Genomic DNA, 144,179 nt, shown 5'->3' with positions numbered 1-144,179 from the left:
AAAAAAAAATATCAATAGTTCTTAGACAAACCAGTGATTGTGCGACATGGGATCTGATCTGGAAACAATCAGATGTCTTGTCAAGGATTAAAAATTGAGATTAAACCTTGGTTTGTGCAGACACAGTGTTGTTTGGCTATGCCTTCTGGGAATAAGAGCAATGGATTATGTTGGCTCATGATTATGAGAGTTATAATCCAAAACTGGTTTAAATTTACAGGATATTTTTCTCTTTATGATTCTGTCAAGCGATTCTTCCTTTTCATAGAAAACAGAAGCATTTTTAAAGGCCAAACAGATACGGTCTCTTTAATGGAAACCTTCAGAACAACTGAATAAAAACTTCACTACTCTGAAGAAAAATGACTGAGTTTGAGGTAATGGCCTTGTAAATTCAGATGAGCCATAGCCTATGCATCCCACTGCTCAGTATTGGCCCCTTCCTCAAATATTGGGAATGGCCAAGGCGGACTTTTTTCACTTGAAATAATACTTGGCCCTTTGAGAAACAAGATCTCCTTTTCCAGGTCAACTCAGGTTCAATTCTTGGCATTGCCAATTGAAAGTTTCAGGTTTCAGAAATTAGGAATGTCATCCAGTGATCTGATCAGTGCAACTTTGTAAATGAAAAGACAGAAAATTCATATAAGAATTGGATAAATTGGATAAATCCAGATGGGATTTAAATATCAATTAAAGTTCCTCCAACTTAATCGCCATTAACACTTATAAAATAAAAATAAAAATTACTATTTAAGGAGTTCTTGGAAATTGAAAGTCTACAGACCACTTGGTAAGAGCTACATTAACAAAGACATTGCTATATAATTTATACTCATTCTTCAGTATCACATACACAAAAATAGCAATCTTCTTTTTCATGGCTTAATATCTCATATTATTAAAAGCTGGGGTAGGGGGGCAGGTTTGCATGATAGGGTGATATCTTGGGGTTTGGATTTTCATCAATATTAATTCAGTTGTAGCTATTAGAGTTAGCTTTTGTAAATCTACTGGTTCTAGTGGGACTAGATATTTGTGCTTGTTTCATTTTTAAAGGAACATGTGTGCAAATCATAAACTGTTTTTGGGATACACAGATACAAAAAAAATCCTATTAACTGCTCATAATTAAATTTTTAATGTTCTATGACTGAAAATTGTCATTTTATTTTTATATTAAAGATTCTTGTTAAAAGATTAAAATGTTCACAATGGTTTATTCAGTTGCTGAGAGACAGCCTGTCAAAACCTGTTTCTAGATTTCCTAAAAGTGAAAATCAATTATTTTATCACTGTTCAAATGATTTAAGATTGTTTTTATTTGATATATGTTCAAATAATGCATGAAGCAGGCTTTACCCTTCATGCCCACAAGAGATCTCTGGTAAGTCCAGCCCACCTTGAATTCTGTTGACTCTTATAAACTACCAATTTGCTTTGACCATTAGTAGTTCAGATTCTTGTAGAGAGTGTTAGCATATAATAAACCTATAATCATTTGAACTGTCTGGGCTCCTGATTTCCTGCACTTGACATAAATATAAGACCGAGTAAGGTAGCAGTAACAATTGCCTGAAACTTGAGATGGGTGGCAAATAAATTTAATAAATTAATTAAATAAAACAATCTGACTTCAACAAACATATTTATGATTCATAAAGGGGTTGCCAGTAACAATCAGGCTCCAAAATCCATGCAAACAAATTGCATCAGACTAAGGAATAGTAGGATAGGAGATCCCAAATTTCTAACTGCAAACCAGACGAAAGTTTATAGGTTGAGACCAGCACTCTGTTCTAAACATAGGGAAAAATGATAATCAATGCAGCACCCATAAAACTGGTGTGACATGGCAATAATGGCTCTCATCTATTAGCTGTAGGTCATCGCATTGTCTACCAGTTCCAATTTCTGAATCGTCTTCAAAGGCAGCCCCACCTAAAGTGCATTGCAGTAATCCAGTCTACAGGTGATAAAAGGAGGGGCCACCATCATTGGGGGGTTCCAGTCCAGATATTCCTCTCCCTCTCCCTCTGTTTCAACTCAATATAATGTCAGATGGATCAACATGAAAGTTTATATAATATCACAAAGCTACCACAGATTAAGAGTTTTTGAGGAGGCAGCCAGAAAAACGATAAATACGGGTAATCTTCAATTTACTACTATTTATTTAGTGATTGTTTGAAATTGTAAAAGCCCTGAAAAGAATGACTTACAACCATTCACTGCAACATCCCGATAATCATGTTATCGAAATTCAGGTAATTGGCATCTATTTATGAGAAATGCAGTGCCCATGGGAGGGTCACCATTTGTGACCCTCCCAGCCGGCTTCTGACAAGCAAAGTCAATGGGGAATCTGGAATCGCTTAACAACCAAGCGATTTATATAACAATTGCAGCGATTCATTTAACAACTATAGAAAAAAGGTAATAAAATCAGGTGCAACCAGAGGTGGGATTCAGCCAGTTCTGTCCGGTTCGGGCAAACCGGTAGTGGCGACTATGGGAGGCTCCACCCACTCGCCCAGACGTAATGCGCAAGCATTGTGAGTAATGCGCGCACGCTCACATTTGCGAACCGGTAGGGAAGGTAAGTGAATCCCACTCTGGGTGTGACTCACTTAACAATCACCTTGCTTTGCAATGAAAATTCTGGCTTTAATTGTGGTTGTAAGTTGAGGACTACCTGTATATCCATTGGCAGAATCAATGAACCATGAGTAGGGCTTGCCCTAGAAAGCAATGACATGCCCACCATCTTGCTGATTTTCACCACTGCTCATGGAGACTGCTGAATTACACTTCCAAATAATCACTTTTTTTAAAAAAAGGGCTGCCCCTAATTCATGGCTTCAACCAGGTGGAACAAAACACACACAGAGAAAGAGAGATCTCAAGCAGGTGAAAACAGCTCTAAGATATCACCTTATGTGTTGAGGTATAAGATGCCAATGTCAGGTTCCGGAACGGCGCTTTGAAATAAGACTCCAGGCAACTGGGTTCCTAGTTGTAGAGATCTTTATCAGGCCCACCGGCACGTTTGGACAATCACCAACTTTCCAAGTGAGATATTGTCAGCGCTTTCGCGCAGTGCTCCCCACCACCGTTTTAAAGGTTCCCGCGCTCCACCCGTGACTCCATCCCTTGGTCCTGCTCCATCTCGCGTTTCTTCTACAGTTGACCCACATCTGACCAAGCAAGCCAATCTACACTAAACCTAGCCTGCTTTAACTCCACTTTTTCTCTTGGCTCATCAGACCAGCCAAGGCTTGGCTTGGCTCTGCGCAGGCAAGGCCATGGATGTCAGCTGCTTCCAGGGCCTGCCTCTCAGCTGTGCAGTGGCAGCGCAGGCTTTGGTGGTGATCACAGTGGCGGCAGCAGGCTTCTGACGCCTAGGCTGGGCGACTGGACATACTTCTGAGCATCGCCAGGTCAGCTCCCTGGTCCTGCGTGAATGACAGCCCCAAGCCGTGAGGCGCAGGGCAGTGGGGCTGACAGGCAAGATGTAAGAATATAAATCGCTATTACATTCTAAAATCTACATGGAAGGTATAGTTTGCCTTCGTTCCCTCCCCTCCAAATAAACAGACGTCTGGAATCTGGCAGGTTTCTAGATATCCTTATGAGCTTGAGACCTGATCGCTTCGGCCTGACTGTTGGCTGTCTTCAAACAATACTTTAGCCTTTAATAACTGCCCAAAGATCAACCCATGTGCAATTCCATCCATCAAGAAAGTCTTATATGTGCTCTGAATCTGGGAAGCCCATAATTCTTCGTGTCTGAAGTCTGAATCTTTCTCCTGCAAAGTTTGCTTTGGGCTCAGGCACTGACTTTGTTCCCGTGTAATCCTAACCCTAGCAGAAAATCCTTGAATTATACAGTCCTGAACATCACATGGAACTTGAATCCCTGATTGGTTTCACCAGAAAAATTAAGGAATGCATTGTGTATGTGTGTGTTTGTGTGTGTGTGTGTGTGTAATTTTTTTTATTGAAGATTTTTTTTTTCAAGCAGTAAAAAACAAATCTTTTAAAAAATAGTTATAAGCAGTGGTGGGATTCAAGTAATTTAACAACCGGTTCTCTGCCCTAATGATTTCTTTCAGCAACCAGTTTGCCAAACTGCTCAGAAAGTTAACAACCGGTTCTCCCGAAGTGGTGCAAACTGGCTGAATCCCACCACTGGTTATAAGTCATTTTTTTTCAGCGCTGTTGTAACTTCAAACTGTCACTAAACAAATGGTTGTAAATCAAGGACAACCTGTAATCCTAGTCAGTGAAAGAGAAACCTATCCTTCCAGTGGCAAGGAAGAACCTGGAAAGAACTGGAGGCAGAGGTTAGCTGAGGTATGCTAGGAAAAGCAAGGAGCAAAAACAGTTTCTGTCTTTAATTATTGCAAATGAAAACTGAATTAATCCTGCTCAACAGCTAGTCTCAGGGCAGTTTATAAAGAACCAACACGACTTGCAACTTCTAGGAGGTGACAGGAAATACAAGTAGCAGATTATCATCCAACAGCACTGAAGAGGAAATAAATTGCTTGCGGTTTTCTCTTTTACGGCAAAAAAAAAGAAGCAGCAGCTTGCAATTTGTCCAGCATGTGAAGGTGGGGAAAGAGTGCTAAAATTAGCAAATGGAAAAGGCAGGGTGTTGTTGTTGTTTTTTCCCCTCCTCAATTCTGGTGGTTTCATTGTTGAAAATGACATCATTTCTCTTCACCTAAGAGCTGGTTTGATGACTGGGACAAAAGGCGAGAGATAAAAGAGAGGGAGGCTCTTCGCGTTTGCAAGTTGTGTGTCTGTTTCTCAACATTTTCTAATGTTAGATACACGAAACTTTGTGTTTCAGAAGGAAAAAGGGCACTTCCTTTTCTCTATCTTTTTCTTGTGCTTCTCGTTCTTCCAGATGTAGCCGAGGCAAAAGCGAGGTTTTCCTGTGCGTGACTTAATAAATCTTTTACTTCAAATCAGGGGTGGGTTCTATTTACCTTTACTACCGGTTCACAATGGGGCTGTGCGCTTCTGCGCATGCGCAGAAGCTTCCTGATGACATCGGGGTCAGTGGGCGGAGCCTCCCACCAGTTTTACTACCGGTTCTATAGAACCGGTCCAAACCAGGGGCAACCCACCACTGGTTCAGATGTAATGAATGTTAGCATAGCTGGGTTAAGCTCATACACTGCATTCAAAGCTATATTGTGGGCTCTCTCTGTGTGTGTGTTTCTGTGTATGACCCTCTGCTAATTAATTACCCTGATAAAGCCAGTGGTCAAAACAATAAATCTATTTTTAAAAAACTTAATTACTCGGTATTCTTTCAGCACTTTACTGATGTTCATGTCGAGCTTCAAAAGGCGTTTTTGCTGTTGCAACTATTATCGCTTCTCCGCTTGACAACGAACTATGGGGGGAGAGAAGGGGTTGATAGAATTTAGGTTCCAGATCCAGACATCAAGATGCCAGCCGTGAGAACCAAGGACCCTTCGGCAGGAGTTTACCAGAGCCGAAAGACTTTCCCATAACAATACCAGGAGACTCCATTGGACAATGTGACTTGGTCTAATGAGGGGAGGGAGAACCTGAACGATATGGGTTTGCGCGGGAATTAGTTAGATCTGGTTTTGCCCTCATCTTTGCTGAAATGGTGTACTCAACAAAGTTTTGCATTAAGAGATTGGATCGTCTCGACGGTGCTTGCTTTGGTTGGGTTCGTCAGTCGGAACATTGACAGTTCAGGCGTATATCCTCTGGCAAAAGCTCCTGCTGAATTCAAACCTTTAACACTCATGGAAGAATCCTGTACTGGTGGAGATGCAAAAGATAAGTGAAAAACAATGGACAAAAACAGAGGTTGATAATTTATTTTTATTTTATTTTATTTTTATTTTATTTCCAATTTATATACCGCCCTTCTCCCTGAGGACTCAGGGCGGTGTACAGCCAGAATTAAGAACATGAAATACAAATATTAAAAAACATTAAAAAATATATAAATTTGGCCCAAAAATTAAAAATCACAAACCAATTTAAAACTTTTAAAAATTTCTTCTTAAGCCAGCCCGGCTTGCTGGAAAAAGTGGGTTTTAAGGGCACGGCGGAAGGCACTGAGGTCTTGGATTCTCCTTATCTCTGGGGGCAACTGATTCCAGAGGGTAGGTGCCCCCACAGAGAAGGCTCTCCCCCTGGGGGTCACCAGCCTACATTGTTTGGCTGATGGCACCCTGAGGAGGCCCTCTCTGTGGGAGCGCACAGGTCAATGGAGGTTGTCGGTAGCAGCAGGCGGTCTCGAAGATAGCTAGGCCCTATGCCACGGAGTGCTTTAAAGGTGATAACCAACACCTTGAAGCGCACCCGGAAGACCACCGGGAGCCAGTGCAGCTCGCGCAGGAGCGGTGTTACATGGGAGCGCCATGCTGCTCCCGTCACTACCCGTGCTGCTGCGTTCTGGACCAGTTGGAGCCTCCGTGTGCTCTTCAAGGGGAGCCCCATGTAGAGAGCGTTGCAGTAGTCAAGGCGAGAGGTGATGAGGGTGTGAGTGACTGTGCACAGGGAATCCTGATCAAGAAAGGGCCGCAACTGGCGAATCAGGCGAACCTGACAAAAGGTCCCCCTGGTTACAGCCGTCAGATGTTCCTCCAAGGACAGCTGCATATCCAGGAGGACTCCCAGATTGCGAGCCCTTTCTGTAGGGGCCAAAGACTCGCCCCCAATAGTCAGTGATGGAGTCAACTGACTATATCGGGATGCCGGGAGCCACAGCCACTCAGTCTTGGAAGGGTTGAGTCTGAGCCTGTTCCTCCCCATCCAGATTCGCACAGCCTCCAGGCACTGGGACAGCACTTCAAGGGCATCGTTGGGATGGCCTGGGGTGGAGATGTACAGCTGGGTGTCATCAGCGTACTGGTGGTATCTCACCCCGAAGCCATGGATGATCTCACCCAGCGGCTTCACATAAATGTTGAACAGAAGGGGCGAGAGGACCGATCCCTGCGGCACTCCACAGATGAGAGGCCTCGAGGTCGACCTCTGCCGCCCTGCCAACACAAACTGCGACCGGTCGGAGAGAAAGGAGGAGAACCACCGCAACACGGTGCCTCCCACCCCCAACTCTTCCAGCCGGTGCAGCATGATACCATGGTCGATGGTATCAAAAGCCGCTGAGAGATCTAACAGGACCAGAACAGAGGAGCAACCCCTGTCCCGAGCCCTCCAGAGATCATCAATCAACGCGACCAATGCCGTTTCCGTGCTGTGCCCAGACCTGAAACCCGACTGGAACGGATCTAGATAGGATGTTTCCTCCAGGAATTGTGGAAACTGTCACGCGACCACACTCTCAACAACCTTTGCCATGAAGCGAAGGTTGGAGACAGGATGGTAGTTGGCCAATATTGCCAGATAATATCGCCCTGCAAACTGTGGCTGCTCTTTCAGCTGCTTTCTCTGCATCTGATACACAAAGTAAGCATCTGGCTTTCAACACACACACACACAAAGACACGGTCCTATTTGAAAATGCAAATGCATTTTCAGCAAAACGTTGAGCACTCCACTCATCACAAAGCTATAAAGCAACTAAATACTACTTGGATTTTTTTTTAAAAAATGTTTTATTGGTGAAATGTAGTATGTAGATTGTGCTCCATTGAATATAACTCTAAAACTAGTGGTAAACAGTCACTATCTAAGCAGCAATCAGCCCTAATCTACCCAGAAATTTCAGCAAATTGTAGGAGATAGCCAAATAGTTTACACATTTTGGCATCTGTCCAATATGTAAATTACCCAGACTAATCTCTTTCAGCTCCATCCAAAATCGATAAATCTGCTAAATGCCTTTGCCAGATTCAAGCTAGGGATAATTGCTGTAGTAAATCATTAGAGAGAGACAGTCTACTAAAAGAAATGCTGTCCCTGAACTGAGAAAAAAAATGTTCTGATAATATTTACATACAGCACTTTGTCATTTAGATATATTCTGACATTGCAATTAACGCCCAAAATCATATGCGCTCTTGGACTTCCCCAAATGTTTTATTGGACAGCATCATATATGGTTGATATGCACTGTATGTTATTACTAAACAGAGGAAGAAATGTACACATTGATCAGCAATAGGCCATACTGATTAATCCTAATTAGAACTGTCAAAGCATGTTTCACCAATCAGGGAGAGGACAGTTTTAGACACGTGACATAAAATTTAATGGATTCAGACATTCCAAGCGTCCACTGGAACATCTCCTACCCCGAATCATGGATTATTGTAATGAGATTGAGATGTTGCAATTAAGCTAGTTGATCTCCCTCTGCATCTGTATGATCACAACATCATATATATTTAGCTAAATAAAATAGTGAATTGATGTCCCTATTGTGGTGTTCTATTCTCCAACATTCCAAGAAGGTATTCTACGTCATACATCTTGCAAAACTATTTTGAAGTCTCTTTGGCGGTCAAATAAATTTGCAGGAATGTGTTCCAACACAGGGAACTCTCATCTTACTCTATTGACTGGAAAGAATTATAAAAATAATCTCACAGATCAAAAGGGCACCATGTTGGGAAAGGTCAGCTTAAACCATAAAGTTTAAACTTTGCGTATGGCTGCCAGCATCTAAATGATGTTTTAATGTAGGGATAACCACAATGAAAGAGAACGCAAATCACAACCAGCATTTAATAAGATTTGCTTTTCTTAGTCCAAAAATCTAAATCATTCCTTTGTTTTATTCTCTTCAACCTAACATATAATTGAATCCCATCCTCATTCAGATAAATATACTACACACATTCCTGAAATGCGTGGACTTCAAGTTGCCCAGAGGCAAATAGAGTATATGCTATTCCCTTTTTAAAAATTTTTTTCATTATTTTAACCACTTGTGTATCCTTCTTTAATCATTTATTTAAAAGCAAGCCTTGTTTAATTTAATGGGGTTTACATTATAGTAAACTAGTTAAGATGTACTTCTTAGATGTCTGTTTGTGTTTTAGTAGATTTCTTTTGTAGTTGATGTGATTTAAGAAAGTCACATTATAATGTAGATTAATAAAGATGAGTACTTTTTATAAAAAGAAGTAGAAAACATGACTGAATTAGTTCTGTGTAACATCATTCTTGTTTTTGGGAAGTAAGTTTTCATGGCATGATATTTCACAGAAAGGATTGTTTAATGTCAGTTTCACATGTTGTGCAAATGCCTAGCAAATAAGTAAACAATGAATAGTAAACTGCTTGTGTTATGGATTGTAGCTGATTAATTCAGACTAGTGTTCATTCACAATGCTCTTTAAACTAAAAGTCTAGTTCAGGATAAGATTTAGCAGGCACAAGTGGAGTTTTGGAAGTTCAGCAAGAAACAAAAATTCATATTGTTGTTGTTACATTTTTATCCCACTTTATATGCAAAGGACAGAAAGAAAACTGAAAAACTCTGGCCAGAAATTTTGGTTTTTATAGTGTTTTTATAGCTTGACAAAAAATGTATTGTTAACATAACCTTTTTAGCAACTGACAACATGGCAATTTTATAATTTGGATTAGATTAGATTAGATTAGATTAGATTAGATTAGATTAGATTAGATTAGATTAGATTAGATTAGATTAGATTAGAACGTTTTTTTGTTCATAACGTTTACATCCATGGTGAAATTCAGCAGGCTCTATCCAGATCGTGTGATCCGGTAGCGCTGGCGGCGGGAGGCTCCGCCCACCCATCTGGACGTCATCATATCTCATTTTTTACCCTCTGCACATGCGCAGAAGGCTCTGCACATGTGTGGAGGTGTGTGCGCTCATATTTGCGAACCAGTAGCGAAGGTAAGTGAATGCCATCCCTGGTCTACATTATCCACTCCAGCACAAAAACTTGGTAAGCAAAAATAAATGGGGAAGCCAGCAGGGAAGGTCACAAGTTGCAGTCATATGATGTCTCAACAACTATAGGGATTTGCTTAACAACCTTAGCAAAAAAAGGGTGTAAAATTGGGTGGACTTACGTGATGCCTCACTTAATGACTGCACCACTTCACAACAATTTTTACAGTCCCTACTGTGGTCATAAATCGAGGGTTAGATTTACAAGCTGACTATCTTTTTCTATGGAGAAGAACTGTATCTTTAGCTTAATTCTGATAAATGGAACTATTCTAGAAAAATTGACTAGGTTGTGCTTTTGCAAATTCAGAAAGGAAACGAAGTGTAAAGTTGATAAATAACATAAAGGGCAGTTTGATGGATTTAAATTGTCAGCAAAAAAAAAATAAAAAATGAGTACGTAGGTCAGGAACCAGCACTGAAGTCAGAACTTTTTGTTTATATATTGCAATTATTTGCGTGCTGCATCTTATTGTCCCTCTACATAGCTCATAATAAATACAGTAACATCTGTAAAATATCTAATACTTTAATAACATTAAATTTTCAGCAATTAAAAATTGTGCACTTTATTCATCAGCTTCTTTAGAAGTACTACCCCATCCAAAGCTATAAATGGAGCATCTGTGGTATCAGCAGGTTCTCAACTAGTAGTAACTCTGACTTGCTGGGATTCAGCTATTGTCTACTGCCGTTATCCTTCACAGCCTCCATACACCAGGTGAGGCCTCCCAAACATCTCCTATTCTACCTGAATGTAGATGTTAAAGGGAGGCAGGCTATAGGACAACCCATGCTGAAGTGCGCAAGGGCTCAACCATGCATTCAAGGAATATATCAGTGTAAAACAATGCTCCAAATGCCCCACTTTTGTAGGTATTCCAGAAAGATACCATGATAAATGGTACTGACCATTACTGAAAGATCTTCCAAGTACCAAATGGACATATCAGCATCCTCCAAGTCCCATTGCAAGTCATCAACAAGAGCGACCAATATAGTTTTCCTCCTATGCCCAGATCTGAAACTCCACTGGAAAGGATTCAGATAACTCATATTATCCAGAGAACTCTGTTACAGTAACTGAAACGCATCCATCTTCTCCACAGCTGTGCCAAGGAATAATGTCAATACTTGTCTAGAAGGGCTGGGCTCAGAGATGGTTTTGAGTAGGGGTCACATCACTGCCTACTTTCATCTTTTCATCTAAAGGCGCATCTGCTGCCTTCTGGATCCCTGCCATCACCTGCTCTGTAATAACCAAGTGGAACATGGATCTAATTTACAGATAGCTGAATTCAGCTCACAAAGGAATCCCTTGACTTGCTCAAAAGTACCAGATGATCTTGAATGAAGATTGTATTTTCATGAGATTCTGCCCACCTGTCATCCAGCTCAGATCACTTAAATATAAGTGATTTTGTCTTCAAAGTGCGTCGCTCACAAAGACAAGCGGTGTCCCAGAACGTATAAAAGTCACTCTAGATGAGTTTCTAGTCTGCACTCTCAGACACAGGAAGTGCAGTGAGGTATTTGTGGAAATGCTGGCTTTGCTCTCAGACCTAATTTGAACAAAAAAGAAAAAAAATAAGCAATCATCTAATTTCCCTCAAAAGTGGAAACATCATTCAAAAGTGATGTTTTACTGGAAACACATTGAAGGCAACATCATGAGGATGCAGCAGAAAAAAAGAAGTTGCTATAACATGTTCATGTATGGTTATGTGGATCTTAAACTTTTAAAAAGCATCTATGACTGCTCAAGAGTACTGTAATAATATCTTAGGTCCTACAAGTGATTAATGGACTAAGAATGACTTTATTCAATGTTATTTTTAAAAAGCTTTCTTGGATCTCGGATTCTCAGGCAGTTAGAATCAAGTGCTTATCATATACATGACTAGCCCCTTCCATAGTAGGACCTTTCCCCTCATTATGTAATCATTGGTCCCATGTACGAAATGTTCTGATTGTACTTTGTATTGAAAATTTCCTGTTAATTCTCCCTAGGGTTACTATCCTTACATTGGTGGTTATGAAGATTTTCTTTGATTTGCTGTCACTGAGCTGAGGCTAAGAAGCTAGCTTGGAATCTCTTAGCACATTGGAATATAGGCATGCCTCCTTCACAGGCACACAAAGACAAGAAAAACAAGCATTAAAAAAATGTAACTTGATTATTATTAAACTTTCAGAAAGCACAACTTCAGTATACTCAAACAGCTGGCAGGACATTTTGAGGCCAATTCTGCAGAAGCCAAGCAATTGTGGGTAAAGATGGCTTCCAACTATTACCTAAGAGCTTCTTAGTTACAGATGTCTGTTCCTTATGCCATCCTCCCCCAACCTGATGTGCTGGCCGATAACTTCATTCTACTTGGCAAAGACAAGAAGAATTGTGGTTCACCCATCACTTCAAGAGAGCACCAATTCAAAGAAGGCTGTTCCGAGCTCAATGGCAACATTTGGAACTGATGTATTTTTAGCAGAAGTAAATAAACTACAGCAGAAGACATCAAAGGAGATATTCTGCAGTTACAACACATATATTGTTATTTATAATGCTAATTTATGCTCACAATAGTCACAAATAGAAAAGAATAGAACATATGAAGAACTATATTTCTGTTTTACCTTTCCTGGAAATTGTGTTAAGAATAAACATTATTCCCAGTGAAACTCCAGAAACTTCCTCCAAAAACATATATCATTGCGAATACAGATAGTGGATGGGAGAGATGTGATGAAAAAAATCTAGGAGGAATAATTGTCTGTAATAACAGAGTGCAAATATAATGCAAATTAACCTTAGGCCACTTTAAATTTCATGGTTGCTGGCAAAATATTATAAAGCAGCCAATAACTTATAGAATTAAGTTGGCTATGTAGAGTTGCTCCGCAAATCATTTATCTGTGTAGTGGAGACCCACTGTAAAAATATTGTTAAGCTGAATTCCAAACATGAAAGAATAATTCCCTTTTAAGGTACAAAATATGAATATTTTGGCATAGAGAGTTCCCGAAATCTGTAGAAGCTGTTGTTTTAATTTTAAGTGGTTCCCTACCTCTCTTCTAAAACACTAGTCAATGAACTACATTATGGAACAATTAGCATTCAAAATTGCTCAAGAAAACATATACCCCCTTTTTTTTAACCCTGAAAAATGTCTTTTTTAAAAAAAAAATATTTTTAAATTTTTTTTTTTATTAATATAGAAACACAGAAAAAGAAACATACACAAAAAAACCATACATCCATACGGGTACAAATAAAACAATACACAACATATAAAACATTTAAACGTGGTGTCTTGTTTCTTAAGACAGTACATTGGTAATATATATTTCTCAATATCTACTCTCACGTCTCGCCTTATATAACGATATTATTTTTGTTAAGGTTTCGTTGTACTCTATTGTATCTCATTTGGTACAGGATTTGATTCGAGTCTTTTAGGATCGTCTTTTTGTTTGGTTTTCCTTTTCTCCAGCCATTGATACCACATTTGCCAAACCAGATAGTCAGATTCTTCCTTTTCTTGGATTTCTTTAGTGAGTTTGTCCATCTCGGCACATTCCATTACTTTTGATATTAGTCTATCTTGTGTTGGGATTTCTTCCAATTTCCAATTTTGTGCAAAGATGATTCTTGCTGCGGTCAGAATGTGTGTAATTAAATATATTATTTCTTTTTCATAATTATTTGTAAATATAACTAATAAATATGTTTCCAGCTTTAATGGTATTTTTTGTGCTGTTATTTCTTCCAGTTGGATTTTGATTTTATTCCAAAAATGTCTTAACAATGGCATGACAATGTCTACCTAGCAACATGTGGTGTGGTTTTTTTTGCCTGCCTGTTTTCATGCTTTTATCTTGAACACAACATACCGCCACTAGGAGTGAGAAAGGCTTAAGCCATCCTTAGCTGCTCACAAATTACACACAAGTAGTGTTTCCCCCCTTTTTCCCACACTACCCAAGGACAACCTCAAAGCCTCAAATCTGTTAGACTTAGTCCTCCATCCCCTTGAAGGGAAGTTGGATGATCAGCAGCCAGTGGGGATGGGAATGAGGGTAAGAGAAGGGTTAGTAAAACAATTGTAATTTTCAGACAAGCTAAGGACTGTGAACAGCCCTTTGAATCAGCAGCGGGAAGGCGCAGGTTGAATGAAAGAATGGATGAACTCTGGGTGACCTACCAGAACCAATTTTTTTCTGCCCCATTCTGAATTTCCAATTATCCTAAATAGGTCCTAATTCCTCTTCCAGTTGTATTTCATCTTTTTCATAACCCAGAGTTCTTCATTTCCATCCACAGTAGTTACTGCTGTTATTGAACAGAGGAATTCGGGGAAGAATGAATTTTCCCCAAGAAAGGCAATCCTGAGAGAAAAATAGAGTGCCGGTTTTGGCAGAAAACCTTGATTAGTAGTGAGGTTGTGCAACATTTCACTTCATTTAAATAGTCTATTTTGAGAATGGGGACAATGTAATGACTTCACCCTTGGCCTCTTCTGATTGGTAAAGTTCAGCTTTTGTTAAAACAGCTTATTCTTTTTTCTTTTCTCCTTAACTTCTTTTTTTAACATCAGCTCTTCTCTATGCACTCATCCCATTGTGAATAAAAGCCAAATGAACTCATGTGGCCTTTCAAAATCCAGACAGAATATTTTAAGAAACTGACTGATTCTTTCTTGTGCCTGGGGAAGGTAACTGATACATCATTCAAATGTCCTACGTGTGATGTATTTGATGTAATATTTTGTCTGGCCTAAAGTTGATCCAATTTATCATTCTGGGTATAATTTATTTGAAGAGATGGAATAACATCTCAGAGAACGGGTGAAACAAAAATACCTATCTGCCACAGTTTCCTGATATTAAAAATAACTTTCTTACCCTGTGCTGTGAGCATTCCTCCTCTATTAGGTTGTAAATTTGCAGAAACATACTTAGGTCATTGCGTTTCAAAAGCCATCCATTGACTTAATTGGAAATGCTGATGGTTCTGCATTTAGGATCCTTCGCTTGTTAACTAAGTATGCCCAAACCCAACAGACTAAATTATTATGTTTAAGGAATAACTTCCTGAATAGAAATGTAGAGACCATTTAAATTTAAAGGTTTACATGTCACTGCACAGAATGAGGCCAGAAATAATACAGGTCGTCCTCATGTTATGACCACTGATTCAATGACTGTTCAAAGTTATGATGGTTCTTGAACGAGGTAGTCTCGTTGATGGGTGTTGTGCCTGTCTCCTCTCTGTTCTATATGTCCTTGGATCAGGAAGAGGTGTGGACTCAACGTCCTCCTCATTGCTAAGGAGCATCAGCTGCTTCCGCTCCTGGTCCTCGCCTGGAACTTCCCAACCAACTTGCTGCAGCGGTGGCTGGCGTCCCTCAGTCTCAGCCTGTCGCTCATCCCATCGACCCAGCTAAGCTGCTTCTTCAGGCTAGCATTGTCTGAGCTCTGATCCTGATGAATATTGGGCTCCACGCTTTCCTCTACAGACTCTAACTCACTTTCCTCCTCTGAATTCACATCTTGAGAGGGGTGGGGGTGTGGGAGATCCATGACAATGACTCAACACAGCACCCACCCGCTGCCTGCATTCATGCCATGCCACAGCATACCCCTGCCTGGCTCCATCCTGTAGCACTCATCTGCTTGGTAGTCTGTTTGTGAGTCACATAAAGAAAAGCTTATCGTGATTGGTACTTACAACTTCCTGCCGGCTTGCTTGTTGAAAGCCAGGAAAATACAAGCTGGGGTTCTCTTTTAACAGCTCTCAACACACCGTTAAACAACATTGCTAAACAATATGGTCATGTGACAGCATGCTTTACAACTCAGAGGTGGGTTTCAGCAGGTTCTGACCAGTTCTGGAGAACTGGTAGTGGAAATTTTGAGTAGTTCAGAGAACCGGTAGTAAAAATTCTGACTGGCTGCGCCCCATCTATTCTCTGTCTCCCAAGTCCCAGCTGATTGGGAGGAAATGGGGATTTTGCAGTAACCTTCCCCTGGAGTGGGGTGGGAATGGAGATTTTACAGTATCCATGTACAAGCCATGCCCACCAAGCTATGCCACGCCCACCAAACCACACCCATAGAACTGGTAGTAAAAAATTTTTGAAACCCACCACTGTTACAACTGCTTTGCTTAGTGATGCAAATTGTGGTCCTCAGGTTACCGCTGTTGTGGCAACCTGAGAACTACCTGTACTTTCTTACCAAGAAGCAGTTTACTCTGCAAAATGCAGGCCTCACTTCTCTGATTTTAACCTCATCTAAATCTCTTTGCGCAGAGGTGGGCTGCTGCCGGTTCAGACCAGTTTGGGCGAACCAGTATTGCGACTGGTCCCAGGACTATCCTGTCCTATATTGCTGTGTTTTTGAAGCTGTGCACATGGATGGAAGGCCGCGCACACTCACATTTTCAGTGCTGGGTGAACCGGTTGTTAAATCAGCATCAGCCCACCACTGCCTTTGGGACTAGCTTGCTGGGTAAAGATTTAGGCTAGAGCTTCAGTCTTCCCCAGTCTGGGTCCCTCCAGGTGGTTTAAACAGCACATCTGCTCAACCATCTTGTGACAAGTCCTGTAACTTCAGGCTATGGATTAAGACTTCCCTGAGATGCAGGTGAGGACTTGTATGATTCACAAGCCATATGCAGCTAACTGGGCAGAGCTTCAAAGCAGTCCCATGAACCATGCATACAAGTAGCTGATTGAACACCGAAAGATGCTTTGCTCACACTAATGGGCTTTGTGAAGTCTTTTGAATAGTTTGCACAGCTCAAATGATTTGCTTGGTGGACGCTCAGAACACATTGCTGTATTTGCTCTTTAGGGTTTTTGCTATGATGTTTTTTTATCTGGTTTTTATTCCTTGTTAGTTGCCCAAAGTCATTTGTTTGAGATGGGAGGCCATATAAATTGAATGAATGAATGAATGAATGAATGAATGAATGAATGAAGCATATTTCCAGCCTTTCTTCTGTTCACATGAAGTGATGTGCTTTTTGAGGCTGGTATTGTGTTTTTTCTTCTGGTTAAAACTGCAGGTGAGTTTGCAATTGAGGATAATTGCAATTGAGATGTCTTTTTGTATTGTTTGTAATATAATATGAGGTTATAGCTGTTTGTAATAGTATCTTTCTTGTTAAATTGGTTTGCTTGGTTTGCCTCTCAAAGTTATTTGCTTAAGATGGGCAGTCACCCGAATTTCCTAAATAAATAAAATGAATGCTGAGTGAAAAGCAGAGGAAACTGCTTTTCCCTGCTTTTGTAATTCTACTTCTATCACTTTGTTATATTGGTACAAATATACCACCCAGCTGACATTCAATAAAAGATTTAAAATTTTCCATTTAATTTTTTTAAAACAACCTCCCCCACCCTGGCAATCTCCAGATACATCTAACCATTTCTTATAATAGCTTATGTGTCATTCCTAAATAGCAAGTTGACTTTTAACAATGAGAGAACTAGCCCAATACTGCTAGAAGGCACCAGTTCCTTGAAGGCTTGTCCAGTCATTCTGCTACCGGAAATTGCTATTTTTTTTCCTTCAGTCTCTCACATTCCTTTCCCTTCTGTTCTAAAATATATTTAAAGAGCCTGCACCAGAGGGGAGGACATTTTGACCTGTCAAATCCTCTGAACAGTAGGAGAAAATGACCTGACACAAGCCTTTCCTGTGCTCTGCAATCCTTACAAGGCAAACAGCAGCTGAATATAAATTTTCAACATTTCACTTCAGTGGAAGTTCACAAAGTTTAATCTGTTCAGAAATGGCAAGAGGTAGAAAGGGCTTGCTTGACTTCCTGTACTATGTAAACAAACCCATTCACAACCATGTAAACAGCAGTAAAAAGTATTGCATTCCATCTTCTCTCTTGCATACTTCATTATGATGAAGAAATGGAGAGCAGAGATAGTGGGTTGCTCTATATATACCTCTAAGAATTCCTTTTTAAGAAAATCTCAATCTATATTTGACTCCGATGCTGATCTTTTTTCCTAACAGCCCTAGGATTTAATATGTTATTATTTGTGGACTTTGATGAAGAGTAATTTAATTAGCCTCCTCCAACCTTTGGATGTGCTGGATCAACAGCTCATGAAATTTTATTTGTTTGTTTATTTATCAAATTGATATAGTTGCTTATTTTGCACAAAGTGACTTTAAGAAGCATACAGCAATTAGTTGTGTAAGAACAATTATTAAAATGTCAAGCAGTTGTTATTAAAAGAAAGAAACCACAAGGGTAAGACAGAATGAATATTAACTGCATCTTAGAATTTCCCCAGTCCCCCAGGCCTGATGGCATAGCCAGGTCTTGAAGAAGTTCCTAAAAATTAACAGGAGTGAAGCTTGGGGAGGAAACCAACTTCTGACAACACTCATTCTTACTGCTGCAATTCATAGCTACCATGGCTCCTGGCCTTTTCTTTAGTGGGGGAATAGATTAGCAACATGTCTTCCTATTCAGCAAACTGGGAGAAAGAAAAATCCCCTCACCCAACAAGAAAAGAAGACTGGAAAGAATATAAGTGTGGATATGGAAAAATATGCAACTACAGGATGAGCATATACCAGTGGTGGGTTCTAACCAGTGTTACCAGTGTTTGCTTTGTGCATGCGCTTTGCACGCAATCGGCACACATGTGCTTGCTTTGCTCGCACATACAGCAAACTTGCGCTTTGCGCAAGCGCATTGAATTTCAATACAGCTGAGGCATGGCGTTCTGCTCTGCCATGCATTACAGCTGGGCTAAAAACAAAGGAATAAAGATAGGTATAGCGCGGGGCAGGCGGGAGGGTCCAGCTGACGGTCGGAGCGAACCAGTTCGCTCTCACATCAAGATTTCCGCTAGCGGCTCCCCCGAATCAGGGCGAACCGGTAGAAATCCACCACTGGGAAGAAATTCAAAGTGGTTTGAATTTGGATTGATATATCTGGAATCATAGATGTTCTGGACCATCTACCTGAACATATGCTCTTGTAAGTTATCTATATGTGCAGGAAAAGCAAGAAAAGTGTAAAGTTAATTTTACAGTTTACAGATATTTTAGGGCCATGTTGGGATACAGTAGCACAGCACAACACGTCAATTTTGGTTAACAGTCCACCAAGATGTCTGGTTTATAGCATCTCAACCAATCAGCATAAAAACCATTCAAGCTTAAACTTGAAATTTCACATTTAAAACTCCTGTTCTAGATGAATAATATCTTTATAATAAAATATTTTTAGTTAACAAGGAAAGTATATCACAAAAGAACCAGCACATCTTGAAAAGGTATAGGCAGTCCTCCTCATTCAGCAACCAATTGAAGTTGGGATGACACTGAATGAAGGGGACTTCTGATGGGTTTTCATAGCTGTGGCCACTGTAGCCCCCTTGCAGTCACCTGATCGTGATTTGGGTCACAATGATGTCATTGCATTCTCCCACAGTCACGTGACTGCCATTTGCCAGCTTCCCAGAACCAAAGTCAGTGGGAAAGCTGGCAGGAGACCACAAATGGTGATCATCATGTGACCACGGCATTTGCCTAATGATGGCAACTGGGACTACCACAACTGCTGTCAGCACCGTCACGTATCATCATGGTTTACACAACCATTTCATTTAGCATTGAAGTTGCCAATCCCAATTAATATTATTAAGTGAGGACTATCTGTGTACGAGATCAGAAACAGAATCATCAAAAATCCAGTCAAGTGCCCAGTGTTTCTGTTATGAAGATAGTAGAAAAGGGGCTTCCTACCAGCCTCCATTTGATTCCTCCTTTTTAACTTACCTCCACTTAGTTTCTAGAACAAATAAATATCCAGGTTCTGCTTTTGTAAATCCCAAATCTCTTTTTAAAAAAGAACTGTCTATCTTTTGGCAAAAGGAGCTGTTTTCCTGAGTGTCCTGTAATCAAACACACATTTGCTCCTAATCTTTCCCCAAGAGAGGGCAACCCTTGTAACAAAAGTGCAGTAAATTCTCCACCTGCTGCATCTGACACTGACAAAAACTTAAGCCCAAGGAGGGGCCTTGGTCAGGCTGCCCTCGAAAACTGCAGTAGGGATTAGCTCAAATCTAGCAAGAATAGAATAGAATAACAGAGTTGGAAGGTACCTTGTAGGTCATCTAGTCCAACCCCTGCCCAAGTAGGAGACCCTACACCATTTCTGACAGATGGCAGTCCAGTCTCTTCTTGAAAGCTTCCAGTGATGAAGCTTCCACAACTTCCGAAGGCAACTTCTGTTCCATTGGTTGATTGTTCTCACTGTCAGAAAATTTCTCCTTATTTCTAGATTGAATCTCTCCTTGACCAGTTTCCATCCATTACTCCTTGTCTGGCCTTCATAAGAGTCAGAGCTCTTCATTAATTACATGTATCCACTACTTTTAAGTACAGGTAGTCCTCGATCACAATTACGACCAAAATTTCTGTTACTAGGTGAGACATTTGTTAAGTGAATTTTGTCCCATTTTACAAGTTTTCTTGGAGACCGTGGAGATCTTCTAGTCCAACCCCCTCCTTAGGCAGGAAACCCTATAGCATTTCAGACAAATGGTTATCCAATCTCTTCTTAAAAACTTCCAGTGTTGGAGCATTTACAACTTCTGGAGGTAAATTGTTCCGCTGATTAATTGTTCTATTAGGAAATTTCTCCTTAGCTCTAGGCTGCTTCTCTCTTCAATTAGTTTCCACCCATTGCTTCTTGTCCTGCCCTCAGGTGCTTTGGAGAATAGCTTGACTCCCTCTTCTTTGTGGCAGCCACTGAGATGTAGGAACACTGCTATCATGTCACTCTTAGTCCTTCTTTTCACCAGACTAGACATACCCAGTTCCAGCGAGCGTTCTTTACATGTTTTAGCCTCCAGTCCCCTAATCATCTTCGTTACTCTTCTCTGCACTCTTTCTAGAGTCTCAACATCTTTTTTACATCATGGTGATCAAAGCTGGATGCATCAATGGCACATCAATGGCAAATCAGTGAGCCTCTGAGTGGTAGTTGATCAGTCCTCAGTAAGCTGAAGGTGTTCTAAAAGAAATTGGGTTGTACTACATGTTTAGAAGTGACTTCAAAAACAGGAATGTGGGATTTGGCATGAAATAAAAGTAAGAGACACCCAGACCAAACAATAGCTTGGTGGAAATTCATGGCTGCGATGCTGGAAGAAAGTACATGGACAGATTTCTCCATTCCCAAAAAACAGCACTATGTGAATGCGAATCACATTCCTGAGAGAGGAAAAAAGAGGGGGGAAAAAACAACCTTGGATTTTGCCCAAAACAGACAAATGTTAATTTACATTCTATAAGAAGACTTTTACATCTCCGTATCACGGAGATCTCGAGTGTTTTTAGTGTAAAGGTTTGTGTATGCGTGTGTGTATATCTCTGTGTGTCTTAAATGGAATTCAAATGTATAAATATTTTAAGTTTGGAATGGAGTTAGGAAATTTTGCTCAAGCAGCTACATTTTTCCCCTCGGTCTTTGGACAGCAGACACAGAAGAAAGAAGGCAGTTGGCTCTTACTCCCCAAATACCACTTCATTTATCTCTCAAGGGAAGTGTCTTCTGCATCCAAACAGATGGGCAGAGCCTTTGCCAAGCAAACAGTTTTCCTCATTTGCTGGGAACACAAAAATCAGACAGTTGTCTGCATTTCATTCTTTGCCGTTCTCAGCTAAAGAATCTCCACATTTCCCAGCACATTTATTTATATCAGGTTATGATGGAAAGAAACAGTCAAATCAGGGAGAAGATTGGGAAGATTGTGATTTCATTGACAAAGGCCTCTATCTTAAAACAAATATTTGATTCGTTCCGTAATGTTCCGTAATGTTCACTTATCTTTCCTACCGGTTCGCAAATGTGAGCGCACGGGCCTCCTCTGCCCATGCGCATGGCCTTCTGCACATGCGCAGCGCAGTGCTTGCGCATTACGTCCGGGCGGGTGGGCAGAGCCTCCCACATTGGTCCTACTGGTTTGCCCGATGCAGAGAGAACTGGCTGAATCCCACCACTGGTTGCAATGTAGTTTGTGTTATTCTGCTGTGAACGACCCAGTATAATTTATTGTCCAAGAACAAAATGGCCATTCTTCTCCAGTCCCTCTACAGGCTGTTGAATGTAATTTCAATACAGGAAATATAGGTAGTCCTCATCTTACGACCGTAATTGAGCCCCAAATTTCTGTTGCTCAGTGAAGACAGTTGTTAAGTGAGTTTTGCCCCATTTTACAACCTTTCTTGCCACCGTTGTTAAGTGAATCACTGCAGTCAAAAGGTTGTTAAGTGAATCTGGCTTCCCCATTGGCTTTGCTTGCCAGAAGGTTGCAAAAGGAGATCACATGACCCCAGGATATTGCAAGCGTCATAAATATGAGCCAGTTGCCAAGCATCTGAATTTTGATCATGTGACCATGGGGAATACTGCAATGGTCGTAAGTGTGAAAAACAGCTGTTAGTCTCTTTTTTTCAGTGCCATTGTAACTTTGGTCATTAAAGAAACTGTTGTAAATCGAGGACTACCTGTAGGTCTTCCATGACATGTGAAGCTGTAGAATAATAAAGTCAGAGTATTATGAAGAGTATCTCGGCTATCCTTCCCCCGCTAGACTTACCAGTTAAGGTTACTCTCTTATTCTTCCTCATGGTAGGTAGATTTCGGACATCATAAGGGCTTAATGGATATTTAGGATCCTTTTAAAGCATATTTTTATGGTTATATTATTGCTTATTCTTTGTTGGGGAAAAAAGAGTAAGAGGTCAGAGCAAGAAAATTTGGTAAATTAAAGAACTTTTGAGAATATATACAAGATGATTTACCACAGAACTATAGAGGGCTTTTATGTCTGCTAAACAAGAATTTAATTGTCTTTACACATTTGATAGAGAATGCTCATTGAATCACATCAAGCAAAGATATTTGGAACAAGGGAAATTGGCAGACCTTGGATAATATTAGATTAGAAATTACTATTTTAGATACATATTCAGAAAAACTGGAATCAGCTAAATAGTGGCCTCGTTGAAAGTGAAAGTGGCATTTGATATCATTTAAATCTTTGGAGCAAGTTTTGGCCAAATATGGATCTTTGTTTTTAATGAATTAGTTTAAAATACAGCATTCTAATCCTTTAGCCAAGTTTATTACAAAAGGAATCATTTTCCTTTTGGTATGCAAAGAACAGAAAAGAAGTCACTGTGGGTGAGTTGGGAAGCTACATACATACATACATACATACATGCATGCATGCATACATACATACATAAAGTTTGGAAACAGCAAAAGAAACAATAGGGAAGAGAGCTGGATTCTATGGCTGTGTTTCTAAAGGCCTCTGGCTAGAATGGAATGAAAAGAGAGTAGGAATTATGCTTCTATGACCTCAAAGCTAATGAGCCCACCAATGGGAAATCATATTGAGTTGATCCACCAGAAGAATTATAAATGTGACAGCTGCAAGAGATCCTCTTGCCAGAAAGTGTTAGGTTTTTAGAGTGCATGCATCAAAAACCTTCTCTTTGTATCAGCAATCTAAGTTGACCTTAGTTCCTCTGTGGCCAATTTGTACTATTTTATTTGTCTCAATAAGGAACTTTTGTTTTTGTTTCTTTAGATATCACTTAATGTTTTAGAAAAGTTCCCTCAAAGTCAAGGTCATATTTGGACCCATTGAGAAACATACTGTGAAAAATCAATGAAGATACAGAATTTAGATTACTATGGAGAAGAAGCTATAGTAGAAAAGAACCGTTCCAAAAAATGTATTTTCTGGTACCAAAGGAAATGTATTTTTGCACTCTGTTTTTCAAAAGTCCAAAACATGTCAATGAAGTATTTGCTGTTTTCAGCCTTCCATCCTTTCGAAGTAGCTAAAATGAGGACCCGGATTGTGGGGGCAATAAGCTGACTTTGTATAAAAAAGAACACCGCTTAGGGGGGGCCGAAAGCCCTACTAAGCAGATATATACAAAAGTATGAAGGCTATTGCTTAACACATTGTAAACCGCCCTGAGTCTCCGGAGAAAGGGCAGCATATAAATCGAACCAATAAATAGATAAATAAATAATTTCCCTGCATGTTCAGGGTTGTCAAGCATACAAAACAAGCACACAAATATTTTATATCAAGTCCTGTTAAGGCCAGGGGTGAAGGTCCAAAGAATTGTTTGTAAATAGCTCATTTAGTACGTATTTCTGATTTGTACCCAATGTCAGTTACATCTAATATCTGTGCTACAAAACAGGAATTATACTATGCATGCACTCCAAATTTTGCACCAAGCAATGTTTAATTTTTAAAATCTTTACATAGGTTAACAACAGTTGAGCACATTTTTACAGTTGAATTAAATATGAATTAAATTATGCCCCTTTCCCATCAGTGAAAGTATCTATTAATGGAACAGGAAGGGGCAATTCATCTTCCTTTTTATATGTCTGAGTGTTCCACTGGATTGCTCACCCTTAAGCAAAATCAAGAATGGTCGAGTCTTTCAGGCATTAAAGTTCCATTGAACAAACAGGAGTCCAATCACACAACATGAGATTTCATTCAGCTTCTCTTATGTAAATTACAATTACTCAAATGACTATAATAACCTAAATGGCATTGAAGTGAAAAACACCTTTAAAAAGATGGCATTTTCTGAAGACTTTCCTCTATGCCCAGAAGCTCCCATAGAATTGCAATTTGTACACAATTTTGTATTTACCGGTAATCCCTCTTGCTATATTCAACAACAACAACTTTTTAGGATGCTGTTGAGAATGCTGTTGTTTTCAATTGTAGACTGGGGAATCTCTCTCTCTCTCTCTCTCTCTCTCTCTGATTAAACATTTTAAAGTTGTTTTTCACTGCAATGCCAGGGAGAGGGAGAGGGGGAGGGAGGGAGGGAGGAGAAGGAGAGCTGTGTTAGTCTACCATAGCAAATAAATTGGAAATGTGGTAGCACTTTTTCTGACTAACAAATTTTATTAAATGTCATCGGTCTTCATGAGTTGCAGCTCATTTCAATCAGATGCTTGGAAACACAAAATATTTCTCAATTTACCATATCACAGATAAAACCCTATGAGGGAAGACCTGGAAATAAGACATTTTGGATGGGAAACAAATTTTTAGGAGCACAGAAATAAGAAATGTTAAGTGGGAAATTCCTATCAAGGCTGTTATTTTCAAGTCACAAATGAAAGCGTTCAATGGACTAAAAAACTGTAAGTGAATTGTGGAAAAGTACTGGATGATAATTAAATTTCACTTTTAGAGAGCTGAAGCCTTAAATTACATTTTGTTCAAATTTGAGTAATCTAAGCAAGGGAATATTCTTCTCACAAACTAAATGAAGAACACATTTAAATATCAGCTTTACCAGATTAGAGGTATTGGAATCTCTTAAATAAAATAAAGTGAAAAATCTGTGAAATTCAGACTGCTGTCCTAAGCAGACCTATTCATGGGTTGGTCTGTTCTGATTATTTAAAGCAGCTTTATATTGGTTATCATCATCAGCCCATCTACCTTAATACTGTTTATTCTGTTATTTCATAAACAGAACCAGGGATTTATTTTAACTGACCTGGCCATTCTTGATTATGTTGAATCATAAAATGGGTGAGCAGACATTTACTCATATGATGTGGGCTTGTCCTACTATTGCTTGTAGCTATTGCTGAGTTTATGCTATACTGATGAGTAGCACTTATTATAAGGAATATATTTTTGTAGCTATGATAATTAGAACACATACAAAAGGGAAAAAAAATCCATAGGCAAGTACTGCTCGTTTGCATTTATTTATTCATGTAATTGTGCATATATTTAACGGAGAACAGGCTGAAATATTGATTATGTTTCAGAGTCTGCCTGCTGTGCCCAGGGATATGTGATACAGAATAGAGGTCTGCAGAGACAAATACTCAAAATTTCGTTCAAATAAAGTGGGTGTGTCCTGAGCACAAGCCTGTGGACTAGAAAAAGGTGAAGATACAACGTCAGACTGTAGAATTTACATCTATATTATGCCCCCACTGATCCCCCACCCATCTGACATCCCTTGGCACAGAAAAGAGGGCATCTAGTAAAGGCCAGCTAACAATCTGAGATGCTAGGAATCGTGCCACAATCTTCTTGAACAAGTATGCAGCAGTATGAACAGCTTGTCTGGAGGATAACATGTAATTATTTTGGAGCAGTAATTATTTCTACAAATAGCAGAATAAATGTGATTGAAATGCAACAGCGAAATTCCACTAAATTAAAAGCATTTCATATAAAACTGTGCATTACAAAGATAATGGAATGGGGAGGGGGGCATTCATTCTTTACATTCGCCCAAGAAAAACATAGTGAAAGAGTTGTTTTCAAAAGGCATTTTTAAAAGGAAATTTCAGGCAATATGAACACTGAGAAGTCAGGAAAAGATCATTACACCACCACAAATGCTCATCTGGGTACCGTCTTGGTTGAACCTGTGGTCTGTTGTAACAGTGGCTCAAGATGATTCACATCCTTGGAATCCAGGGTATTTATTTCTGCAGTCACACGGTAAGCCAGCTTCCCCAAATCATTATTCAGTATTGCGTGGGGCTCAAACCTTGCCAAACCAAGGTAACATCACTTTATAAGTTGACGATCTTACATTTAATGCATTCTGATATCGGGCTATACAAACTGGTCAAAAGAAAGCCCATAGGAATGCTATTAAAATTACCCTATCCATCAAAGGGCTTCCACTAGCAATTACCTTGGTACATTCTTGTTTAAACTTTGCTGCTGTGTGAATACTTGAAAACAGCTACTGACCAAAACCACTAGCAACTGGCATTCTTGGCCCAAGTGCAATTCTTCTGGATTTAGCTATGGGGTTTTGTCTATGACGGGCATATGTGAGCCCCTCCAAAGGTTGTAATTATATATCATCAGTATTACATAACATTTGCCCAGATGAGATCATTTTACCAATTAAGACATCTTTGGGGAATGTTTCAGCTAAACTTTAGAACTTAGCCAAGCTTCAAACACAGAGAAACTATGTTTTTTTCCAAGTATTTTGTCGAGGGGAAAAGAAATCAAGTGTCTAGTTCGAAAGAATTATCAGTAAGGCTATAACATTTGTAAATAATAAACTTATTGCTTCTTTTCTTCTGGAAAAAAAATCCATTTGTCCTTTCTGATCAATAAAATATTTACATTGGTTTGTGCCAAACATTCTTTTTAAAAAATAATGCAAGATTATATTAAGGCAGTAAAATATGGGCTGCAAAAAGATTGGCAAACCCTAGGTGGCAGTAAAGATTAAAGGTGTCCTGTATGCCTGCTGCTGCCCTCTACTGGCTATCTGGATGTTGTTGCTCAGCCCTAATAATAGTTTTAAACAGAGGTGGGTTTCAGCAGGTTCTGACCAGTTCTAGAGAACCGGTAGCGGAAATTTTGAGTAGTTCGGAGAACCAGTAATAAAAATTCTGGCTGGCCCCGCCCCCATCTATTCTCTGCCTCCCAAGTCCCAGCTGATTGGGAGGAAATGGGGATTTTGCAGTAACCTTCCCCTAGAGTGGAGTGGGAATGGAGGTTTCACAGTATCCTTCCCCTGCCACGCCCACCAAGCCATGCCATACCCACCTAGCCACGCCCACAGAACCTGTAGTAAAAAATTTTGAAACCCACCACTGGTTTTAAAGGCAGCTTCAAATGCCATTTCCAGACTGTGTTTATTTTAGCAATCCAAAATTAATGATCCTAGTTACATTAGATTCAGGCAATACCATAATGTTAATCATAAATGGAAGCAAAAGCTTTAAACTTTTCATAGCTTCTCCAGAGAGTACAAGAATAGCAGACCCATGAATCAGGGTTGGAACAAGCAGGATAAGAAGTATCAATATATTCTTATCACAGTAAATCATGGTTTTAGTGTGACATCCATATATATGGCTTTGGTATACTGATGTAGAATTGCCAGTGTGTTGAAGAAATTAATTAAGTACATAATGGTTTCTGTGACCACAAAGAGTCAGATTATTAAGATTGACACGGCTGTGCCGTGCGAATCAGCTGAGCCAGAAAGAAGAAAATATAGGACAGGATAAAGCAGGGGCGGGTGGGTGGGGCCAGCTGATCCTCTGAACTACCGGTTCACCTGAACCGGTCCGAACCGGCAGCAGCCCACCACTGTACTGTATAAAGGTAAAGGTAAAGGTTCCCCCGCACATGCATGCTAGTCGTTTCCGGCTCTAGGGGCGGTGCTCATCTCTGTTTCTAAGCCAAAGAGCCAGCACTGTAGGAAGAAGTCTCCATGGTCATGTGAAGCATGACTAAATGCCAAAGGCACATGGAGCACTGTTACCTTCCCACCAAAGGTGGTCCCTATTTTTCTACTTGCATTTTTTATGTGCTTTCAAACTGCTAGGTTGGCAGAAGCTGGGACAAGTAACGGGAGCTCACTCCGTTACACGGCGCTAGGGATTCGAACTGCTGAACTGCCGACCTTCTGATCGACAAGCTCAGCATTTTAGCCACACTGAGCGTCCCTTCACTGTACTGTATACATTAGGTCAAAATTCAATTATATAAAATTACAATTTCAACTATTTAATAAATCACCTGATATTGTTATTTCACTATTGCTTTATTTTAATTTTAATCTGTTTAATTTTTTTCAACAGATTAATTCGGAGACATTACAAGCTTTTGAATTAAATGAAAGCACAACCAGTTCAATTATATTTATGGTAGTTATTATGGTAGTATGGTAGCATTTAAAAAAAAAAACACCAAAAGAAATTCCATGAAACCAAAAGCGAGTTTGGTCTAATGCAGGGGTGTCAAATTCGATTTCATTGAGGGGCGCATCAGGGTTTTGTTTGAACTGGGGGGGGCAGGGGATATGGCCAGGGTGGGCATGGGCAGCTCGATGTCACTTGTGTCAGGAGTGCCTGTGGTGGCCCGAGCACTCTGCCAGTGAAACCGTGCGACCCTCCCAAATTCCGTGTTCACTGGCAGAGGCACTGCAGGCTGGTCCTTTGCTGTTTCCAGGGCAGCCCTGCAGGCCAGATCTAAGCACCCTGTGGGCTGGATCTAGCTTGAGGGCCTTGAGTTTGATACCAGTGGTCTAGTGGTTAAGGCACTAGGCTAGAAACCAGGAGACTGTGAGTTCTAGTCCTACCTTAGGTGTGGAAAAAAACAGCTGGGACACTTTGAGGCAGCCACTTTCTCTCAGCACAACCTACCTCACAGGATTGTTGTGGTGGAGAAAATAGGAGGAAGAAGGAGTATTATGTATGTTTGCTGCTGTGAATTGCATATGAAAAAAAAAGTGAGATAAAAATCTAAAAAAAAAATAACAGCTTGATCACAGCTAACTCCAAAAATTGAAGTTAGTGAGGTTGACCTTTGCTGAATCCCAAGATCAGCAGAAGGCCCACTCTATGTCTCTGTATTTACTATTGAAGACTTAATTGATGAGGAAATTCAGGCTTCACTGCCTCTCCCCTACATGTTAGAGAAACAATTTTAGCTCTGTGACTCAACCCTTGAAACTGCACTGATTTCTGTGATATTTTTAATAGGTGAATTTTATATAAGAAAGGCAGGGAGAGACACACTGCCAGAGTGAGTCCCCCCCCCACCCCCCATTTATGAAGAAATAGCAGGGACCGAAAAAGGTTTGTATGTGGGAGTAATAACTTGTATCTGGAATTACGCATGCATTTGAACCTGATTACAAGTAGTTCTGATGCTGCTAATTTTTTTTCTTTGCTTTCACTTGTGTGATGATCAGTATGTGCTTTGTGTTCTCTGTGGAAAAATAATGTCTTGGTGGCATTCACTGGTTAGCATGTGAAGGAAGGAAGGAAGGAAGGAAGGAAGGAAGGAAGGAAGGAAGGAAGGAGACAAGGACAAGGAAAAGGATTTGGTTGCCAACTTTTGGTGTAGGCAGGCAGTCTGGGGAAACCATATATAGCCTATGAGTCAGGGGTGAAATGCTCCTGGTTCGGACCGGATCGCCTGATCCAGTAGCGATGGCGGCGGGTGGTTCGGAGAACCGGTAGCAAAAATCCCTGCCCCTCCCACCATGCCCAGCTGAGCCGCACGATCATCAGAGGCTTTTTTTTTTCTTTTAAAAGCATTTTTTTCTACAACCTCTTCTGATGAAAAAATGCTTTTAAAAGTAAAAAAAAAAGCCTCCGATGATCGCGCGGCTCAGCTGGGATCATCAGAGGCTTTTCAAAGCGTTTTTTTCTGCAACCTCTTGGCCAAAGAGGTGGTAAAAAAAATGCTTTGAAAAGTCTCTGACGATCTCAGCTGAGTTCCCTGATCGGCAGAGGGGCATTTTTTAAAAAGCCTCTCTGACAATCCCAGCTGAGTTCCTGATCGGCAGAGAGGCTTTTCAAAGCATTAGAAAAAATGCTTTGAAAAGTTTTTTTTAAAAAAAGTTGGCCACGCCCACCCAGTCACATTACCCCCCCCACCAAGCCACGCCCACAGAACCAGTAGTAACAGATTTTACATTTCACCCTTGCTATGAATAGTCGGCAGTTCAGTGGTTCGAATCCCTAGTGCCACATAATGGGGTGAGCTCCCGTTACTTGTCCCAGCTACTTATCTGCCAATCTAGCAGTTCGAAAGCACATAAAAAATGCAAGTAGAAAAATAGGGACCACCTTTGGTTGGAAAATAACAGCATTCCATGCGCCTTTGGCGTTTAGTCATCCTGGCCACATGACCACGGAGACGTCTTCGGACAGCGCTGGCTCTTCAGTTTTGAAATGGAGATGAGCACCGCCCCCTAGAGTCAGGAATGACTAGCACATATGTGCGAGGGGAACCTTTACTTTTACCTTACCCATCCCTGGTTTAAGTGTCCTTAGTCATTTCTCTTGTACATGAATGAAATGAGTTCTCTAGTCTAGTGCAGCTTATTGTCATAATAACATGTATATTTATATGGGAATATATTGATTTTATGAATCAAAACTAAAAGAGAATGACAAAGAAAACCAAGGAATTTGCGTCCCTAAAACTTGAAACATGAAAATTAAAATCAGAATGACATAATTTCAATTGTGGAATCTCATTCTACATTCTGTTTGCTGTGCTTGGATAGACCTAGAGAAAATGCCTAGAAACTGTTTTGTGAAAATCTCAGGCTCAGAATGAAGTTTTATTACACTTCTACAGTTTGAACAAACTGTCCGTTTTCTTTAATATAACAAGCACTGATAGTTGATTGAATGTCAAATTACCAGGAGAATGGTACAGAATAAGATATGAACATGGTGTCTACCTCTTATGAAAGCAAAATAATGTAGTCCATTATAAAAAAAATACAGTAATGAGCATGATAGGTACTGAGATCTTTTCTTCTCATTACAAAGAAAAATAAATCTCTGCTATACTTTCAGAACTTGCAGTCCACTTTGAAAAGTCAAAAGCTAGGATGAATTACTGTCCAAATACACTATGCCTTAAGCCATGCTATTTACATGTCTAAAACCTACTCTACCTCTGATGGTATGGGGATTTTAGAAATGTTTTATTGAGGTATAAATCAGTACTAAAAGGCAGCCTGAATATAGCCAGGAATTTTATTGAAAGATTCAAATCCCCTAGGCTTGTCTGGAAAATAAGAAACATGTTCAGAAATGAAGTGTCCTGCAGGGATTAAGGTTCACAAGCGAAGGCCGACCAGTTTTGTCTAGACGGAACCTTAACCTTCTTTTTCAAAATGAGGAAAATGGGACAGACACTGACTAAATTATTTCTGCATAGGAGTCTTCTGTCTTTGATTAAATGTATGTGTGGGGGATAGGAGTTAGCTAAGTCACATAAAGTAACTGTACCTGGGGCGGGGAACAGGAAGCAAAGAAAAGCTGTACAGTAAATGACCTTTGAATTGTGTGCATATTTTTATTGTGTTGATGTTTTAGGTCAGCAATCTAGAAATGAATCCATTTAAAACATGATCAAAAGAGGTGTTTCTCTCCAGTTTCACGCACCTGCAAATTGCTACCAAGTATTGTCACTGAATCCTAAATTTGGGCTCACCTTTCTTTCTTTCTTTCTTTCTTTCTTTCTTTCTTTCTTTCTTTCTTTCTTTCTTTCTTTCTTTCTTTCTTTCTTTCTGGTCCTTCAGATAATCAGACTAACGAAGAACGAACGTTCTCACTCAGTGGTAAAAATTACATATTGTTAACCCTTTCATTATGTATTTCTATGTTACAGCACGGATAGAAACTGTTTTTCAGCCTGAGATCAGGATTGGATCATGAAATATCTCCAAGAGTGACAAAATATGAATCAGTGGCCATAGAACCTAAGACCTGGGGTGCCACTTCTTAGACATTCATACCAGAGGTGGGTTTCAGCAGGTTCTGACCAGTTCTAGAGAACCGGTAGCGGAAATTTTGAGTAGTTCGGAGAACCAGTAATAAAAATTCTGACTGGCCCCGCCCCCATCTATTCTCTGCCTCCCAAGTCCCAGCTGATTGGGAGGAAATGGGGATTTTGCAGTAACCTTCCTCTGGCGTGGGGTGAGAATGGAGATTTTACAGTATCCTTCCCCTGCCATGCCCACCAATCCATGCCACGCCCACCAAGCCACACCCACAGAACTGGTAGTAAAAAATGTTGAAACCCACCACACATACCTTTTTGTTCACTGTGTGCACACTAGGATTATATGACATGTTGATCCATGGTCAGGAGAAAGTTTGAAGGAGAGATTTTTTTAGACCAGATAGAAAAAGATTGTCAAAGGACCTTATGCATGCATTACTATATAACATACTGCATAGTTTCTTGAATAATGAGCATTTATGTGGGATACGACATTATTCAAAGTAACAATGCCTTTTGGGTTTTGTAGTTTGCACCAGAGGTGGGTTTCAGCAGGTTCTGACCAGTTCTGGAGAACCGGTAGCGGAAATTTTGAATAGTTCGGAGAACCGTAGTAAAAATTCTGACTGGCCCTGCCCCCATCTATTCTCTGCCTCCCAAGTCCCAGCTGATCAGGAGGAAATGGGGATTTTGCAGTAACCTTCCCCTGGAGTGTGGTGAGAATGGAGTTTTTTCAGTATCCTTCCCCTGCCACGCCCACAGAACCGGTAGTAATTTTTTTTTTAATTGAAAAAGTTTTTCAAATACAGATTTTTCCCTCTTTTTCCCCCCTCCTCCCTAACCCCCCCTCCCCCTCCCCTCCCCCTGTGGCTTCTCCAAAATAAAACCCAGATTAATAACAGATTATATAATACTTTACCATCCTTTTACTCCACCCCCCATATGCTGACCATTTCTTTCTAACAATATTATTATATCCCCCCTATACTATACATTTCAGAGCAACATTCAGCTGTAAAATTATATAATAAATCCTAATTTGGCAATTTCAACTCATAATCTACCCATTTCCTCCTCCCCCATACATATATCTCTTAATTCAAATCTTTTACGTATATTAATATCTGAACATAACATCCCTTTTCCTAAACTAAACAATCAGTAAACTAACCTATCTCCACCCACTTTCCTACAGGTCTACCATACATAATATTTTTAATTTCTTTGTTCTTCTGCCCACACCACTAAAAAATATTTCCATATGTAAATAAAATCCTCAAATGACTTTAAGCTTGTAATCCATATGATATCTTCTGTAATGTCTTTCAACTAGATTATTAATTCCATCACCCATGTTAGGGTAACATCAAGTTCTGCTTCCAACAGTATGTTCAGTATCTTCAATTACCATCTGCCCCCATCAATAATAAGTGTTTTCGTATATAAAAAACCACCCGAGTGACTTTATATTTATATTCCATATAGTAACTTCTGTAATGTCTTTCATCTAGATTATTAATTCCAACCACCGTGTTAGGGTAACAACCAGATCTTCTGCATGCCCCAATCCCATAGTTCTCTTGCCTTGTAGCTCAACATATACGTAATCCATTTGTCAAAAAGTCCAAAATAGAAAGTTCCAATCCACTCAATTAAAGGCCATCTTCTACATCCCAAAAGCACAGCACTGCAGAGATCTGTCATTCTTCTCAAAATAGTATAAACCAATACTTTGCCTCAGCTATATTTTCATGTATCAGCCGTCTATAAATCCCGCTTATTATATTTAATCGTCTCTTAAGTAACTGGCATTAGACTGTTGTTTAGTCTAAAAATTTTTAGTTTTATAGAACCTGCTTCTTCTTTTCTTAACTTTTTGTGGTTTAGATCTCCATCCTGCTGCCTTTCTAGGACTTGTATATCAGCTGATTGATTTCCATGCTGGTTTGTAACTTGATAAGACATCACATTAAGATCCGAAGCCGCCTCTCTTGTATTTATAGGTAATCCAACTATAACCTCTGAAGGAGAATCCAAAAGCGGCACGTCCAAAAAGGCCTCTGTAACTTGTTGTTTTTCCATTACCTCCATCTCCATCTGCTTAGCCTGGGTTTCAATTTCTTGTTGATTTTGCTTTTCTTTATTCCCCTCATGTGTTCCTGACACTGATGGCATACATGGAGATGTTGAATCCATTTTAAGAACCTTGTAGTAAAATTCTTCTGCTTTTTCAACAGTATTTAGTTGATATCTTTCTCCTTGATATCTCAATATTATACCAACTGGAGCATCCCACCTAAATGGGATGTTTTGTTTTTTTAGCTCAGTCACCAAAAATCCAAAATCCTTTCTATCTTTTAACATCTTGGACGGCAGCTCTTTATATATCCAAATCTTCCTTCCATGCATTTCAAGAGTGGAGTTAAAAGACTTTTGCACAATATCGTTTCTTATTCCTTTATCAGTAAAGTAAATCACCACATCTCTAGGCAACTGCCTTTGCTTTGCCACCCAAGAATTTGCTCTGTAGGCCTTATCAATCTTACAGGATACCTCTTCAGGACTAACCTTTAAAATCACAGCCAGAACTTCAGCAGACATCTTTCTCAAACCTTCTCTTTTATTTTCCTGTATTCCCCTAATTCTGACCGCAAATTCCATGAATCTGAATTGCATCATTGTGACTTCATTTTCAATCCTTTGTTTTATATTATCTGCATTGTAAGTCTTGTAGTCAGCTTCCTTTATTTTAGACTCTACTTCTGAGCTATTTTCTTGAATCATTGTTAAATCATTTTCAATTCTTTGTATTTTATTGTCCAAATTATGAATCTTATAATCAACTTCCTTCATTTTAGACTCTATTTCTAAACTGATATCTTTATCCATCTTTATAATTATTTCTAAGAAACTTTTCATATGTTGCTTCAGGTTATCATACTTTTGTTGAACCAACTCTTTAATTTCCTGTCTAAATTTTTCAAGGTTCTGGTTCACAATCTCATCATGTCTTGCCATCTCCTCCAATACAAATTCCTTTAGGTCTTTAAAGCCATTATTCTGCATCTGCAAGCTCAAAACTTGTTCATGTGGTTTGTAAATGGGGGAGCCCCCCCCCCACAGCTTGGTTGTCTGGCTTTGTCAGTTTTAACGCCATCCTGCCCCACAAGCAGATTTTTTTCCCCTTTAAAGAAAAAGACTTCTCTCCAAACAATATCAATATCAAGTCTCTAAGAAGAAAGAAGCATGAAATAAGAATTTTTCTCTTCACTTCTAGCCAGTGCTATTGTTTCAGTTACTTTGTAACATATTAAACTATTCAAACGGAAGGACTTTCGCTTTCGGCTTTCTTCTCAAGCCTCAGCCAGTCGCCATTTTAAACTTTCTTTTTTCACTCTTCTTTACTTTTAAAATCAGTCTTAGGGTTGTTAGAAATACTTGCAATTTAGGATCCCAGATCCAGATTTCATCCTACTTGTTCAGACGATCTGTTAGTTTTTGTTAGTTGGTTTGGTCCCATCACCTGGCTCTGCAAAGCGCAGAGTTCTCCCGAAGCCCAGAGCAGCGGCGAGCGAAAATAGGGAGCCTCATCCTGCTTCCTCCCCAGGAGTAAAAAAAAACTCTGGGGACTTCGCAGAGGGCTCTACCTGCCCTCGCTGGCTCTGTCTCACATTACCTTAAGGAAATGGAGTTTGATCTGTCCCCGTCCACACACACACACAAACACAGCCAGCCGAGGGTTAAGGAAACACTTTGGCACACACCCAGGTCTTATCTCCAACTTGGCAGCGATTTACACACCGTCTGCCAAGTGCGTTTATTTCCACAAAACAGAAAGATAAGATACTTAGCGTACAAAAAGTCCAATCAGAATAATATTTCTCTCAGCAGTTCCGGACGAGGCTTTAGTGACTATCCAAGGTTTACTTTTGTTCGTCACAAGGATCACTGGCCACCACCCTCTATTATATAGTCTCTGGGGTGTGGTCCAGTGACTCAGTTCTAATCCCTAGCACGCCTCCTGAGCTGCTGTAATCGTTTATCATGCCTTCGGAGGCGTGCGTCCAGGAATGATGTTTCTCCTCTGCTCTTATCCAAGCCACCTGTCTCCCTGCTAATCTCCTCTCCCTCGGCCGGCACCTGAGACAGTGCCAGAGGGGAGGGGCCTGGAGAGGGAGGCCTGGATGACTCCTCTTCCTCATGCTTGGAACTTTCTTCCTCCGATGGGACAGGCTCAGAGGGCGGTGCCACAACAGAGTTTTTCGAGCCGCCTTTCAGCTGTAAAGGCGGCTCTTTACGGGCGACGGGGCTGGCGGTCTCAAAAGACCGTCTGGTGGCGACGGAAGCCAAACCGGAAGCCCCCAGTAGTAAAAAAATTTTGAAACCCACCACTGGTTTGCACTATATATCTCTTTGTAGAGATTAGCACCAAACTGGATTAGCACCAAACTGGTTCCCGATTTGAAGCCAAGTAAAAATCTTGCTATCACTGCAGCAGAATGAAACTGACAGCGAATAAAAGAAGAGAACATGTTTGCACAGGGATCTGATGCTATATAGTAGTTCACAGTCCACATTTCTTATTTTGCCATTATTCTCTGCACCTTTACAAATCAAAAGAGGGCATGGTGCCAGATAAAGGCTGCATCTTGAGTCTGCATGCCCATTTGCTCAAACACCTGGACCTCAGCCATCGTTCATTCAAATACCTCATGAAAAAGCATCAGCAGTTTTTTTCTTCTTTGGCACAATTGTTTGGAAGGAATGGTTTGCAAACTGATAACAGCTATTGTGTTTTATTGCCTATTGGTTTGTTTCCTGGCATTTAGGCAGAACAAATAGCTTGGTGGAGTCGCTAACAGTGATCGCTAAGGGACCATACAACAAGGAGTGGGCTTGCAAAGTACAGTCATTAGGAGATTTTATCAAGACTCATACAATCCACTTTTGCTTCTACAATGTCATATAAACAAAAAAGCTCAACTGGATGAAGCAATGTAAAAACGAGTTGCTGAGTGTGTCATACACACACACACACACACACACACACACACACACACATAAGAGTGTCAGGGCATGTGTGTCATTTGCCTGTTTTGCAATAATTTCCCAATGATTGCAATTATTACTTTAAAATATCCTGGAGTTCATATGAACCTGGAAACTACATCTTCTCATCCTTCACTTTAATCAGAGAAATTCCACAGCTTAATAGAGCATGTAATACTTTGTATGTGGGACACTTTTTTTTTTTTTTAATTTGATTTATATGCCGCCCTACTCCGGAGACTCAGGGCGGCTTACAGTGCGTTAAGCAATAGCCTTCATACTTTTGTATATTTATACAAAGTCAGCTTATTGCCCCCACAAACTGGGTCCTCATTTAACCTACCTTAGAAAGGATGGAAGGCTGAGTCAACCTTGAGCCTTGGAGAGATTCGAACCAGCAGTAAATTGCAGGCAGCTGTGTTAATAACAGGGTGCTTTAAACCACTGTAGTACCAAGGCTCTTCGATCCATTGCATTTCCAATTAAAAATATAAATACTAATTATAAATGTAAAAAGATAAAAGTTTTCCCTGTCCAGTTGTGTCTGACTCTGGGAGGCTGTGCTCATCTCCATTTCTTAGCTGAGGGAATCAGCGTTGTCCATGGTCATGTGGCTGGCATGACTATATGCTGAAGCACAGGGAACGATGTTACCTTCCCACCGATGGTACCTATTTATCTACTTGCATTTGCATGCTTTCAAACTGCTAGGTGGGAGGAGATGGGGCAAGCAACAGGATCTCACCCAATCATGTGGTGCTTGGATCTCGAACTGCCAACCTTCCGGTCGACAAGCCCAGTGTCTTAGCTGCTAGGCCACCATGACCCTGTAGATACCAGTTATAGAGAAAAGGAGAGTAAACCATAGGGAAATTTTGGAAATAACCCAGTGGGAATCTTCCTGTTCATAGACAAGTCCACATTCTGATCGGAATAGAACAAGCTCATTAAGTGTATCTAGAGAAATGGATGTCACGGGGAGGAGGCAATGAGGGCAAGTTCATTGCATAAATATTAATGTGCTTGTGCCAGACGTGATGCAAATATATAAAAGTGGTATTTGTAGGATGATATAACTATGCACATGTCATCATATTGACATCATCATCAAGAGCCGTGGGGGCGCAATGGTTAGAATGCAGTATTGGAGTCTAATTCTGCCGACTGCCAGCAGTTCGATTCTCACCAGCTCAAGGTTGACTCAGCCTTCCATCCTTCTGAGGTCGATAAAATGAGGACCCAGATTATTGGGGGCAATATGCTGACTCTCTGTAAACCGTTTAGAGAGGACTGTAAAGCACTATAAGTCTAAGTGCTATTGCTGTCATGGTTTGCAGTGGGCACTGCTGTCTCAAGTCATATGCAAGGGATATCTTAGCCATAACATGTATAGATTACAAAAATCCAGATATCCACTAGAGGGCACCAAAGAATTAAATATTTTTATCAACGCAGAGACAAAGAGAAGGACCAGTAAGGAGCATCAAATAGTTAATAGATTGAAAACATTTAAAAAGTTGATACTTATGAAGCTGCATTTCCAACATAGACAAACTAACTTGCAATTTTTTCTGGTTCAACACCCATGATTTTGGATTCTTGGCTATGTTTTGAGACCTACAGGAATTATGGTCCATAACATCCGGCAATAGCCACTGGACCTAGTAGTACAATGCTGGATAGAAAAATGATATTAGTAGATAATAAACCAACTTTCTGTGTGCCTATCCTTGTTTCGCTTTGCCTTCATTATGTGTGAAAAATAGAACCTGAAATGATTCAGGGTTACATTTATATATTCTTCATAGACTTCAGGCTTAAATGAAAACTAATGCTCAGGCAGAACCTTGGTGTGCCCTACTGTCCTAGTTTAAGCCCTTCCTTTCTTATGGATTAACAAACCAAAGACAGGTAACTTCACCTGCGTGGCTCTGAACTTTTCTGAAGCAGAGCTGATAATGAATGCTTTACAGCTTGAATTTAGCAATTCTACTTGTCAGAATGAAATGCTGGTCATAACTGCAAGGACAAGTCACAAGTCACTTTTTCCAACACCATTGTAACTTGAACAGTAGCTAAGCAAATGATTGAAAGTCGTACCCTTAAGCAACTCCTGGCCTGCTAAGACAAATAGTCAAATAAAGAGACTGAGATTTGCTTCTGGTTCAGATGGATCTCTGAATTAGTGACAAATAGAATTGCTAAATTCAAGCTGTAAAGCATTCATTATCAGCTCTGTTTCAGAAAAGTTCAGAGCCACAGCTCCTCTCTTTCACATTCCCGTCTGTCTATTGGCTCTCACATCTGCCTCTCCACCCCAAATATCCAATACCATTGGCAATTTTCTCCATTGGTTGATTGGGAGTGGGGAGAGGGAAGAGAAAACTCTGCAGCAGAGGTGGGCTACTATGGCAACTCTATGACCTGTGGACTTCAACTCTCAGAATTCCTGAGTCAGCATTATATGGCTATTAAATGTATGGCTTTTTTGTTTATTTGAAAGGAGGGTATCACAGATGGGAAGACCATGGGTTCTTAAAAACACTAACTATTGGCTTACCTGCCATTTGTATATTTTTGGCAGATGACAAAGAGAGAGAAAGTGCTGGAACCCCTACTGGTTCAGGATGAAATGAACTGGTGTGTCCCAAGTTACAGCCTGAGCAAAGAAAATTTCAGTATTTTTAAGTTTTAAAATAAATGGAATGGACTCATTTTCTTGGTCTTCTTGTTGATAGCACTTCAAAGAAATATGAGATTTGGCTTTCTGAAGCATTTTGTTTTATACATGCTTGTGGATTTTCCATTCTCTGATATTTCTCAACTGAGATCAGGCCCTAATAAGGCTGAGAATTGGCAGCATTTTGATAGAGAAAACAAACTGAAGTGAAGTTCAAAGATTCTTTTTTCCTTTAAAGAAGGAATCTGCATTTTGAGTGTAGTATTAAGGTTAAATAATTACTTCTGCTTAATAAGGGCAATTTTTTTGTTATTGATATACAATAGTTGAAACAAGGAGCTTTTTTGGTATTAAAAGAGAGAAAGATGAGTGAAATCTCTCTTTGGCTTTAAAGTCTGTTTACTTTCCAAGTCTTTAGTTCCACATTTGTGAGGTATATTAGCTGGCTAATTTCTTGTTTTGTCTGAAACAATCTGTATGTGTGTTTGTTTACATATAACTTGGAACTAGAGACTTCTGGTTATTGACTGGAAGTGTTGTAATTTGAGAACAGTTCTTCAGAACTAGTTATGGTCCCTTACAGTTCTGCAGAACCAGGATCGAGCTACAATAATGTTTGGTCAGTTTAGCAACAGAATGCTACTTATCTGTGCTGCAAATAAAAGAGAATTAAAGAAAAAAAATTTGGCGGGGGAGCTTGGAACATCTGTACCTTGCTGGATAGTGACAGGAAGTCAAGGCCTCAAAGATGAACAGCATTCACAGCAGCCAAACCACCCATTATAAAAATGGACATTGCTGCCCTCAGTGAGACCATGTTGACAGATCAGGGTTCATTACAGGAAGCAGTGAGTGGATATACATTTTCTTTTGGAGAAGGAAACCCCAGACTGACAGCAGGACGCATGGACTAGATTTTGCAATCAAAACTGCTCTGCTGAAGAATATCTCTACTCTACCCACTGGAATACATGAACACATCGTGAAGTTCCGCTTTCCTTACAGCAAGTCCTGGTATATCACCACTGTCAGTGCCTATGCACTAACTTTCACTAGTCCAGAGGAAGACAAAGGAGGTTTCTACCAGGACCTGGACTAGATTATTTGAACAACCTGTGCCAGTGACAAATTCGGTGTTCTAGGTGACTTCAACAGTAGGTAAGGACAGACAGTGACAACTTGAACAGAGTCATTGGAAGACATGGAATAGAAAAACTAAATAACCATGGCCTGCAGCTTCTGAGCAAATATGCCCAGCATAATGTGTGCATCACTAACAGGATGTTCAGACTTGCGAACAAGTACAAAACTACCTGGATTATCCCAGATCCAAACATTGGTTCCTACTTGACTAAGTCATAGTACAGCAGCATGATATTAAAGACATTACCAGCACCAGCAACTAGACAACACAGTAACAACAGTAGAGACCTTCAAATTTCTAGGTTCTATCCTATCTCAAGACCTAAAATGGACACCTAACATCAAAAATGTCATCAAAAAAGCACAACAAAGAAGGTTCTTTCTGCGCCAACTCAGGAAGCTCAAACTGCCCAAGGAGCTGCCGAGGCAGTTCTACAGAGGAATTATTGAGTCTGTCATCTGCACCTCTATAACTGCCTGGTTTGGTTCTGCAGCCCAACAAGGCAGACACAGACTTCAGAGGATAATTAGAACTGCAGAAAAAACAATTCCTACCAACCTGCCTTCCACTGAGGACCTGTATACTGCACCAGACAAAAAGAGGGCTGTGAAAATATTTAAAGACCCCTCACATCCTGGACATAAATTGTTTCAACTCCTACCCTCAAAACGACGCTATAGAGCATTGTACACCAGAACAACTAGACACAGAACATTTTTTTCTCGAACGCCATCACCCTGCTAAACAAATAATTCCCTCAACACTGTTGAACTATTCAGGCTGCATTACTATTAATCTTCTCATTGTTCCTATCACTCATCTCCTCCCACTTATGACTGTTTGACTGTAACTTTATTGCTTGTATCCTTATGATTTATATTGATTGTTTCCTAGTATGATTTGATTGCTTATTTGTACCCTATGACTATCATTAAGTGTTGTATCTTATGATTCTTGATGAACGTATCTTTTCTTTTTATATACACTGAGAGCATATGCACCAAAGACAAATTCCTTGTGTGGCCAATCACATTTGGCCAATAAAGAATTGCATTCTATTCTATTCTATTCTATTCTATTCTATTCTATTCTATTCTATTCTATTCTATTCTATTCTATTCTATTCTACAAAACTACCTGGATTATCCATATCCAAACATTGGTACCTACTTCATGTCATAGTACAGCAGCATGATATTAAAGACATTACCAGCACCAGCACCAGCACCAGCACCATGCAAGGTGATGAGTGCTGGACAGATCACAGGCTGGATCTGGTGGGTCCTCAACCTAATACAGCCCCTTTACATCATAACCATCCAAGGACTGTCAGAAAGTGGTTCAATATCGGCAGAATACTTGGAAAGCGTCGTCTCAAGCAATGGGTCTTTCTTTGGATAAATAAATTGATTCCAGGATCAGCAAGGCCAGTCAAGCACTGAGGTTCCAGTTCCCATTCATGTTGGAGGCACCATTTTCTGGGTTGAAAGGATTAGCTGGTAACATCACCTTTGGCCAGGGAACACCAGTGGAGGCTCCTTTCATGTCCTCGTCAAGGAGCTGAAGAGAATGACAGGAGCTCACCCCACTCTGTGGTAGCACTTGGGTCTCAAACATCGGTTTGCTAACCTCCGACCCAGCATCTTAGCCACATGAGCCTATGTTCCTAATGCACTGGGCTGACTGCAAACTAGATTGTTCAATCAACATAACATCCACAACTCCACAAAACTAAAAGTGTACAAAATTGTGTTTATTCCTTTTTTCCTATATGGATGGGAGTCCTAGTCTCTGTACCAAAGACCTAACAAACAACTGGAAAAATTTCACATGCTCTTCGTTCAATCCTTGGTATCTATTGGCAAGATCGTATCTCTAACCTGGAGGTTTTGGATTCTGCAGAATCCATCAGCATTGAGTTCCTGATTATCAGAGCACAGATGAGATGGTTGGGACATGTCATCAGAATGGATGACTTCTATATGCTTTGCCAGTTGCTCTACTAGTGTAGTGGAGTCTGGGAAGAGGCCTCGAGGTTGACCACACAAGCTCTACAAACCCTATGCCACTGTGACATCCAGCCAAGGGACCTAGAAGCTGCAGAACCTGCTGGTGAGCCCTGTGCTACGAAGCCTCCACCAGCTTTGAAGACTAGCACCACCAAAATCTGATAGAAAACCATGAGCAGCATCACAAAATGACACTCATAGTTACTACAGTGGACTTTCAATACCCTTGTTGTGCTAGTCTCTGCCCTTCCAGACTGAGATTGCAGAGCCATCTCTCTATGTCCATAGATGAACTGCACCACAGCATGTCTTCTTTGAACCTGAAGGATTACCTCATATATAAAACCCATGTTTGTTCAAGGCAATTTAAGCTGATATCCTGTTTCTTGCAATAGGCAGCCAGACGACTAAAGCTAAACGATTTTTCATAACATGTTAATCTCTCATGAATCATAAAAGATCCAAGATGACCATTTCAAGCTATTTGTATACAGTGGCCCACCAAATGCAGTTGAGGTCTTCTAGTTTGGACAAATTGCTGAAGTCAAGCACTCTTTCTAAATACATTAAATTGAAATAACTAGAAACATTGTTATATACAGGCTTAAAACATGTTAGCTAAACATTGATTATATATAAATGATATCATTGTACGTAGAACCTCTTAAGAGGTTTCTGTTCCAGCTTTCTGCTTCATTACAAGTGGCTAAGATTAAGCAACCATTCATGGGTGGGAAGGAAAAGCCCCAGGCTACAGATTATTATGTTTTCTAATTAGGGCCAGGTTAAAGTAGTTCTAAATCCCTAAAGCAGACAAAATATGTTCTCATCCTTCGTGTTGGATAATAATTATGGCTTCTCAGAAAAGTAGTTAATGACAGCTTGCTGTTTTATGACCTAAGGCAGAATCGACTTGCAGTTGTTTTACTGTAAGCTCCTTCAATTATTCAAAGAGACCACCAAAATGCTGTTGTCTCATGCCACAGCAATCTTTCTCATTATCCATCAAATATGTGTAAGGAGATATTCTCCATTTAGTGAGCCACACAGTTCACCCAGTCCACTGGAGTGTGGTGCATCTCCTTTCCCCGCCAATGACTCTACCACAAAAGGAAAAGGCTCAGTGACAAAAAAAATAAAAATCAGTTTAGTTCCGTCCCAAGACGAACGTGTAAAACAAAGCAGGCGCAGGCCTCTATTTATTTAAGAAATAAATATAGCTACTATAATTTTAGTCATGAGATTTCTTTAAAAAAAAAATAAGTCCAAAATTAATGGTTGAAAAGTACATTTATTGGCATCAGTCTAAATGCCAGAGAAGGAGATGCAGGAAAACTATTGAGCTTTTGCAGAGCAAAAAGCAGAAAAGGCGAAAAGTTTAGAAATAAGTCAGATGTTGTAACCAAGAGCCTGCATTTTACAATAAATTTATTATCCTTTTCTGCACCCTCTTTTGTGAGGAAGAACTTTGCTACAACATTATGGAAAAACGTGCTTATAACCAAAAAGGGGAAGACATGGCTGTCAGTTGAAGCTCATTTACAGAATCTGAATACCATAGTTTGCATTTAAAAATATTCTCTTTTGGTCTAATTTAAATCTCCCCTAATCAACTTTTCTGGATGATGTGATGATCATGTGAATGTTGCATATAATTTTATTCTGCTTTGTTATGGTTTTTCCCTTGAAATAATCAGTACCCAAAAATTAAGTAAACACTAAATGGATCCCATTCTCTCAATTTTCTACGAGAGAAAACTGTTGAGGTAATATGTGGCTCTTTCTATTTCATATTAAAAATGCAGACTGGCAGAAGACCAAAGGGGCCTTCCTAGAAAAGAGATCAGTGACTCTATATATGTCATTCCAATCAACCTATCCTTCTTTGGGCAATTACCTCAACCAGGAGAAAGTGACCTGATGTTCTCCAGAAATTGGAGACTTCAGTTCTAATTAGCCTGAAACGGTTTGGCCAATGAGGAGGGATCATGCTAGTTATGCCCCAGACATCCGGAAGGTCATAAAGTACTGTAACAGATCATGGAAAAATGTTTGTAAGCAGTAAACGTGTGATTGCGGGATCATGTGACTTCACTCCCTGAAGGATTTATTTTCAGTTCTTTACTATTTCAGACAGCAATAATGAGAGAGGGGGGGTGGGAGGGAGAGAGAGAGGGAGAGAGAGAGGGAGGGAGGGAGGGAGAAAGATTTGGAGATTGAATAATTAGATTGCTTGGCTGTAAATCAGAAAAAGCTTCTGTGATTTATTGTCAAGTGATAGATAAAGCAATAGCAATCCCACTTAGACTTATATACTGCCCCACAGTATTCTCTGGGCAGTTTACAATGTCAGCATATTGCCCCCAAACAAACTGGGTCCTCATTTTACCTCTGAAGGAGGGAAGACTCAGTCAACCTCGAGCCCTATAGAATGTCAAACTTAACAATCCGTTCTTTATTCATGTGAGTTTACCTTGTGTCAATCCATTCCTACTTCAATTGATATTTTCCATTCGGAATATGTTACAAACTGAGAAAAATAATGTTCTATTGCAGTGACCCCCCCAACCTTTTGGGTGCCAGGGACCAGTTCCATGGAGGGCGGTTTTTCTGCAGACCATGTTGTTGTGTGTCCGGTTTTTGTCAGAGGTGGTATTCAGCACGTTCTGACCAGTTCTGGAGAACCGGTAGCAGAAATTTTGAGTAGTCCAGAGAACCGGTAAATACCACCTCTGACTGGCCCCGCCCCCATCTATTCTCTGCCTCCCGAGTCCCAGCTGATCGGGAGGAAATGGGGATTTTGCAGTATCCTTCCCCTGGAGTGGGATGGGAATGGAGATTTTACAGTATCCTTCCCCTGCCATGCCCACCAAGCCATGCCCATCAAGCCACACCACACCCACAGAACCGGTAGTAAAAAATTTTGAATCCCACCACTCCTGTCTTTGATCTAGTGTGTGCGCAGATGGGACTTGCTTGTTTGCGCGGCTTGGTTCCTGGCGGGCCGCAGACTAGTACCGGGCTGTGGACTGGACCGGGGGTGGGGGTGGGGTTGAGGATCCCTGTTCTATTGTACATCACATACAAGCAGTTCCCTGAAATAGGCAATGCTTCCCCTCCCCTTTTCTAACCTTAAGGAAATCGCAGCCTTTACCATTTTTTATATTCTTTTGAGATTGGTCAGGAGGGCTGCGACCTTCTTTGAGCTTCAGAAAGGGCAGAGTTTTACAGCATTGCATCCTGTTGTGGTCAGCCTGTTTGCTGAACTTTTTTTTTTTACCCAGTTGTAAGTTCCTGTCTCTCTTTTTGCTTTCTCTTTCTCTTTGTACGGAGCATAAAAGGGTACGGTATAAAACCCATCAACAATAAGGAAGATAGCTATTTGTTTTCCATCCTTATCTTTGTTTGCTGTTTCATAAAAAAATGAATTTGTATTTCAGAAAGCCCCAGGTCAACTGATATTTCTAAGGCTGAAATGCACTTAATCATCCTTGCCTTTATTTTTTGCTGCCTTCCATAAGAGTGAAGATCAGGAAAGATTGCTCTGAAGATAGAGACAATAGGATGTTACTGGTAAAAACAATGAGTTACTGTATAGTATATAAATATATAGTATTTTTTTTTAATTTGATTTATATGCCGCCCTTCTCCGGAGACTCAGGGCGGCTTACAATGCGTTAAGCATTAGACTTCATACTTTTGTATATTTATACAAAGTCAGCTTATTGCCCCCACAAACTGGGCCCTCATTTAACCTACCTTAGAAAGGATGGAAGGCTGAGTCAACCTTGAGCCTGGTGAGATTCGAACTTACAGTAATTGCAGACACCTGGTGTTAATCACAATGCTTTTAGTCTGCTGAGCTACCAGGCCCGTAATTTCTTGAACGTACTGACTATATAACAGAAAGGTTGCTGACAATGTTATATCCTGGCATCATTCTGAATGTACAAGTGATGGCACACCTGTTGGAAATTATATTTGCAAATTTTAGTTTAAGTAAATAGTCATCGCATACGTTGAAAAAAAAAAATCCAGAATTGTTTTTTAAAACTCTCTTCTGTCAGACATATTCACGTCAGTGGTGGGTTGCTACCGGTTCACCCCGGATTGGGCAAACCGGTAGCGGCAGTGGCGGGAGGCTCCACCCGGACATCTCTGCGCATGCACAGAAGCTTCTGCGCATGTGCAAAAGTGTTGCACGCACCCACGAGTGAACCGGTAGCGACGGGATTTGACACCCACTACTGATTCACATCCTTATTCAGGCTTCAATAAATCAGGCTGCTTTTTCATACCACGATTTTGCAAACATTTCAAAGCTTCCTGAGGGAGAATGCTAGAATATGGGCCCTGCCTGTTCTTCCCGGATCCAGTTAAAGAAAACCCACAGCTCAGGATTCTGGTTTATTAAATTTCCCAGAATGGCAGCCAAGGCTCCCTTCGATAGTGGGCTGTGTGGCATATAAATTTAATGAATAAATACTTGAATAAAATAATAGTAGTCTCCATTTGCTTGGAGAATTTTTGAACTTCTTTTGTGTGGTATGGGTTTAATATATTTATACATCTGATGGCTGCTTTTTTAAAGGCCACTGGCACATCTTAGCAAGGCTTTGCTTCGGTATTTGCCTACAAAAATGTAGCCTTTGCTTGAAAAAAATGTTTGGCATAAACAAAACATTTTTTAGTCTCCACTTACGAGCTAGATCAATTTGTTCAATACCAGAAAAAGTTAGTAAGTTATGTGGAATGCTCTTACCATGTGTTGCATTGATTCCTAGACTCCTTGTTAATTATCTATGCTATTCTTTAATAATAAAGAATTCTTTAAAGGATTTTGGGTTGTTTACAATATTTTCTAACAACAACAAAAAGTGCCGTAAATTCATTTCTACAATATCATGATGGAAAAATGTGCTAAAGTATTTCCATAACTCAAATGTAGTCCTTTGGCATTAGCTCTGAGGCAGTAAATTTAGAAAATTAGGACCAGATGAATTTAAAATAGAAACTTACATAACTTTTACATTGTATGGATGCGTGTGTTTTCCTAAATGTGTGTGCTCGGTGCAGCTTTCACACATCATTTTGGCAATTATATGCATGCAATTTGACCTTTATGGAGAATATTCTTAGACAATATAGGCCCACCATTGAATATATATTTAAAAAGAGAGATGGATTTAATTCAATTATATCAAATTTTTTGGCCGAATAGGTTGTAGAAAAAATGCTTTTAAAAATAATTTTAAAAAGCCTCTGATGATTGCGTGGCTCAGCTGGCCATGGGGGGGGGATTTTTGCTACCAGTTCTCTGAACCACCCGCCTCCATCGCTACCGGATCAGGCAATCCGGTCTGAACTGGGAGCATTTCACTCCTGCCCCTACCACTGCTTTCTCTGTGGCAGTCAATTACAAAGAACATGGGGCTGGGGAAGTCATGGGAGACCTAGCACAGGCTCAGGCCACCCTGCCCTAGGCATCCCAAGGCGTCCCCAACCTCAAGTCACACCGTGCTCTGCTTCCTGCCCCTTGGGGTCCCTGCCAGCCTCAGACCTGCTTTCTCACCCCACCAGGTCTCTGCAAGGTTTCCCATGTTTACTAGCTGGCAGTAAAACAATTATTAATTTTTTCATTAACAGCAAGAAACCAATGGTTTTGCTCTTTTCAATCAGCTGATCTGGTGATCGTCAGACTTGTGGGTATAGAATGGTTGGTTTCTCACTGCTAATGATCCAGCAACTGGTATGGCCATCAGGCCATTACCTGAAAAGGTAACCCACTTACCACCCAGAAAAATGCTCTTCCCCTCTCTATCTGAAGATTCACAAAATCAGTGGCCTTCGGGCTTTTGCACAGTTGTGTTCTGTAGGGATTTTTATAAGTCATGAATGTTGCCCCATGAAATATGACTACTTGTTTAGTTGTGATAATCTGAAGAGTGTTTTGAGAAAAACTTGTTCACCTGGTATTCAGTCTAATACAGGGGTGTCAAACTCAAGGTCCAGGGCCAGATCTGGCCCGCAAGGTGTTTAGGTCTGGCCCGTGGAGCTATCCACGGGCAGCCCTCTCGAGCTCCGTTTTCACTGGCAGAGGGTTGCAGGAGGCTGTCACAGGTGAAAATGGAGCTTGGGAACCTGTTTTCACTGGCGGAGCACTCAGGCCACCCAGGCACCCCCGACACAAGTGATGTTGAGCTGGCCATGCTCACCCTGGCCACACCCACCCTGGCCCCCTGAGGTCAGACAACCCTGATGCGGCCCTCAATGAAATCAAGTTTGACACCGCAGGTCTAATATCTTATAAATGATTATAAAATGCCAGATTAGGGCATTTTAATTCTTTCATTGCCATACTGAAATTATTTTATTCAGCTCTGATGGTCATTCAGGGTTGTTGTTTTTTTGTTGTTCTTTTAGCAAGTAGGTTTTAGTACTTTTATATGGCTGATTTATGCTGGTGCCCAAATCCATGCTAACTTTGCAGGTTGGATTTGGATTTTACTTTATTGTGCTTTATTATGTTAATTTAGTTTGGAATCTTTTCATGCCACTATGAGGAATCCTTTCTCTAAAGCAACAAATAAATATAATGGGTAAACATATCCAATATTCTTATTTTAATATATTCCTGGGTGGGTGAGCTGTTCGCATTTTATGTTTAAAAACCAGAACTGTGGGTGTTTTGCAAAATGGAAAAGAAAAAAAAAAAGGGGGGGGGGAGTCAAATAAAGCCTCAGTAATGCAATATTGAATCTTTTTCCTGCTTTGTTCACCAAGAATCCTGTGTCACAGTAACACCATTGTTCTGATCTTTTGAAAGTCACATTTCCTAATTACTGGGATGGGATATGGAGGAAATCAGAAAGTCTGTATTTGTGTGTGTGTGCTTGTGTGTGTAGGAGAAAAGAGAATAATACATATTTGAAAATGACAACGATATTTCAGTTAAAGAGGCCTGAAGTAAATTCAATGTGTTTGTGGGAGTTATGGGCACTGGATTTTGTTTGGTAAGAAGTTTCCAGTTTTTCTTAGAGCCAGGGGTGGGGGGGAAGCTCTCTCTTTCTTTGCTCTTGGCTCAAGTGGGAGTTGCCACTCTCATTTTTTTCATAAAACTTCTGAAGTGTGTCTATGTATTAGAGTGGCTACTTTTAGGTGGGTGGGGAACAGAGAAGAGAATGGGCATTCAGAGCAGCAGAAGATTGCCTGCTCGGCTTTGTTTCAGAACTGAAAGAAACTTTGAAAGTGTCATTAGAAGCAATTGACTGCCGCAGAGCGACAGCTGTGCATTCCATTCTTCCTTCTCTTCTCTACATAGTTCAGATTCTTCTCCTGCTTCAACACACCAGCTTGTGACTGCCTGGGCAAAAGAGTGACCAGAACTGCAGCCATGAATCCATCCTTAATTCCAACAGGTTAAATATGCAGCCATTTGCAAGAACAGATACAATATATGATAGAGGCAGCATATTGCTTTTAGCCTATATGAAATTTTACGTTCATCAGGGCTTCTTAAACACCCAAGACTGAATTCCACATCTAACCATTTACATTTAGAACAAACGGGTTCTGCTTTTGTCTGCTTTGGGATTTCTGTACATACCACATTTTGCTTAGGGCAGTCTACAGATGGAGTTCCATAGGTTGTCCCGTCAGCATCTGGTATATGGATGATCCGTATACCAGACACAATCTGGATTAGGTATTAGGTATTCCCTGTTTCCATCTATAATTTCCCAGTGCACAAAAAATAGTTACGAACATATAATTATATAGTTGAGCTTTGCTCTGAACTTATACATTCCTCTGGGACATATCCCTCCACTAAAGATATACAGAGCAAGACCACAAGAGTAATTAGGTTTTACAGCACGCAACTGATTTTGCACTATTAATGGAATTTCCTGTTTAATAAAAAGGATTACGAATAGTCTTAGAGGCATTCGTGGAGTTTAACTGGCCACAAGGACATTTCCCTTTGTTGTGGATGCATTGCGTTCTGGGAACATAGTCTATTTTGTGCAAGTGAAAGGGATGGAAGCCACATTAGAAGCTTCAAGATTTTCCAAACAATACACACAGGTCTAGAATGGACTTGCTACAGGAGTTAAAGAAGAGGAAAACAAGGGAATGAGGCCCACATTTGTTGGGATGGTGATTCAGAGTTTCAAGGGACAATGGGATAAATTGAGACAGTATTTTGTAGCACTGCAGAAAGTTGCAAATGAATAACCTCTCCCAGCCAAACTTAAGACTTGACAGCAACTTTTTCTTTCTTTCTTTCTTCAGAATCAAATCTTCTTTCCCAGCCTCTATCTTGAACAACATAGTTCTTCCAGAAGTTTTCAGTTTCTATCATCTCCAGACAGCATGGCCAATGACATGGAGCTGATTTAATTTGTTGGAGCCACAACACACATAAGAGATCACACGTCAGATCTGGTTTTTGTGACATGACATGATCTGAAAGTGGGAGGCACTGAGCTTTGCCCCTTGTCATAGGCAAATGATTCTCTGATCGCTAGGGAGTTTCACTGGGTGATACCCGTCTGCAATGGGAAGGGACCTGTCTCATGTACAGAACTTTGGGTTTTTAATCTACTAAAAGGCAACAGGAGATAAATCATCCAAGTGGCCAGGTATCTAACCTTTATATAGAGGTGAATAATATATATAGTTACTAGCTGCATGCCCGTGCTCCGCTATGAAACTATGTGATTGGGCTTGCTAAATCGACACTTACAGCTTGAAAATTAATGAGTAATTAATGAGACCTCTTCTCTCCCCTTCTCTCCCTCAGGCATGCCCCACAGAAGCCTTTCCTATCTCCTTCTCTCTCTCAGGCTTGCCCCAAAGAAGCCTCTCCCCTTCTCTCCCTCAGGCTTGCCCCACAGAAGCCTTTCCTATCACTTTCTCTCCCTCAGGCTTGCCCCACAAAGGCTTCATCTTATCCCCTTTGTTCCCTCAGTCTGGTCCCATTGATCCTCTCCTATCCCATTCTCTATCTCAGGCTTGCCCCACAGAGGCCTTTCCTATCATATCCCCTTCCATCCCTCAGGCTGGCCCCATTGATCCACTCCAAACTCCCAGCCCGCAGGCTGGATGAGTCACATGCTGGCCATGCCCAAGTAGCAGTTGGAACAGAGCTTTTTTCAGGTGGGGACAGGGAGTAGAACGTCTAAGTCCTTAGCATCAGAGCGTGTTAATAATAATATAAGAAATACTAATGATCTGATGGTCATTTCGAAAAATCCTTTCTAAGCGAGCACCTAGAAGCCAAGAGGAACATACGTGCCAAATTTCAAGTTTGTAGACTTTACGGTTCTGGAGATTTCATGATGCTGTGTGAGTATTTTTCGCTTTTATATATAGAGAGATATAAATATATCAACATCACTTATTCTTTTGACTCCACTCCCCAGCTTACAAGGGCAAGGCATGATTGGAATATTATTACATCTTTCCTCTCTGTCTGGCATTGAGGCGCGCTCTAGTAAAGGCCCAAGTATATTTAGGATAAGTAAGTGACTTTTGGTAACCCACTGAAAAATGACTCTGACTTTTTCGAAAAGGTTAGTACATCCTTGAAGTTTGATTAAGTTCACCTTGTGGCTCTTCATTTGCTTAACTGACTCCTTTGCTCAATTTAAGCTAGCGGTCAGCTGATTGCATCAGAGACAAATGAGCCTTGGTATGAGCCTTGGTTTGAGCCTTGGTAGTACAGTGGTCTAAAGCACCCTGTTATTAAGACCAGCTGCCTGCAATTACTGCAGGTTCGAATCTCGCCAGGCTCAAGGTTGACTCAGCCTTCCATCCTTTCTAAGGTAGGTAAATTGAGGACCCAGTTGTGGGGGCAATAAGCTGACTTTGTATAAATATACAAAAGGATGAAGGCTATTGCTTAGCGCATTGTAAGCCGCCCTGAGTCTCCGGAGAAGGGCGGCATATAAATCAAATTTTAAAAAAAAATGCTTGCAATTTGGCTACAATGCAACCCTGCCACTTGGATTTGTGTCAGGTGAGTGCTGTTAACAGCAGCAATCCCATAGTCATCACCTCAACTTTTTATTTTTCCATAATAATATAAACTAGCCATTTCTATAACAATAAATTGATTTAATCAGCATAAAACCCAAAGTCAAAGTTTCTTCCCCCCCCTCCACCTCAAGCACAAAGTCCAGAAGTGGTCTCCATGTAGCAGCAAAAGTACTTATATTTTTTTCTTTGATCAAAACGTCAATTTAACCATCTCTGCCAACTCCATCAACTTCTGTAGCTATTCATCCATGGTGGGAATCAAAATGTCCTTCCATTTTTGGGCATACAATAGTACAGTAGGCTTCTTTAACAATGCAAATTAAAGTTGAACATGGCAGATAAGGACATTTAGGGAAAAAAAAATTGACTGAAGCTGAGTATGTGTTGGGAAGTGCCCAGCCAGGTAGGGAGGAGGGTTCAAAAGGAGAATTATTTATTTATTTATTTATTTATTGTTTAAATTTGTATACCGCCCTTCTCCCGAAGGACTCAGGGCAGTGAACAGCCAAAATTAAAATACACACAATATAAAATTTAAAATAATTTAAAACAGAATTAAATCGAATTGGCTTCCCAAAAATTAAAACCCATTACCCTTAAAATAACCCATTAAAATTTTAAGCCAGCCCAGCTTGCTGAAATAGGAAGGTCTTCAAAGCTCGACCGAAGGTCCGGAGGTCCGGAAGCAGTCGTATTCCTGGGGGTAGCTCGTTCCAGAGGGCAGGTGCTCCCACAGAGAAGGCTCTCCCCCTGGGGGTCGTCAGTCGACATTGCTTGACCGATGGCACCCTGAGGAGGCCCTCTCTGTGGAAGCAAATTGGCCGGTTGGAGGTTATCGGTGGCAGAAGGTGGTCTCGTAAATAACCGGGCCCTAAGCCATGGAGCGCTTTAAAGGTGAGAACCAATACCTTGAAGCGCACCTGGAAGACCACCGGAAGCCAGTGCAGCTCGCGCAGGCTAGGTGTCACATGGGAGCACCCTAATTAGCCTTAAATCATTGGGCAATCACAAGAGATCCAGGACTAACCCCCTTCTGAAGCCCCATGGTAACCTATGTATCTGTTCCCAAAGGAAGGCGAGCAGTCTGAGGAGAATCCTTTATTATAGGCTTTATTATAAGCTTGAACTTTACACATGTGCAACCAGTTCCATCAGTGGTGGGATTCAGCATGGTTTGGTGGGCGTGGCTTGGTGGGCGTGGCAGGGGAAGGATACTGTAAAATCTCCATTCCCACCCCATTCCAGGGGAAGGTTACTGCAAAATCCCTATTTCTTCCCGATCAGCTGGGACTCGGGAGCCAGAGAATAAGATGGAAGCAGGGCCAGTCAGAGGTGGTATTTACTGGTTCTCCAAACAACTCAAAATTTCCACTACTGGTCCTCTAGAACTGGTCAGAACCTGATGAATACCATCTCTGGGTTCCATGTGCCTGACAGTGTGACAGGTAAAAGAATTAAGCCCATGATAGCTACGGGAAAACACTCTGTGGTGGCCCCATCTCCCTTGATGTCCTAACTGTGTCCTCATCTTGCTTAATGGTTAATTCAGAGTTGAACAATGAAAATACAGGTAGTCTTCAACTTACAACCACAATTGAGCCAAAATTTCCACTGCTAAGCATAATAGGTATGTGAGTTTTGCCCCATTTTATGACCATTCTTGCCACAGTTGTTAAGTGAATCATTGCAATTATTAAATTAGTAACGTGGCTGTTGAGTGAATATGGCTTCCCCATTAACTTTGCTTGTCAGAAGGTTGCAAAAGGTGATCACATGACCCCGGGACACTGCAATCATAATGCCAGTTGCCAAGCATCCAAATTTTGATCATGTGACTTGAGGATGCTATAACAGTCTTTAAGTGTGATAAATGGTCATAAGTCACTTTTTTCTGTGTCATTCTAACTTTGAATGGTCACTGAACAAATGGTCATAAGTGAAGGACTACCTATAATGACCAGCACCTAGATATACTGTGTTTCCCCGAAAATAAGACCCTGTCTTATATTTTTTGAACCCTGAAATAAGCGCTTGGCCTTATTTTTGGAGAGGTCTTATTATTTTGGGGCAAGCGGAGCAAGATGGGGCTCCTCTTGCCGTCTTACCTGATTTCCAGCTCTGTATTTAAATATTTTCAGGGAGGGCTTATTTTCGGGTGGAGGCTTATTTTAGCACAGGCACTCAAAAGCCCAATTGGGCTTATTATCAGGGGATGTCTTATTTTCGGGGAAACAGGGTAGTTTAGTTGTTTGTTTGTTACATTTATACAAGTGACTTTGGGCAGTGTACAATACAGTCTACCATTAAAAACATACCACAAAACAACTTAAAACCAATTAAAACAATAAACAAAGATAAAAAACACAAGTGAGAGAATATTACACATACCACGTAGTATATTATGGCCCCATTCTGATAGACATGAATAAATATAATTAGTTTTAGTTTCTTCCTACATAATCTCAATTGCACAATGATCGAACTGGTGACAACTAAACTGGGTCTTTTTCATTCCTCCAAGTGTTGTTGGAAAAGCAAATTTAGCCTTTAGAGAAATTCTGATTTACTCATTAGACCCAGAGTATCAATGATGAAGTATTTTCTTAATTGGGCAAGCAACAATGAAACAGGCTTTATTATTATTATTATTTTTAAATCAAAGTATGAAGAAGAAAATGGGAACAGGTATTACTCATAGGATCCAAGGGGAATTCAGATAATCTCTCTTCAACAGTACTCTCTGCAGTGATAGCTGAACAGGAGTTTATTTAGACCTTAATAATTACTTTACCTAGACTAACTGTATTTGTCTTATCTGGAATTCTAGGTTTCAGATTGTTGTGGCCTCTTGTTTTTTTAGTGTTCCCCTTTGCCTATAAACTCCTTTTTATATCTAGAGCAGGAGTGTCCAACCTTGACAACTTTAAGATTTGTGGACTTCAACTCCCAGAATTCCCCAGCCTGGAATGCTGGGGTCACTCAGTTGGGTCACTCAAATTAAATCAAAAGTGTTCTGGTCCTTCTCCTCCACAGCCTTAATTACAAAAACCTTGGCGTAGGTGTAACCCACAAATGATTCCTGAGAGCTGTGTTAAAGTCAGGAGTTTGGATGATAACGCTAGAAGTTTATGATATAATTGGACGCCTTAAAATCTAGAGCCTCTATGATTGTCATAAAAGAAACTTTTTTTCCTTCTATTCAAATGTCTCTGATTCTTGGAGATTACCTAGACAAATCCCTGCAGTTTTCTTGACAAGGGCTGAGAGAAAGTGACTGGCCCAAACTCACACAGCTGACTTTATGCCTAAGGCAGGCCTAGAATTCAGAGTCTCCTGTTTCTGGCCTGATACTTTAATTACTAAACTAAACTGGCTGTATATCCCTTCTTATGATTAAATAGATGCAGCCACTTTAAAAGGCAGACAAATCTCCATTTTCAGCAGAGGGGGAGAACACATTTGTACTAGTAATGTGGATGATACTTATTTAGGTATTTATTTATTTTATTTATTTGTTTGTTTGTTTAGTTATTATTTATTTAGTTATATATATTTAAAAATAGATAGTACTAGTACTTGCCTATATCAAAAATTTGATCAAAGTGCTGTTTTACATAGCAGTAAGAATGTAGTAAAGGAAGTAAAGGAAAGTAACTTTCTCTCTTAGCTTTAACGTTGGTTAGGGTTTTTTGTACTTCATGTACTTCATGTTCAAAGGAGCCCAAACAATCTGATCAATTCAAGTAAACCAAGTTTAATTTGCTGTACAAACACAGCCAGTGTTTTCAGCCACAGTGTCTTGCCAGCTCTACCGCCAGCAGATGGAGAAGGGGAAAAAATCCCTTGTTAAACTTGTTTTTTCCCCTCCAAAGTCATCCGATCCATCCAGTATCTGATTGAATCGGAACTCTATTTTCCTATTGCGCAAATATGTCCTTTCCCTCAACTACCTGCTTCATCCATTAAAAGAGAGAGGCTTGCAAAGCCCAAGATTTGATCTGGTGTAAACAGGCTATAGCAGTGATGGCTAACCTTTTTGCCATCGTGTGCCAGGAAGGGGGCGGGGGAGGTTCACATGCGTGTGTGCCCACACCCATAATTCTATGCGCCCCACCCCATGCATGCACGCGTGACCCCCCTCCCCCCTGCTCCTGGCACGCGATGGCCCAGTAGGCCCATTTTTCTTTCTCACCTGGATCCAGATCCTCTCTATGCATCTGGGGAGGGCAAAAACAGCCTCCCCCACCCCCTCGGAGGCCCTCCGGAGGCCCGAAACAGCCCATTTTCCAACTTTCGGTTGGACAGGAAATGACGTTTTTTTGCTGTCTCCAGCCTCCAGAGACTCCTAGAGTCTCCCTCCTGTTTCCCTACTTCTGGTGGGCCCAGAAGGCCTGAAAACAGCTGGCCGGTGTGCAATGTGCACACCGGAGCTGAGCTGGCATGCCAGGCAACATGGTTCTGTGTGCCACCTATGGCACGTGTGCCATAGGTTCACCATCACCAGGCTATAGTGATCTTTGTGACTGCTCTGGAAAAAGATGGGCCTGGGCTATGTGGGCAAGACAGAATGGCACATGTTCATGCAGCCCCCAGGTACTGTAGATGTTGGATGACTGGTATTGCTGAATGGTGTAGAAAAAAAGTAACAACTGTGTCAGCCCTGGAGGCCATCTTTAACTTTGGATCTTCAGGGCTGCCACATTCGGTGGATGTGCATGCTGTGGGATACGGGAGGGGGGTTGGATGGAGACAGGGTGAGATGTATAGCTGTAACAACATTATTTTCTCTGGGAGTCAAGGATGTTCATCCTGCACCTGGAGAGGAGTGATTGGGAGACAACTCCAGTTGGGACAGCAACCTGATTAGTCCATATGATGGACATGAGGGTGCAGGGGAAGGGACTTTGACTTCACTTTGGGTGGGGAAAACCCAGGGCATTTCAGATTCGGGTTTTCCCAGATGTGCCAATATGACATCTCTAATAAAATGGAACTTTGAGGAAAATGACTGCCTTGATTCTTACTTCTGTTGGGGGTGTTACTTGGAACCCTGACAAACTCGTTTGCATAACCAAGACTGAACTGACTAGACAGCACTCCTCTCTTTTACTTTAATAAAGTTTCCTTCCTTCCTTCCTTCCAATATGGGTTGGATCTGCACAAGACTCTAGGCTAGAATATGGTTGGTTAAATTTTACATCAGTTCTTTGATGAAAATCTAGACTCAGTGGAATGCTATGTAAGTTTATTTAGAAGAAAGGGTCACTATTTGATAGAGTCAGTTTCCAGGAAGGCCTGCAGAGCAAAGAAATACATAAATAAAGGCCTGGAAAATCTCAGATTCCACTGACACGAGATTAATTGGCATTTCACTTACTTGACCTCCAGTGATTCTAACCGTATGTTTAAGCTGCCCTCCAAAGCCAGTCTTAGCCTACAAAGTTCAAGCATAGCCCACGTTAAAATAGCTGTTTCGGCATCCAGTTTTATTGGATTTAAGTGTCAGACACTAAATTTTCTAAAAGGGAACAGTAATATAATATCAGGTTGTAAAACCATTAACATCCAGGGTTGTTAGGAAAACGTAAGTATGTTGCACTGACCACAAATGTCCTTTAAAGAGTTTGTTTTACTTTTGCAGTTCCACCATCTTCGGTATCACTTTCCTAGTGGATTCAGTTTCAGACATTTTGGGGAATACAATCACATTGTGAGTGGTGTAAAAATAATTGCAGTTCAGCTGGAGCCTTCTATACCCGGAGAGAATAAATAAAATTTTGAAGAAACTCTCAACAATAGTAGGATATTTTTTAAAAGATTCAGGTTGAATATTCTTGACCTTAAATATTGTGGGCTTCCAAGTTTAAGATGTTGGGTTTGTTTTTCATATAATTTAATTGTTTGCTTCTAAATGCATAACGAGAACTGTGGCCTACTTTAGAAAAAGAAGAAAGAAAAGTGAACAGAAATCTAATTCTACTGCTTAAATAATGCTCTAATTAATGATAAAAATAATCCTGACTTCCAGAGCAAGTTGGTAGAACTCTGCCAGTTTTGTTCTACTTGCTGTAAAGATAAAGGTTTCCCTGTCCAGCCATATCCGATTCTAGGGCAGTGTTCATCTCCATTTCTTGGCCGAGGGATCACCATTGTCCAAAGACAATTTCCATAATCATGTGGTCAGCACAACTATATGTCAATGAGCACAGAACGCTGTTACCTTCCCAACGAAGTGATGCCTATTAATCCACTTGCATTTTCATAATTTCGAATTGCTAGTTGGGCAGGAGTTGCGGCAAGTAATGGGAGCTCACCCTGTTGTGCAGCGCTCGGGTCTTGAACCCAGGCTGTCAGCAGCTGGCAAGCTCAGTGTCTTTAACTGCTGAACCATCGTAGGCCCCAACCTATCTTGCTCTACCTGGCTGTAATCCTAGACACATTTATGTGCAAGTAAAAACCGCTGGTGTTTTAATTTTCTTCTCATTAGATACGTGTAGAATTTTACTTTGGTGCTGGAATTAAATTTATTTATTTATTTAAACTGATTTATATAGCTGTCCATGTCACCAATGCCACTCTGGGCAGCTAACAAGAATTAAAATACAAATTATCTATCTATCTATCTATCTATCTATCTATCTATCTATCTATCTATCTATCTATCTATCTATCTATCTATCTATCTCTATTCCCAGCCAAGTACAGGAAGTCCTTGTCTTATGACCATTGGGACTAGAATTTCCATTGCTAAGGGAGGCAGCTGTAAAGTGAGTTGACCCGATCTTATGAATTTTTTTTTGTCATGGTTCTTAAGCAAATCACTGCAGCTGTTAAGTGAACCCTACAGTCTTTAAGCAAACATGACTTGTTGAAAGCTGGCTGAGAAGGTCATAACGGGTGATCCCATAACCCCAGGCCTCTGTAAAACTGCCGTAAATACGGTTGCCAAGGCCCATGAATTTTGATTGTGTGACTCTAGGCACCCTGCAACCGTTGTAAGTGCAAGGAACGGTCATAATTCATTTTTTTTCCATGTTGCTGCAACTTTCAATAGTCAAATGGCTGTAAATCGAGGACCGCCTGAAACACAAAGTGACTCCTGAAATGTTTTCATGTGAAATGTTTTCTTGCAACCATTATCTGCTACCTTTTGTAGTCAACTTCCTCGACATGATGAAGCCATGCACAGCATGCAGTATCTGCGGGGGCAAAAGTGCAAGATGTGGAAGGAAGAATTGTCAAGCAGTGCTCATCAGCCCATCTCATTTGCCTCCATTCATAAAAATCAGCTTAAATCTTACTAGAAGATTTCTCTAGGGAAAGAATTCCTTAAATTGGTGCTAGGAAGGCTAATGGTGAATCTAACAGAGCTAAAAGGTACTTCAGTGGGGTTTAACTGTTATAGCAATTATTATTATTTCATTGCCTTATAGGCAGCCGGGACTCCTGGCAGCCATCTGGACAACTCCGTGCACAAGATTTTCAGAAGTGGACTGCCATTGCCTTCTTCCTAGGACTGAGAGAGAGAGAGAGTGATTGGTTCAAGTCACCCAACTGATTTTGTGCCTAAGGCAGGATTCCCTGCTGTGATGGCACAGTGGTTAGAATGCAGAATGGCAGGCTAATTCTGCTGACTGCCAGCAGTTCAATCCCAACTGCCACAAGGTTGACTCAGCCTTCCACCCTTCTGAGATTAGTAAAATGAGGACCCAGATTGTTGGGGGCAATATGCTGACTCTGTAAACTGCTTAGACAGGACTGTAAAGCACTGTGAACTGGTATATAAGTCTAAGTACTATTGCTATTACCAGTTACTAGGCTGGAGCCTTATGTTGTGATCCGCCAGCAGCCTGCGGAGCTGGCAGCGGAGTTGGACAGTGAGAAGGCTGGGGAGGAACATGGGCCAGTCCTGGAGTCTGGGGAAGGCTCGGACGAGGGCTCTGCATTGGAAGCAGAGATGGGGCCAGGGCCATCTGGGAGTTATGCGCGGACTCCGGAGCCTCCAGATCGGATATCAGAGAGGCAGAAGAACAGGAGGAGCCTGTTCCTAATGCGCGCATTCTCAGAGCTGCCAGAAGGCAAGAACAGTTAAAACTAAAGGGACGACTTGGGAGTAAGTCCTGGAGATGATTGGCCCCTTCCATAAGGCTTAAAAGGCACGTGGGCCCTTTGCAGGAAAGCAACATTGTTAATTCTGTTCCCAGTCAGCATCTCTGTTTGATTCTGGATTCCGTGTGGCTTTGCCAAGTAAGTCTTTGGCAGAGTGTCAAGGGAGATAAAGGTTGGTGATTATCCCGAAGGACTTCTCCCAAAGGACTTTTGCAACTAATTGGGACTCAGCGGTGAATGAATGTAATTCACAGCTGTTGCAATAAAAGAGGTTTTTGGGACTACTCGTGTGTTTTAATGACTCAGGAAGCCTAGGTCACAACACCTTACACAACACCTTCCCTGCTATACTTAACTGGCTCTCATTATAGTAATTTCAAATTACCAGTTGCCAAAGAGGGTAACTTTCATAGGCAGTTTAGAGAACAAAGAAAGTTTCTCAGATTAGAAAACATCAGAGGTTGGAATCAGGAAGCCAAGGAAGAACTTAAATATCCCAGTTAAATAAAAACTCCACAAGAAATTCCTTAAATCAGATAAAGATAATTAAGACCAGTGCTATCCACTGACTAACTATATGGCAGTATTCATAGAGCCATTCTGTTCGTCTATTTTCAGTTAAAGAAAGCAACCGTTGTCCATTACAAATTTCTTGTAGGTGAATAGCTCCAGGTATTAGCAATAAAGGAAATTTCCACGTCAAATAACTTCCATTCTTCAGTCACAGAAAGAAGTAAAACTGAGCTGCAGTCTTCTTCACTTCCACTGATCTGGAAATGCCAAACTATTTAAGAAATCAAGAGCTCCCACTGGCTGACCAGTAAGACAGTACAAAGAGCATCATTTAGTCAGTGCCCTACCCCAAGCTTGATCTTGGAGTAAAAAAATCCTCATTCCCTTGCTCCCCACAGGAAGGAAATAAATGGCTAGCACCAGTGGTGGGTTTCAAAATTTTTTACTACCAGTTACTACTCGGTGTGGCTTGGTGGGCATGGCATAGCTTAGTGGGTGTGGCTTGGTGGGCGTGGCAGGGGAAGAATACTGTAAAATCCCCATTTCTTCCTGATCAGCTGGGACTCGGGAGGCAGAGAATAGATGGGGGTGGGGCCAGCCAGAGGTGGTATTTACTGGTTCTCCGAACTACTCAAAATTTCCGCTACCGATTCTCCAGAACTGGTCAGAACCTGCGGAAACCCACCTCTGGCTAGCACCCTATTTAAGCATTTTATACAAAAGCATTCATTGTTTGATTGTTTGCAAAAAACAATATTCACCACACCTTTTGACAACAACAGTTTGTTGTATAACTACATATATGGAGTGTGACATTTAATGCAGTGTTTTCAGTTTGCTCCTGATGTGTTTACATTGGTTTTTTTAAGCACCTCTTGGGGACCCTCTTATGAATCTAGAAATAGCCCGATGATACCTAATAAAAGAACGAAAATCCAGATTCCCTGTTCAAGGTTGCTGGAAATCCAGCTGTATCTCCTCTGAAATGGAAACTTCGTACAGTAATCTGGTAAGAAAATGCAGTTTTCTGCTCATTTTTAGACCTTTGGAAGCAATCTGAGTCCATCTGTGTTTTAGGAATACTGGTGCAGATCCAAGTTGGTCAGAATAAAAGAAACAAATCCCAAGTCCTACTAGCAGAATGCTTTGAGTCTCAGACAAGATTTTTTTTTTTTTTGTTCAAATCATTTTGTCTGGCTGGAGTTTCTCCCAGTCAAGATAGTGAACGTCTGGCCAGGAATCATCTAAACCTCATTAGAAAGAATGGCAATAGTATTTCACCATTTCATTTCTCTCTGGCTTGCTCCCTAGTGAACACAAGATTACTTTTTCACTATGGCCTTTATTTCACAAATGCAACCAACAGGCAACTTGGGTCATTTTAAACAATTATGTTCTTGGCACTTGATTAAGGCATAAAAAACCCTCCCCCCACTTTTCCCCCCCCTTCTCCTTTGGAAGATAAACCTTTGTGTTTTTTTGATCCCAGAAATAATATTTGAAGCATTATAGGAGACCATTTCTTGAGGACGGGGATAGGGGAAAGACCAGTTAAGATGCAGTGAATGTGAAAACTGTCAAAAGATGAGTAGTAATCAAGAAAGGCAATTATACCTTCTTTTGTTTAAAGAGGAGTCTATTTTTCTTTTTCTTGGAAAATACATTCATTCCATCTTGGGCTGACTGCCTCACAGCTAAATTCCATGAAGACAACCCAACAAAGCCGGGGGGGGGGGGTTGCGCATCCCTAAAATCTATACTTATACTGAAACTGTTTTTGCTTTGCACAGGTCACCTTCAGGAAGTGAGGGAAGCTGAATGTCAACTCACAAAGCATTCCTGACCTGTTCTCTAGTTGCCATAGGCAGGGGTATGGTGAATCGAGCCTCGCAGTTGCATCGAAGAACTTGCATTTCAGTCAAAACAAAGCACATTCCAACCAGCAACATCAAGGTCGTCTCCAGGATGACCCACAGTAACCGGAGGGAGTGGCTTCTACAACCCGCAAAATTGCTTCGTTGGGGAATGTGACTGATGACACACCTTGGGGGGAGGGGGAAACATGGTCAGAGCCAAGGCGCGAATTAAGTGAGGTCAGAGTTGGCTTCACTTGGTTCATGCCAACATGAAGCTCCTAATAAATAACTGGATTTCTTTTGAAGCTTGGCTTGAGGTTCATGATTTAATTAGGGCATCGGTCGGAACCCTGACACCAAGGTTGTGAAACACTGCTCTAGAACCACAAACGGGCCCTTCTGTGTACAGGTAGTGTTTGGTTTACAACAGTTTGTTTAGTGACGGTTCAAAATTACAATGACACTGAAAAAAAGTCACTTATGACCATTTTTCACACTTACGACCATTGCAGCATCCCATGGTCACGTGATCAAAATTCAGACACTTGGCACCTAGTTCATATTTACGACAATTGCAATGTCCCAGGGACATGTGATCGCCTTTTGCAACCTTCTGACAAGCAAAGTCAACAGGGAAGCCAGATTCACATCACAGCCATGTTACTAACTTAACAATTGCAGTAATTCACTTAACAACTGAGGCAAGAAAGATTGTAAAATAGGGCAAAACCCACTTGACAAATGTTCCACTTAGCAACAGAAATGTTGGGCTCAATTGTGGTCGTAAGTCGAGAATGACCTGTTCTTTACTTTCTGGTTCTTTTGTTCAGAGTCTCAGTGGACAAAGCAACTGTTCAACCACTATGAGACAATTGTTCCTTGTGTAATGCAATTAGATATTCAAAGCCCACTTCCTTACTTGCTAAATTCCTATGAAGAACTAAAATGCTGTTCTACAGATACTGAGATATTACTATCCTACACAGGCTACACAGGCTACAGAAGCAAACAAAAACACTGTACTATTCCCAAATTCAAAAGGGACTGATTGGCTCCCTGAATTCCTAAGGGTTATGGTGAGAAATAAAGGAAGTTTCAGTGAAAGCATATTCTGACTGCTCTGCATCTGCTGTGCCAATACTCCTTCCAACATTATCAAAAGCTTGTTCCTGTCATCACTCCCATTTTCTTTCCCCATGCCGTCAAAAAACAGCATGAAACTGAGCCGCCATTATCTTCATTGACCATCAATGTAGAAAAACAAGAAAAGGAAGGTGTGGTGACATGTGAATTCCCATCAGGGCTAAATGTCTATGGAGATTCTCAATCATCCAGGTCATGAGGATTTTGGACTACCCCACCAATCTGTTAGAATTGAAGAAGCTTCTTGGATAAGGAGAGAAATGTTTTCAAAAGAAAAAAAAAACAAGTAAGGAAAAAGCACCTTTGTGTCCCATCAGCTCTATTCTGGGCAGCGTTGTTCAAAAATGGCTTAACTTAATGGCTGCAACCATGTAATTATATGTGTGAGACCCAAAGATGCTTTTTTCAAGAGGCAACTGGACTTTCTTGTTTTTCTTTGAAGATGTTTCACTTCTCATCCAAGAAGCTTCGTTAGCTCTGTGTGAGATTTCATATATGAGCCATATTAGGTTGCCAGCTCAGGGTTTTTTAAATTATTATTTCTCCAGTCCCCATGAACAGCTCTGCTTCTTGCCATTACCTACTGTTGGGCTCTGAACTGTCTGTAACCATGAAAAGTGAAGTTAACATATGGCAGCTGTGAAAAAAGTTCATGTTAGGGACGATTAGGAAAAGATTGAAAATAAAATTGCCATCACTAGAGTGACCCTTTACAAGTCCATGGTATGCTGGCACCTGGCATACTATGGACAATTCTAGAGGGCCTCATTTGAAAAAAAAAATAGAATTGGGAAAAGTACAGATCAACCAAGATGATTGGGAGGTTTGAATACTTTTCCAACAAGAAGAGAGGATAGCAATTTGAGTCTCCAAAAACAAAAACAAAAACAGAGGCCGAGAGGGAATATAACTGAATTGCATAAATTCAAGATACGCATGATATCAGACCTCCGGACTTTTCGTCGGGCCCTGAAGACGCACTTGTTCCATCTAGCTGGGCTGGCTTGATCCCATCCTCTCAGTTTTTTAATCGAATTTCGGTTTTAATTGGGTTGTTTTAAATTCAGGCCAAAATTTATTTAATTGTTTTTTAAAATGTTTTTAAAATTTTATATGCTCTGTTTTATCCTGGCTTTACACCGCCCTGAGTCCCGCAGGAGAAGGGCGGTATAGAAATATAATAAAAATAAAAATAAAATAAATAAATAATGTGATGCATACCATGAGAAACTGAACAAGGGGAAACAGTTTTTCAATTCTCAAAATTGTAGCACAGACTTCTTGTTGGGAAACAAATCTTGGATGAAAAAGGGCCTTCATCTGATTCAGCAGAGTTGTTCTTATATTCTTAATAGAAGAGCCTGCTCAAAACCGGGCTGTCAAAGCGATAAGGCTAGATTTGCTATCATCTCACAGTGGAAGAATAAATGACCAAGTAAATGATTCGGTTCCTGCGTTTGGTGCACATTATGAGAACGTATAGAGCTCGAGCCACACAAAAGTCCCTGTGAAAAGTGATCCATAATCCACTAACTCAAGCCTTTCACAACTTTCCATCTTTAGCTTGGAGTTGCAATCCTAACGTACCTGCAATTGTGAAAGTCTGATTAAAGTAAATTCCCCTTGTGGGCGGAGGTACCCCGGGGGTTGTGAGAGAACGGAGAACAAAACCATAGGTGTGATTTGGTGGTTCCTACAAGACCAGACTTTTGTCTATAGAAAAGCTAATGTGGTCTGTCCCAGCCACTTTTTAACTAATCTCTTATGTCTTAGCTGTTCCACAACACACTAACCTGGGGTTAATTTTGTCCAGGTATCAAGTGTCAGGCCATTGCTTCAGCCACCTGTGATTTCTGATCAGTTATTTCAGTGTGGGCAATTCTGGGAGTTTTGAAGTCCACACATTTTAAAGTCGCCACACATCTTTAAATTTTAAAGAGGCTGAGAAACAACGAAGGTCTGTTTGGACCTCGGGTTCCGTTTGACAAACGAGGGCCCAAGAGTCGAAGTCAGCGGTTTCCTGTCAAAGAGTTTCGCTTTGAAAAGGAGAATTTCCTTTTGACGCTTTGGGCCGCGCTCTTAAATCAGGTTTCGGAGGCTTCTTGTGAGGGCTTGTATTTTTCCTCCTTCGGTCGTTTGCTGTAGCAGCCCGAAGGACAAAGCCTGTGCAGAAGAGCGGGAGAGAGCACTGAATGAGCCAACCACCACCAAGCCAACCAAGAAAGATCTCTTTTCTTCTCAAACGGCCCTTCGTCGTTCGCTGGGACTGTGTCACCTAAGGAAATTGCGGCTTATAACGCTGCAACACTGAGAGAAACTCTGGTGGAGGAAGTTGTTTAAGTCAGGGCTGCCTAACCTTGGCAACTTGAAGCCTGGAGGACTTCAACTCCCAGAATTCCCCAGCCAGCTTTGCTGGCTGGGGAATTCTGGGAGTTGAAGTCCTCCAGGCTTCAAGTTGCCAAGGTTAGACAGCCCTGGTTTAAGTAACAGATCTCAGGTCCAGGATATTGAAAACGTTATATATATATATATTATATCCCCCCCACCCCCAGGCGATCAACTTCGGAGCAAAACTTCGGACGACTGTCGCACTCAAACCCTAAAAGCGGCGTCCCTGATTGGAGAGAGAGAGAGAGAGAGAGAGAGAGAGAGCAGGAGGGCGGGGCGACGTCCGCTTCGTGGCCACCTCCCACCCACCCCCCACCCGTCAGTCCTCCTCCGCTCGGCTGCCTTTCTCGCCAATCACGGCCCGGTATGCAAACGAGCCGAGCGTTTTGCCCGCTGCGGAGCAAAACAATGAGCTCAGAACTGGGCTGGGAAAGCGGAGCGGCGGCCTTTTGCGTGCGAGGCGCCCCTTTGGCAAAGCGGAGAGCGGCGCATCCTTTCGGCGGCTCTTATTTACATTGCGCTTGAAGGCGGCGGGGAAATGGAGCGCTCGGCTCGCGCCAGATGCTGGCTGTAAATCGGACCGGATTTCGCCGAGCAGAGACCGACACGCACACACGCACACACCCCGCGCGCCCGCCCGCGACCATGAAGTACAAGGTAAGGAAGAGATCGCCGGGGTGGGTGGGTGGGACAGGGGGTGCGGGGGGCTGAGTGGACGCTCGGGCGGGTGAGCAACTTTTCCAGCTGCTCGTTGCAAAAAGAAGGAGTCGCTTTCGGATGCATCTCGGAAGGAAAGGACGGAGCGAACGGCCCCCGGATGGTGCCCAAGCAGCTTCGGTGTGCAAACCGGGTCTGTCAAAGGAAGGGTCCCGGGAGAATTTAAACTGGAGGTGTGTGTGGGTGTAGTTAGTGTGAAAGCGGGAGCTTGCTACCTTCCTGCCGTGACACCTTTCAGATCGACTTTATTCCCGCCTTTTTAAGCGGAGAATCCAAGACCTGGCGTCCTTGCAGATGCTCTCAGCTCTCCGCGGGATTTCAGTCCGATTCGGAATAGAGCTTCGGAATAGGGACCTTGGAAGGTCTTCTAGTCCAGCCCTCTGCTCAAGCAGGAGACCCTGTACCATTTCACACAAGTGGCTGCCCAGTCTTAAAAATCTCCAGCGATGAAGCTCCCACAGCTTCTGAAGCAGGGGTGAAATCCAGCAGGTTCTGACAGGTTCTGGAGAACCGGTAGCGGAAATTTTGAACAGTTCGGAGAACCGGCAAATACCACCTCTGGCTGGCCCCAGAGTGGGGTGGGAATGGAGATTTTGCAATATCCTTCCCCCTGGAGTGGGGTGGGAATGGAGATTTTGCAGTATCCTTCCCCCCTGGAGTGGGGAGGGAATGGGGATTTTGCAGTATCCTTCCCCTGCCATGCCCACCAAGCCACACCATGCCCAAGTCATGCCGACAGAACAGGTAGTAAAAAAAATTGCATTTCACCACTGTTCTGAAGGCAAAAGCTGTTCTACTGGTTAATTTTTCTCACTGTTAGGAAGTTTCTCCTTGGTTCCAGGTTGCTTCTCTCCTTGATTAATTTCCATCCATTGTTTCTTGTCCTGCCCTCCGGAAAATAAGTTGACCCCTATCATCTTTGTAGCAGTCCCTCAAATACTGGAATACTGCTACCATGTCACCCCTAGTCCTTTTCTCTATACTAAATGGTAGTTGCCCGCATCCGGAGGGTGCCAGGCTGCTCTAAAGGCTGCTCTAAACTTTGAGGAGGGATGCTTCCAATGTGGGAACTTTTTTGCTGCCGAGATACCAACATATGCCGGGCATTGGCATCATTTTTGCTTCCCTGGAGCAAAGTTCTTTTTAAGAATAAAATCTCACATGGTTCTGAGTCAAGCACATTGTATCAAATAAGACCCACGCAATGCCCTTTATCTAAGCCTAAATCCTGTTGAACTAAGGAATTTGATACACGTCATGCTGCCAAGTTTATTACTTACAAATAAGTCTGTTAGCTCAGTTTTGTCATATGCATAGCAAATGTTTAACTTTTCTGACTAAGACGCAAGGTGAAAATATGACAAATCCCTCATAAAACCATGTAAATCAGTCTTGAATGGGCAGCTAAAAGAGAAGCAGTTCTGATTGCATTCAGTTACTTATAAACATCTTCTGCTTACTTGTGGATCTACAGGAAGTCCTTAACTCACAACAGTTCATTTAGTGACCATTCAAAGTTACCACAGCATTGAAAAAAGTGACTCATGTCCATTTTTCACAGTGATGATTTGAAGCATCCCCATGAACATGTGATCAAACTTTAGATGCTTGGCAACGGGTTCATACTTACGACCCTTGCTGTATCCCAAGGTCACATGATTGCCTTTTGCAACCTTCTGACAATCAAAGTCAATGGGGAAACGAGATTAATTTAACAACCAATTAGTTAATTTAACTAACTTATCAACTGCAGTGGTTCACTTAACAACTGTGGCAAGGAAGGTCATAAAATGGGGCAAAACTCACTTAACAAAAAAAATGTGGGGCTCATTTGTGGTCATAAGTCAAGGGCTACCTGTATTAATGTTGCCTAAGCAAAAATGACAACCTCAGATATGCAGATGATACCACTGTAATGGCAGAAAGTGAAGAGGAACTAAAGAACCTCTTGATGCAGGTGAAGGAGGAGAGTGCAAAAGTTGGCTTGAAACTCAACATTATGAAAACTAAGATCATGGCATCTGGCCCTCTCAATTCCTGGCAAAAAGATGGGGAAGAAATGGAGGTAGTTTATTTTCTTGGGCTCCAAGATCATCGCAGATGGGGACTACAGCCAAGAAATTAAAAGACGTGTGCTCCTGTTAAGGAAAGCTATGGCAAATCTAGACAGCATACTAAAAAGCAGAGACCTCACCCTGCCAACAAAAGTGTGTATAGTCAAGGCTATGGTTTTCCCAGTTGCAATGTATGGCAGTGAAAGTTGGACCATAAGAAAGGCTGAGTGCCAAAGAATTGAGGCGTTTGAACTATGGTACTGGAGAAGACTCCTGTGAGTCCCTTGGACTATAAGGTGATCAAACCGGTCAGTCGTAGAAGAGATCAACCCTGACTACTCTTTAGAAGGCCAGATCCTGAAGATGAAACTCAAATACTTTGACCACCTAATGAGAAGGAAGGACTCACTGGAGAAGAGCCTAATGCTGGGAATGATTGAGGGCAAAAGAAGAATGGGATGACAGAGAATGAGGTGGCTGGATAGAGTCACTGAAGCAGTAGGCGTGAGCTTAAATGGACTCCAGGGGATGGTAGAGGACAGAAAGGCCTGGAGGAATGTTGTCCATGGGGTTGTGATGGGTTGGACACAACTTCGCAACTAACAACAACAGCAAAGCAAAAATGATAAAAAGATTGCATTGGGAGCCGTTCAAGCTCTGACTCTAAGCAAGACAAGTATTTTTTTGGCTTTTCTGAAATCATAAATCAGGATTTTGTTTCCTGGTACTTAGAAAATAGTTTTTATGACATAACAATCAGTTGTTGATTTGAGAGGAGGTAGAATTTCACATTGTCTTGTGCAAGTATATGTAGACGATGTGAAAAGATGTTTTTCCCCAGTGAAATACCATGTTTTGATAAGCAGTACTGTATAATTGCAGAATAATTGCTTGTTTACTTTAAGTAGATATGCTTTAATGGACAGTGGGGCAAAGTGCTAGCTTCCTTGATCTGATGATTCTAGATATGATGGACTATACTTTTTGGCATTTCAGGCCTTGGTAGTAGATGTTGGGAATTGTAATCCAGGACATCTGGACTCAGGCAAGAGAGCAAGGGATGATCGTTATGATTTCCCTACACTAAATTCCTTGCGTAAATGGGATTTGTCCTCCTTTTAATAAAGAGTCTACAATTTCATTCACTGGAATTTCAAATTTACTAGAAATCTCTTCATTCCAATCAGAATAATTTATTGTCTTTCCAAACTACTTATTTTATTATTTTAAATTTGTGCATGCTTGCTCAGAAATCCTACCTCAATATATACATTTACAAATAGGGAAACTGTGGTTTGATTGCTGCTAGAGTAGAACTCTGTAAAATTTACCTGAGTAGAATCTAGGACAGCCTTTCTCAAACTTGGCAACTTTAAGCCAGCTAACAATGGGAATGGGAGTGACTTCTAACTTCCTGCCAGCTTCCCCATTGACTTTTCTTCTAGAAAGCTGGCAGGGAGTGTTGGAAATGACAATGATGTAACTTCAGCTGACCATGGCAGCACAGAAGTGGCCAAAACTTTGCCAAATTTTAATCCCACAGGAGTCATGGGTCTCAGATTTTGGATGCATTTTGTAAATTAACCCATTTGTGACAGGTTGATTCAAAAATTGTTGCCCTTTGTTGCACTGTGATGCAATATTCAAATGGACACAAAGGTTTTAGTAGCATATAGAGTCATGCGTAAAGATAAATATAGTACCTAAAAGTAATCTATTTGTGGTTTATCAGAATTTACCAGGCACCTGCAAACTGCACGTTAAGTGCAGACACTTAAAAATTATAATAACTGCACAGCTATTGCAGTTATTGCACGATTACCAGAAAATTGACAGAAAGATCCTTGAAGGCCAATAGGAAACATCCATGAAACTAGTGCAATTTTCCTAGTCTGGTATCATTCAGAGGTACTGGATTATTACTGCTATCATGCCATTGGTGCATGTTGAAGCTGTGGGCCAACACATTTGCAACACCATGGGTTGCAAAAACCTGGTTAGGAGTAATGTAATTAGCTCTTTTTCTGTAATTTTACTAAAAGTGCCTCTTCCCATTTCTTGAGAGGAACTTCAAGCAGCCGAACTCATAAGACCCCCCCTGCCTACCTGCAATTTGACTTCAATTAACCATAGCACCAGGGCCAACAATTGGTGTCTTTAGGGTTGGTGTGTCTACTAGGGCCTTAATACCACTGTAAGGCCCGTTGTAGGTCTGTGGTTTGATAGTGTATAAAGTGCTGTGTCTGTTTCTCACAATCCTTGTAATCTCCAATCATACTCTGAGACCTAGATGAAGAGTTGAAAAGTAGTTAAATTGAGCCACCCAGTTCTGTTTAGAGCAGTGGGAAACCCTGTCATAGCCCAAGGTGTTCTCCAAACAGGAGCTGATTCAATCACAAGCATCCGGAAGAAGCAGAAGGAAGGCAGAGGAATTGTTACTGTGACTTGGAGAGGACAGACTGCTCATTTACTCAGACATGCTGTTGACCCATGTCCCAAATGAGAGAGGAATTATTTTTGTTGCTGACCCCTAATTTTTTTCTTATTTTTTTATTTTTTTGCTTTTCAAATTGGATGGTTAGAGGCTACAGGAACTGGGTAGTGATGTTGTAATGTTACACAAATGAGCAAGGCCGATTCTCTGTCCTTTTGCTTTTCTCTTCGAGGGTTATTTGAGAGGCACTCGACTTTTTTTTCATAGTGAAACTAAGTGGACATTGCATGGCTTAATCATCAGCAATTTGTGACTAATATGACCACCAGTGACCACCCAGCCTCATCCTAAAAAGGGTCATCATGTGAGGCCTATGAACTGCATCTTTCCTATCTATATAACAAGGTGAGAAAGACTAGGAATTCCCAAAAGTTGGCTTTCCAGAAGATCATGGAAGAAAACTACAGCATGCCCTTTTCTCTAATTATTCAGCAGGCCAAAAGATGTAAAATGGTGGGAAGGCAGACGTGGGGGAGAGGAGGAACAGGTTTTACCTTCACGCTGTTCTTTGCAGTGTTAAAAACCTCAAATGGAAATGGGTGCCATTCATCCAAAATCCCTGTTTGCTAGCTGAATTCTGGAGCCTCCCAACCCTAGCATAGTCTGGCTTAAAATTGTGCTTCGGGGTCCTTTTCAAATGGAAATTCTGTTAAGCTCCTACCATATTTTAGCTCTGAAAGGAATATCGCAAAGCATAAGTATATGTCTTAGTTTGTTGGCATAGGTTACAGTAAGTCTCTTCATATGTAAGAAATGGGACAAAGGGAAAATTGCCCTTTCTTCATGTTATACTTTGCTGAATGTACTCTTTAGAAAGAGTGGCCTGAGAAGGACTGGTCCATCAATCCTACTGAAAGGCCAGCTTCAACAAGCTTCTCGAATTACTGGACTATATCCAGTATATAGTATGAAAACAATCTATCTAGTGCAACATGGCCTAATTTTGGCTTGCTTCCATTCTCCTAAGCAACTGCAGGTATCTAATTCTTCTAAATTCTGATTACAGGCAATGTTTTGCTCTGATACAGTGGAAATCATTTTTGTAAACAACTGTCATTACTATAATTAATGACAACTATATTTTCATATATCTTAATAAATGGGTAACATGTATGATGTTGACTAGTTTATATGCTTGGATTAGTCGGACAATTTTGTGCTGAATTCAACAACTTCAAGATAAGCAATATAGTATTCTAAAAATTGCAGTTCTTAGAATTATGACATAAAGCCAATCTGACTTGATTTAGAAAAGTTAAGCAGCATCAGACTGTCTAAAACTTGGATGGAAGGTCACCAGGAAATTTGAGGATCATAAACTAGATGTAATGAGTTGTGACAATAACTTGGGATATTGGAAGAAGAGCCAACAGTTTGGACCAGGGGTCTCCAACCTTGGCAACTTTAAGACTTGTGGACTTCAACTCCCAGAATTCCTCAGCCAGCTTGCTGAGGAATTCTGGGAGTTGAAGTCCACAAGTCTTAAAGTTGCCAAGGTTGGAGACCTCTGGTTTAGACAACAGTCCAGTATATCTCAGCCTTGAGCTTGAAGATATGTGGACTTCCAACTCCCAAAATTCTGAGAGTTGATTGACGTCTACACATCTTCAGGTTCCCAACGTGAAGAAACACTGCAACAGTCTGGTAAGAGAAATCTGAATCCAAAGCAGGTTTGGGGTGGAGAAAGTATCTCAGAAGGGATCCTGCTTAGTTCTCTGGAAAGTAAAAGGAAAGAAGGGGAAAGTGCTTTGAGACTTGCAAGTTCTGCTACTGTAACCTTATAATAAAGATTAATATTCTTAGTTTTGCTTTCCTGGTCTGGACTAGGTTGTTGCTAAGAAAGGTACATAGATGTGTCTGTCATGTCATTAGGAAACAACACTGGTTTTTCTATTTTTAGGCTTGCAAACCCTAACTGAAGTGATATAAGATTCCAATCAAGTTTACTTGGGAGCCCTATACTTTACTGGTTTCTATGTAATTTGCTTTTGGGATAGCATCCCAAAGTAGTCTAACTGAATCAAATCATTTCATCCTAACCAATCGTGCTGGACAACCAAGTTTGCTCAATAAATTCTTTTTGCTCAGACAAGAGATTGAAGTTAAATTGGCATATCTACTTAAGAGTGACTAACTGCTGAGTAGACACATAAATGTTTGCACTTTGTGGCTATATTTTTCACATATGTAAAGTCTGTACTGAGGCTGTAATGGTGCTTGAGTTTTTCCAAAACAAGTGACTGTTAATTTTTTTAATTGTTCGGTATTTTAATTGTTTAGAAATTTCAGAGTCCTTTCACATCAGTTCAGGACACCTGTCATTGGAAAGAAATAGGAGATCTGATTTGAGGTGCATGGCCCTATTAAAACCCAGAACGATTTCATTATTCATGCATTGTGAGCCATGGTTTGTTAAATCATGCAGCATTGAATAAACCGCAATTGGCTGGATAAACACAACATGCTAAAATAGCAAAGTACATTATGTCTTAGTGCGATGTGCAAACCCAGCAGTCACTTAATTAAATGTGGCATATTTTGATTCGATTACAAATTCTGATTATAAACAATGCACTGTGGCTTAGTATTTCTAAGTATTTCTCTTGTCACAAAACTCAAATTAATAAACCTATTTAATACCAGCTTTCTTTGAACTCACCCATTTTAGTCAGAAAAAAATATATTTCATGTTCTATAATATGCCTTCTCTATACTGAGCAAAAATCAACAGTTCTAGTTAAGGAGATTGTTATATAATTCTAGACAGAACAGTCTATCCAGTGTTTTTCAAACTTGGCAACTTTAAGATGTGTGGACTTTAACTCCCAGCATGCTGGCTGGGGAACTTTTGAGAGTTGAAGTCCACAGATCTTAATGTTTGAAAAACACTGGGCCAGACAAAAGAAAGACAAATAAAAAATGGAAGATTTTTAGCTGCCATAAAACTTTTTTCTGTCAGACTAGTATGTTTACTTTTCATAAGAAATCTTTTTTAAAAAATTGTTTAGCCACAGTTAGTGTTCTTAATCTGAAGTCCATAAGTGATTTGTTCTGGAATACATCTGTTGACTCCAGAGATATTAAAAAATGAGTCCTTGCAATTATTATAATTTCTTAAAGCTAAAGAACTGCTTATAGACTTTCTGTAAAACAAGCCAATCAACCCTCCAAAATGTATTATGTATTTGTATTTGTATTTACCTGCGTCACCGCAGTGATTTTCTGAAGCTGAGTAACTTGGCTAGGATCATCCTTGCACCTCAAAATTTTCTTTTCAATCAATATTCATTAATTATATATTAATGGGAAATGCCATACATGTATCTCAGATAACTGCACTAACAGTTTTGAAATACAGTATACAGATGATAACAGTACTTGGATTTCCAACAAGTGCTGGTTGGGTATTTAACAAGGAGTCCTTGGGTAGACTAGTCCAATCTCAGAAGGCTATAATACTTTTGCCTTCATACAATGTTCTTCTCTTACAAAATGTAAATCCATATTACAGAAGTGGGAAACCTATGAAAAAAAGCCACTTATGGCCCTCCACATTCCTTTTTTTTTGCAGCCTTCAGAAATCATGATATGAAATTATAGTGTAATTATACTTGGGGTAGAAAATGAACGGAATTAGATTAAAACTATTTTCCCTCCCCGTTATCTAAAACCACCAAAACCTTTGTTCTTCCCTGCAATGATATCACATGATATCATGTGATATCATTGCAGGGAATCGTATATAAATCTAATAAAACAAACAAACAAACAATGACCTGCTGTGGTCCCCTTTGGGGCTGAAATAAATATTTTAAAAATTGCAGCTATGTCCAACCTAGCAGTTCGAAAGCATGTAAATGCAAATAGATGAATAGGTACCACTTATAAGCATGTGGGAAGGTAACAGCATTCAGTGTTTCATCGTATGCTCTGTGCTGTGGTGTGATATGCTGGCCACATGACCGTGGAAATGTCTCCAGACAGTGCTGGTTCTTAAGCTTAAGAACTGGAGGTGAACTCCGTAAGTTGTTCATAACTTACGGAGTAAAACCCGCAGGGATACCTTTACCCTAGGGATGGGTTCGACTTACCTTTAGTACCGGTTCGCAATGGGAGTGCACACGCTTCTGCGCATGCGCAGATCTCCAAATATGACATCAGGGCGGGTGGGTGGAGCCTCCAGCCGATTTTACTACCAGTTCTCAAGAACAGGACAGAACCGGGAATAATCCACCACTGCTTTACCCTTACCTTTACCAATTGCAAAAAAAGTTGAACTAGGGACCGCTTTATCAGAAACTCAAGAAAGGATTTAGATCAGCATTTTCTCAAGCCTTTTGTTACTTCTCTGTCTACTGACATCTGACTGGCATAGATTCTGGTACTTAAATCCTTCTTACTCTGTAATTTGTCCTTAGGAGAGTGATTTGTGGGTCCGTTTCCAAGGCAGAAAATTGTAACTTGGGAAGTTGCAGTAAGCACCATATTCTGGGAGATGCTGGGAGCTGCAACTAGATGAGGAGTTACCAGAAGTTTCTGGCCAAAGGAGAAGAAATTAGGGTTGAGAAGTTAGTGCTGTAACTACTCATACATGAATACATACAAATAGCAAGATGTTTTCAGGGCCAGTTTTGGGTGGGTTCCTCCACATCCCTGACCAAATTTGCTTCTCAGTTTCAACCAAGAGACCATAAGAAAATTTCCCAGAGAAGGACAGTACAATAAAGCAGTCCCTTTTTGGCCTCAAGGAAATTGGTAAGGCTCTGCTGGTTTTTTCCCCGTAAACTAATTTATGGAAACTAACTTAAAATTCCATATAATCTTGCTTTTAGATATTCTGTAGTAAATAGAAATATAAGAGGTATGAAATTATACTGGAACATTTTTCTATTACTGTAACTAATAGATGCAAATTCTGGTTATTGAACTGTACTAGTTTTTGTGTTGTCTGAAAGAATAATGGAGTTGTCTTATAATTCTTGCAGTAGTCAAAACAGTAACTATATACAAAACTATGGATTCTAAAGTAGTAAGTATTCCCAAGCCCAGGAGGATAATCACATAGACATGTGAATGATATCAGAGTGTACTATTTTATAACTACAGTAGCTGCATGACTGCTGCAAGTTAGTAATTTGAAGATATCTTCACACATAAACCAAGGTGTGGTAAATTTGTTATAATGGCTGGGTTCACATAATACGCTAATCCACAAACCATGGTTTATATCCTATAGTGATTCAATTCACGTAGTACATTAATCCAATAAAACTAACTTAATATGGCATGTGAACCCACTAAGTCAAGGAAGGACAAATGATAAGTTAGTCGACCTATTAGTTCAGCTAAAATTCTTTATAGGACATATTGCCTACTATTTTTCCTTTCAAAATCTCATATGCAATGTTTATAAACTATGAAACGGGGGGAAAAAATTAAGATTCCCCACCCATTGTGTGATAGTAATAATACTACTATGTCACGAAATAAGTGATTTAAGCAGTCTTAGACAAAAGACAAATCTATTAAATGTAATAATCTGGAAATTCAACCAGTTATTTCTATAACGAAACAGGAAAAAATAGCAATTGTTTGTATGATAGAAGGCCTTCCTTTGTTCCTGAAGGATTAATTAAAATAATTAATAATTAAAATATTTCAGATAAATAGTTTTATTAAAATTTATAAATTTGAGACTATGATTATGGGCCCTGTTTTCTTCCTTACATCTTCTGGTCAGGATTATTGTTACAGTCTTCCTCAGTCTTGGTGCCTTGCAGGTATTGAGAATGTGAGAAGTTTGTCCTGTATTATCTATGCTGAATTGCAAAAGGCAAGTTGTTTAACTGTTTAATTAAGTTGTTTAAACTTAGATTAAAGTTGTTGCTTAATCTAAATTATTTAAACTTAGATTAAACAATTTTTGTTTACATCAGTCCAGATAGTGAGTGCTTACTAATGATTAAGATGTTGGACTAGAAGCCAGAAGAACCAGGTTCTGGTTCACCTTCACTGGCAGAAGGTCACTGGGTGACTTTGGGCTTGTAGATTTTGTTGTTAATCTTACAGTCTCATTGTTGAAATTCTGATGTCAGTGTGTCATAAATTGCAGGGAAAAAGAATAGGGGTAAGAAACTTTTTTTAAAAACCCATATTGTTCAGAGGCCTCTAATTAGATAGGGTGAGTGAGAATTCATGCCCCTTCAAATATTATGAGACTACAACTCAGATCATTCTTGACCTTTGTCTGGGCTGTGTTTCAAAAGACTGGAACTTGGAATGACTGTATCCTTTGTTCACATCAGTGGTGGGTTGCCCCCGGTTCGCACCAGTTCTATAGAAATGGTAGTAAAACCGGCGGGAGGCTCCACCCACCGACCCCAACGTCATCAAAACGCTTCTGCGCATGCACAAAAGCTTCTGCGCATGCGCAGAAGAGTGCGCTCGCGCCCCCGCTAGAAACCGGTAGTAAAGGTAAGTAGAACCCACCCTTGGTTCACATCAGTGGTGAATGCTGGTTCACACCGGTTCATGCAAACCGGTAGTAAAAAAAAGCTACCGGTTGGTCTGAACTGGTATTTCCAACGATCAGTTGTGCCGCGCGATTTATTCGCTAATTTAGCTGTTCCCCCCTCGCTTTCCTACTTACCTTGTTAGAAGACGGAATCTGCCCATCTAGCCCAGTTTCAGCTGCTTGTTTTGTTTTTTGTTTTGTTCTGTTGCATCTGAAGGCAGGACAAGAAACAGCAGATGGAAACTAACCAAGGAGAGAAGCAATCTAGAACTAAGGAGAAAATTCCTAACCGTGAGAACAATTAACCAGTGGAACAAATTGCTTTCGGAAATTGTGGGTGCCCCAACACTGGAGGCTTTTAAGAAGAGACTGAAAAGTTATCTATCAGAAATAGTATAGGTCTCCTGCAAGAGCACGGGGTTGGACTAGATGTCCTCTAAGGTCCCTTCCAACTCTGGTACTGTTACTGTTTGTTGCTCTGTAGAGCTTTCCTTGGTTCTGCAGTCTGAAATGCTTTTCAGTGGAGATGCCTGAGACTGATTTTGCAGTACGTGACCTGTGTGCCTTCATCCCTAAATAATGGCCTTATGGCTAACAGGCATTTAATTTCTTTTCTCAATTGCTTTTCCTTGAAAAATTTCCTTGAAATATATTTTCATGGGCCCGTTTGAACTTCTGGAGCCCAAGCAAGCATGCATTAATTTAGGCTCCATTTTTGGGCAGCCTGGAATGGAGAAAAGAAAATGTGCATACAACCACAGTTGATTATGCGTACTAGCACAATCATATTCAAACAAACTTTGCATGCCAATTGCCTTTAAAATACCAGAAACCTCCTGTAGAGAAACTTTATTGGGTGATTAAGAATCAGAAACAGAACTCCCAAGTGACCAGTTCGCAATCTACATGGTTTCTCTTACCACTGTAGAAACAGAGTTTTGATTATCTATTTTTAGATAATTTGTAGGAAAGAAAGGAACTTAAACAAATTGGTTTGTAATGCCTGCCATTTGGATTGCATACTGCCTTAAATACAAAGTCTGCATTGCCAAGGCAAACAAAAACAGTGTCACTGGGAAGAATGACTGTATTTCTAATAATCTGCTTTAAAAAAAAAACTTTCTGTAACCAAGGGAATAAAAGCTCCGAACCATGTAACTCTGTAAAGGGCATAGGAATGGCATGTACTGTCTCAAATGTTTATGCTTGACATTCCTGATTACTACCCTCTGACTGTCAAGACATAAGGGATGGTGAATGAGATCAGCAAAAGATGAGGCATCAGCCACACCGTCATAACTGTGTGCCTTGATATGGCAAGGAAGGAAATCACTTGCTATTTTAAAAGGATTACTCTAGATGTGAAATATGTTTTAAACATGACATAAATAACAAAAATATGATATTAGCCTTCTTCCAAACTTGTGGCCCTCTGGTTGTATTTATCTCCTGCCAGCCTGATTAAGAGCCATATAGATTAGGATGATGGATGTTGTGGAACACATTTGAAGGGAAGCCAAGTAGATCAAAATTGACTCTAAAGAAAGAAGGGAAGACAGGGAGCAGAAGGGGGAAGGGAGGGAGGGGAGAAAGTGTGAAGCATGTCTTGATTTTCCTTTTGGAACCTGTAATTCCGCTTACTTAGTACATTTAGTCCTCGACTTACAATAGTTTGTTTAGTGACTTTTCAAAGCTACAACAGCATTGAAGAAAGTGACTTATGACCGTTTTTCACACTTAACCGTTGCAGCATCCCCATGGTTCCACGATAAAAATTCAGACACTTGGCAATTGGTTCATATTTATGACAGTTGCAGTGTCTGGGCATCATGTGGTCCCCTTTTGCAACCTTCTGACAAGCAAAGTCAATGGGGAAGTCAGATTCACTTATTGTCCGTGTTACTAACTTAACAACAACTGCAGGTCATAAAATGGGGCAAAACTCACTTAACCAATGTCTCACTTAGCAACAAAAATTTTGGGCTCAATTGGGGTAGTAAGTCAAGGATTACCTGTACACAATATTTCTCTTGTTACAACTGTGCATCCCCATAAAATGAATGCAAGAGTTTATTTAAATATGTAATTTAATTGTAAGTGTGTAAGTGTATTCTCTTTACTAATGAGTTTTTGCTTGTGACCTTCAGACTTTTTAAAGTAGTGAAACGAAGGTGGTTTCTACACATATTTATCAGTAGGACTTAGTTTTCATTCTTTGTGTCTGGATTGTTTGATCCAAAGTAAATTATCTAACCTGAAGCAAATGCTAGTAGTTATGCACAACTTTGGATATACTTTCTGAAAATATATAGCAGCTTTCAGCTGAACTAACATGGAAACAACTAAGGTTACTTCGTCTAATTTATCTGCTTAATTTCTCTCTTACAAAGAGTTCAAATTGAAGCTGTACTTAAGTTTTGGAACTAACAGTATCATCAGACAAGCTAAGGAGCAGGAACCAAACCAATACTGTGTGTCAGAGGGATCTCAAATAAGTTTCATACAAAAGTAAGAATTAGAACAGTGTTTTGCTATATTCAGGACTTAAATTGTAGGCCCACCTTATCAAATGTAGTACTCTCCTAATGTTTTGGATTACAACCTCTGCAATTCCCAGTGAGATAATAATGGAGAAAATTGACTTCAGAGATAGAAGGCAATAGGTCGCCTGTAGCCATTCACCATTTATATTTCCTGGGGGTGTCTTTCTTCTTTGACCTACAAAAATTCAATTCCTATGAAATTTATGGAGTTTATACTTTCTGCATATTTGTTTTAGCATTAAAAGGGAGCTTGCAATAGATGCCTGCCTACCGGGGGATGACATATTGCCTGTCTTTAATTTACTACAACTTAATTCAAGTGTGATAAATCCATAATGAGCTCGTGATGGATGGGTGTGGGTTGCTGCATTCTCAGAATGGTGCTGTGAATGAGCATGAAAGGTGACTCAGAATTTTATGAAAATAGTGGGTGATGAGGTGCAAGTACTTATTCATCTCTGCACCCCGTCATAATTTATGAGATTCAGTATGGTTCTTTTAAGCTGCCTGGGCAAAAAAATAGAGAGAAAGAGGAAATAACACGTATCATTATTCTTTAGGTCCAAATTAAAATGTTACAAAACAATAGGAGCAGTTATCCATATACAATCACTCCTCCGACCCTCCCATGCATACTCAGATCTATACTTGTCCCAACAAATTTTCAAGTGCATAAATGGAATGTCAGTTTTTTTTTTAAAATTACTTTGATTTATTTCCTGATGCAGGTTGTATTCTGCCAAGCAGAACTGAGAACAAGGTATTTCTACTGCAGATCCAGCAAAGAGACTAGGTCCAAGATCCAGTGTTTGAGCATTTGAATCCCATATACTGCTTTTTTGGAGAATTTCTTCCCCCTTTTTTGTTCAGATTTGAACAACAATGAAAATGTTCATCTGTGAAAAAACTTAATTCAGAACCTGAGATGTATGGCCAGATATAACTAGAAGTGTCCATGGAATTAGAAAGTTTTGTCAAAATGAAACCCCACCCCCCACCCCCACCCCAAAAAAGCATCATAACATCATAATGCAAGTTGTTGCCCTGTGGATACAGACATGCAGCATTATGACACAGGGACAAACAGAGTGAAACTTGCATGGTTTCCTCGTTTGCCATCCCTAAGGAAGCTGGTAGATTTAACTTAAAAATGAAAGGAATAAGTTTGCTAAAACTGGGCAGCTTTGTTTGTGTAGGTTCAAGAGACTGGCTAGTTTTTTGGTCTCATAAAAGGGGCCCATTCCTGCTATTTGAAGTTTGTGTGTTCCCCTGTTCATTCATTCATGGGTTCATTCATTCATGTGTTCATTCATTCATTCATGCAACCCGGATGGATTAGTATGCTCCCAATGAAGTTGAGGAAATAAGAATGGATTTAGCCTGCATGAATCTAGGCAGCATAATAAGAGACCTCTCTTGAGAGGTGCCCCATTGACTGGAAACTTGGACTTTTCGCAGGGAAACCCGGTGATTCATTCAGACACTGTAGTCTTTGAGAACTGCTTAATAATTGTGAGAATAAAGTTTTGCTAAATGCAATCTAGTCTCAACAAAAAAGTAAAAAGGTCACGAAGAAACAAGAGATATTATGCTTAATCCATTAGTTCAAAATAATTGGATATGCAGAAAAATTCTGACATTGTTATTCATAATAGCAGAAATTTCATCTGTACTTTTGTTATTTGCTGTGCTTTATAGAACTAAATGACTGTAGTTGATTGCCCAGAAAATGTCACATCATTCTGCTTTTGACTAGACTTTGCTGAAGTAGTTTTTCAATACCTTCCAGAGGGAATTTCATATATGACTGTCTTTCTCCTCCATTGAACTACATCTTTTCAGAAGATTTTCAGATGAGGGGATAGAAAGGGAACTCATTAAATTTGCAGATGTCACCAAGCTGGCAGGAATAGCCAACACTCCAGAAGATAAGCTCAAGATAGAGAAGAATTTTGACATACTTGAACACTGGGCCCTATCTAACAAAATGAAATTCAGTGATGAGAAAAATAAGGTTCTATGTTTAGGCAAGAAAAATCAAATGCACAGGTATAGAGTACAGAGTACCTAGCTCAATAGCAGTAACTGTGAGAGGGAACTTAGCGTCGTAGTGGACAATTACTTAAATACGAGTCAGCAATGTGCTGCAGCTGCCAAAAAAGCCAATATAACTCAGGGATAGAATCAGGTTTACAAGAAGTGTTAGTACTACTTTATCCTTGGTAAGGCCACACTTGGAATATTGCATCTGTTTTTGGTGGCCACAATATAAAAAAGATGTTGAGTCTCTAGAAAGAGTGCAGAGAAGAGCAACCAGAGATGATTAGGGGACTGGAGACTAAAACATATGAAGAATGGTTGCAGGAATTGGGTATGTCTAGTTTAATGAAAATAAGGATTAGTTGTGAGTTGATAGCAGGCTTTCAATATCTGCCACCACCTAGTTTTCAAAGCACCTGAAAGCAGAGCAAGATGCAGTGGTTGGAAACTAATCAAGAAGAAAACCAACCTAGAAATAAGGAGAAATTTCCTGACAGAACAATTAATCAGTGGAACAGCTTGCCTTCAGAAGTTTTGAGTGCGCCACCAGTGGAGGTTTTAAAGAAGAGATTGGACAACCATTTTGTCTGAAATTATATAGAATCTCCTGTTTTGAGCAGGACTAGTTAGACTAGAAGATCTCCAAAGTCCCTTCCAACTCTGTTTTTCTATTATTCTGTTAAGTGTCGTGGAGATGAGAACTGGAATCTGTCTGATGTCTTTGATGCTAATAAGAACTTTTTATGGCATTACTATAACTGGATAAAATGTTCACATATTAAAATTCAGGATCAATTTATCCTTCAGATTCTATCCCAGTGAAGCTCCATTCAAGCTTTGTCATGACAGTTGCACTGTTCAATACAAGATGACATCTGGTATCCTTTTTAAGCTAATGGCTGGTTACACAATATATTCTATCACCACACAAGCAACCTCAGCTTTTGCAAATATGAATTCCTAAACCACAAACAATTTCCTCATCCACAGACCTATTCTTTATTTAAACCATTTACACCCCCCCCCTCTTTATTCTGAAAAAAACCATCAAGATTGGTTACAATCCAAATGAAAATATTTGTCAAATAAAATCTTCACAAATTAAATCACTTAAAATGTATGAGACAATAACTGGAAAACAATGGATGACAAAATATCGTAATACTACTTGCCAAAAATCATAAACTGCATAAAGTTATAATTGTATCTGTCAACTCTGCATCTCTTAGACTTGCCTCTAAATATTTGCACCATATGTCTATGAATTCTGGTGGAGCAATATTTAAATCGTAACTTGGTTTGGCTGATTCCCAGAATCTGTTTGTCTCTCTTTTAGTGTACTATTTTGTCTATGTATTTTTGTCTATGAACAAAAGCACTACAGTACATAATATATTGTGCCCTTAAAAGAAAGCCCCTTTCACTTTCAGAGGTAACAAAATTCAGGAAATTGGAACTAAGCACATATTTGGGACAAATTCTGTGAGTCTATGCAACTTGTAAAGCTTTGACTAGACTAGGCTGGAAAAGAACAAGGGGAGGGTTCCCTTTTTATATAAAATTATGTCATTCCAGAGTTGCTCTCAATTCTCTGGAAAAACCCTATGGAGTCTGGGAAATATGATCAGAGTCTGGCTCTTCTCCCTGTTTCCTGTAAAGTGTCTTTCTGATCGTTCAGGGCATATCTTGAAAAAGCTTTATGCCCCTTACACCATTGCAAGAAGAACAATTCAAGCCAGATAGCTATAAAGATATCATAATATCTTCCTCTGCATTCCTTGTGATGTGCTTTATACATAAGCAATACCCTGATGGATCAGACCCATCTGGCCCAGCTAGTCCAACGAGTCAGTTCCTACTGTGTACAACTCACTGTATCTTTTCTTTAAAACCTCCAGTGTTGGAGAACCTACAACTTCTGGAGCCAAACCATTCCACTCCTTAATTGTAATATCAGGAATTTTTTTCTTAGTTCTAGGTTGCTTCTCTCTTTCATTAGTTTCCATCCATTGCTTCTTCTCTTGCCTTCAGGTGGTTTGGAGAATAGGTTGATCCCCTCTTCTTTGCGGTAGCCCCTTAGATATTAGAACACTGATATTATGTCATCCGTAGTCCTTCTTGTAATTAAACTAGACATACCCAATTCCGGCAACTGTTCTTTATATGCTGGCCTATAATTAGTATTTTATTATAATTAATTTTTAAAAAACAGTGTTCCGTGCGCCTTTGGTGTTTAGTCATGCTGGCCACATGACCATGGAGATGTCTTCAGACAGCGCTGTCTCTTTGGCTTTGAAACGGAGATGAGCATTGCCCCCTAGAGTCGGGAACGACTAACACATATGTGTGAGGGGAACCTTTACCTTCACCTATAATTGTACAGATTCTCCAGGCCAGGTCAAGGGAAATTGTCTAAAGCATCATTTAAAGAGTTTGGAGGAGCAGCCTTTAACCTTTGCGGCTTGGCGACCCAGCTGGAGGTGCAGGGGAACTGGGCCACGCGAGAGGCAGGCCGGCACACACGCTTGCTGCCTTTGCGCGAGTGGTGGGCCTGCACACATGCGCACAGCTCAACTAGTGTGACTGGTGGGCCAGTGCATGTGAGAGTGCCTTCCAGCCTGCCACTTATATAAGTTAAGTTCTGCACACACGCTCCAGCCAGTCACTCACGTGGCCCAATTCTGAATAGGCCATGACCTCCTAGTGGGCCGCGGCGTCCTGGGGGTTGGGGACCCCTGGTGTATGGAACATTTCCCAAGCATCAATCATGACCATTAAACATGGGGACAATCTCATCCTGACCCCATTGGATCAACCAGGAGGGAGAGGGGTCAAGTAAATAAGTGGTAGACCTCATCTCTTCAAACTACCCATCTGCATCTTCAAGATCTTCAAGTCTGAAAATAATTCAAAATAAAAGGATAAACGGTTGCCTGGGATACCTCACTGTGACCTCTCCCAACACCGGGATCCAAGTTGAAGCAGTTCTAACTCTGCTGTGCCTGAGATCTCCCCAGCTCTTTCAAGAAAAAGGCTGTTTAGGGGAAATGGTGTTGTTGGTGGTGATCAGAGCCCTAACCCTGTCCCCGGCATGGTCTCATCTACCCAAATTACAAGGACATTCTCTCAGAATGAGCAGACCAACAGATGGAATATATGCTCAACAAACTGGAATTCCTACTGACTGCTTCCCTTCTTGCAATCGAAGTCTGCAGAGGACCTCTGGCCTGGGAGAGGCGGTCTATCCAGGATTAAATCTTGGATAGTGGATAGCATGGATGGATAATGAGCTGACAATGAAAAAAAAAAGCCTTTTAAAAGAATCACTTCAATTTCTCTGAAAGAAAAGAAAAGGCATTTTGCTTGCCTTTTAGAGCAGGGCTCTCCAACCTTGGCAGCTTTAAGACTTGTGACTTCAACTCCCAGAATTCCTCAGCCAGTAAAGCTGGCTGAGGAATTCTGGGAGTTGAAGTCCACAAGTCTTAAAGTTGCCAAGGTTGAAGACCCCCTGTTTTAGAGTAATCATGACTTGTTTCTTCCCTTCACTTGGCTTGTAATGCTTCCAGTCTATGAAGTTACCTCATTTCCAGTTCATTCATTCTGTAAGAAACTAGATGAGACCAGATGACATTCTTTAGAAATCCTTACTAAAAACTTCTCATTTTCCTACTCTCCAGCACTTAACAGCTTATTATAAATTAAACTAATTTATCTTTCAGTAAGATAGCCTGCTGAACATTTTCTTCTGCTGCTTGGGAATCACTTCTGATCCCTGTATAGCTTTTTAATAGAGAAATGGGAATAAGACTCCATTAAGGAAGAAGGAATTGCCCCCAATAGGCTTGGATTTGAAGATAAATTAAGAAACTTCTCAGAAAAACATTGATGTATCTGTCCCAATATTATTTTTCTGTTCTTTCTTTCCTTCAAAAGGAATAATAGAAAAGGAAATACAACCAAGTATGGATAGGAGAAGAGTATAATATGTTATATTATAATCATAATTGCCAGTAAGCAAGTAACGTGCTTTGAGAAATCGTATTAGTTAATCATTTTTATTAAAAGGCAGATAGAAAATATTTTCCTTTTTCTTTTCTTTCACATTTAGCTGTGGTACAGCAAAATCCAACACAACTTATTTAAAGAAACTTCTTTCATGGTACTAGAGATGCAGAATGAATAAGATCAACTATTGTTCTCAAATCCATCTCCCAATTGACTTCAGAGGAAGAGAATTAATTAGAAAAGGAGACACTAGTCAGCATGCCTTCAGAGCTTCTATCCTAAAGTCTGAATCATTCTTGCACGACGTTAAAACCTTGAACAGCAGAACCAACCAAACATCTGGAATCTAACTGTTGTTTAGTGCATGCATGCCACACCTTAAAATGAGCCTGGCATTGCAGGGTTTATCTTGGATGTGAATTTAGGACATGATGCCAGGGGAAAGAATGCAAGTGGTTTAACTTTTTTTTTTTAAACAGCAAGGCTATAATTACCTTTTAAAAAACATGTACATGGTGATTATAAATGCATTTTGAATTCTTGCTTTTACTTCTGTTGTCTAAAGCTGATGATGGCTTCATCGGAACCTTTGCTGGACCTCATATGTGATGTGGTATAGGAAAACAGGGAGTTACGATATAATAACTCCATGGAATGATAAATGGAAATACTACCCAGGCCAAAATGTTTCCTTCTGCTGTGGCCTTCAGGCAAATTAACAGTGCTTAGTTGCTTCAGGGCTGATATTTGGGGAGAAGCACCAAAACGAAATGGTGGAGATTTGGCATTTAGCATCCTCTTATGTTTCTTTAAATCTTCGCTTTTTATTTGAAAATTTGAAAATGAATCTCCCAGTTTATGAGTTGGATAGGCAGAATTTCTTGATGATAATAAGTGTCCTGCTAGAATTATTTTTAGCCAAAGCTTTCCACAAAGAAAGCCTTCATTCTTTTTTCACAAAATATATATGTCAGCACTTCAACCTGCATTTACTCTAGTGCTGACATAAGAAGGAGAAGTGAAGGCGTCTGGAAAGGGACATTTGACTTTTCACCTACTTATTTTCCCTGGAGATAATATCCCCCAGGAGATGGGATGGGAGGGGGAAAATTCCTTTGAGCTGGAGTAGATTAGGGGTAGAATGACTTGGAAGATGGCCAATGAGTGCAGGGGAGTGGGGAACGGAAAGGGGGGGTTTTGGGGCTGGACGTCAGTGTTGGCTTCGTTTGGAGTTGGGTTAGAATGCCGTGCTTAATAAATAGGAGTTTTTCTTCAAAGACTTTGTTTGAAATGCAATTTATTTGAGACGACCTCGAAACTTAACAATATACACATTTCTTCTCGAAGAACCCTTTGTCTTTGGCTGGGGGACTGCATGTCAGAAGTGGGAGCTTTACCTTTCTTTCAACATACCTGCATTTCTCCTTAGCTGTTCTTTTGATATATTTATAAAGCCTTTTCAATCTTATTGTCTTACTTTATTTATTATGAAAGTTTTTAGGAGGCTCTCAAAGTAGATGTGAAGTCACAGAACAAGATAATCTAAAGAGTGATGGCCAAGGAAAATGGAATAATGAAGGAAGAGGAAGAGAACCACAGCCTTTATGATATTTGAAGGGATCTTTAAAGACCAGTAGACTGAAATAGAATAAAGAGAATAAACTCTAGGACTCTGGGAACTACCATTCCTATTATATTAAATGATGAGACCCATCATTTTTCTCTACCAAGACCAACTAGTATGGTGAAGATGAGTTAAATAGGTCTGCGTAGGGCTTTGAGTTGGCTTCAGAGAAGGTGCCTTGAAATATAAAGAAGCATGTTTTTTGTTTGTAGGACTGAATGGCTTCTGTACAGAAACTTCTGCTGTGAAAACGGCCTTCCCCACACCCCTGGAGGTCCTCCGGAGGCCGAAAATGGCCCGTTTGACAACTTCCGGTGGCCCAGAAGACCTGAAAATCAGTTGGCCGGCGTGCGCATGCACGCCAGAGCTGAGCTCCCATGCCCACTGATATGGCTACAGAGGACCTCCGGGGGGTGGGGAAGACCGTTTTCACCCTCCCCAGACTCCTAGAAAAACGGGCCTACCGGGCCATCACATGCCAGGAGCGGGGGGGAGGGGTCGTGTGTGCATGCGCGGGGGCGGGGTGCATAGAATTATGGGTGTGGGCACGCGCACGTGCGACCCCCCTGCCCCTCCCTCCTGGCCCCCGATGGCAAAAAGTTAGCCATCACTGCTTGAGAGAAACACCCAGATCAGTAGGAAATACCCATTCCTTTACCAGAATCACTGGAGTAGCCTTGCAGTTCCATTTCTGTTCTTTGTAGTATAAAATTCAAGTATATATGGATAACGTGTCATAGATCCATGCTGTACAGCCATCTGACTGACTCGCAGAGCTGTGTAGAGGTTTGGATATTTTTATGAAAAATATTTTCCTAGAATTTGCTAGTAGTTATACATTTGCAAACAGAACAACCTTTTTTTAAAAAAAAGAATCAGCTATACTTATTTCTGTGGCTAAGACAACTTAGATAACATCTTTACTTGTTCATCTGTGGTGAAGATCGCCCTATTTGCATCTACTGAATAGTTAGACAAAATAAAATTTCCATTTCTTGAGGGGGGGAGGTGAAGCAGAATTTTCCAGAATTGTAATTTTAAACTCTGTAGTGGGAATTAGACTGTTTTAGTTCCTAGAAAACGTTCTACTTTCTGCTTTGTGCAGATTTGTCACACCCAATGCTTCAGTGGGTTTTCCCTTGGGAGTGCAATACAATAGACACTTTATCCCAGGGGTGAGGGATAAGAGAAGCTGGAGGCGCGGTTGAGGCATAAAATTGTATGCTGGCATTTAGAGCTTTTCATTATCAGGCACACAACACAGCGTGCATTTTCCTTGGTTTACTCCCTGACCTTGTTTTAATCCCATGGTATCTTTTGTTATTAATCTTAGAGATTCCCTTTGGATGCCTTCTGGGGGGTGGGGTGAAATTTCACAAATGATCAGCCATAAGTTTTAATAGGTTTCCTAGCTATAGGAATGTAATTTCTTACAACCAGGAGGAAGGTAAGCAGAAGGGTCTTTTAATGACTCACAGCTTTCTTCTCTGTCTGTTTGAAAGGAAGAGTTTATATAACATTGTGGCACTTATTTCTTGAGAGGGAAAGTTTTATATACAGTACCATCTCCAGCAACTGGGGAAAAAAGGCAAGGAACCTGAATATAAAATGTTTTTTTCAGAGTGAATCCTGACAAAGAATTGTCACCAATCTTTCACCATTCCTGGGAGTTTGTAAACTTGTTTGTTGCTTTATTTAATTTATAGGTTGCCTGACTTCCAAATGGGCGGCTTACAAGTAAAATTCAGCTGATGAAAAGAAAATACAAAATCCAAATAAAGCAAGGCAAAGCAAACTGACAGGTCCAAAATTAAACCCAAGGCCTGGGAGAACAACCTGGCCTTCGGGCAACTTCCTGAACAACATAAGGGCGGCAGCCAAACAAATCTCCCTTCTGGAGTAAAAAAAAGCAAGGCAAACAGTGAGAGGGAAATAAAACAGCCTATGAAAGATCGGCTGCAAATTCTTCCTGTTTTTTTTTTTTTTTAAAAAAACAATCTTGGCAAATGGCAATCGTTTGCTGTAGCTTTTGCTTGAGACACTTACATCATATTGTTTCCTTTCCTCCAACCTTCCCACCGTCCACCCACCCTACCCCCGCTTACCAAGATAAAAGATACAACAACTCATAGTGGAAATGGGTGCCTCCTTTACTCAGAAAAGGTGATAGCTACCAAGGAAACTGTAACAATAAACTCATGGTGTGCGTAGGTGTCGGTCTGTACTAAAAAAAAAAAAATCAGCCTGGTATATTGCTTAGGGTACACAAAGATACGTGCCTGGGAGCATTTCCTTCTTCCTTCTTTCAAATGGGGCAGGGGAAGGAAAAAAAAGGGCTGGCAAAGAAAAAGGGCTGGCAAAGAATTCTTCAGCAGTTTTCTTATTAATTATTGTGGCCCAGGGAAGCTCTCGACATACAATCCTGTCTTTTGCACTAAATGCAAATAGATATTAAAGAAGCCACTGTACTTACGGTGCATTGATTATTATTTTACTGTTTACACTGAGGTTGCGTATCCTTACTAGGTTCTTATGATCGACTTACGTCACTCATTCTCCCTGTTTACTTTATCAGACAGGATGGATACTCCCTCTCGTCCCACCCTAGTGCTAACTGGCCTCTTTCCTTTGACTCTACGAAATGTGTTGGCTCATGGCCTTTCAGATTTTTTTTTTCTTCCCTTGCTTTGAATTAAAAAAAATATATCAAAAGAATTAGCTCTTTTTCCACCTTCTCTAGCATGCCCCAAAAATGTTACCCTTTTATGGGTGATGTTTTTTTTTTCTTAATCTGAGTGAGATTAGCAAAAGATTTTGCTTAGAAACTGTAGCAGTTTGGATCTTTAAAGCCATCGGTGCAATAAATTTAGAAGGAGAGACATCCGCTACAGGGGACCACCTAGCAGCCTGGTGTGTCTCCAGTTTTGGGCCAAAGGCAAAGGACCGTGAGAGTTATCATCCCAAATATCTGGAGGACTCCAGATTAACGATCCCTGCAAATACCTGTATTACTGTACCTCAATAACTGTCTGGTTTGGCACAGCAACCAAACAGGACAGGTACAGATTTCCATGGATAGTTAGGCCTGCAGAAAAAAAACTATCGCAACCAGCCTGCTTAAAGATAGTCCCCCACCCCCATCCGCCCCCGTGCCATCATTCTGCACGGAGGGAAATTCCCACAGCACTGTCTCATTTCTCATCTTTACTCAGCTTCTCAACTATCTTCTCCTATTGGTTTCTTAAGATTTATCAGTTGTGTTTGTAACTTACGATTAATGATTGTAACTATGATTTATGACCTATGATTACTTGCTGTTTATATGTACACTTGTGAGCTTATGCGCCGGAGACAAATTCCTTGTATGTCTGATCACACTTGGCCGATAAAGAATTCTATTCTAAATTGTTGAAATATTAGTAGACCACATTGGTGATCAATGCCAGCCACAAGCAGTGAAAAGAGGATGAAGATAAACGAACATAACATACAAGACGCTTTTATTTCAACAAGCCGGGCTGGCCTAATTTTTAAATTTTAATTGTTAATTCTTTTTTAAACATTTAAATTGGGTTGTTTATTTTAATTATATGGGCCAAACTATTTAATATTTTTAAACTGTTTTTTAAATTTTATATTTGTTGGTTTTATGCTGGCTGTACACCGCCCTGAGTCCCTTTGGGAGAAGGGCGGTATATAAATTAAATTAATAAATAAAATAAATAAATAAATAAATACATTACTCCCAAGTCTTTGTGCACAGATATGGCCTTACGCATTGAGGTAAGACTCCTGGAAACTACTGCCTTAAAATTTACCAGCTGGCTTCATGCCTAAGGCAGGACTTGAACCCACGGTCTCCCTGTTCCTAGCTCAGGGTTTCCTATGCCTTAACCCAGAGGTCTTCAAACTTGGCAGCTTTAAGACCTGTGGACTTCAACTCCCAGAATTCTCCAGCCAGCATAGCTTAGTCTTAAAGCTGCCAAGTTTGGGGACCCCTGCCTTAACCACTGTACCAACTGGTTCTCACTCTTCGGAGCAAATAGACACCCTCACAGCAGAAACAGGTATGGCCCAAACCTGTTTCTTTTTGTTGTTTAAAATAAAGGAATTGAGATCACTCTGAAGAAGAGGAATACATGTTTAGCTGGCATCAGACTCCAAATAAACCAAGAATACATTCCATTTTACTTAGAAAAATATCACTGAACTCCCGGGGCTTATTTCTTGACATTGAATGACACTATAAATATACTTCCTTTAACATCTGCGTTGATTATCTTGGGAATATGTAAATGTATTTAAATCTAGCTCATAATTTGTCAAAAGGCAGGTGATTAGTTAGCTAAAACCCCTTTAATTAGCTGACAGAGCTATTAAATGCAGTCTGCCATTTATGTAGAATGTTCAAATTAATTCTTGTTCATCAAACTAGCCTAAATTTTTATAATGATCTTGTTCTTAATTTAAGACAACAAAAAAAGGCAATAGGAATGCAAAGCTAAAAAAGCGAAATGCATAAAGTTGATCCATCATCATTCCTGATTAATTTTACAGCATGATAAATTTACCCAAGCAAATGCATACTATCTTGAACAATTCATTTGCTTAAAAAAATTCTTTTCTTCATAACTCTGTGTTATTTCAACCAAAATAGATGGACTACTATGGCCAATGCAGAGTTCAGCTTTTTCTATCTGGCTCCTTCCAGATGTGTTGTAAATTCATTCCACAGAATTTCTAGCCTACAGGGCAAAAGGCTGGGTGCTCTAGAATTGCAATCCCAACACATCTGGAGAACACCAAAGAGAAGAAAGCAAATGTAGTGACTGGAGTTGCCTCAGGGCCACTTTCATGAAAAATACTTTCAGGAAGGTGTGAGCAATGAACATGAATCACTTCTGTGTGTAAAATCTTTTAATCAAGTTGCTTATTATTCAGAAAAGAACTCTTGTTCTTTCCCCCCCTACCCCCACTATGTGGGAAAGAAAGTAAGCTTATTGTGAAATTGGTTTGCATGAGAAATTGGGTTTTCCAAACCGAGTGTTGTAGTTTATTTATATCCTGCCAACATCTCCACTACATTTTCTTCCTCCTATTTTCTCCACAACAAGAACAATAACTGTGTGAGGTGGGTTGGGCTGAGAGGCAGTGACTGACCCAAAGCTATCCACCTGACGTTCATGGCTAAAGCGGGACTTGAACTTATGGTCTCCCACTTTCTAGCCTTAACCACTAGACCACACTTCCTCTCATAGTTTTGAGATAGTTGTGATTTTGAAGTAAACCCCTTTGGGAAGTGGCTAGATTTACCGATTGCTATAAGCCATAAATTGATGTGTATGGCTTTACCTTGCTGTCTTGCATGAACCTGACTATTGTGGTTAATAAATCATAGTTTACAGCTTATTGTGTTGTACAAATCTATCCAGTGATTTATTGTCTGCCCTTTGAGGTAGACCAAGCTAGGAAAAACTATTAGGAATACTGATCCTATTCATAATGGCGGCTCTTCCTCCTGTCCCTCAAGGCTGTTCTTACATCTTATTACATTTATAGATTAAACTGCTGTGGTTTAGTGAATGTAGGCAATTATTTATTTGCAGTTGCAGCAACAAATTGAACAAAACTTATAAATAGGTGAAATGAGATGCCTTGTCTGTCTTGTGTATGTTAGCAGACCAGGTATACATTCCTCATGATTTTTCAGAGTTTGCAACTCTTTGAAGTACTGAAGCCACAAAATGAATAGTTGTACTTTGCAATATCTAGCAAAGCCAAGAAATGAAACATTTTACGACAAGCCTCTCTGAAGATTTCTAATAATAAAGACTCACTATATAGTTTGTCTGCTTTTCTCTGAAAGCCTGCTTGGCTGACAAGCTCAGTACAGATGGTGCCAGACATCCCCATATGCCAAAAAGAGAGAGGATGAGGGCAAGGCATATTTTGTCTATGAATGGAGATAACAGGCTTTTAAAAAAATAGGTGTGGGCTAATATTACCACCTATTAGGATGAGGAGAGCTAAGGTGCTTTGCAGTGGATTCCTGCCAAAACCTAGGTTGGATCCCCACCTTTCTTTAGCTTGATTATTTTCTTATCAATTGAGGCTGATTTAGGAGAGAACTGGATTCAAGAACAAGAAGCTAAACTTAAAGGCACTTGGGAGCCCTAAATGTATTGATTCCCCCCCCCTCTATTTCGGGGGTGGGTTTCACTTACCTTTGCTACTGGTTCACTCGCGCGCGTACCCCATCTGCACATGCGCAGATCATATTTGATGACGTCCGGGTGGGTGGGTGGAGCCTCCCGCCGCTACTGCTACTGGCTCGCCCAAACCGAGGCGAACCGGTAGCAACCCACCACTTTTCTATTTGGTATCTTAAAAATTAGGGGGGAGCTACCTTTGATGGAATATGAATACTAAAACATTGAAAAGTAGTCTTTTAGATATTAAGATTTCTCTGCTGAATTGACAGGAAAAACATGCTACATTCGCTTACAAGAAATTAGCTCCTGTAGGATTAGACAGCAATCTAAACAATTCATTTATATTAACATTTCTGGTCTGGTGGCTCAGAATGATGGGAGGAGAATTTGAAGCCTCATGAAGAATTCATAGAAGTTGGGTAGCTAATACATTTATAATAATACCGTAACAACACAACAATAGCCATTTTACCTATTATTTCAAAACAATGAGGTTTTTAGTTGTTCTCCTACCTTCCCAGGAGGTTTCTGATTTAGATTTTTTTCGCATCTAGAATCCAGAATCATTTTTGTTGTGATTGCTATTTAAGAATTGTGTTTGCACAGTTATTAAGCTGGTTGCTTTTTCAAGATGGGTTTGGAGTGGAAGTAGAGGACATTGGTGAGAGAGAAAATGATTGGAAAAGAATGAAAATCCTGCCATATGAATGTTGAAAAGACAAATGTAGTGGCTTAAAAAAATCTACACCAAGAAAAGTGGTGTCAAGAGCTTTCAAACTGTGGGGTCCTTGGTACTCTCTGAGCTTGGTTGTTTTCTTGTAAACATTTCATTACCAAACTAGGTATCATCATGAGTGCTAGCTCAGAGAGCACCAAGGACCCCACAGTTCAACCCTGAGCTGCAAATATTCTCTTCTATCAATTTTCAAAGTGCACGCCTCTTGGAGTTTGTAAATTCCTGTAATTCAGCAAGGATAGTGAATGCTTCAATCTAAAATTGTAAATTCTGGATCAGAAATTAAACATTTGAAGTACATTTCATGAGAGCAATCTTAAGATTTAATTTACAGAGTCTCTCCCACACAAACTATCAAAATAAAGTCAACTATGTTTTTAAGTAAAGGCAGTTGTATTCAGGTTGCTTTATTTATTTAACATATTTACCATAAATTTGAGTATGCAAGTAATTAGCAGTATTATACTTAAATTCTCCTTCCCTTCCGTTTTCTCTGCAGAATCTTATGGCAAGAGCCCTTTATGATAATGTCCCAGAATGTGCAGAAGAATTGGCCTTCCGGAAAGGTGATATTTTGACTGTGATAGAACAAAACACTGAAGGATTGGAAGGATGGTGGCTCTGCTCTTTACATGGACGACAAGGCATTGTTCCTGGAAACCGTGTGAAACTTCTGGTAGGCCCTGTACAAGAGAGTCCATCTCACCAGGACTTGTCAAATTCAGGACCAGCAACTCAGTCCCCTAACCAGCAAAAAGTCTACCAAGTGCCAAATGCTCATACCTCTCCTCGGGATCCCATCTATCAAGTTCCGCCTTCTTATCTGAATCAGGGAATCTACCAGGTACCTACCGCCCATGATGTTTACCAAGTGCCTCCATCCGGGCAGAGAAGTTTTGCTGGAGTTGATGCAGGCAATAAGGTGGGTACAACTTGATATTTCAAGCATCTGCTTCCAAAGCATTTGCATGAAACACATTATTGTGGGGTTGAAAAAGTGTCTGAATTTGGTGGACTTTTCTATTCTACACGAATGGTATTTAATATGCATTTAATGTGTCAGAAGGGAAGTATGTTAATAACCAAGAGAGATGAACAGCCATTATGGTCAAAGCACTACAAGGATAATAGAATTAGACAATTCCCTTGAATTCTATCTTCTAAATGTATGTATTCAAATAAAAATTCAAATCAGAAGCAGGAACGGTAGTTTGGGCCAAAATCTGGACAGTTTGGGACTAATCCCATACTAGCACAAATGATACCTGACCACACACCCAAGGGACTTGTGTTCCCTCTCATGCTTTGGGAGATGGGCGGCATAGAAATGCGACTAAATAAATAAATAAATAAATAAATGGAATTGAGTCAACCTTGATAGATTCCAAAGAACTATAAACAAATAAACCTTAACTATATTTAATTAATTCAATCCAAATTGTAAATTAACTAGCCTGCATGCTGTTATGAAGACCTGAAACATTTTGGGGCTCATATAGAAAGGATTAAGATTTAGAATTTTGTTAACATAAATCTACACAGATGGTACTGAGCGTGGTTCACATTATCTGCAGCCTCCTAGAGCATATCACCTAGACACTTCGTGGGTCACACTTTCTTTATTTGTACCAAAGTTATGAAAATGCCAGCTTTAGATAAAAGTGCCTGTTTGTTTAAGGAATGTATGTTGCAGGCTACGTGGAAAAAATGATGCAAGAGTGACATTATTACTATGCCAGAAATAACAGGAAGTCTGGATAATCATAATTAAAAGGGTAACTCAGTGTAAAATCTAGAGCAAAGAAAGTGTCACCTGGCACTCCTCTACAGCATTAACATGTCCTTGGCAGGAGTCAAGGTAATTGCCTCTTAAAAGCTGGAGGAAAAAAATATTTATTTTTTAAATAAAACCTTTGCATTTCCTCTGATAATGAGGCCGGAAAGCAAGATTATCAGAATACTCCTCGGAATACTTAGGTCTTGTTATTTAGCCATTATGAATGTGTTGCAATGACATACAACAGCTAGGAAGTACATGTCTGGCAGTGCCAAAGTTTAATCTTAACACTGAAGTTGATAGGAGCAGAAGTTCTGACTGCCTTTTCAACTATGAATCCTTTCAGTTTACCTTGAATTACGCTCCCATTTAATTTAGAAAAACTTAAAACCATTAATAGCTTTTAAGAATTTCATTTTCTATTCAGCCTTTTTTGGGGGAGTGGTGGTGGAGAAACCTTATCTGATATTTTGATTGTGGATTCCTCCCTCCTTCCCCCATTGCAATAGACATATTTTCTATAGACAGCAAATGAATTTCTAGTACATTTGTTTACTGGGCAAACCGTCCACAAATACCTGATTTAATAATGGGGAAAATATTTGTGTCCATTTGGGGGAGAGGACAGAAATTCGAGGATGTCCCAGTAAGGAGATGAAATGGGTGTATAAAAACCCCACTGAGGCATAACCCATCTGTTCTAACCCTTGACTTAACAAAAAGTCTTTAACAAATTACGTCATTGAAAATGTTGTTACCAAATTTGGGCAGCTTGTAGTGTGGGTGGTTTGGAGATTGCAAAGTAGGATTTGGGGATAGCAGATGACAGATGGCCACCTGGGTTCTATGAATTTTGAAACTGTAGTGTAAATTATGTTTAAACTGATTTCATCTGCTTAACTAAATTCCAATATAAAATACCTTGATACGAAATCATTTCCTTGCCACTGCTACCACCTCCTCCTCCTCCTCCTCCTCCTCCTCCTCCTCCTCCTCCTCCTCCTCCTCCTCCTAAGTGCTACTCTGGAAAGGCTGACATCACTGTATAGGAAACTCTTTTGGACTTAAACCTTGGCAAAACTTATATTTGAAGAGTGACTATCTAGTGGACAGTTGGAGTCCAAAGCAAAGTTAATATGAATACAGGTAGTCCTTGACTTATATCCATAACTGAGCCCAAAATTTCTGTTGCTGAGACAGTTGTTAATTGAGTTGAGCCCTATTTTATGACCTTACTTGCCACAGTTATTAAATAAATTACTGCAGTTGTTAAATTAGTACCATAGTTGTTAAGTGAAACTAGCTTCCCCATTGACTTTGCTTGTCAGAAGGTGTCCAAAGATGACTCTGGGAAACAGCAACTGTCATAAATATGAGCCAGTTGCCAAGTGTCCGAATTTTGATCACTTGCCCATGGGGATATTGCAATGGCTGTAAGTATGAAAAATGGTAATAAGTCACAACAAGTGCTGTTGTAACTTGGAATTGTCACTAAACGAATGGTTGTAAATTGAATCCTACCTGTACTCAAGGTTAAAATCAAAGCCAAATTAACCCTAAGAAATGTGAGATAGAGTCCCAACATATATCTCCTACTTGCAAAAAAAATATATGTATTGATGAACTCCTGGTTTCATGCAGTCCAGAGTCACTTTGTGGGGGATATTAAATATAAATTTAATAAAAAACAAATAATAAAATAAATACTTGACACCTAAAATATGAATATCATTCCTTCAACTGACAACACCTGTCCCTAGCAGATTAAATGAGCTGCTGTGTTTAATACAGGCAATACTTACAAGTATTCTGTGTGTCTTGGCAAAGCTGTGGAGTTAAAAATATTCCATCTCACATAATCTCAGAGAGCCTTATTAATAGCAGAGGGTCAAAATATCTGGAAGCCTTCAGCCAGCCTGCAAATGACTTGCTCCTGTCTTCTAGCAAGATTTTCTCGTGTAAACCACAGTTTGTCATCATCCTTGTCCAATGAGAAGGCAAGATGATAAGCTAATGAATAAATACAACAGATCTCTCCATTTACAACTTTCTTTTTAAAATTGTTTATTTTCACAGCGGTAATTTGTATAGAGGAGAAAGGGGGACATATTTATTCAGCATCAATGTAAAAAATAGAGAGGCTTCCAGTACTGTCCTGGATATACTGTAGCATGTCAGCTATGGTGGCTCAGTGGCTAAGACGCTGAGCTTGTTGATTGAAAGGTCAGCAATTCAGCGGTTAGAATTCCTAGTGCCACATAATAGGGTAAGCTCCCGTTACTTGTCCCAGCTTCTGTCAACCTAGCAGTTCAAAAGCACGTAAAAAATGCTAGGAAAATAGGGACCACCTTTGGTGGGAAGGTAACAGCGTTCTATGCGCCTTTGGCGTTTAGTCATGCCAGCCACATGAGCACGGAGACTTCTTCAGACAGTGCTGGCTCTTCCACTTTGAAACGGAGATGAGCACCACCCCCTAGATTCGGGAACAACTAGCACATATGTGCAAGGGGAACCTTTACCTTTAAGTATGCATACACATCAAGGACAAAAAGATGACTCCATGCATACATATTTATATTTAATCTAGTATATCACCACCCTGAGGGGACCATAACATGAGAAAATAGACTTGCAGAGCTGGAATAAACATTTACAAATGGTTCTCAACATGAAAAATATGTCAAGAAAGAGCAAACTAGCATATCAAGAAATGAGTTGGACAAAAACTTGGTGCCACTTAGTCCATGTGCCTCTGTTAAAATAGCAGATATCTGCAGGGACCAGTTGTTCAAAGAGATCTTTGAAAAACTGCCTATGAAAGGGAGTGGGCACCGAGCTCCTTACAAGCAGCTAATTCCCTCTGTGGAACACAGTGTTTGCTACTTAACAGTTTCCATTAGATAAGCACTGAGCATTATAAAACCATGCTCACACAGCAGTTATTGCTGGCGGGCATGGCAAGGCAGGTCAGAGAGACGTCTCCAGGCAGGTGATTAGAGTGATGCCATAACTGAGGAATGTGAAGGCCATTGCTGGATCAACTTCTCCTTCGGTGCTGAAATAAGCTCTGAAAACAAATGCTTTCAAATTGGCTGAAATCAGTGATGGATGGCTTGAATAAGTCTTTGAATCCCTTGTTGAAAATGAGATTCTCAACCAGGATTGTATGTCACAAAAAATAAATCAAAAAGGCTGAGTTGCCGCTACATTTACAACACGTTTGCTACTTCTATCTAAAAGGCCATAATTCTGGCTGTCTAAAAGGCCATAATTCTTGAACAATCTTGAGACCCTTGGTGGCTTTCCAGGTTTTCCCACCAGCAGTGATAAATGTTTAGGTTTAACTGCTATTGTTCATTCTTTAGCTTTGTGGTGATCTTAAAGTAACTTAAATGGTTTTTCAATCTGAGAAATTCCTTTTTCTTGCCCGTAGTTTTCAGGACACTTTATGCAAATGGAAAATTGTGGCAATGTTGGGATGGGAACTGTCTGGCTTTACTGTTGTCAGGAACAGCTGTGAGAATGGTATGGAAGTGCCCTCGGCTGTGGACAGGAGGGTTGGAATTGCCCATCTGACATCCTGCACATTTGATTTATCCATCATGGGTAATGCTATCTTGCTATAATGACCTGGGCTTAGAAGATAAATAAACTTTGGGGAAATCTTATACTATTGAACAAGATTTTGATCTTTCGAATGTGTGTATTTGGGCACTTTCTGATTTAAATAATGATAGAACAGTTTCAAAGCATCTGCCTTGATCACATGAGTAAAATATGAAGAGAGTTCAAACCACAATAGACTTTCCTGGATTGGTAAACTTAATTTCTATCATTATTCTTATTGAATAATTAACGATTATGGGTTGTAAATCCTTGCCAATCTAGTATAATAAGCCTAACGATTTACCTGACTTTTGCCCAAAGTTATGTAGACATTCTTTATAAACAGTATAATTTTAGGCTCTTTGGGCCTTCTCAACTATTTTTTGAATACCTATGGAATCTTTTTAAATATTCTGAACTTATTGCATTATATTATAATGACCCTAATTTTGTTAAATTCTCTCTCGTTATGGACCTGCCAGATCCATAATATTGCTTCTGTAGGGCAAAATCTGGGTAGTTTATCAATTTTTCTCTGCACATTTGTATTTTTAGAATGCTATTTAAAGTTTTTTTTCCTGTATTTGTATATATCCTTCTTCAGTGCTATTGTTTTTATATTGATTGAATGGTTCTGAAACTGCAAGGTCAATAAAATGTAGAATAAATCAGAAGTGGTTTGAAGTTAACCTGCAGAAGATTTGTGCAGCAGTCTGCTTTTTTACACTGCCCTGCTCTTGATATATTATTATTCCTTCTTAGAATGACAGTTGAAGCCATCTTGATCAGAGTTGGAATAAACAAGCCATGATTTTCATAATATAGTACAGTATGGTGCAGTCCATTAATTTTTTCCTCAAAGAATGTAGCAATTATTATGAACTAGTGGGAGGATTAGAGTCAGCTCTCTAATGGGGTGGGAGGGGGATGCCCTTGAAGTGAGAGTACTGTGAGTGAGGTGAGATTTCCCAGGTAGATTATTTAAACATTTCTGTGAGTGTGAATGATTAGGAGAATCAGCAGGAATGTTCAGATAAACTGTGTTTCCCAGGGTGCCTATAAACCTATTTGGAAAGCATTGCGCTGGTCAGGGGGGGGCAGGGCTAGCAATGTGATGTCTGTTGTCACTAATAGCTCATGATCCTTCTTGAGTCGGGGAAGTGGAATTGCTAAACACCTTAGTCTCAAACTGCCAAATTAATAAATGCCAAATTGTATGCAAAATTTGGTGGTAGAACCCTGTGCAGGGTTCATGAAGACTGAGGCAGTAAATAAATAGATTTGTTGAATGAATGAATACATCTGGATTCTGAAGGTATTTAATGAGAGTGAGAAAATTTGATCAACCTTGAAGTTAGCAAGATGTGCTCTTTCCTAAGGAGACTACTTTGATGGCACAGTGGTTAGAATGTAGTATTGCAGGCTAATTCACTGCTCACTGCCAGGAGTTTGATTCTGACCGGCTCAGGGTTAACTCAGCCTTCCATCCTTCCGAAGTCGTTAAAATGAGGACCCAGATTGTTGGGGGCAATATAGTGACTCTATGCAAATCGCATAGAGAGGGCTGTAAAGGACTATGAAGTGGTATATAAGGTAAGTGCTATTGCTCTCAATTCAGCTTTAGTAGACAACTTTTATTTTATGTATCCAATCCATGCTTATACTTATTACCAAATACGTTCTTGACAAATAAATAAATAGATATTTTTTTAAAAAAAAACTTCCAGTGGGTTTTCAATCTTCTTTAGGTGAAATTTCAGCTCCTAAATGAAGATTAGCTAGATCCTTTCCATTCAGGGTTCAGAACTGAAAATGGTAAAGAAACAACATTGGCCATTCTGTTAGATTACCTTTACTGAAACTTGGATAGAAACAGTGCGCTTGTAAAGCCCTATTCAGTGAATTCCCAGGTGATCTTATGAACCATTTCCTTCTGCTTGTCCTGTACGATCACTGAAGGTTCTACTCCATAAGAAGTGATGGATACATGGATTTGAAGGCAAAATTTCTCTTTGGTGGCCTCAGCTTTTTGGAACACCAATACATGTCCAGCTCCTTCTATGTAGGTCTTCTGCAAAGTAGTTGAAATGATTTTGTTCAGAAAAACGTTTGAATTTTAGGAGTGTTGTTTGGGATTTTGATAATGCACCTTTCTGTATTTGCTCTGTTTTATGGGTTTAGCTGCATACTTTTATATTTTATGTTTATAAATTGCCCAGATCCTTATAAATAGTTCTTAGGGCAATGATGGCTAACCTTTTTGCCATCATGTGCCAGGAAGGGGGGGCGGGGGAGATTCGCATGCGCACGTGCCCACACCCATAATTCTATGCGCCCCACCCTACATCTGCGCATGCGACCCCTCCCCTCCGCTCCTGGCATGCGATGGCCCAGTAGGCCTTCCCCACCCCCTCAGAGGCCCTAGAGAGGCTCTGGAGGCTGGGACAGCAAAAAAGTCACTTCCTGTCTAACCGAAAGTTGGAAAACAGGCCGTTTCGGGCCTCTGGGGATGGGGAAGGCTGTTTTCGCCCTCCCCAGATGCATAAAGAGGATCTGGAGCCAAGTGAGAGAAAAAAACGGGCCTTCCCCACCCCCCCAGGCCCTCCGGAGGCAGGAAACAACCTGTTTCCCTACTTCTGGTGGGCCCAGAAGGCCCAAAAATCAGCTGGCACACCGGAGCTGAGCTGGTGTGCCAGGCAACATGGCTCCACGTGCCACCTGTGGCACGCATGCCATAGGTTCGCCATCACGGTCTTAGGGTCTTCTGAAAAACCTTGAAAACACTAGAAAGCTCTGGGACCTCTGATAATACGAAGCCTGCATAGTGGTTGTATTGTTAGATCTTTCCTCTCATGGTCTTGTTAATTTATTTTTATTGCCTTTCATATATTAAAATCTTCTGATTCCTGTTTTTTTTTTTTACATAGAGTCACTTTGTGTGAGATGGGCAGCCATATAAATTTGGCAAACGAAGAAACGAATGTGGGGTCCTTGCTGCTCTGAGTTTGGTTGTTTTCTTACGGACGTTTCATTACCAAACTAGATAACATGGTCAGTGCTAGTACTTGACTAGCACTAATGATGTTACCTAGTTCGGGTAATGAAATATCTGCCCCCCAAAAAGGTCAGGGAACAACAAAAAACCCTCATTTCAACCCTGAGCTACAAATATTCTCCTTTGAAGAAACAAATAAATATTTAACAAACAAATGTGATTTGAGGCTGATGAACAAAATATGAAATTCTACCTTAATTTGTTCACAAAATCTGAACCTATCCATCATAGATGAACCCAAATAATTAGAAAACGTGACAAGTTGAACCCATATACAGATATAGCTATTTTATTTTATTTGGTTTGGGTTTAATTAATGGATAACCACTATACGATATATAGAGCTTTGTTCATACATCCTTAAAAGGTTTAGTGTGATCAAGAATAAGTTTGATGATGGGGAAATCATTTTACTTTTTATCCTACACTTTCTCTCCCCCCACACTTTTCCTTTCCCATTTCCCCACTATTTTCATTTTCATTTGTATTTTTATATCTTGATAATTTTTATAAAAAATATTAAGAATATGTCTGCTGATGATGAACTAGATGGAAATACTTAATTAGATGTAGTCGTAGTAGGTGCTACCTCACATCCCTGACATTTTATCTCAAATGAAAGGATATTTTAGTCAGTAGAAAAGCTCAACGCATTCTTGAATGTGCGTCCATGGCACCATTTATTACAATGTTGTTTATTCCAGGTCTGAATCTTGGCACTGACAACAAATGCTGTAGCTGAGCACTAGCTCATAATTAAATCCCCGTCAAAAGCAGCACAAAGGGATTGTGTATCGTAGCAAAGCCAGAGCCTGCTATTCGTTATTAAAAATGTATTTCCAAAATTGGTATGCTACCAAGTGTTTAAAGTATCATATCATAGACTAAATAGAAAGATAACTCGCATCAAAAGCATCTATACAATCATATAAACATCTCAGAGCAAACTCTTCAAAACTGTGCTTTCCATGAGACTGTGTTAAAACCCTTACCAAAAAGAAAGGAACTTCTCTTTTTTCTCCATCCCATTTAAGATTGGCAAAGGCTCACTCAGTAATGAGTCTCATCATCATACTATTCCATGTTCCCATGTCTTTCCTTCCAATTAAGCTGCAATCACGACCTCAATTAAGAAAGAGAGAGAGGAGGGGAAAAGATTGGGGAAAAAAATTATTTTTTTCCTCTGGCCCATTATTGTTTATTGCTGTTGTTCACATGCTCTTTGAAAGCCAGAGGCTGTGGTTATGGTGAAAGCAGCTAAATTTTGTTTGTTCTTTCTGCACAAGATATTTTAACATCAAAGGGAGAAAAACATCTGCACTATTTGAAGTTAGATTGTGAACCATTTTTTCCATTTGGAGAATACTCCCCCCCCCACACACACACAATGTGCCCTCGTTTCAACCTTAGTCGCATAATGCCCCAATTTATTGCTACATCATTCTCAAAGTGAAGCTTACTTTAGAAAAAGAGGTCTAAACATCAACATACAGTTTCATTTCTCATTTTAAATATGCCAAAATAGTTGTGGTTCTGGTGAGCAGGATGCTCTAATTCTCACTTAAATTTGTCAGGTTTTTTTTTTTCTCAAATAGAAGTTATCGCTTTTATTCAGTTCTGGAAAATATTCTGCAAAAATGAGGTTATCGTATAAAACAATGGTTTCAGAAGTTCACACTTTCATGGTGACAAAAGCATTGTCTTCAGACTGTTGGGCCATATTTACAGCAAAAGTGTAAGCTATAGCAATAGCAATAGCACTTAGACTTATATATTGCTTCACAGTGCTTTACAGCCCTCTCTAAGCAGTTTACAGAGTCAGCATATTGCCCCCAACAATCTGGTTCCTCATTTTACCGATCTCGGAAGGATGGAAGGCTGAGTCAACCTTGAGCCTGGTGAAATTCGATCTGCCAAACTATGCTAAATGATTGATTTTAATTATCAACTAATCAAAACAGCACAAAGGACACACGTTTTCAATTTCTCCAAAACATTCCATCAAGCAATTTTGGGATGCAGAAAACACAAAGACCCAAAGTAGGCCAGAAATCACAGTCACAAGGTCTTCTTTCCAAAGTCAGCTCCTAAATGCAGATTGTACGTTGAATGCAGTAGTCATTAGTTGAAGTGCTTAGTAATAGGTGCTTTCAGATTACACATACAATTAATGCCCTTAATTGCTAGATATAATCTGATACTGATAGTACTTCCCGTTGACTAATGTGTTCATTCCTTGGTCTTCACCCTGAAATAGATTTTAGTCTGTGCTTTGGTTAATGGTTCATGGGACAAAAATTTGTCAAACTTGCCTGATTTCAAAAAATGAGAAGCAAAGTTAGATTTGGGTGGATTTGGATGGCATATGCTAGGACAGTGATGGCTAACCTTTTTATCATCGCGTGCCAGGAGAGGGAGGGGCGGGGGAGGGTCGCACGCGCACGTGCCCACGCGCATGCGTGCGCAACCCTTCCCCCATCCCCCCCCACTTCTGGCACATGATGGCCTGGTAGGCCCGTTTTTCTTTCTTACCTGGCTCCAGATCCTCTCAGTGTATCTGGGAAGGGCGAAAACAGCCTTTCCCACTCCCTTGGAGGCCCTACGGAGGCTGAAAGGGCCCATTTCCCAACTCTCGGTGGGACAGGAAGTGACATTTTTTGCTGTCCCCAGCCTCCAGAACCTCTCTAGGAGTCTCTAGGTGCCTCTCTAGGAGTCTCTAGGCGCCTCTCTAGGAGTCTCTGGAGGCTGGGGACAGGAAAAAACATCACTTCCTGTCCCACCGGGAGTTGGGAAATGGGCCCTTTCAGCCTCCATAGGGCCTCCAAGAGAGTGGGAAAGGCTGTTTTCGCCCTTCCCAGATACACAGAGAGGATCTGGAGCCAGGTAAGAAAGAAAAATGGGCCTTCCTCACCCCGCCCCCAGGTCCTCCAGAGGCAGGAAACAGCCTGTTTCCCTACTTCTGGTGGGCCCAGAAGGCCCAAAAATCAGCTGGCCTGCGCGCACATGCGCCCCAGAGCTGAGCTGGCATGCCCACTAATATGGCTCCGCGTGCCACCTGTGGCACGCGTGCCATAGGTTCACCATCACAGTGCTAGGAAATACCAGGGCTGAAGGCTAGATTAAAAGAAAGCAAAAGCAATTCACTTGTTATGAATAAAATAAAATAATAAATAAAATAAAATAGTTGATCCCAGGAGCCAAACTCAATTTGAGGAACTGTTTACTTTTTAATGTAGCTATGTTCTTATTTGCGTCATGGACATGTAGTTAAAATGGATTGTTAAACAAAAAACAACCACAAAAATTTATACTAATGCAAATGGGTGTATAATATAAGTGCACTGATCATTTCAATAATAGTTAGGAAACAATTCTTAATTTCTGTCTGTTGATGGTCCCTCAGGATTGTGGTGCATAATTTATTTATATCGCATCTTTATTATATCGCATCTTTATTATTTTTACAAATAACTCTAGGCAGTGAATATATCCAACCCACTTTCCTCTGCCTATTTTTCCCACAACAATAACTCCATGAGGTGAGTTGGACTAAGAGAGACTGACTGACCCAAGATTACCTAGCCGGTTTTCATGTCTATGATGGGGCTAGAGCTCACGAACTCCCAGTTTCTAGCCTGGTACCTATAGTAAAAATAGATGAATTAATGAATAAATGTGTATCTTCTCTTTCCTTCAAGAAATTCAACGCAAACATATTCATCTTCCAGTCAATGTCTTTAACATTTCAATGTACCATTAATTAAATTGTGATAGGTGAACCTTCAGTTTTCAGAAGTTGCCATCAACTAAGTTGTAACAAAGAGTCGGACCAATTGGCAACCAATTTTCAAACATGTTAATTTCCAAAGTAATCTGTTTAATTCTTGGCTTGATTCGATTTTTGGTTCCTTCATAATGTAATCCTCTGAATGCATGTATATATTCCTATTCAAGATGAACTCAGGATCCCACCGCTCCTCTCCCACCCCCAACTTACTTTCTGCAGAAATCTCTTATATCTTCATTGAAAATAGTGGTCCCAACCAGTATCTTTTCATCCTTTTAAACCAGTGCCTTGAAAATGGTGTTTCAAGCAAGTCCAAGCTGCTCTCTCTGACACATTCATACAGTAGTATCATCCATTATATCATTACTTAAAGCTGATAACTTGCTTTGTTCTCCTTGCCCTCTCATAGTTCTCTTGATCTTCTGTCCACAGTAGTCAACATGAGTGTTTTATGGGCTCAGATTGTGAGGAGAAAAGTGTTTTGTGTAAATAAGTTCATAATCATGATGACTATAATGGGGTATGTCCCAATATTATGTACTTTAACCACAAACGCTACAAGTACTCCTAATTTTGCTGTCAAGCACTCCTAATTTTGCTGTCTAGCAACCAAGTACCAGTAACTGAATCCTTGATGCAAGGAAGCTGATTGAGCAGGTACTGCATTGGGGGGTGGGGGGAGGGAAAACTATAATATGAAACATCAGATTTGTTGGTGATCTATGGATGACTGCAACATGCATGTGGGTTAATTTTTGAATTCTAGTGAACAGGTTTGCCCATATATCAAAATACTGTATAAAAGGCTCCTGCAGTTAAATGCATTATGCTTGCTTCCAGTGTAACAAAATCTGAAATGCTCCATCTTTTATTTGCTCTACATATTTATTGAGCAGTCTCATTCATTTCAGCCATTAGCACCCATGTCTCTGGTTATTCTTTACCTGGCAGGCTTTCTCAGAAAATTGCTAATTGAAAACTCATTCACCCAGGAATAAGGAGTGATTCACTAATGTGACTCTAGAAAGTTTGAGTTAGAGACCAGAATTGGTTCTTTTTGTGACTGAGTGAGCGGATTTATTAATTTTCACACCAAATTTGGCAGAGAGCATTAATTACTTTTTATCTTGATTATGAAAGTCAAATGAAAATAACATATGTATTTAATATGTATACGTTCACTTGAATGCAAGCTCCATTAATTTCAATGCAGTCTAGATTTTTACTTATTTTAGAAATTTAAACAATCCATTTTCTTTTCTTATTTTAGAAGACATATTACCTTGCTTTTCCTCTCTCTCTCAAAAAAGTCACTCAATGCACCTTGCTAAACATGAAAATAATAGAAAAAACAAATATGAACATATTAAAAATAACAGCAAAGAACAACAAGAACAACAAGAACAACAAAATAAAATAAAACCGTATTAGCAATCCAGTAAGAGCACCAGTTTGGTCTAGTGATTAAGGCACCAGGATTTAAAAAATGGGAGATTGCGAGTTCTGGTCCCACCTTAGGCAGGAAAATCAGCCAGGTGACTTTGAGCCAGTCACTCTCTCTCTCAGCCCAACCCACCTCACAGGATTATTGTTGTGTGGGAAAATTAAGAGGAGGAAGGAGTGTTCTGTATGTTTGCCATCTTGAGTTATTTATTTTTTAAAAAAGCAATAAATAAATAAATAAAGTTAATCAACTACAGAAACACATTTTTCTGTAGAAGAGTTTTCAGCAGACAACGGAATACTGGATCAGGTGTAGAACTGGCAGCTTAGAGGCCCAACTTCTACTTCACTCTCAGCCCTGGAGGTTCACTGGATGACTGGGCCAATAATTCCTTTGCAGCCCAACTTCCCTCCCATTACAGTATGCTATAGTGGGAAGTAGCAGGAAGGAGGGCCTTGAGCTCTTGAAGGAAATGCAGGTTCTAAATCAGGAGCGGGCAACTGTGGCCCTTTTACGACCTATGGACTTCAACTCCCAGAATTCCTGAGCCAGCATGGACCTGAAGAAGCTTCTTGGAGGAGAAGTGAAATGTTTTCAAGGAAAAGAAAACCCAAGAAAGTCCAGTTGCCTTTTGAAAAGCACCTTTGGGGCAAGCTTGACCTGGAGGATTGAGAATCTCCATAGACATAAAGATGCCATAATTGCCTACCCTGGATCTAAATGAAATGAATAAAAGCCCTTTTTTTTCTGTCAAAACTCTGGTTAACAGCACTTCCCGAGGGCTTCAAGGACAATCCAAACAGAGTTTTGTTAACTGAGATCTAACAGCACATCTGGCCAATGATGAGTGTACTTGTGAGCCAGATCCAGCTGCTAACTAGGCAGACATACCATTGGCCACAGCCAGCTCTTGGAGAACATTTAATGACAAGGCTAGTTGGAAGAGATGTTTCTGTTTTATTTAAATGTGGTTCCATTTCTTTATCCTTTTCATAATGTAACTATTTGCAGAGCTCCACCAAATTTTATTCATCTTTACAAACAAGTCGTTTATTTGCAGTCATGTGCAACGCCATGCATAAAAGTACAGATATACATAATTACTAGCTACATATGCTCAGACAAGTGGCACAAACATTTGCTCAGATGATTAACTCTGTGTTGGCACCTACAGCATTAAACTGTTACCCTAACAGATGGCCGACATGTTTTTCTCCTTCTCTCTGGAAGAAATTCATGGAAGTCCTGGGCTTTTGCACTAAGTTTTATGGGAGGAGGTGCTAAAAAAATCTTTCTTGTGGGCTGTGGCTGAGATGATTCTTCCAGGAAACTGTCACTCCACCCACATATATATTTATTCTACATGGAAACAATGTGAAACTAAAGCAAAACTTAATAACTAGAAATTATCTTCCATTAGGGTGATAAAACTCTTCTTAAGGCTAGGTGATATACAAGGGTGTTTTTTTACTTGTTGTGAAAGTGGCTAGCTGTGAGTCAGAACTGATGATGTCTTCACCTGATGGTTTTTGCTGTAAGCCTTGCAAAGTGAAGGTTCTGAGTGCAGCAAAAGGCAGCAATCCAATAAAGCTAATCAACCATTTTGTTAAGTTAAATTTAAATAAAACATGGATTCTCATTGATGTATACAGATAGTCCTCGACTTACAACAGTTTGTTTAGTGACCATTCCAAGTTACAACAGCACTGAAATAAGTGACTTAAGGCCATTGTTCACACTTATGACCGTTGCAGCATCCCCACAGTCACATGATCAAAATTCAGATACTTGGCTGACTCACCTTTATGACTGTTGCTGTATCTCAAGGTCATGTGATCCAGCAGTGGGTTCTACTTACCTTTACTACTGGTTCTCAACAAGGCCGCTCACAGATGCTTGCTTCGCTCATGCAGAAGCTTCTGCACATGCGCAGAAGCGTTCTGGTGATGTCAGGGTTGGTGGGCGGAGCCTCCCTCCGGTTTTACTACCTGTTCTATAGAACCAGTCCGAACCGGGGGCAACCCACCACTGATGTCATTGCCTTTTGCCACCTTCTGACAAGCAAAGTCAATCGGCAAGGAAGATTCACTTAACAACCTAACTTAACCACTGCAGTGATTCACTTAACAACTGTGGCAAGAAAGGGGGCAAAACTCATTTAACAACTGTGGCAAGAAAGGGGGCAAAACTCATTTAACTGGCTTAGCAATAGAAATTTTGGGTTCCATTTTGATCATAAATTGAGGGGTTATGATAATAATTGGGACTAGGACTGCCATGTCTAAGCATTTCAGTGATAAAATGCAATGTCACATGATCACTTAACAACAGCAGTCCCATTATTCTCATAATCCTTGGACTGTGTGCCTTGTTAAGTGTGGAAGAGGTGGTAGTATTAGACAGAGGGTTGCCTGGGTGGGCATGTACTAGGGAGATGGGTAGGGGGTTGCTATGGGCAGACTTGTGCTACGGAGTGCAGACAGGGATGGTATTACCGAGCACAAGACCTTCTACTCTATGGTGAGGTTCTGCAGGAGAAAAGGCAGTTTGTTAATTAGTTTATTTTGCAAAATCAAAACAGTCTCTTTGTATGCAAATGTTTGCTATTGTTCCAGTTCAGTGAACATTGAAAGGATTTTTAATCTACGTTTTATAACACAACTTAAGTTGCTGCATGTTTCAGTGTTAACCACATTCTGAAAGTTGTAGAGAACATTGGATTCTTTCATTAAGAACAATTTGTTTTAATTACATTGTGTATTATTTTTAGAAACTGCCATTTAACAGATCCTTTGGCCTATAGCAGGAAATAAAAGAAAGTACCTTCACCCAAAACTCTTCACTCTGATGCCAGTTCTTGCTTAAAACATTGAGACGTATAGGCAGAAATGACCTTTGTTGAGTCATGTTATATCATCATTTCCTTTTGACCTTGAACAGGATTAAAAGAATACAAGGAAGCAAAATTTGTTTAAAAAATATTTCCTTCTGAATAAACAACTTCAAATAACTATTGAAAGTCTTTAGACAGGTGTAACAAACAATGTATATTAAGCATTATAATATGATAATGCTTATATTGTAATATGATAATGCTTATATTGTAATATGATAATGCTTATATTATATGATGATTTTTATTATATTATAATATGGAATTGTTGGGCGTAATGACCCAAAGGTGCTTTTTCAAGAGGCAACTGGACTTCCTTGTTTTTCTTTGAAGGCGTTTCGCTTCTCATCCAAGAAGCTCCTTAGCTCTTGGGCGTAAAGAGATTTTTGGACTTGCTTATCTCATGTCCTATGCTTATCTCCCAAGGTCTGGTGCAATTTCTGAGTAAGTCACCATGTCAATCAAAACACCTGCATTATTACTGTACATGATTGGAGAAACTAAAAGGACATAGGTTACTCCTATGTACTCCTGCGATAAGGATGTAGGTTACTCTTATGTTATGCTATTGAACGTTTCTATTATTATTTTTTTCTACCTTCTGCAGTTCTCTGAGCCCTCACAATCATTCTTTGAGGACTCCCCAGCTCTTTAGACAAGATGTGGGGAATGTAGGAGAACTTCAAAAGAAGGGGAATCTTTCTGCCTGCTAAATGTAATTCCATCCATCAGCAAGAGAATACAGTCGAACGTTGCCATGGTGCTTTTCAGGCTCTTAGGAGACACATGAAAGAGGTCTAAATAAATAACTAATCTTGCCAAATGCACCACCTTGTTTGGACTTGCCCACTTCTACAATCCTGCACAGTTATCACATGCTTAGATAGTGTTCTGTAATGATTAAAAGAATAAGGGAATTCGAACCCTGTTCAAAGTTCACTGCAGCTATAAACTAGAACAAGCTTGCTGTTTGTAATCCATTCCTGCCCCTTACCCACAATATCAGCAGAAGAGCTGAAACAGTTAACAGTGTGAGGATTTATTACTGTATTGTCTTTTGATCTAGCTTTTGTTGTGTTATCACTCTTTCATTGCAACCCTGCTGTAGCAATCCTTCAGTCCAAGGCTGGATAACTTTTTGATGGCTAAGCTGCACTTTGGGGAGTCAAGTAAAGTGGGATTTGGGGCTTTTATTTTTAAAAAACACATTTTAACCATTTTGTAAGGTGGGATGTGCAGTTATAGTGTGGCTTCTGCCTCAAGGTTTGGAGAAATTATGGCATTGATCTGAACCAATAGTAGCTAACCTGCAAAAAAAAAAAACGCGCTTCTTTGTGAATATCTTTAATTTAGGGATTGCAAAATTAAGTGATCCACAGCTGTCCACTTCCCCCAGGATTATACTATTTTGTGGAAAGGGATTGGGGGGGGGGGCGTTCTAGAAATAAATCTTCCAATCTATAAGAGGTTTGAAGAATGAATCAAATGGTCCTGATTCATCCAGAACATTAGATCCAGAACTTCTTAAATAGGTTTGGATAATTTATAGTTTTGGAAAATGCTGAAACACCCCCCTCCCTCTCATGTTATGATCCAAAAGGAGGTAGAATATTCTAGAGTTCTCCAGAAGATCCATTCCTGGATTGATGAATTTTGCATAGGTTTTGTTCAAGTTGTTAAGTTGTTGATTAAAGCAAGGCTGCACATCTCTTTGGATTTGATTTGGAAGAAATGCTTTAGACCATGCAAGAATGCAAATGCAGCATCTGTCTGCAGTGAATGGTTGCATCTGCTTCCAGGATTGCATCGCTGTTGAAAAATATAAAAGATACAACAGCTTTAATGAGCCACCAATACATTTGGTGGTTTTTTTAAAAATTGAATCTGAAACATTGCACAACCCTACTTTAAAGTTAAAAGCATGTTCAGGATGCTGTATTAGCTACCCATTCTCATTGCCAGTGGTTTTCCATGATAGGCATAAACTGAATGCTAGTAGATCCGTATCAGAGCCTTAACATAATAGTGATATATTTGTTCTTCTCTTCTGTATTTGTGCTGTTTCTCGTCTGACTCCACAATGATAATTCCATTGGAATTCCATTAAGAAAAAAAAAATCTAACCAAGAACATTCTGAAATAAGAACGGGTCCAGTTCTCCACTTAAATGACACCTTTGTCTACATTTTTCCATGAAACTGATTCTTAGCTATGTTGAAAAAACATTGGATTAGCTAGACCGTAAATCCAATCATGCAAGACATTTCTCCAATGCTCTTCTGTTCTTCTATATTAGGCAACAAAAAAGGAAGAATTCCTCTCACTTTTCCTTGGGTAAGGAAAAAGGATTTAATGAACCACAAAGTTGGATGCCTGACACAGTACATGCACCGTCAGCATTTCTCTTGCTAACAGAACACAGAGCTGGCACCAGAAAAGCCCCAGTCACCACTTTTGGAGAAGGAACAACTCTGATAGGCAACCAGCTTTGTTCTTTTTTTTAAAAAAAATGCATTCCTGTATGCTGCAAGACTGACACATGTACGCTACTTGCCTCAGCAGAGTCAAAAGAACACTTACCGGTTGTTTTGCCCAGAAGAAATGATCACAGCATTTAGCAATTGTCAGAGATATCAAAGGAGGAAAAGGAGTTGTGGGTACACCATCTGGTTTCATTAATGCATAAACAAGTTTAAAAATCTGGTCTGAAATGCACAATTTTTGAAGAACCAGATGACCACAAGCATTCGGAAAGAGAAGAGGAGAAATGAAAACCTTCAGTTCCTTGACGTTGCTCAGGAAACAGATTCCTGCATACCAGAAAATCAAAAGCAGGGAGGGCAAAGAGACAACTGGGGAGGGAATATGGGTTTTTTTTCTTCCCCTGTTTCCTTCCTCTGGGAGTTCATTATTTTGAATGCTACATTACAAAATGAATTCGTGGGTCATTTAATCATAAAACTCATCTAGAGAGGGTAGAACCATAAGTGATAGACAATAGACCAGAGGTTATGTGCCAGCCCCATCCTTATGCCAGCTGTGCCCAGTTACAACCCAAGTCCAGAGAAGCACTGAAATTCTAGTTCAATCTCAAGACCTGTTCAGATCTTTCCAAAGCTTTTTTCCACAAGGCTGGAACCCGCACTGTCCTGGCAATAGCTGGTAGGAAAAAATAACGTACGTTGAGTAACCGACATGGATCCTTCCCATGCTTGCATTTTTCAGGCCCCCAATAGAGGCACAAGCATGGGAGAAATCCACAGCTATTTGCCCAGCCAACCAATCAACCCAGCTTCTTCCAAGCCTTTTAATCTACCTTTGCCAAGTCTTTTTTTAAAAAAAAAATCTTTTGCTTTATTTTGCTTGATTCACTTTTATGGATAATCACTGCATTTTATTTAAAGGTCTCCCTGAGAATTAGTGATAGAGGATATACTGCAGAAACCTAAGAACAGAAACAGGACCTGGAGAATTAAGTGGGCCTGAAATGCAGTAGAGAAAAATAATTGATTTTTGATCTTGGAAAGAATAGGAGAATCCACCAGCCTTGTCTGCCTGTGTATCTGATTTGTATAACCAAATAAGAATAAAACGAGATAATTAAAACAAAGTATTGATGAAACATTAAAGAAAATTAAAACATAAAAACAAACAAAAATACGGGAGAGTGCATTCCAGATCTAACATAGCCATTTTTCACAGTCCCTGTTTCCCTGGGATCCCCAGGCCTTGTTGGCAAAACCATATTTTAAGAGATTTTTCTCTTAATGCAGCAAATCTGGATCTATGAATGATGAAGTAGCTCCAAAATATCTTTTGATTGCAGCCTGATTTACTTATTTACAAAGGATTGTGACGTGCAAATGTAAGAACAGACTCATAAAACAAGATGTAAAATTCCAGTACATTTCTGTAGTGGAATTTTATCGCCACTGAGCTTGCAGGCTGCCCCAGTCATTTGTAGAAGAGGCCACATTTATGTCAGGGAGAGGATCCTAGGATTGGGAGCTCCTATGTTTCTTAATTCCTTCCCCCTCCCCCCATGCAGTTCTCTCTCAATACTGAGAGTATTCTCAGCAGAGCCTTTGTAAATGACCAGATCTGGGGAAGCTTTGCCTGGTGTTGGTGCTGCACTGTAATGGACTTCAAAGTACTCTGAACCAGTCATTCTCAGAGGCACACTGCATTTTTGGCCTCTCTTCCTCCCCGCCCCCCCCGAATAAGGTGTTTGCCAGAAATATAAAATAAGACCCATGGTGGCACAATGGTTAGAATGCAGTACTGCAGGCTACATCTGCTGACTGCTGGCTGCCAGCAGTTCGATTCTCACCAGCTCAAGGTTGACTCATCCTTCCATCCTTCCGAGGTTGGTAAAATAAGGACCCAGTTTGTTGGGGGCAATATGCTGACTCTGTAAACTGCTTAGAGAGGGCTCTAAAGCACTGTGAAGTGCTATGTAAGTCTAAGTGCTATTGCTGTACTTGCTGTTTCTAGGCAAGATGTAAGAATATATGGAACAGGACAGAGGCTCCATTATATTTGGTTGTATAAGCATTTTTCTTCCTGACAGCTTATAGCTTTAGATGCACCCCCAAATGAACACAGGACAAAAGTCAATCTTTTTTTACTCTGGGATTATTAAGACTCAGTCTCAGTTTTGATACGATTAAACCTCTGGGAGACTCGTGCACACCTTCAAACCACACCTGATTCCTGGTGATTCCCTGGACCAGTCCCTGCAGTTTTCTTGGCAGGTTATCGGAAGTAGTTCACCATTCCCTGGTTTCTAGAGTTGAGAGGGAGTGGCAGCTTGCAGGGACCCAGTATGTTTTTTGGGAAAGCAGGCCCAATACCTGCAGGGTCCCCAGGGGATGGGAAGTGAAGCACAGGGTACCTAACCCTAACCCATGCCTCCCATACTCTTGAGGTAGCTTGACATTTTGCTTGATGACTGTCATGACTTGCAAAAGTAATGGACAGACTCCACATTAAGTTTTATGAGTTGAGGACTAGTCGTTTTATCAAAGAAGTCAATAATATTTGGTGTGGCCTGTTCTTAACAAACACATGCTGGCTTCAAGGGATCACCTTGTTCCTTACTAGGTACTCACAAACCATCTGCTTTATGACCTTTCCCGGGATTTTTCCAGGTATTGACGTCAAGCTGACCGACCTGGATCCACTTTTCCCCTGTTTATAAAGATTGGATCCACACCAGCTCTTTTCCAGTCTTCTGGCATTTTCCCCATGCTCCAGAAGCTCTCAAAGAGTTCATTCAATAATTGTGAGATCATATCTTCCATCTCCTTCAGAACTCAGTGGTGCACTGAAAATAAATTTGCAAAACAGTCCAAACAACAGAATTTGTCAAAGGTGCGTTTTATACTGCAGCCCAAAGGCAGGGGAGATAGAAAGCTCTGGATATGCCTTTTTATAAATTATATGACAAAAAGGCAGTCATTATAACTCATTAAAGATGCTAATAACTCAAATACTTTGGCCACCTAATGAGAAAGAAGGAGTTACTGGAGAAGAGCCTAATGCTGGGAATGATTGAAAGAAGAAGGGGACGGCAGAGAATGAGATGGCTGGATGGAGTCACTGGAGCAGTCAGCGTTACCTTAAATAGACTCCAGGGGATGGTAGAGGACAGGAAGGCCTGGAGGAACATTGTCCATGGGGTCGCGATGGGTTGGACATGACGTCGCAACTAACAACAAAAGATGCTAGTATTTGGTGAGAAAATACTTAACTCCAGTACATAGGGATTAAGAAACAAACAAACAAAAGAACTGCAAACATTATATCATAAGGGATAAAAAACGTCACTTGTATTAATGAGTCCTGTATTTTTTGGGGAATTTTTTTTTACAGATTTGGAGGGTATTAAGTTGATTTACAAAGACATTTAAAATTCCAAGTAGATTATTTTCATGTGCCTCTAAAAATAAGACTGCAGATCATTTTGTAGTGAGGTTTTGAATCTTAAGAATTATGTGCCAGACATCATAGAAATCGTTGATTATTTATTTTAAAAATGCTTGTGATCACCTACCCAAGAGAATGGATTGAGAATGCAATTCCTCTTCCTGTGGAATTACAAAACCATTCATGGCAGTAACTGGAGGGAGACAGTTTGCTGTAGTAGTTAAGGCACCAGACTAGAAATCAGGAAACTGTGAGTTCTAATCCTGCCTTAGACACGAAAACCACCTGGATGACTTTAAGCTAGTGATTCACTCTCAGCCCACAATTTCAGGGCCAGGAGAGAAGCTGGATCAATGAATCAACACTTGGTTGTTTTAAAAAAATCATTTTCAATTATTTTACTTCAGTGATAAATAATTATAGCAGCAAAACTAACGGTCTCCTAAAAAGTATTTACAACACTAACTCTACGGGATAGAGCCTCTCACAACAGATGATTTGACTATTTGCAAAGATTAAATGTTCACCCAGGTTTGGGCTAACTCCTAGAAGCCCTCCTTAGAGTGAACAGCAAGCCTTTAAGAATAAATACACGGAAGAAAGTGTATCCCTATTTGTAAGTGGTGTACATTTTCATTTTATTATTCCTAAGAAAATATTAATGTCCAAAAATGCATATGATACAAGTGTCTTTGGCTAGGATTCAGAGTAGCAGATTTCAAAACTGCCATGACTGATCATTTTTCTTTATGGTTTGTATTAGCAGCTGAACACTAAAATTGTCTTAGCCCAAAGATTAAAATGTAAGGTTACCCTGAGACGAAGCTTTTGTTTCAAATTATCTCTTACTCCTAAGGGATAGTTTGTAACACCACAGGACCTTGTTGGTTATATAAAAATTGTTGCAAACAAAGAGTTCTCAATAAGATCAGAGTTAATGCATGTTCTCTCTCTCCCTCCCTCCCTCCCTCCCTCCCTCCCTCCCTCCCTCCCTCCCTCCCTCTCTCTCTCTCTCTCTCTCTCTCTCTCTCTCTTTTATAGCACAAAAAGACTTTAGTTCCAGAGCAGTGTTTTTTTTATAAATTAATAGGTCAGACAGCTTGTCACAGAAGGATACAGGTAATCCTCGATGTATAATCACAATTGGGACCAGAATCTCAGATGTTTAGCTAAGTGATTATTAAGCAAGACATTGAATGATACTGTGCTCAACAACCTCAATCCCAATGTTCCCGGTTGCAATCATTAAGCTATCTCGCGAGTTGTTAAGTGGATGGTCCCAAGTTAGGAACACACAGTGCCTCAGGACTGGGGGTGGGGGCGGGGGTGGGGAGAGAGACCTTGGGAAACTCCACTGAGAAACTGAAAATCTCATTGGCCTAATCCAAGCAGGATTTCCAGCCCCTGAACAAAGAGATTACTCACGTACAGCCTGTGTTAGGCCTTCAAGAACCTTCCTCCTTCATCTGATCCCATAGTTCTTTTGGGGTGCTTTCTCTACTCTCTGTTTGAATTTATGGCTCCTTCTTGTGACCGAGGGCTGGCTAAAAGAACTGCCTACTGAATGAATTCTGTTCCTGTCCATATACAGTGGGGAACTCCTCTGGCAGGGTGCAGGAATGAGCTCAAATCTTTAGGATTTGAACCCTGTTTTTGCATCCTACTGAAGGACTTCAGTTTCCTCAGGAGGCAGTTCTTTTAGCCCTCCCTTGAGGCGAGAGGAAGCCCTATTAGCAAGAAGCAACAGCTTGCAACCTTGCAACGAGATTGCAAATGTTGATCACCTGATCACAGAGAGCTTGGCAACCAGTCATAAGTGTGAGCAACTGGGTTGCCAAACACCCAGATTGTGATCACATGACCTTGGGAATGGTAATGCAACATTTTGCAATGGCTATCGTAATTCCAGACCATCGTTAAATGCACAGTCGTAAATTGAGGACTAACTTGTATTATTTTGCACATCTGTCTTAAGACTAGACTGACTCCAGAATTGCTTGTATGTTCAAAGGAGTGAAAGAAACGGAAACAGCGTGGGCATTTGTGTTTCCTGTGTGTTTGTATATATTAACACATTTGTAGGGTCATAAAGGCATACCTAAAACACAAATTCACAGAATGTGGTTAATTGACTAAGGTGATGTACCAGTCAAATGACTGCATGCAGCTAAGGACTTCAAGTGAAGCCCTTGAGATGAAATATCATCATCTTTAATGGGCAGCCTAGCTTTCTGCATTTCAATGGAAAATAAGGATCTGAGAACATTCATTTATGTATTCATCCTCAGTTTACATAACTACCTATCACTTTTATTTAGACTCCAGTTTTGTTGTGTCTGTATGAATTTAGGCCAGGGAAGAAATCTTGCAAGTTTTTTGTCAAGCACTTTGCTTCTAGCACACCTGAATAGCAGGGTAGATAGAAACTGTTCTCTAAAGTGCCAAAATGTATTCAAATCTGATGAAGACCCTAATCTAAAATAAAACTTCCTTTCTTAGAAAAGTCAGCATTCTTGCTACCTGTGTAATGACAAAGAAAAGCAACTACTTTTATAGTTGTTTACAGAGTCAGCATATTGCCACCAAGAATCTGGGTCCTCATTTTACCGACCTCAGAAGGATGGAAGGCTGAATCAACCTTGTCATAAATCATAAGTAAATTTATATTTGATATAGCTGGCATAGGATGCTGTAACTAAGCTAGTGAGTACTCCCATAATATTACCTGTTTCCTGACAAGTTCTTGTCTTATTCACACATTGTTTCTTGTACATACACTTTAAACACCTAGAGCAGCTTCCCCGACCTTATCTTCTCCAGCTGCACTGGGAGTACAACAGGGGTGGTATTCATTTACCTTCGCAACCGGTTTGCAAATGTGAACATGCATGCTCACTTCACTCGCACACTCCACCTCTGCGCATGCATAGAGCTTCCGCGCATGCACAGAGCATCAAAAACGGGATGTGTTGACGTCCGGGCGGGTGGACGGAGCCTCCCGCAGCCACTGCTACCGATTCGCCTGAACCGCGTAGAACCGGTTGAATACTACCACTGGAGTACAAATCCAGAATCCATAGTCGGCATGGCCAAAATACCAGTTGGAAATTGTAGCACTATAATTCCAATACTCTGGAAGAAATTCAGTTGGGAAAAGTCTAATCTAGTACCTAAGGCACTCCTGAAGTCACTGGAATTCACTCTTCTTCCTCAAAGATTTTAGGCCTAGTCTACTGTCCCAGAAACCTCAGTTTCCCATGGCTGAGATCAGTCTCAGCTAATTGCCAGCTAATTGCTTGTGTACAGATTGAAAAAGTAAAGTAAACAGATGTCATTTGTTACAAATGATTGACATGAGCTAAACTATATATCCTAGTTGAATGTGTATATTTTTTTTCTATTCAAAATAAGGATGGTTAAGTTTCTCACTAATAAAACCACCAGATAAAATGCAACCACAAATGCTCACTATTTATACGGTTCTGTACTTCTCTTTTAACCTTTAGGTGGTAACTCCAGTCAGGTCAGGACAAGGTTATGTTTACGAGTTTCCTACCAAATACCAGAAGGATACCTATGATATCCCACCAGTTCGTCCTCTTCAAGGGGTAGGTAGTAATAAAAATGTCATCAGCTCTGAAATTAAGCTGCCACCAAGGTCTTGACATTGTATCTATTCCCTCTGCGCATATCTCATTTTCACATTCTAAATTAAACATGTGACTTGCTTTCTTTTTAATCTTGACAAGATGAACTTTTTTACTCTCTCAATAGCCAGAACATTTTACAAATACACTGTAAGTTGGGAAGCAGAAAAGAAGAAAACCCACCTCTCTTTTGTAAGAGAGACAGTTAATTTATCTGATCATGAAAAATATGTGAAGGCTGTAAATATTCTCCATTGTGTAGATTTTTCCCACCCCCTAAATTCTGAAACCATTTTTCCCATGAACATTTACAATAAATAGAGCTGGTATTAGTGCAACATCAGTTCACTACAGTAAAACTATGACTTGAGAGATAATTTGTAGGGACAGAGAGAATGGACAAATGTCCATTAAATCCACATTTGTGTTGTTTGCACAATGGTGTCATTTGCGGTTAAATCTTATACATAAACTCACTTTAACAGAAACTTGACAGACATTAGTCAGTTAAACAGGGGCTGAATGCAATGTATGTGTCTATTACATCCATCACTGGCATCTATTAAACTGAGGTTTTACCGTAACAGGATGTACTGTATCTGAGAACCAGTCTTGATTTTTTAATTTATTTGAGTTAAATGTCTACTAGGCTAACTAGACAGAGTTTCATTTTATTCATGATCACATACTACAACGAGATTTGGGCAAGCCCTGATGAAATCTGGGGTCTACTTCATTGAAATAAACATATTCCAGTGGGGCCGAAACAGCAGTCAGGGAGAAGGGAACATGCTATAAGAATAATATGCAAAATAACTATGGATTACTGTCATGGTAAAGAGGCCTCAGAGAGGCCAAACCTATCTTTCCTTAAGGATTCAGTGGTTTCCAACTTTATTAGTACTGCGATCCACAAAACATAAAATTGGTTCTGGTTTCGTATTATTGGAGCTTTTCTTTCAGGAATACATAAATAGCACACACACACACACACACACACACACACACACACACACACAACCTTATAAAATCTTTCTAGCTCCACATCTAATATATAGTGGAGAATATTTTTTCTGGCCTTGGTGCAACAGAGTGAGGAGTGTTCTTGCACCTCATAAAAATTGTTGGGGATTAGACATCAATGTGAGGATTAAGCATGGTTACCATCAGCAGCTGCACTCGTATTTCAGTAAAGATGACGGGGGGTGGGGGGGGCTGAGATAAATCACAAGAATTAATACTTCAGAGGGCTCAAGGTCTCTTTTTGTTTTGTTTTTTAATTTGGGGGATCATCCTGAGCCTGGCTGCATATATATGGCTTCAAATGTATCATTATCTAGTTCTTTCTTCTTGACAAGACATCACTATCAAGTGATTTGAACCGAAAAATAATTGACCTACCAAAGGCCTTTCACAGTATTTTATGGGGTGAAAAGAACTTAACTCTGCCTTTTTATCTTCTGTAGCTGAGAACCACTGTGTACATTATGTTTTTTATATGAAAATCTTTTCTTTTTCCGTTACAGATCCGAGGTGGGGGAACAATACAGCATATTATGCTTCTTGCTGTACTGTATTGTCCCTCATCTTTGGTCATAAAAATAAACTGATCAGAGAACCAGGATTGTCTACAGCTCCCTGCTGAGCTGTCCCAGAAGCCTTAAATGACTAGTTGACTTCATTCGGTTTTTCTTTTTTTCCCCTGAAAAACCCCGAGCACTTCCAAGTCTTGATGGCAGTTAATCCCCTGATAATCAAAGGGGACTTTCACTCATCTGCTTCTGGTGTGTTTCTGTAAAAACATCAGAGGCAGAAAACCTGCCAGCAATAGACCACTGCCAAGATATTTTGCTGCTTGGGATAAAGAACAAACAGATATTCTTCCCCCCATCTCCTCCTTCCTCCTCCATTTTACATGCAGAAGTGAAGCCACGATACTCTTAGACCACCTGAGAGGAGCAACCTCTTTTGAAGGGGCTAACGTGAGATATCCAGCATTGTCTTCCTGAGTTCATCCAGGAGATTCAGGAGGAATTCCCAAAAGCCACTTCTGCTTCCCAACTTCTGTTCTATGAGGCAGTGCGCCTAATCCTAGGGCTGGCCCTGAAATGAGCCCCTTGGCTCATGAACCAAAGCAGTTTTTCAAAAGTTCATGGAAGGGGAATAGGGTGATTGAGAGACCGTAAACAAATTTTGTTTGTTGTCAGGAGACATTGGACAGACATTCACGGCTATTGGCTGGAGCAGTTTTAGTTATTCTACCAAGACATGCCATTTGCCAAGGAATCAATTAGAGAGCCCAAACTGATTTCATCAAGGCTGAAGATGTTTCTCTTTTGAGTAACGCATTGTTTTTCTGCTTAGATCTACGATGTCCCCCCTGGATCAGTTAAAAGTCCTCCACAAGCAGCTCAAATGAGTGATATGAAATCTCAAGGGATCTATGATGTTCCTCCCACTAAAGGGGTAAGTTTATTGAAGTTCCATTTCAAGCAAACATGTAATTTCATGCTGGATTGAAGACATGTTTAAACAAAAAGTGTATTTTGCATCGAAGAGAAGACGGGAACAAATAGCAGAGTGCTTTGAACTCCAGGCCTGTTAACATTCCCCTCAAGCTTTATAGCCCATTTATTTTTTGTTTGGTTTTTTTTATAACTGTTATAAAGGTATACTGCCGAGCATAATTATTATCCTTATGTAAGATATTCTTGTAATTAGTGTTTTTTTAAAAAATCTGTACACATGCAGTGGACTGATTGTATCTTTGTGCTTATCTAAGGGGAGTTCAACAACTATGAAGAAGATACAGTCTTTTGTGAGGCTCATGTCAGCACAAATCTCTATGTGAGATTAATATCAGGGTGCACGTCGGTTGTGCAGTCAGTTTGTCTGGACTTCACTTCTGTGATACAATGACTGGATTCACACATCATGTGAACCCTTAATATTCCTCCTTTAGTTTAGCATGTGGTAGGTAATCAGTCCAGTTGGTTCTACATGCTCCGGTCAAGGAAATAGGCTTTGACTGTTTCCCCAATTTGTAAGGGCTATTGTAGTCTATGCACACCAAGTCAATTCACATTAAAAGTTGATCAACTGTTTTGCCGCTCCAGAAAACAATACAATGAAAATAAAGTTAGTAGTTTTTCTCTCTGGTAGTGGAGCAGAAGATTTTCACTGGCGGGAATATTTTCCTCATCCCGGCCCTTGGATTTTTTCTTCTCCTCCTAAATTGAACATTGAAGGACATTGTTCCTCCATTGTTGCTGATCTGAAGTAATTTTGCTATATTGCTAGGGAACAGCTTTAAACACAGCTTAGATATACAGCAACAAAAGAGCAAGGGCACTGAGTATCTGGAGGGAGTTCTCAACAGCTACAGTGTGGAAAGGTGAAGATTCTCAAGGAGTACTACACAGTAGCATGCAAATAATTTTGATGATTTATGGGCCAGGTGGAATGGGTTTAGTCAGTGGCTATTAGGCTGACGTATAAACTGGATCAATTTATAATAGTCTTTATACAGAGTTATGTCTTAGTATCCATGAGGTGTAAGTAGTAGGGTGAGGTTGTCATTTTGTGCCAAGTATCCACTGTACAATATTTGATGTTTGTTGGGCTCGTCTGTTTGAGCTTGACAGATGGCAGCTCAAAAACACATGTTTCCAGCTGCTCATATTTCATAATGTTCAGATTAACTGTGCTGTAGGAAGACCATTGAAATAATTGCTTTCTGGGCCAATACTAACTTTCACTGGCCACTTTCAAACAATTACATTATTTTTTTTTTCTGGGATTTAACCCTATTCAGCCAGAGACTGCTCTTCCACCAAGTAACTCTGCTTATTGTCCATGTAAATGATAATCATATACATTTGATAATTTGATGTCATGAAGAGCCGTGGTGGCACAGTGGTTAGAATGCAGTATTGCAGGCTAACTCTGCTGACTGCCAGCAGTTCGATCCTGACCAGCTCAAGATTGACTCAGCCTTCCATCCTTCTGAGGTGGGTGAAATGAGGACCCAGACTGTTGTGGACAATATGCTGACTCTGTAAACGGCTTAGAGAGGGCTATAAAGCACTATGAAGCGCTATATAGGTCTTTAGTGCTATTGCTATTGCCTGTGTTCCGGGGGAACTGCTTGTTACAGTATGTGACGCCCACCTCTGGCTATTGCTATTACTTTTAACATAGTAACTTAAGTTTGCCTGTTACGTTCCAGATCTGTACCAATCCGTCTTCCTCATTCAGAGATGATATGGATGCTAGAGAAGGAATGCCTGATTTGGCTGCTGGCATAAAGCACGAAGCGAGCTCAGAAGGTGTATATGATGTCCCTCCTTCCACAGCTAAGGCAACCATCTCTTCTGAACTGACACCACTCCAACAAGGCCTCTATGATGTTCCAGTGAGCCACCAAACTCACTTTGTTGGACAGCAAATAGTTCCCCAGGCAGATATTTATGACACCCCTCGTGGAATTCCCTTTCCTGGACAGCATCTAGCATTTAGTGAAAGTCTGAATCCAGATGGAAAAGAAGGAATATATGACGTCCCACCACAGGTGACACAGGACACTAAAAGGCTACAGGATGTTACCGATGGGATAAACCGATTGTCTTTTTCAAGTACAGGGAGCACCCGGAGTAACATGTCCACATCTTCCACAACATCAAAGGAATCTTCTTTTTCAGCTAGTCCTTCTCATGACAGAAGGATAATACTGGATCCTGACTCTGCCATCGAGAGACTTTATTGGAATCAGAACACAGTAGAAAATGCTGTCTCCAGTTTGATGGCCTTTGTCAATCCTGACTGGCGATCGTACGAGAACATGGAAAAACGTATCAACAAGATACATACTGCGGTTGACAAAGTGGAACAGTCACTGGTCGACTACCTCCATTTCGCAAAGGGGGCAACTACCAATGCTTCCTATCTGTCAGAACTTAGTCTCTACAATAAAATGAGGAGGGAGCTGCAGAGATTGGAAGATTCCTATCAGATTTTGACCCAGACTAGCCATGACCTCAGTAATTGCAGCTGGTCCTTGAATGTCCTAGCAGTCAACAAGCCTCAGAACAAATGTGATGACCTGGATCGTTTCGTGATGGTGGCAAGGACGATCCCAGATGATGCCAAACAACTGACCACCAGCATCAGTGTCAATGCTGAGGTGCTCTTCAAACAAGGACCTTGCAGCTCCTATATAAAAAACGCATCGGAGGGCATGAACCCTGCTGCTGATTATGTGTATGATAATCCTCAGGCTCTAACATTGCACCCTGGAGATAAAAACCAGGACCACTGCACTTCTCTATCACCACTCCTTTCTAAAAACCAGCCTTACCAATGCAACAGCAATAATAGCTTAGAAAAGAGCTGGATGGATGATTATGATTATGTGCACTTGCAGGTGAGTCCCACCTACCTTTTCTAGAGGTGTCAGCCAGAGGCTTCTGGGATGTTTATAAGCAGGGCCTGAAGTCAGCAGTCCTTCCTTGTTGTTGCTTTACTTTTACCTATAGTGGATAATTACTATAATTGCACTCAACAATGAACTAAAGGGCCACCATCAGTGAGCTGTTGGACAGTATTACTTGGTCTGTTGTGTGGATGTTTGGGTGGTTAGGGGTGGGGAATTGTGGTGGGTGGGAATGTGTTTGGGGATTATGTGTGTTGGACCTGGTCTTTGGGTGTTAAATGAATTCACATTGTATGTGTATACTGTGTATACACATACAATGACAATAAAGTTTGTTTGTTTGTTTGTTTGTTTGATTGTTTAATATCCATCTTCTAACTGTCCTTTCAAACTATGTCTGAAGTGGTCATTGACACACCATTTAAAAGCAAACTTCCCAAGTCAGTTGCTTTTCACCTATACTTGCTTGTTTCAGTCATTCAATCATGAATGCCCCAAACCTGATTGATAGGTGAGGAACAAAAATGTCTTTCTAAATTGAGATATATGATAGTTCAGGATATTTTAGCCCTGATTAAATATCAGAATAACAGTTAGAAGGGACCTTGAAGGTCTTCTAATCCAACCCCCTGCTCAGGCAGGAAACCCTGTGCATTTCAGACAAATGGTTGTCCAATCTCTTCTTAAAAACTTCCAGTATTGGAGCATCCACAACTTCTGGAAGCAAGTCTTTCCACTCATTAATTGTTCTAACTGTCAGGAAATTTCTTCTTAGTTCTAAGAAGAAATTTCTTAGTTGCTTCTCTCCTTGGTTAGTTTCCATCCATTGCTTCTTGTCCTGCCTTCAGGAGCTTTGGAGAATAGGTTGACTCCCTCTTCTTTATGGCAGCCTCTTAGATATTGGAACGTATCTAAGATCTGTGTTATGGATCTGCCATCTCTTTCATTTTCTAGCCAGTGAGTAATTATTGCCTTTCCCTACTCCATTCTCCCTACTTGTTCAGCAGAGAATGGAAATTGTCTACCAAGGTACACCAGTCAGATTGTGGGTTCCAGAGATATGTCCTAACTAGCCACTTTCTCTCTCCTGTTAAAATGTTATTAAGCAGTACAAGATGCAGCTGGACCATCATCAGGTCAATAGAAATAAAAATGAAAAAGCTCCAGCCGTATCACAGAATGCACAAAACCTTTTAGTGCCTCCCCTGCCATTTCCCAGGTTGTGCAACTCCTGTTTATTAAGATGATATCAAAACTATAAATTCTCCTTTATTTTTTCCTCACTACCAATTAAAAACCCAAGTGTAAACACAATAAAATACTTGCTGTTTAATAAACTAGTTAACTGCCATGTGAAGAGGTGTTCGTTTGTGTGATGGGACATTTTTGTTTTGTATCTCAATTTTTTTCTGATTAGGGGAAGGAAGAGTTTGAAAGGCAACAGAAAGAGTTGCTGGAAAAAGAAAACATTGTTAAGCAGAACAAGACGCAGCTGGAGCATCATCAGGTAAAGAGCCCTACAGGTAGCACCCAAACAATCAGAAAGGTAAAATAGAAGGACAAGGACCCTGGAATTCTGGGAGGTAGAAAAACTTGTGTTGCCCAGCATCAGTTAAGACAGTGAGATGGTTGGCTAATAAAGTTAATAAAACAATAATAATAATAATAATAATAATAATAATAATAATAATAATAATAATAATAATAATAGAAAGCAACCTCCCCAAGTATATATTTACTTACTAAGAGATAAAGTATAAGTACATTACACGTGATACTATAATTCCTGGCTACATTTTCTCTTGCTTCAGAACAGAATTAATATACATGGAGTAGGAAGAGTCCAAGTCTTCTCCCCACTCCTACAAGGAACCATGTTTGAGAAAAATGTGCATGAATTTGTGGGTGGAGAAGAACAATTTTTTAAAGCCTCCATTGATTGCAAGTGATGATCTTCTCCAGAACACTATAAGCTATAAGGAGTTCAGATAATCAGTTTACCCTCTGACTCCTCACCTACAGTAGCTTTGTGTCATCTTTTCCCAAATGCCACTCAACAGTTGTACCTGTTTTCTCTGGATGATTGGGGAACACCCATTGGGGATGTCTATGGAGATTTTCAGTCATCCAGTTCATGCTTGTCCCAAAGGTTCTTTTTCAAGAGGCAACTGGACTTTCTGTTTTTTCTTTGAAGACGTTTCACTTCTCATCCAAGAAGCTTCTTCAGCACTGACTGGATGGTGGGGAATGGAAGGATTTATATTCCTTGCAGACAGCTGGTCATTTGAAGAATCCTTCCGTTCCCCACCATCCAGCCAGAGCTGAAGAAGCTTCTTGGATGAGAAGCGAAACATCTTCAAAGAAAAAACAGAAAGTCCAGTTGCCTCTTGAAAAAGAACCTTTGGGACACCCATTGGGGATGTTTGTTTTTTAAGTCATCACAATCATGATGAATTTAGATTATTGTTGCTCATTGATAAATTCCTAAATCTGTGTTCTTTGCATATGACAATCTACAGACGTGTAACATAAAGATCATAATAATCAACAATTAAGGAATGTTTTATACTTCTTCCCATCTTGGGATTCTCCACTGTAGCCTACTGATCCTAGATTGAATTTGCCAGGTCTCCGAAATCTACTAAAAGTAAGGGTACCAAGCATTGATAGAACTACATGGTGTTGACTTTCCTATTTGCCTTTCAGTTGAATCAGTTCCAGCGATTGGAACAAGAAATCACCAAGCCAGTAGAAAATGACATCTCAAAGTGGAAGTCACCTCAAAGTGTTCACCCAACAAAGAACTTGGTAGCCACTCAAGAGAGGCAGCTTCTTTTGTTTTATTCAGAACAATGTGAAACTCATTTTAATTCCCTCCTGAACGCCATTGATGCCTTCTTCAGCTGCATCAGTGCTGCGCAGCCCCCAAGGATCTTTGTCGCTCATAGCAAGTTTGTCATCTTAAGTGCTCATAAACTGGTCTTCATTGGGGATACCCTGACTAGGCAGTTGACAACTCAGGAAATGCGCAACAGCATCATGAATTCTAGCAACCAGCTGTGTGACTTGCTCAAAAGCATTGTTATGTCAACCAAGGTGGCTGCCTTGAATTATCCCAGCACATCCACTTTGCAAGATATGGTGGACCGTGTAACAGATCTTTCCCATTATGCACAGTTGTTTAAGTGTTCGTTGGTTCACATGGCATCTTACTGAGATGCACAAGATGGACTCAGACCAACAAGGAACTGGAACTTGTCTTCTATAATATGTACAGATTTTAAACTTGATCATGTATTTTTTTTTTCTGTAGATTTTTTATATGGAAATTTTTAAATTCATTTTATGAATTAGAAATGACAAAAATTTTCAGCAATCTCAGTTTATTGGTTTCGATATACATTTATAAATATTAAATGCATTCTCATATATGTATATATGGGGACATTTCATAGAATCTATTATGTCAGCACCTTAACAAAAGCATCCATCAGTTCTGTGATGTATATAGGGGCTTAATTTTAGGATACCCATTAACCTGATGCTACTTTTCCCTTTCAGAGTCTACAATGTATATTTTATTTTAGCTTAATTATGTCATGTAGGCAATGTTGTAAAGGCTATGGCAACTCTTAAAGTAAATATTGTTTTACATCCAAAGGAAAGGTGCCAACAAATCCTATCTGGAATAATTGTTAGTAAATAAACTATACCTCCTTTAACACTAATGCTCTGCAAATTTTATTTGGAAATGAAAGCATGTATATTTCCCCGCATTTCATTTCAAAAGGGACACGCTCAGAATGACTGTCTTAATTTTACTTTAGATTCTGGAGACTGCCATTTTGAAAGATATAAATTGTACGCTTCACAAAAGTAAGGGCCAGTAATTTGGACCTCAAAAATTGGGGTTGCCTTTGGATTAAAGCAAAGGCACATCTAATGCTAATCCTTTCTTGTCTTGGTTATTCCAATTTTCAGCAGTCCAGATCTGGTTACCTTACAAAGATACTGGTTCCCCTTTTGCGAAGATCTGATAATGTTCAGAGTCAGAATCCACCCTGAGTTGAGTTCAAGCAACAAGGAACCAGATAATACAGGGTGAAAAGTATACTTGAAAAAGTCAAACGATGGAGCTACAAACCACAATCGGCGATTAGATATTTTTCTCTTCCAGGAAAACAATAGATATGATTCAGTTGAAGAGTGCTTGATCTTTAGCATCTGTGCTTACTAACTGTGAGGTGGAGAAACTGAAAAAAACTACTGTTAAACACGGTGGGGCACAGCTTTCATCAAATGGTCAGCCCTGAGTCTGATAGATCATTGTCTAATTGTGCAAGCAAGGCAAACTTATTCCACAAACTTGTGGATAAGGTAGCAGTTGCAGGCTGAGTTATCCTCTCTGGGTAACAAGGGGAAAAAAATCAATATGCATCTTGTTAAGTATTTACAGTTGATTAACATTTATAAATTTCTCAATTCCTTGCATGTTGGCTTACATGTACTTATCAATGTTCTACGTTAATGGTGCTACAACAGGGGTGTCAAATTCGCGTCATCACAGTGGCGTCACGTATCAGGACTTTTTTCCCCTTTGCTAAACCGGGCATGGGCATGGTCAGCGTATGACACATCCGGCCTGTGGGCTGCGAGTTAGACAGCCCTGTGCTACCACAACCGTCTCCTGTTTCAGAGTTTTTCCTTTAACAGTAACAATTGCTGCCGCTCCATAGAGTTAGGGTAACTTTAAATTCTGCAGCAGCGAGGATTAAAGGACCAGTGTGCTAGCAATGCTCAGTCATGATTGAAAGTTTAATGGTGTTTCTGTCTCTGTTGTTCTGTGATCATTTGAGCTAAGCTAACTCTTGCACGCTGCTTATGCAGCAGGTTGCTGCTAACTAAATGTTACCTACAACCTTCTGATCACTTGTCAACTTAAATAAACTATAGGTCTTTTCTGCATACAACAGCATGTAGTCTGGGTCTTTGTAGTCAGTATATTTATTTGTCAGATAATGCTTTACAGTACAATCCTATCTATGCCTGTTGACTCACATCTAGTGGCTGCCAATTGCAGCCAAGCAATTCCTGCTGTTCTTTCATACTAATTTCTACAACTGGTAGCCTTGTAGAGTCTTGGTCTATGATTGGCCAACAAAGCATGGTGAGGGGTACTTTTCATTGCTGCTTTCCAGTTATTACACTCTTTGTAAGAGTTACAATTGTTATTTGTTTCGAGTTTGTTAGGTTAGTACCCAACATCTTACATAGGTAACTCATGTTATCTCCCTAACAGCCTAGTGGGGTAGGTTGAGATGAAAAGGTCTTACTGGCCCATTTAGTCAACACTATATATAAACAGGCAGCAAACCTCACACACTTAAGATGTGTGCTGTGGTAGTGCAGTGGTTAGAATGCGGTATTACAGGCTAATTCTGCTTACTGCCAACAGTTCGATCCTCACCGGCTCAAGGTTGACTTAGCCTTTCATCCTTCCGAGGTCGGTAAAATGAGACAGATAGCTGGGGGCAATATGCTGACTCTGTAAACCACTTAGGAAGAACGGTAAAGTACCATGAAGCGGTTTATAAATCTAAGTGCTATTGCTATTGTTAAGATGTTACCTAGTTGAGTGATGCAACAGAGAGCACCAAGAACTTTTCACCCAATTAAGTTGCTTGGCTGGGAATTGACAATTTTTATACAAGGTATTATTGAGAAAAGGACAATTTTGTTCATTTATTAAATTTGTTTGCTACCTATCTCACCAAAAGGTGACTCTGGGCAGCTTACAATGTTAGAAAAAATAAAACAATATAGAAACATATACATAATAAGAATAAAACACTATAAAAATACATATTAACAATAGATAACAGTAAAGTAAAATAAGCATATTCATTCATTCATTCAAATTTATTAGCCATTTACTGCATTGTACAAGTTCCAGCTGTATCTCTTGAGAGCCATCCCAAAGAGCTGAACTGAGACTTGTATTGTGTATCGGCTTATTTTACCCACAGATACATATTGGTAATCCTCGATTTATAACAGTTCATTTAGTGACCGTTGAAAGTTACAACAGCACTGAAAAAACTGACTTGTGATCATTTTTCACATTTACGACTGTTACAGCATCCCCATGGTCACGTGATCAAAATTCAGATGCTTGGCAACTGGTTCATATTTATGACGGTTGCAGTGTCCTGGGATCATATGATTACCTTTTGTGACCTTCTGACAAGCAAAGTCAATGGGGAAGCCAGATTCACCTAATGTTCTGCCCCAGCTACGGAACCTGAAGAATGTAGCACACACAAAACAAAACAAAACAAACAAAACTCAGTTCACTTCAAAACACCGTCTTTTGCAAATGCAGGCTGTTAATTAAAACGTCCTTAACAACCTGCCAGAAAGTCCACAGATAAGATAAAGTTTTACGAGAGTTGGCAGAAAGCCCAGAAGCCAGGTTTGCAAAGACAATCCACTTTCAATGACCAGCGAGCGAACATATGTTGTTTCCTGCAACTTTTATAAGCTGTGTGCAAACTTAAATAGGCTAAGGGAGTGGCCAATTAGCCCCAAGTCTTACTCTCGAGGAGACCTCTTCCTGAGGAACCACTCCTGTCTTTTGGCAGCCCTGCGTGCTCGTGCATTGAGAAGAGGCTCCTCCACTTCATCCTCTTCACTTGAAGGAGCCTCTGGAAGTTCTGAAGGCCCTGGCTGAATCTCTGCCTCTGGCACTACCTCTTCTTCAGCCTCCTCGCTGTCTGACTCGAGCGCCAGCTGCACAGGCTGCTGGCGCGACACAGCACCAGCCTCCTCGTCGGGATCAGCAACAATCCGCTCAGGCCGCTGGTGGGCCTAACAACCATGCTACTAACTTAACAAATGCAATGATTCACTTAAAATACAGTGGCAAGAAAAGTTGTAAAATATGGCAAACTCACTTAACAAATGTTTCACTTAGCAACATAAATTTTGGGCTCAATTGTGGTCGTAACTCAAGGACTACCTGTATATGCACCATCAGAAACTTGAAAATAAAATAAAATAAAACTTTAAAAAGAACAGCATGCATTTTTGAGGGGAGGAGAGTAATATATTGGTAATACAACATATTGTATCACATTTTAAGTTGTTCTGGATGCCACAGTTGCTTCCTCAGCCTTAAGCAGCTCCCATTAATGCTGATGGGGGTTCCCTAGGAAAAATTCCAAGCCTTAAAGGCTCATTTGGCACACGCATAAGATCATTTTGCAAATAGACTACAAAATGTATGTCATTTATTTTGCTATCTCACATAATGAGATGGTTTTATAACACTAAGACGTATTCTACGAAGTATGTCTGGAGTAATAGTTTTCTGAAATGTAAATAAATGACCCAATTCAGCAAAATTCTAATTACAAAATTCGCTGTTGAAACTGAGATGTTCTTAAGCATGATTTTGAATGTCAGTTTCAAGGCCTCCGTTGCATTCCAGGGCTAGATGAATGTTTTATTGGAAGTCTTGAATGAATGTATGACTTTCCATTCCATCTTCGGTACCAATTATCTGTGATCACTGAATGGAACAAGAAAACATTGCTTACATCTCACTTTAAGTTTGTAGCTGATAGCATACAAAGCTGCTACATTCTTGCTAGCTGGATGGTTGGGTAGCTGCTTTATGTGATATTCCAATGACAACTGGTTCTGAGCTGCTTATACATTGTGTTCCATTAAATACTGTTTAAAATGTACCTGCAAATCAAACAAATAAACCATTCACAACTCATGCCCTGGACAATAAGCAGACTTGATTCCAATAGATTCCTTACTGCAAGCTATGGAATAATGAAAGATCAAAGTATTTATCTGAACTCATTAAAAAAAAGAGACCCCACTGGAAAACCACAGCTTGCAATATGCCAGGCAGAAGCATTTCATAAACTCTTTCTCAAGGCCTATAGAAAAGATGCGGGCTCAAATTGCCTTTTAAAGGTCCGGTAAGGTTGAGGTTGAATGGCTCTCAGGGAAAATGCTACTCTAAAGTCCTGAAAATCCCCAAGTGAAGAGGTCTGAAGCAGTGGTGGGATTCAAAAATCTGGGACTTGGGAGGCAGTGAAGAGATGGGGGCGGGGCCAATCAGAGGTGGTATTTAGCGGTTCTCCGAACTACTCAAAATTTCCGCTATCGGTTCTCCAGAACTGGTCAGAACCTGCTGAATACCATCTCTGGTCTGAAGGCAACTTCTTCTATCCGATCTTAACAGGCAAAAGCAACTGAAAGAAGGCAGACCTAAAGAAAGTCAGGTCTGAGGTCATGCAGGACTTTAAAGATGACAACTAGTACATTCAATTACACAAGGATGCAAACATATCTAGTAGAGCTTTGGGGGGCAGAGGAGTTATGTGACTTAATCATGAGCAGCCATGACTTCCCAAGGCGCAACATTATGGGTCAGCTGTAGCATCGAAATGATCTTCAAAAGCAACCCCACGGAAGTTGCATTGCCATAATCCAATCCAGACTGTGGGTTAAATTTAAATGACAGTAAATAGTGCCTCCTAATCCAGAAAGGTCACAAATGGCATACAAGATAAAGTTGTGTAAAGTCTGCCCTTAGTACAGCAGCCACCCGGTCCTTGAGCAGGAACTATGAATCAAGAAATAGTCCTCAATTATGAACCAGGTGGGAATGAGGGTCGTATGCAGAAGTAGAGATGGAATTTCTCTGGGGTCAGATGATTTCCTAATTCAAAACCATTCTTTCTTGGGATTAAGTTTATATTTGTTCATATCCATCCAGTTCCTAAGAGTCACCAACACTAGGACAAGACTTCAACTACATTATGAGCTTGACCAGGAGTTGATATTTGCTTAGGAATATTACTACAGGTCATTGTAGGTCTAATGGGTTTCTCTTTTGAATGAAGTACATTTCACACAAATATTCTGAGGTTCTTCTTTTTTTAAAAACAATATTACAGTTTCAAGATCACAATGTGTACAAAGAATGCTTGAAAACAATTTTTTTGCATTGGCTTTCTCTTTTTTCCAAATATGTTTTGTATAAATAGCATTGAGGGAAATTTCTTTAGGATGGCTTGAGAAAAAATAAATTAATATCAGGTTTTATATACTTTGTTTTATTTCAGTTTTTTTCCCAACCTGGACACTTCAACATGCATCAGTTTAAATTCCCAGAATTCCCTGGTCAGCTTGACCTTTGCTGAGATATTTTGAAATTGAAATTCACCTTTATGGAGATTCCTAGGTGAAAGGAGCAGATATCACAAAAACTATGTGTCAAGTTTTCAAGTATGTCAATTACTTTAATGCACTATAACAGTTCTTTCACGTGATTCATGGACTCTGCTCATCTGCAGATTCCCATTTTAATAAAGAGGAAATATGAAATAATTTCCTTCTTTTTTTGTCCTCCCATTTCTCAAAGCTCTGAAGCAATGGTGAAATCCAATTTCTTTTTACTATCGGTTCTGTGGGCGTGGTGTGGTGTGGTGTGGTGTGGTGTGGCTTGGTGGGCATGGCTTGGTGGGCATGGCAGGGGAAGGATACTGCAAAATCTCCATTCCCACCCTACTCTGGGGCTAGCCAGAGGTAGAATTTGCCAGTTCTCTGAACTGCTCAAAATTTCCGCTACCAGTTCTCCAGAACCTGTCAGAACCTGCTGGATTTCACCCCTGCTCTGAAGGGCCACAATCTGGACAAAAATATTTAAAAAGATTAGTGGGTGGCATCTTTCTCCCCTTACTCTTCCATAACAAAGTTTCCTTGTTGGATCCATGTAATCAACCTCAAACTTAAATCTTGTATGAAACAGATTTATGATGTTGATATTAATTCAACAATCTAAACCTAGTTCAACCAACAAAACACCTGAGATTCTTGATTTGGATGACACCTTACACATAACTCTCTTAGTCAAGAAGAAGTATGGATTATTTTGGTCAGGATAAGACAAACAGTCTCCACAGCACTAAAGGACTGTACAGTTATCTCTATTTGGATGGAAAATCTGGATCACAGCCTATTTTCACCAAAGAATTATAGCCTGGCGCCATTTCTGAAAAAGGACACTTCCAAATCTTAAAACTTCAGACTTTCATTCTCAAAACCAGCACCAGCTTCGAATTCCCATTGTACCAATCTATGTAAACGTTTCAACATTCCTAAGCATTACGGTCAAATATATAAGTATTCTGGCAGCCATGGATTTAATCTCATTTTATCCATGTGTGTGTACATTACTTAATTAATTCAACTCAACCTGAGCTTTTCAAAAATTTTGATCCAAGAATATCTTTTTCCCCCTCTTTGCATAGCCTGTTTTTAAAACACACACACACATACACACACACACCAAATGAACTGAATAAACCTTGTGAAATTCTGTAAAAGGTTGTGTTCTTGACTGCATAAGAAGGGATCAGGAATCATGTTGTCACAATCTGTGGTTTCTGAGCAATCTATTCTGGGCTCTTTTCTGAGTTAAATCTGAAATCTCTGCCTCCAGCTATGTGGAAATGGAAAAACCCAGGCAGATGAGTTGGAGAGAGGGACATGAAAGAGAGAAATGGGTTTTCATTGCTTTTTCATCCTCCAAGATTTTCTTTCTTTGAAAGATGACAAAATGCCTAAGTGCAATCTCCACAAAAGCTTTTATCTTTGAGGCAGACTTGAGCTGGCTATCAATAGCTGTAATGCTTGAGCCTTCAAACAAGAATTAAAAATAACCTTGGTGGTTTGTTTGGTCCTGGCTTTTAAAGGAAACAGGGACAGGCTCTCTGAAAACAAATAGATTTGCCTGCACAATACAGAAACTCTTTTGGTTTTACTGGACTTTGGTAAAGCAGCACTACTGTACTTCAAATCAAAGGGCTCAGGATCCTTTCTTTATTTGTCTCCTCCGAGGAGAATTTGAGCACTTCACTCCACTAGCAGCCCTAGATACTGGGATCAATGGTAATGTAAGCTATAGTTTAGGAGCCTCTAGAACAGGGTTTCTTAACATTGGCAGCTTTAAGGGTATGGACTGCAACTCCCCAAATTCTTATCCATGGCCATGCTAGTTGTGGAATACTGGGAGTTGCAGTCCATACCCCCTGGAAATTGCCAAGGTTGGGAAATACTGCTCTAGAGGAGTAAATGTACCCCTCTCTCTCTCCAAAAAAAAAAAAAAGGAATAATTTGCTTTTAGAGCTACCACTTAACCAAATTCAGGCTGCAAAAATCCAATCAACCAACAAATGGCTAAAAACTACAGGAAAAAGCAATCATCTAACAATCCTTCAAATTGTAGCCTCCTAATCCAGGATGCTTAACCTAGTTAACATTCATTCCCATGCTAAAAAAATGTGTCAAGAGGACAAGCTGCCTACAAAATGGCCAGCACCTGTGCTGCTGTTGCCCTGTCCCTTTAAGGCCTCTCCCTAGCCAGCACAGTTGCCTATAAAAGCTGAGCAGAGCGGCAGCTGGGTGTGGTGGTGTTGGTTGTGGGAGACGAGGAAAGAGGGAGGGAAGGAGGTGCGTAGCATATTCCTGAAGCAGCCTAAAGCAAAGCTACTATTCTACAGCAGTAGAACTTGTTAAGGAGTAGTAGTAGTAGGTGTAGTAGTAGATGTAGTAGATGTAAGAAAAAGGAGTAGTTAGTACTAACTACCCTTTGAATGCTTGTGTGTGTGTGTGTGTACCTAGGGACCTGTCTGGTATGTTAGCTCAGGTTTTGGGGCCCATTGATTTGGGTCTATGTAAAAGAGCCTGTCACACAGTGGTATAGGACCTGAGGCCTAAAAGCCATAAGTAGCCATTGAAAGGGTGTGGTTTTAGAGCCTATCAAAATTACTACCATAGAAGATATAAAGCTTTATATATATGGGGAGAAAATATATCCGTTGTATTTAACTACATCCAATTTACATCTTTTATACATTTAATTAGAATTTGCTCAGTGATTCAGGCCTTTCTGCCTCTTCATTATTTGTCAGGACCGGCTTTTTTTTTTTTTTTTTGAGTTATTGTAGAAATTGTATCGCAGTTTCTAACCCTCTTGTCTCTTGCTAACCTGCTGCCTTTCATTTTTCTAACCATGCTGCCTTTTCCAAAGATTCTTGAAAATGGGATCAAAAAAATCCCAAACAAACCCAAACCCAAGGCATGGGGGAGGGGGCAGGTGTAGTTTAGAAAATCAAGACCAGAACTATGATCAAAACCTGCCTTTTTTAAAAGATGTGCTGCAATTTGAAAAAAAGAAAAGGTCTTCAATTGGTAGCAGCTGCTACCTTCATTTTTTTTTTTTACTCCCATCAGTTCTTTGAGGTAGACCAGGAAACTTGCACTAAAAGAAATAATAGAATACTTTATTGACTGATATAGAGGCTATGATAACAGAATGAAAGCTTGATAGCATATTTCTCCTTGACTTCTGTTTTACCAAGGAAAGTCCAAAGGGAGGGAGTTTTCAGTTTCTTTCTCATACCTTCTTGTTTTCCTGCGCTAAGTTCATGTTTTCACCCATAAATTTCACATAAGCCATCTCTACTCCCGTTGTTGAAATTAAACAAACTTCACCTATATCCTTATCTAGGATCCAATTGCTGTTTGAAGTTTGTTTCACTTGTCCCCAGGAACATCTAAATGAGGGCCAAGCACAGCTCTTTTTCCCCCTGCCAGTTGCCTATACCTCTAAATCTACTGCTGGGAAGAGAGGTGAAATTCTTTTTCTTCATTTATCTAGTTTCTCCTTCTACCATTAAACTCAATCTCTACTTCCAGGCTACAAATCAGGAACGAGTTCTAGTCCTGCCTTAGGCATGAAAGCCAGCAGGGTAAAACAAAACCTTTTTTAAAAAAATGGTTTAAAAATGGATCTTGGGAGGGATAATAAGAGAAGCTGCAGCAGGTTCAGCTGTGGACTTGAAAAGTAGCAAGCCTATTTGCCTCTTTTTTACAAAGCTATAGGTTGTCCTTGATTTACAACCACAACTGAGCCCAACATTTCTGTTACTGAGATACGTTAAATGAATTTTGCTCCGTTTTACTTGCCACAATTGTGAAGTGAACCACTACAAGCATTAAGTTAGTAACATGGTTAAGTGAGTCCCCATTGACTTTGCTTATCAGAAGATCTCCAAAGGTGATAACATGATCCTGGGACACTGCAACTGTGATAAATGCCAGTTACCCAGCGTCTTAATTTTGACCACTTGACCCCATGGGAAGGCTGCAACAGTTGTGTCACTTTTTCAGTGCCGGTGTAACTTCAAACAGTCACTAAACAAAACTATTGTAAGTTGAGGACTGCTTGTAGAAGTAAAGGTGATTTGAGACTTGTCAGAAAATCGCACCTTTAAAAACCTGAGGGAGCATCAACCCACTAGGTAAACTCAGACAATCAACACCACAGGAAGTTCAGAATTATACTTTACAGAGCATGACTGTAATAAAAAATATCTCACAGGTCTGATTGTGCTGCACCTCCACTCCTTACAGCTCAATGATTCAGGGAGACATTTGCCTGAGGCGCTTCGGAATATTATCTTGCTTTCCAAGACTTAAACAGTGTTTCAGTCCTCTTTGCTTAGGTAATGATATTTGCATATTTCTATCAAGTTCACTTTCCTTACCTCAGGGGTGTCAAACTCGCAGGCTGGATGCGTCAGGTGCTGGCCCTGCCCCCGCCCGGTTTAGCGAAGGGGGGGAAAGTCCCGATACGTCACGTGATGCCGCTGTGATGACGTCAGTTTGACACCCCTGCCTTACCTCTACACAAAGCATGACTTTTCTCAGCCTTGCACTTTGAAAAGCTGACTTTAAAAGCTTTGCCCAAGGCCAAGACGGATTTGTGATACTTTGCAACTCTCTACTTATAACAAAAACTGGTACTGTCAACAGGTTTTTGCAGCTTTACATTGATTATGGCTTGTTTCTTGTACGTTTCCTTCAGCCAAGACTGCTTAATGTAGAAGTCAGTCATACTTTCAGAGAAGAAGTACGTGTGGTTACAGCTAGTTGTTCTGCTTGGGTTAAATCTAGATGAATTCCAGTCATCTGGTTACATTTCCTTAGCAGCTTCTTTTAAAGTAGGTAATTTAAAAAACTGAGATAAGCTTGTCCTCGGCGTGAAGGAAAACAAACTACCAGATGAACTTAGAAATATTTTTAATGGTCAAAACAGACTTGCCAAAATGCTGTGATGTCAATGTATATACAACTTTTTAAAGAAAAAAAAAAGGCTTAGCTTATTCTCAGCCCCTACTTTTCTTCCAATTGGGGAGAGCAGAAATACAGGACCCCATTAGCAAGACATGGAATAAAAGTCCAAGCAGGCCTGCAGGAACCTGAAGCTGATCCTGAAAACACCTGTTACTTGTAGTTTTCCATCACACAGAATCTCCAGTGGGGTCCAGAAGCTTGATGATTCTGTCTGCTGTTGTGAGAGTTATGGAGCAAAGCTGCCCGCTTTGATTTATTTGTGGAGGCATTAAATGGCATCCCCATTTTTAAACATGTTTGTTGCCCTTATTTGCTCTGGGGCTCAGGACTGGCATTTGTAAAATGATTGATTTCTCTCCGATAGAACTTGGGAGGCAGGGATAAGACAGCTTTTTGGATGCCTCGGGTAGAAAAATTGGATTGCTGCCATGTGCTCTACATGGGGCTGCCCTTGACCATTGGGAAATTACAAATGGCTCAGAAATGTAGTGGGCCATTTGGGCAGTTTTGCCCATATTATACCACTGCTACATAGGTTGCACTGGCTTGCAGTTTCCTTCCAGGTATAAATTCAAGGTGCTGGTTATTATCTCTAAAGCCTTAAATATGCATGGGACTAGGCTACTTGCAGGACTGCTCCCCAGACCTGCTCCAGCTTCCTTCCCTTAAACGTTGCCATCTAGCAAGACGTTTAGGAAGTGGGTCTTCTCTGTAGCTGACTTTGCCCTTGGAGAACACTTTCCCCCAGAGATCCTGCAGTCCCCCTCCCTCTTTGCCCTCTAGAACAGGGGTCTCCAACCCTGACAACTGCTCTAGAAGTCCTTGAAGCCTTCTGAAGTAAAGCACTGGGGTAAAATGAGGCTAAGAGACCAGCAAAAATGTGTGGAGACATATGGGAAAGTTCTGCCCCGGGGTGCATGAATGTTTTAAAAATTAAAAGTTTTTACTGATTTTGATTTTTTAAAATTTGTGTGTGTGTGTGTGTGTGCCACCCAGGGTTATACAATATGGGTGGCCATATAAATCTTTAAAAATAAATTGCTCCTTTGCATGGGAGAGAGAGCCTTGTAGAATTTCAAGAGATGGGCCCTAGAAAGTAGATACTGAACTTGGAATTTGAAGGATTTTGCAATACCGGATAGCCTTATTTGTACCTATATTTCAAAATTGTTAGGCTGGGGAAGTTTCAAGCATTTTTTTTTTTTTTTTAGCAAGCTGATTCTGGCTTCCTTAGCTGCTGGGCAACCTCTATTACCTTGGTTACAAAAATATCACATTGTGAAGCGAACTTCTTTAGCAGCAGCTTGACATGGCAGCTGAAGACTGAAGAAGAGCATACCCAACACAGCTTGATAGGCAGGTTCACAATTTTGGAAATCCTGGTGCTTCTCTGGCAGTGATGGTCGGTTCCAACAAAAAAAACGTTCCAACCTCGCAGAAGTTTGATATAAGGGCCTGAATTACATCCTAAACAATCCAAGCCTTTTTTTTTTTAAAGAAGGAAATGAATTCTACACAGTTCTGCAAATTGAAATGTGGTATGCCCATTATTAGTTCACTGTTTGTTTTTTAAAATAGACAGAGGAAACTGTACCAATGGAATTTTCACGCTAAAAAAAGCCTGTTGCTTTTCAGAAGGGATGGCACATTAACAACTTGGCTGAGAGGTGCCCCCATGTGGCAAAAAATATGCAGAAACGATCTCTTAATTTTAGTGTGAGGATGTTGATGTGAATGTATCAAAAGATAAATTTGAGGGTGACTTCCTTATTTGTGTCGTTTCTTCTTCCTCCAAGAAATCTCATAAATCCTTCAAAAGAATTTTTTCCCCTCAAAATTTGTTTGCTATAAGAAGGACTATCTGCATTTCTGCTTTTGGCAGAATTCTCCTGTCAACAGTCCAGCATAAATTCTGGTAAACAGCAAATGTTGAAGGGCCTCTTGAGGTCATCAGGCCAAGGAACTAGAAGGGCAATATGTAGGCCAGAGATTGGCAAGACTTCCCTCATAAACCTCAGGATTTTTCAAGTACTCCAGGCAGTATTTCCAGAGCCTCTAAATCAGTGGTGGGATTCAAATTTTTTTGCTACCGGTTCTGTGGGCGTGGCTTGGTGGGTGTGGCAAGAGAAGGATACTGTAAAATCTCCATTCTCACCCCACTCCAAGGGAAGGTTACTACAAAATCCCCATTGTAGGATATGAGAAAATTTAAAAATAAAATAGTATGTAGGTATATAGGTTAGAAATGCATATAAGTAAAG

At 40.2% G+C, this 144,179-nt stretch overlaps 1 protein-coding gene across 2 annotated transcripts; it reads left to right on the top strand.

Moving 5' to 3' along the window:
• The first annotated feature begins 67,502 nt into the window (after nt 1-67,502).
• Nucleotides 67,503-132,667, top strand: NEDD9 (neural precursor cell expressed, developmentally down-regulated 9). Of its 2 annotated transcripts, XM_034429136.3 has the most exons (7): nt 67,503-67,845; nt 96,627-97,049; nt 122,124-122,225; nt 124,629-124,730; nt 126,493-127,686; nt 129,113-129,202; nt 130,402-132,667. In XM_034429136.3, the coding sequence occupies exons 1-7, from the start codon at nt 67,750-67,752 to the stop codon at nt 130,909-130,911; spliced, it is 2,517 nt and encodes an 838-aa protein (XP_034285027.2). In that variant the 5' UTR covers nt 67,503-67,749; the 3' UTR covers nt 130,912-132,667. The 2 variants fall into 2 exon arrangements, with proteins under 2 accessions (XP_034285027.2, XP_087746446.1); XM_087890320.1 differs by lacking the exon at nt 122,124-122,225 and having other exon boundaries at nt 67,558-67,845.
• The last annotated feature ends 11,512 nt before the right edge of the window (nt 132,668-144,179 follow it).

The sequence above is a fragment of the Pantherophis guttatus genome, chromosome 3 (genome assembly GCF_059756535.1).
Source record: "Pantherophis guttatus breed Tessera chromosome 3, ASM5975653v1, whole genome shotgun sequence".
NCBI classification, from domain to species: Eukaryota; Metazoa; Chordata; class Lepidosauria; order Squamata; family Colubridae; genus Pantherophis; species Pantherophis guttatus.
Note: the sequence above shows the minus strand (reverse complement) of the source record. Positions and strands in the feature narration are given on the sequence as shown.

Bases quoted from the DNA above. Each gene is read 5' to 3' on its own strand.
- NEDD9 (XM_034429136.3), top strand. From the start codon at position 67,750: ATGCTGGCTGTAAATCGGACCGGATTTCGCCGAGCAGAGACCGACACG. The intron at 97,050-122,123 runs GTGGGTACAACT...TTTAACCTTTAG, and splicing joins GAGTTGATGCAGGCAATAAG to GTGGTAACTCCAGTCAGGTC. The intron at 124,731-126,492 runs GTAAGTTTATTG...GTTACGTTCCAG, and splicing joins ATGTTCCTCCCACTAAAGGG to ATCTGTACCAATCCGTCTTC.